Source organism: Hypomesus transpacificus, unplaced genomic scaffold (assembly GCF_021917145.1).
Source record: "Hypomesus transpacificus isolate Combined female unplaced genomic scaffold, fHypTra1 scaffold_88, whole genome shotgun sequence".
In the NCBI taxonomy this organism is placed as follows: domain Eukaryota; kingdom Metazoa; phylum Chordata; class Actinopteri; order Osmeriformes; family Osmeridae; genus Hypomesus; species Hypomesus transpacificus.
In genome coordinates this window covers 840,070-984,248 of record NW_025814039.1, presented here as the reverse complement: position 1 = coordinate 984,248, position 144,179 = coordinate 840,070, and positions in this window count along the sequence as shown.

Here is a 144,179-nt window from a genome sequence, read left to right as displayed (position 1 = left end):
GCATAGACAACTGTAGCGCCTCTCTAGTTTGGTGGATTTGTAATGAGAGGTGGCTAACCTGAGTTCGTTAGTAATTGTTACTAACTTAAACCAATTTAACATATGAAAAAAACAATACAACCAACTGTTAAACAAAAACAGGAAAGATTTACTTCAGACAAAAAATCAGTTCTTCAGTTATTGGTTCAACATTTACATGACATCGTAATGCACATGGACACACAATACAAACTAGCCGGCAATGCTAACTACACGAATACCTTAATTCAGTACAGTTCTACGGTGCAGGCCTGAGTGTAGCTCGTGTGCGTTGTAGCCGTAAACAAAATGGCTGTTTCGCCAGGATGGCACAAAATAACAAGGAGCTGGTACCTCGGATCAGCAGTGCGGTAGCACACGCACTGCGGCAGAAGGGCGGCAGCAGGTGAAGGAGAGACCGACCAAATACTCTCGTGGATTTACGAGACGAACCAACTCAGGAAGAAGACTGAGGACGACGACAATCCCGACCTCCACCGGCTCCAACCTGGCACTCGCTGTCGCTAGTCTGGCGGCAAAGCCCGTGCTTAATCCAAAACCGCCAACAGCCAAACTCCTCTTTCTGGGTTATTGTTGTTGGTTCAGATATTCACCCAACAATATAAACATAACACCACTAATGATAATATAAAATCTTCACTCTTGGTATTTTACCGTACGCTACAATTTTCTTCTCCCTCCAACTCCTCCGCTCGCTCTGTCTTTTTCTACTCCAACCTCATCTACCCCAACTTCCCGTGTTACCCTGCCCTTTGACCTCAAACCGGATTGGCTTAACATCATAATCAAAATTAAAGCAACAACATAGATTCACAAAACATTCATCTTACTCTCTTCATATTTGTAACCGGTACATTTTAACATGCGTTTTTTAAACAACAGATATACATTTCCAATTGCTGTATTCAGTAAAACATGAACAATATGCATTTCTCATCAAATCAAAATCATACTCTCAAACCTTAAAGTCTATTTATTAAACTATGAACTTAAGTATTATGTATTCAAACTTTTATATTTATGTAATAGGATTGTTTCAACAGAAATGTTTACCACCCGGGCTACACAACTATCGACCCATTGCATTGGCCAGTATCTTGTCTAAAGTGTTTGAGAGAATTATTTGATTGAAATTGGAAATGTATATTCTGACTGCAGAAAATCAGTTTGGTTTTAAAAGAAAACATGGTACTGATCTCTGTATCTATGCTCTGAAGGAGATTGTCTCAGGTACACAAGTCTTAATTCATCTGTATTTTTATGCTTTATTGATGCTTACAAAGCTTTCGATCGAATTTGTCATGAAAAACTGTTTATGAAGCTAATAGCGAGAGGTTTCCCTAAACCTCTTGTGAGGATTTTGGTGTTCTGGTATGCCAATCAAACTTTTCATGTTAAATGGGACAATGTTGTATCAGCTGCTTTCCATGTTGGTAACGGAGTTCGACAAGGAGGAATTTGATTTCCCTTTTTGTTTAATATGGATATGGACGACTTATCAAGCCAGCTGAATAAGACAAATACAGGCTGTCTTGTTGGTGAATCTATTGTCAATCATCTGATGTACGCAGATTATCTGGTTCCACTCAGCCTGTTGCAACAGATGCTATGGGTGTGCTCTCAGTATGGCTTAGATCATGATATAAAATATAATGCAAAGAAAAGCCACATAATGATAGTCAGAAGTAATCAGGACAGGAAATTAACCTTCCCTACCTTTTATTTATCTGGCAGTCCCCTTGGTGTTTGTGAGGAAATAAAAATATCTGCCATGTCATTTCTGATGATTGGACAGATGACAACGATATGTATCAACAGCGCTGTCAAATATATTCTCAGGCCAGTATGTTATTAAGGACGTTTTCTATGTGCTCAGATTCAGTTAAATGTTCCCTGTTTAGAACCTACATAACACCATTGTACACTGCTCATTTGTGGTCTATGTACAGGTAAAGGAGTATACAGATACTGAAAGTAGCCTACAATGATGCTTTTAGATTGCTACTTAATGTGCCAAGGTGGCATAGTGCTAGTCAGTTGTTTGTGTCTAAGCACGTACCAACCTGTAAGGCAATCCTGAGACAACTGATGTATGGTTTCAATGATGCTTTTAGATTGCTACTTAATGTGCCTAGGTGGCATAGTGCTGGTCAGTTGTTTCTGTCTAAGCACGTACCAACCTGTAAGGCACTCCTGAGACAACTGATGTATGGTTTCATGTGTCGACTGGACAAGTCTGAGAACTGAATAGTAGAGGCCCTGGTCAACCCTCTAAAGAGCTGCTATCGATTACTTGGAACTTAAGACTACATTGGCACAAAAGTCTTCATACTTTTTATGCACTGTATTATCTATGTTTTATGTTTTCGTTTTACTCTCTTTTTTATAGCTCTATGTCTGTTATTTTATGTGGAACTTGGCGTCTGAAATAAAGATTTATATATATATAAATACATATATATATATCAATGTTTCAGGATTTGTATAACGTTTTACCATTGCATACAAAATCGGAAATGCAATACTAAAAAGATCAGCTTTTGTTAAGAGATCCAAGATTACAAGATCCACAAGGCCTTGGCTAGAAACCAAGGAATGAGTGGGGGCTTGGTCAGCCCACACTCTCCTGAAATGTTGCGTGTGCGTCTTGCCAAGCCCGCGCGTGTGTAAGTTAAGGCTGAGTGTGTGAGGATGTGGAGCACGTGCGGGCAGGAGGAGGGGAGACATTCATTGGAAATTTGGCTAGAAATTAGCCAAGCAAGCATGTTTCAAATATTCACCAAAAATCGACCTTTGATCTTACAGTCAACTTTTTCACAGATTTGTGTTATAAACATTCTCAAGAGTCTTCATATGAACTTGTGATTGAATCAGAGTATCAGTTTTTGACTGGCTGATGTGTAAAGCATTATTTTAGCGTTAGCGATAAGTTCAATTTGCTTTATATCAATCATTTTTGGAGATATGAAGTTGCCTTTGCACACGGTAACATGTTGTAGTGTCTTCCATCGATATACCAAGTTTCGTGTTGATATCTCAAAGATTTGCTGAGACATGACTTCACATCCTGTTTGGCGGCTTTTCTGATGAATTTGATTGGCTGTACCGGACAAACGGTTGTGAGGATCAAAATTCTTTTCGATAACTTTTGTGAGGCTTGGTCTGAAGATCATCTCTGGTAACTTTGAAGAAGATATGACAAAAATTGTAGGAGGAGTAGGCTTTCAAAGGTTTTTGATAAAACCGGAAGTAGCGGAAAATCTATATAACCGGAAATTGACGCCATGGGGTGCGTTGAACTCGGCTTGAACCAGGGAATCCAATGGTACCTCATTTTTGAAAATGGGTCATACGGTTCAAAAGTTGCGTGTGTAAACACAAGTCCAACTTTGACCCATTGGTGGCGCTGGAGTGGTCTAATGGGAGACATGAAACTTGGTGTAGGTATAGAATCAACTGTCCTTAATGAGTGTGCCAAATTTCACAAAAAGTTGTCGAAGTGTTCTAGGGGCTGCCATTGACTTCCATGGAACAAGAATAATAATAATAATAATATAACTGCAAGCAGTAATGGCGGATTCCTCCAAACATTACGAACCATTGAAAAATGTATATTCTTGACAAATTGGAACTGTATAGAAAAATCTATGCTGCAGAATTACCAATGGGATACCAAATCTGAAATAATACCATCAAGATCCACAAGGGCCTTTATTTCAACCCAAGGAGTGAAGGGAGGGGGCTTGGTTAGCCTATCCATTCCAGAAAGCCTTTGTGCTTTAGGGCGTGGAATGTAGCGCCACCTATGGGTAATGGTGGGACAGTTGTGGTGTGGTAATTACCCTTGGTCTATACTTTCAAAAAAGCTCGACCAGAGCATACCCCCCCGCTCTCAGGGTACCGAGCTTCAGCTCAGTCATGATGCTGGGATGAATGTAGGCCTATATGTAGAGACCAGGGAGACAGACACACCGGCCAGCTGCCCTGATGGGTCCGTGGTAGATCATTAATGCGGGTTGTATCCTACAACGCTCGTGGCCTCCGAGTAGGACATACTGCTGCTGATAGATCAAGACGTTTGGTGGTGGACACATTGCTGGACGAGAGTGACATTGTCTGCCTTCAAGAAACCTGGATGGCCAAGCAAGATCTGGACAAATTGAACTCCCTACACAAGAACTTTCATGGTGCTGGAGAGTCCACTACCGATCTCAGCATGGGAATGGTTTGTGGGAGGATAGCTGGTGGTGTAGCTATACTGTGGAACATAAAATATGACCCAACGGTAAAGGTGGTGTGGCTTAACGTTGACTGGGCTATTGGGTTGGAGTTTAATCACAATGAAAATAAATTTACTATTGTAAATGTGTACACACCATATGAATCCTATGACCATGAGGATGAATTTCAGAACAGGTTAGCTTTTATTCAGTCCTTCATAGAGGACAATAGTTCATGTTGTGTCTATGTCATGGGTGATTTTAATGCTGACATGTCAGATAAGTGTTTATTCGCACAACATCTGCAGCAGTTCTGTAATGAAACTAAATTAATTATATCAAGCGTTATTGCCTGATACAAGTTTTACCTATATAAGTGAAACGTGGCACACAACTTCCTGGCTAGACCATATTGTAACCACAGCCGATGCTCATGACTCACTGGAAAGTATAGAGATGTGTTATGGGCTGGCCACCACTGATCACATACCAGTTGCTATGCTGCTAAATGTTGAGAGTGTACCCTTGTTGCTGGCCCCCCAAGAAAACTGGACTGGTCAAAATTGACCAAAGAGGTTATGCACAGATATTCTCTATTAACTGACAGCTTACATAGTGATGTTGCATTTTCTAGGGATGCCCTAATGTGCACGGATATGAACTGCAAGGATAAACATCATGCTGAAAAGCTCTGTGCCATGTATGATGATATTGTCAAATGTCTTTATGCTTCCAGTGAACCTTTTATTAATCACAAGAGTAAGGTCCCTAACGCACGGCCTGTCTGGAATGAGTTTGTGTCTGAGCAACATGCTGCTGCTAGAGAAGCCTTTAGAGTCTGGTCAGAGGCAGGCAGACCCAGACAGGGAGTGCTGCTTGATAACAAAAACCTCACAAATGCTAGATTTAAATATGCACTCGTTTCATTAAGAGAAATGAAAACACAATGAGAGCAGACTCGCTGGCCAGAAAGATGCAGAATAACAATCTTACTGACTTCTGGAAGGAGGTCAAGATCATAAATAATAACAGAACTCCCCTCCCTTCTGATATCAAAGGGGTTAGTTGTCCAGAGAAGATTGCTGATCTATGGAATGAGCACTACAGTAAACTATTTAATTGTGTTCAAAGTAACACAGTGAGAATTGATAATGAATATAAAGGTATCTCTGCAGACTTGATAGTTAGATCAGTAGATATTTATGATGCCATCCACATGCTAGACAACAACAAAGCTTGTGGTATGGATTGCATTTCTGCAGAGCATCTAAAAAATGCCAGTTATAGACTCAGTCCATTTCTAGCCATGTGTCTCACTGGAATTATGGTTCATGGTGTTCTACCGAACTCTATTATGTCAGTACTGTTAGTGCCTGTTGTTAAAGATAAGGCTGGTAAACTGAACAGCATAGACAACTATCGACCCATTGCATTGGCCAGTATCTTGTCTAAAGTGTTTGAGAGAATTATTTGATTGAAATTGGAAATGTATATTCTGACTGCAGAAAATCAGTTTGGTTTTAAAAGAAAACATGGTACTGATCTCTGTATCTATGCTCTGAAGGAGATTGTCTCAGGTACACAAGTCTTAATTCATCTGTATTTTTATGCTTTATTGATGCTTACAAAGCTTTCGATCGAATTTGTCATGAAAAACTGTTTATGAAGCTAATAGCGAGAGGTGTCCCTAAACCTCTTGTGAGGATTTTGGTGTTCTGGTATGCCAATCAAACTTTTCATGTTAAATGGGACAATGTTGTATCAGCTGCTTTCCATGTTGGTAACGGAGTTCGACAAGGAGGAATTTGATTTCCCTTTTTGTTTAATATGGATATGGACGACTTATCAAGCCAGCTGAATAAGACAAATACAGGCTGTCTTGTTGGTGAATCTATTGTCAATCATCTGATGTACGCAGATTATCTGGTTCCACTCAGCCTGTTGCAACAGATGCTATGGGTGTGCTCTCAGTATGGCTTAGATCATGATATAAAATATAATGCAAAGAAAAGCCACATAATGATAGTCAGAAGTAATCAGGACAGGAAATTAACCTTCCCTACCTTTTATTTATCTGGCAGTCCCCTTGGTGTTTGTGAGGAAATAAAATATCTGCCATGTCATTTCTGATGATTGGACAGATGACAACGATATGTATCAACAGCGCTGTCAAATATATTCTCAGGCCAGTATGTTATTAAGGACGTTTTCTATGTGCTCAGATTCAGTTAAATGTTCCCTGTTTAGAACCTACATAACACCATTGTACACTGCTCATTTGTGGTCTATGTACAGGTAAAGGAGTATACAGATACTGAAAGTAGCCTACAATGATGCTTTTAGATTGCTACTTAATGTGCCAAGGTGGCATAGTGCTAGTCAGTTGTTTGTGTCTAAGCACGTACCAACCTGTAAGGCAATCCTGAGACAACTGATGTATGGTTTCAATGATGCTTTTAGATTGCTACTTAATGTGCCTAGGTGGCATAGTGCTGGTCAGTTGTTTCTGTCTAAGCACGTACCAACCTGTAAGGCACTCCTGAGACAACTGATGTATGGTTTCATGTGTCGACTGGACAAGTCTGAGAACTGAATAGTAGAGGCCCTGGTCAACCCTCTAAAGAGCTGCTATCGATTACTTGGAACTTAAGACTACATTGGCACAAAAGTCTTCATACTTTTTATGCACTGTATTATCTATGTTTTATGTTTTCGTTTTACTCTCTTTTTTATAGCTCTATGTCTGTTATTTTATGTGGAACTTGGCGTCTGAAATAAAGATTTATATATATATAAATACATATATATATATATCAATGTTTCAGGATTTGTATAACTTTTTACCATTGCATACAAAATCGGAAATGCAATACTAAAAAGATCAGCTTTTGTTAAGAGATCCAAGATTACAAGATCCACAAGGCCTTTGCTAGAAACCAAGGAATGAGTGGGGGCTTGGTCAGCCCACACTCTCCTGAAATGTTGCGTGTGCGTCTTGCCAAGCCCGCGCGTGTGTAAGTTAAGGCTGAGTGTGTGAGGATGTGGAGCACGCGCGGGCAGGAGGAGGGGAGACATTCATTGGAAATTTGGCTAGAAATTAGCCAAGCAAGCATGTTTCAAATATTCACCAAAAATCGACCTTTGATCTTACAGTCAACTTTTTCACAGATTTGTGTTATAAACATTCTCAAGAGTCTTCATATGAACTTGTGATTGAATCAGAGTATCAGTTTTTGACTGGCTGATGTGTAAAGCATTATTTTAGCGTTAGCGATAAGTTCAATTTGCTTTATATCAATCATTTTTGGAGATATGAAGTTGCCTTTGCACACGGTAACATGTTGTAGTGTCTTCCATCGATATACCAAGTTTCGTGTTGATATCTCAAAGATTTGCTGAGACATGACTTCACATCCTGTTTGGCGGCTTTTCTGATGAATTTGATTGGCTGTACCGGACAAACGGTTGTGAGGATCAAAATTCTTTTCGATAACTTTTGTGAGGCTTGGTCTGAAGATCATCTCTGGTAACTTTGAAGAAGATATGACAAAAATTGTAGGAGGAGTAGGCTTTCAAAGGTTTTTGATAAAACCGGAAATAGCGGAAAATCTATATAACCGGAAATTGACGCCATGGGGTGCGTTGAACTCGGCTTGATCCAGGGAATCCAATGGTACCTCATTTTTGAAAATGGGTCATACGGTTCAAAAGTTGCGTGTGTAAACACAAGTCCAACTTTGACCCGTTGGTGGCGCTGGAGTGGTCTAATGGGAGACATGAAACTTGGTGTAGGTATAGAATCAACTGTCCTTAATGAGTGTGCCAAATTTCACAAAAAGTTGTCGAAGGGTTCTAGGGGCTGCCATTGACTTCCATGGAACAAGAATAATAATAATAATAAAACTAACAATAACAATAGGTTTCCTCCTGACGGAGGAATCCTAATAAAACTATAACTGCAAGCAGTAATGGAGGATTCCTCCAAACATTGCGAACCATTGAAAAATGTATATTCTTGACAAATTGGAACTGTATAGAAAAATCTATGCTGCAGAATTACCAATGGGATACCAAATCTGAAATATAATACCACCAGGATCCACAAGGGCCTTTATTTCAACTCAAGGAGTGAAGGGAGGGGGCTTGGTTAGCCTATCCATTCCAGAAAGCCTTTGTGCTTTAGGGCGTGGAATGTAGCGCCACATATGGGTAATGGTGGGACAGTTGTGGTTTGGTAATTACCCTTGGTCTATACTTTCAAAAAAGCTCGACCAGAGAATACCCCCCGCTCTCAGGGTACCGAGCTTCAGCTCAGTCATGATGCTGGGATGAATGTAGGCCTATATGTAGAGACCAGGGAGACAGACACACCGGCCAGCTGCCCTGATGGGTCCGTGGTAGATCATTAATGCGGGTTGTATCCTACAACGCTCGTGGCCTCCGAGTAGGACATACTGCTGCTGATAGATCAAGACGTTTGGTGGTGGACACATTGCTGGACGAGAGTGACATTGTCTGCCTTCAAGAAACCTGGATGACCAAGCAAGATCTGGACAAATTGAACTCCCTACACAAGAACTTTCATGGTGCTGGAGAGTCCACTACCGATCTCAGCATGAGAATGGTTTGTGGGAGGATAGCTGGTGGTGTAGCTATACTGTGGAACATAAAATATGACCCAACGGTAAAGGTGGTGTGGCTTAACGTTGACTGGGCTATTGGGTTGGAGTTTAATCACAATGAAAATAAATGTACTATTGTAAATGTGTACACACCATATGAATCCTATGACCATGAGGATGAATTTCAGAACAGGTTAGCTTTTATTCAGTCCTTCATAGAGGACAATAGTTCATGTTGTGTCTATGTCATGGGTGATTTTAATGCTGACATGTCAGATAAGTGTTTATTCGCACAACATCTGCAGCAGTTCTGTAATGAAACTAAATTAATTATATCAAGCGTTATTGCCTGATACAAGTTTTACCTATATAAGTGAAACGTGGCACACAACTTCCTGGCTAGACCATATTGTAACCACAGCCGATTCTCATGACTCACTGGAAAGTATAGAGATGTGTTATGGGCTGGCCACCACTGATCACATACCAGTTGCTATGCTGCTAAATGTTGAGAGTGTACCCTTGTTGCTGGCCCCCCAAGAAAACTGGACTGGTCAAAATTGACCAAAGAGGTTCGGCACAGATATTCTCTATTAACTAATTCTCGGATATGAACTGCAAGGATAAACATAATGCTGAAAAGCTCTGTGCCATGTATGATGATATTGTCAAATGTCTTTATGCTTCCAGTGAACCTTTTATTAATCACAAGAGTAAGGTCCCTAACGCACGGCCTGTCTGGAATGAGTTTGTGTCTGAGCAACATGCTGCTGCTAGAGAAGCCTTTAGAGTCTGGTCAGAGGCAGGCAGACCCAGACAGAGAGTGCTGCTTGATAACAAAAACCTCACAAATGCTAGATTTAAATATGCACTCGTTTCATTAAGAGAAATGAAAACACAATGAGAGCAGACTCGCTGGCCAGAAAGATGCAGAATAACAATCTTACTGACTTCTGGAAGGAGGTCAAGATCATAAATAATAACAGAACTCCCCTCCCTTCTGATATCAAAGGGGTTAGTTGTCCAGAGAAGATTGCTGATCTATGGCATGAGCACTACAGTAAACTATTTAATTGTGTTCAAAGTAACACAGTGAGAATTGATAATCAATATAAAGGTATCTCTGCAGACTTGATAGTTAGATCAGTAGATATTTATGATGCCATCCACATGCTAGACAACAACAAAGCTTGTGGTATGGATTCCATTTCTGCAGAGCATCTAAAAAATGCCAGTTATAGACTCAGTCCATTTCTAGCCATGTGTCTCACTGGAATTATGGTTCATGGTGTTCTACCGAACTCTATTATGTCAGTACTGTTAGTGCCTGTTGTTAAAGATAAGGCTGGTAAACTGAACAGCATAGACAACTGTAGCGCCTCTCTAGTTTGGTGGATTTGTAATGAGAGGTGGCTAACCTGAGTTCGTTAGTAATTGTTACTAACTTAAACCAATTTAACATATGAAAAAAACAATACAACCAACTGTTAAACAAAAACAGGAAAGATTTACTTCAGACAAAAAATCAGTTCTTCAGTTATTGGTTCAACATTTACATGACATCGTAATGCACATGGACACACAATACAAACTAGCCGGCAATGCTAACTACACGAATACCTTAATTCAGTACAGTTCTACGGTGCAGGCCTGAGTGTAGCTCGTGTGCGTTGTAGCCGTAAACAAAATGGCTGTTTCGCCAGGATGGCACAAAATAACAAGGAGCTGGTACCTCGGATCAGCAGTGCGGTAGCACACGCACTGCGGCAGAAGGGCGGCAGCAGGTGAAGGAGAGACCGACCAAATACTCTCGTGGATTTACGAGACGAACCAACTCAGGAAGAAGACTGAGGACGACGACAATCCCGACCTCCACCGGCTCCAACCTGGCACTCGCTGTCGCTAGTCTGGCGGCAAAGCCCGTGCTTAATCCAAAACCGCCAACAGCCAAACTCCTCTTTCTGGGTTATTGTTGTTGGTTGAGATATTCACCCAACAATATAAACATAACACCACTAATGATAATATAAAATCTTCACTCTTGGTATTTTACCGTACGCTACAATTTTCTTCTCCCTCCAACTCCTCCGCTCGCTCTGTCTTTTTCTACTCCAACCTCATCTACCCCAACTTCCCGTGTTACCCTGCCCTTTGACCTCAAACCGGATTGGCTTAACATCATAATCAAAATTAAAGCAACAACATAGATTCACAAAACATTCATCTTACTCTCTTCATATTTGTAACCGGTACATTTTAACATGCGTTTTTTAAACAACAGATATACATTTCCAAATGCTGTATTCAGTAAAACATGAACAATATGCATTTCTCATCAAATCAAAATCATACTCTCAAACCTTAAAGTCTATTTATTAAACTATGAACTTAAGTATTATGTATTCAAACTTTTATATTTATGTAATAGGATTGTTTCAACAGAAATGTTTACCACCCGGGCTACACAACTATCGACCCATTGCATTGGCCAGTATCTTGTCTAAAGTGTTTGAGAGAATTATTTGATTGAAATTGGAAATGTATATTCTGACTGCAGAAAATCAGTTTGGTTTTAAAAGAAAACATGGTACTGATCTCTGTATCTATGCTCTGAAGGAGATTGTCTCAGGTACACAAGTCTTAATTCATCTGTATTTTTATGCTTTATTGATGCTTACAAAGCTTTCGATCGAATTTGTCATGAAAAACTGTTTATGAAGCTAATAGCGAGAGGTTTCCCTAAACCTCTTGTGAGGATTTTGGTGTTCTGGTATGCCAATCAAACTTTTCATGTTAAATGGGACAATGTTGTATCAGCTGCTTTCCATGTTGGTAACGGAGTTCGACAAGGAGGAATTTGATTTCCCTTTTTGTTTAATATGGATATGGACGACTTATCAAGCCAGCTGAATAAGACAAATACAGGCTGTCTTGTTGGTGAATCTATTGTCAATCATCTGATGTACGCAGATTATCTGGTTCCACTCAGCCTGTTGCAACAGATGCTATGGGTGTGCTCTCAGTATGGCTTAGATCATGATATAAAATATAATGCAAAGAAAAGCCACATAATGATAGTCAGAAGTAATCAGGACAGGAAATTAACCTTCCCTACCTTTTATTTATCTGGCAGTCCCCTTGGTGTTTGTGAGGAAATAAAATATCTGCCATGTCATTTCTGATGATTGGACAGATGACAACGATATGTATCAACAGCGCTGTCAAATATATTCTCAGGCCAGTATGTTATTAAGGACGTTTTCTATGTGCTCAGATTCAGTTAAATGTTCCCTGTTTAGAACCTACATAACACCATTGTACACTGCTCATTTGTGGTCTATGTACAGGTAAAGGAGTATACAGATACTGAAAGTAGCCTACAATGATGCTTTTAGATTGCTACTTAATGTGCCAAGGTGGCATAGTGCTAGTCAGTTGTTTGTGTCTAAGCACGTACCAACCTGTAAGGCAATCCTGAGACAACTGATGTATGGTTTCAATGATGCTTTTAGATTGCTACTTAATGTGCCTAGGTGGCATAGTGCTGGTCAGTTGTTTCTGTCTAAGCACGTACCAACCTGTAAGGCACTCCTGAGACAACTGATGTATGGTTTCATGTGTCGACTGGACAAGTCTGAGAACTGAATAGTAGAGGCCCTGGTCAACCCTCTAAAGAGCTGCTATCGATTACTTGGAACTTAAGACTACATTGGCACAAAAGTCTTCATACTTTTTATGCACTGTATTATCTATGTTTTATGTTTTCGTTTTACTCTCTTTTTTATAGCTCTATGTCTGTTATTTTATGTGGAACTTGGCGTCTGAAATAAAGATTTATATATATATAAATACATATATATATATATCAATGTTTCAGGATTTGTATAACTTTTTACCATTGCATACAAAATCGGAAATGCAATACTAAAAAGATCAGCTTTTGTTAAGAGATCCAAGATTACAAGATCCACAAGGCCTTGGCTAGAAACCAAGGAATGAGTGGGGGCTTGGTCAGCCCACACTCTCCTGAAATGTTGCGTGTGCGTCTTGCCAAGCCCGCGCGTGTGTAAGTTAAGGCTGAGTGTGTGAGGATGTGGAGCACGCGCGGGCAGGAGGAGGGGAGACATTCATTGGAAATTTGGCTAGAAATTAGCCAAGCAAGCATGTTTCAAATATTCACCAAAAATCGACCTTTGATCTTACAGTCAACTTTTTCACAGATTTGTGTTATAAACATTCTCAAGAGTCTTCATATGAACTTGTGATTGAATCAGAGTATCAGTTTTTGACTGGCTGATGTGTAAAGCATTATTTTAGCGTTAGCGATAAGTTCAATTTGCTTTATATCAATCATTTTTGGAGATATGAAGTTGCCTTTGCACACGGTAACATGTTGTAGTGTCTTCCATCGATATACCAAGTTTCGTGTTGATATCTCAAAGATTTGCTGAGACATGACTTCACATCCTGTTTGGCGGCTTTTCTGATGAATTTGATTGGCTGTACCGGACAAACGGTTGCGAGGATCAAAATTATTTTCGATAACTTTTGTGAGGCTTGGTCTGAAGATCATCTCTGGTAACTTTGAAGAAGATATGACAAAAATTGTAGGAGGAGTAGGCTTTCAAAGGTTTTTGATAAAACCGGAAATAGCGGAAAATCTACATAACCGGAAATTGACGCCATGGGGTGCGTTGAACTCGGCTTGAACCAGGGAATCCAATGGTACCTCATTTTTGAAAATGGGTCATACGGTTCAAAAGTTGCGTGTGTAAACACAAGTCCAACTTTGACCCATTGGTGGCGCTGGAGTGGTCTAATGGGAGACATGAAACTTGGTGTAGGTATAGAATCAACTGTCCTTAATGAGTGTGCCAAATTTCACAAAAAGTTGTCGAAGTGTTCTAGGGGCTGCCATTGACTTCCATGGAACAAGAATAATAATAAATATAACTGCAAGCAGTAATGGCGGATTCCTCCAAACATTGCGAACCATTGAAAAATGTATATTCTTGACAAATTGGAACTGTATAGAAAAATCTATGCTGCAGAATTACCAATGGGATACCAAATCTGAAATATAATACCATCAAGATCCACAAGGGCCTTTATTTCAACCCAAGGAGTGAAGGGAGGGGGCTTGGTTAGCCTATCCATTCCAGAAAGCCTTTGTGCTTTAGGGCGTGGAATGTAGCGCCACCTATGGGTAATGGTGGGACAGTTGTGGTGTGGTAATTACCCTTGGTCTATACTTTCAAAAAAGCTCGACCAGAGCATACCCCCCACTCTCAGGGTACCGAGCTTCAGCTCAGTCATGATGCTGGGATGAATGTAGGCCTATATGTAGAGACCAGGGAGACAGACACACCGGCCAGCTGCCCTGATGGGTCCGTGGTAGATCATTAATGCGGGTTGTATCCTACAACGCTCGTGGCCTCCGAGTAGGACATACTGCTGCTGATAGATCAAGACGTTTGGTGGTGGACACATTGCTGGACGAGAGTGACATTGTCTGCCTTCAAGAAACCTGGATGGCCAAGCAAGATCTGGACAAATTGAACTCCCTACACAAGATGTTTCATAGTGCTGGAGAGTCCACTACCAATCTCAGCATGAGAATGGTTTGTGGGAGGATAGCTGGTGGTGTAGCTATACTGTGGAACATAAAATATGACCCAACGGTAAAGGTGGTGTGGCTTAACGTTGACTGGGCTATTGGGTTGGAGTTTAATCACAATGAAAATAAATTTACTATTGTAAATGTGTACACACCATATGAATCCTATGACCATGAGGATGAATTTCAGAACAGGTTAGCTTTTATTCAGTCCTTCATAGAGGACAATAGTTCATGTTGTGTCTATGTCATGGGTGATTTTAATGCTGAAATGTCAGATAAGCGTTTATTCGCACAACATCTGCAGCAGTTCTGTAATGAAACTAAATTAATTATATCAAGCGTTATTGCCTGATACAAGTTTTACCTATATAAGTGAAACGTGGCACACAACTTCCTGGCTAGACCATATTGTAACCACAGCCGATGCTCATGACTCACTGGAAAGTATAGAGATGTGTTATGGGCTGGCCACCACTGATCACATACCAGTTGCTATGCTGCTAAATGTTGAGATTGTACCCTTGTTGCTGGCCCCCCAAGAAAACTGGACTGGTCAAAATTGACCAAAGAGGTTCGGCACAGATATTCTCTATTAACTGACAGCTTACATAGTGATGTTGCATTTTCTAGGGATGCCCTAATGTGCACGGATATGAACTGCAAGGATAAACATCATGCTGAAAAGCTCTGTGCCATGTATGATGATATTGTCAAATGTCTTTATGCTTCCAGTGAACCTTTTATTAATCACAAGAGTAAGGTCCCTAACGCACGGCCTGTCTGGAATGAGTTTGTGTCTGAGCAACATGCTGCTGCTAGAGAAGCCTTTAGAGTCTGGTCAGAGGCAGGCAGACCCAGACAGGGAGTGCTGCTTGATAACAAAAACCTCACAAATGCTAGATTTAAATATGCACTCGTTTCATTAAGAGAAATGAAAACACAATGAGAGTAGACTCGCTGGCCAGAAAGATGCAGAATAACAATCTTACTGACTTCTGGAAGGAGGTCAAGATCATAAATAATAACAGAACTCCCCTCCCTTCTGATATCAAAGGGGTTAGTTGTCCAGAGAAGATTGCTGATCTATGGCATGAGCACTACAGTAAACTATTTAATTGTGTTCAAAGTAACACAGTGAGAATTGATAATCAATATAAAGGTATCTCTGCAGACTTGATAGTTAGATCAGTAGATATTTATGATGCCATCCACATGCTAGACAACAACAAAGCTTGTGGTATGGATTCCATTTCTGCAGAGCATCTAAAAAATGCCAGTTATAGACTCAGTCCATTTCTAGCCATGTGTCTCACTGGAATTATGGTTCATGGTGTTCTACCGAACTCTATTATGTCAGTACTGTTAGTGCCTGTTGTTAAAGATAAGGCTGGTAAACTGAACAGCATAGACAACTGTAGCGCCTCTCTAGTTTGGTGGATTTGTAATGAGAGGTGGCTAACCTGAGTTCGTTAGTAATTGTTACTAACTTAAACCAATTTAACATATGAAAAAAACAATACAACCAACTGTTAAACAAAAACAGGAAAGATTTACTTCAGACAAAAAATCAGTTCTTCAGTTATTGGTTCAACATTTACATGACATCGTAATGCACATGGACACACAATACAAACTAGCCGGCAATGCTAACTACACGAATACCTTAATTCAGTACAGTTCTACGGTGCAGGCCTGAGTGTAGCTCGTGTGCGTTGTAGCCGTAAACAAAATGGCTGTTTCGCCAGGATGGCACAAAATAACAAGGAGCTGGTACCTCGGATCAGCAGTGCGGTAGCACACGCACTGCGGCAGAAGGGCGGCAGCAGGTGAAGGAGAGACCGACCAAATACTCTCGTGGATTTACGAGACGAACCAACTCAGGAAGAAGACTGAGGACGACGACAATCCCGACCTCCACCGGCTCCAACCTGGCACTCGCTGTCGCTAGTCTGGCGGCAAAGCCCGTGCTTAATCCAAAACCGCCAACAGCCAAACTCCTCTTTCTGGGTTATTGTTGTTGGTTGAGATATTCACCCAACAATATAAACATAACACCACTAATGATAATATAAAATCTTCACTCTTGGTATTTTACCGTACGCTACAATTTTCTTCTCCCTCCAACTCCTCCGCTCGCTCTGTCTTTTTCTACTCCAACCTCATCTACCCCAACTTCCCGTGTTACCCTGCCCTTTGACCTCAAACCGGATTGGCTTAACATCATAATCAAAATTAAAGCAACAACATAGATTCACAAAACATTCATCTTACTCTCTTCATATTTGTAACCGGTACATTTTAACATGCGTTTTTTAAACAACAGATATACATTTCCAAATGCTGTATTCAGTAAAACATGAACAATATGCATTTCTCATCAAATCAAAATCATACTCTCAAACCTTAAAGTCTATTTATTAAACTATGAACTTAAGTATTATGTATTCAAACTTTTATATTTATGTAATAGGATTGTTTCAACAGAAATGTTTACCACCCGGGCTACACAACTATCGACCCATTGCATTGGCCAGTATCTTGTCTAAAGTGTTTGAGAGAATTATTTGATTGAAATTGGAAATGTATATTCTGACTGCAGAAAATCAGTTTGGTTTTAAAAGAAAACATGGTACTGATCTCTGTATCTATGCTCTGAAGGAGATTGTCTCAGGTACACAAGTCTTAATTCATCTGTATTTTTATGCTTTATTGATGCTTACAAAGCTTTCGATCGAATTTGTCATGAAAAACTGTTTATGAAGCTAATAGCGAGAGGTTTCCCTAAACCTCTTGTGAGGATTTTGGTGTTCTGGTATGCAAATCAAACTTTTCATGTTAAATGGGACAATGTTGTATCAGCTGCTTTCCATGTTGGTAACGGAGTTCGACAAGGAGGAATTTGATTTCCCTTTTTGTTTAATATGGATATGGACGACTTATCAAGCCAGCTGAATAAGACAAATACAGGCTGTCTTGTTGGTGAATCTATTGTCAATCATCTGATGTACGCAGATTATCTGGTTCCACTCAGCCTGTTGCAACAGATGCTATGGGTGTGCTCTCAGTATGGCTTAGATCATGATATAAAATATAATGCAAAGAAAAGCCACATAATGATAGTCAGAAGTAATCAGGACAGGAAATTAACCTTCCCTACCTTTTATTTATCTGGCAGTCCCCTTGGTGTTTGTGAGGAAATAAAATATCTGCCATGTCATTTCTGATGATTGGACAGATGACAACGATATGTATCAACAGCGCTGTCAAATATATTCTCAGGCCAGTATGTTATTAAGGACGTTTTCTATGTGCTCAGATTCAGTTAAATGTTCCCTGTTTAGAACCTACATAACACCATTGTACACTGCTCATTTGTGGTCTATGTACAGGTAAAGGAGTATACAGATACTGAAAGTAGCCTACAATGATGCTTTTAGATTGCTACTTAATGTGCCAAGGTGGCATAGTGCTAGTCAGTTGTTTGTGTCTAAGCACGTACCAACCTGTAAGGCAATCCTGAGACAACTGATGTATGGTTTCAATGATGCTTTTAGATTGCTACTTAATGTGCCTAGGTGGCATAGTGCTGGTCAGTTGTTTCTGTCTAAGCACGTACCAACCTGTAAGGCACTCCTGAGACAACTGATGTATGGTTTCATGTGTCGACTGGACAAGTCTGAGAACTGAATAGTAGAGGCCCTGGTCAACCCTCTAAAGAGCTGCTATCGATTACTTGGAACTTAAGACTACATTGGCACAAAAGTCTTCATACTTTTTATGCACTGTATTATCTATGTTTTATGTTTTCGTTTTACTCTCTTTTTTATAGCTCTATGTCTGTTATTTTATGTGGAACTTGGCGTCTGAAATAAAGATTTATATATATATAAATACATATATATATATCAATGTTTCAGGATTTGTATAACTTTTTACCATTGCATACAAAATCGGAAATGCAATACTAAAAAGATCAGCTTTTGTTAAGAGATCCAAGATTACAAGATCCACAAGGCCTTGGCTAGAAACCAAGGAATGAGTGGGGGCTTGGTCAGCCCACACTCTCCTGAAATGTTGCGTGTGCGTCTTGCCAAGCCCGCGCGTGTGTAAGTTAAGGCTGAGTGTGTGAGGATGTGGAGCACGCGCGGGCAGGAGGAGGGGAGACATTCATTGGAAATTTGGCTAGAAATTAGCCAAGCAAGCATGTTTCAAATATTCACCAAAAATCGACCTTTGATCTTACAGTCAACTTTTTCACAGATTTGTGTTATAAACATTCTCAAGAGTCTTCATATGAACTTGTGATTGAATCAGAGTATCAGTTTTTGACTGGCTGATGTGTAAAGCATTATTTTAGCGTTAGCGATAAGTTCAATTTGCTTTATATCAATCATTTTTGGAGATATGAAGTTGCCTTTGCACACGGTAACATGTTGTAGTGTCTTCCATCGATATACCAAGTTTCGTGTTGATATCTCAAAGATTTGCTGAGACAGGACTTCACATCCTGTTTGGCGGCTTTTCTGATGAATTTGATTGGCTGTACCGGACAAACGGTTGTGAGGATCAAAATTCTTTTCGATAACTTTTGTGACGCTTGGTCTGAAGATCATCTCTGGTAACTTTGAAGAAGATATGACAAAAATTGTAGGAGGAGTAGGCTTTCAAAGGTTTTTGATAAAACCGGAAGTAGCGGAAAATCTATATAACCGGAAATTGACGCCATGGGGTGCGTTGAACTCGGCTTGAACCAGGGAATCCAATGGTACCTCATTTTTGAAAATGGGTCATACGGTTCAAAAGTTGCGTGTGTAAACACAAGTCCAACTTTGACCCATTGGTGGCGCTGGAGTGGTCTAATGGGAGACATGAAACTTGGTGTAGGTATAGAATCAACTGTCCTTAATGAGTGTGCCAAATTTCACAAAAAGTTGTCGAAGTGTTCTAGGGGCTGCCATTGACTTCCATGGAACAAGAATAATAATAATAATAAAACTAACAATAACAATAGGTTTCCTCCTGACGGAGGAATCCTAATAATAAAACTAACAATAACAATAGGTTTCCTCCTGACGGAGGAATCCTAATAATAATAAAACTAACAATAACAATAGGTTTCCTCCTGACGGAGGAATCCTAATAAAACTAACAATAACAATAGGTTTCCTCCTGACGGAGGAATCCTAAATATAACTGCAAGCAGTAATGGCGGATTCCTCCAAACATTGCGAACCATTGAAAAATGTATATTCTTGACAAATTGGAACTGTATAGAAAAATCTATGCTGCAGAATTACCAATGGGATACCAAATCTGAAATATAATACCACCAGGATCCACAAGGGCCTTTATTTCAACTCAAGGAGTGAAGGGAGGGGGCTTGGTTAGCCTATCCATACCAGAAAGCCTTTGTGCTTTAGGGCGTGGAATGTAGCGCCACATATGGGTAATGGTGGGACAGTTGTGGTTTGGTAATTACCCTTGGTCTATACTTTCAAAAAAGCTCGACCAGAGAATACCCCCCGCTCTCAGGGTACCGAGCTTCAGCTCAGTCATGATGCTGGGATGAATGTAGGCCTATATGTAGAGACCAGGGAGACAGACACACCGGCCAGCTGCCCTGATGGGTCCGTGGTAGATCATTAATGCGGGTTGTATCCTACAACGCTCGTGGCCTCCGAGTAGGACATACTGCTGCTGATAGATCAAGACGTTTGGTGGTGGACACATTGCTGGACGAGAGTGACATTGTCTGCCTTCAAGAAACCTGGATGACCAAGCAAGATCTGGACAAATTGAACTCCCTACACAAGAACTTTCATGGTGCTGGAGAGTCCACTACCGATCTCAGCATGAGAATGGTTTGTGGGAGGATAGCTGGTGGTGTAGCTATACTGTGGAACATAAAATATGACCCAACGGTAAAGGTGGTGTGGCTTAACGTTGACTGGGCTATTGGGTTGGAGTTTAATCACAATGAAAATAAATGTACTATTGTAAATGTGTACACACCATATGAATCCTATGACCATGAGGATGAATTTCAGAACAGGTTAGCTTTTATTCAGTCCTTCATAGAGGACAATAGTTCATGTTGTGTCTATGTCATGGGTGATTTTAATGCTGACATGTCAGATAAGTGTTTATTCGCACAACATCTGCAGCAGTTCTGTAATGAAACTAAATTAATTATATAAAGCGTTATTGCCTGATACAAGTTTTACCTATATAAGTGAAACGTGGCACACAACTTCCTGGCTAGACCATATTGTAACCACAGCCGATGCTCATGACTCACTGGAAAGTATAGAGATGTGTTATGGGCTGGCCACCACTGATCACATACCAGTTGCTATGCTGCTAAATGTTGAGAGTGTACCCTTGTTGCTGGCCCCCCAAGAAAACTGGACTGGTCAAAATTGACCAAAGAGGTTATGCACAGATATTCTCTATTAACTGACAGCTTACATAGTGATGTTGCATTTTCTAGGGATGCCCTAATGTGCACGGATATGAACTGCAAGGATAAACATCATGCTGAAAAGCTCTGTGCCATGTATGATGATATTGTCAAATGTCTTTATGCTTCCAGTGAACCTTTTATTAATCACAAGAGTAAGGTCCCTAACGCACGGCCTGTCTGGAATGAGTTTGTGTCTGAGCAACATGCTGCTGCTAGAGAAGCCTTTAGAGTCTGGTCAGAGGCAGGCAGACCCAGACAGGGAGTGCTGCTTGATAACAAAAACCTCACAAATGCTAGATTTAAATATGCACTTGTTTCATTAAGAGAAATGAAAACACAATGAGAGCAGACTCGCTGGCCAGAAAGATGCAGAATAACAATCTTACTGACTTCTGAAAGGAGGTCAAGATCATAAATAATAACAGAACTCCCCTCCCTTCTGATATCAAAGGGGTTAGTTGTCCAGAGAAGATTGCTGATCTATGGCATGAGCACTACAGTAAACTATTTAATTGTGTTCAAAGTAACACAGTGAGAATTGATAATGAATATAAAGGTATCTCTGCAGACTTAATAGTTAGATCAGTAGATATTTATGATGCCATCCACATGCTAGACAACAACAAAGCTTGTGGTATGGATTGCATTTCTGCAGAGCATCTAAAAAATGCCAGTTATAGACTCAGTCCATTACTAGCCATGTGTCTCACTGGAATTATGGTTCATGGTGTTCTACCGAACTCAATCATGTCAGTACTGTTAGTGCCTGTTGTTAAAGATAAGGCTGGTAAACTGAACAGCATAGACAACTATCGACCCATTGCATTGGCCAATATCTTGTCTAAAGTGTTTGAGAGAATTATTTGATTGAAATTGGAAATGTATATTCTGAATGCAGAAAATCAGTTTGGTTTTTTAAAAGAAAACATGGTACTGATCTCTGTATCTATGCTCTGAAGGAGATTGTCTCAGGTACACAAGTCTTAATTCATCTGTATTTTTATGCTTTATTGATGCTTACAAAGCTTTCGATCGAATTTGTCATGAAAAACTGTTTATGAAGCTAATAGCGAGAGGTGTCCCTAAACCTCTTGTGAGGATTTTGGTGTTCTGGTATGCCAATCAAACTTTTCATGTTAAATGGGACAATGTTGTATCAGCTCCTTTCCATGTTGGTAACGGAGTTCGACAAGGAGGAATTTGATTTCCCTTTTTGTTTAATATGGATATGGACGACTTATCAAGCCTGCTGAATAAGACAAATACAGGCTGTCTTGTTGTTGAATCTATTGTCAATCATCTGATGTACGCAGATGATCTGGTTCCACTCAGCCTGTTGCAACAGATGCTATGGGTGTGCTCTCAGTATGGCTTAGATCATGATATCAAATATAATGCAAAGAAAAGCCACATAATGATAGTCAGAAGTAATCAGGACAGGAAATTAACCTTCCCTACCTTTTATTTATCTGGCAGTCCCCTTGGTGTTTGTGAGGAAATAAAATATCTGGGCCATGTCATTTCTGATGATTGGACAGATGACAACGGTATGTATCAACAGCGCTGTAAAATATATTCTCAGGCCAGTATGTTATTAAGGACGTTTTCTATGTGCTCAGATTCAGTTAAATGTTCCCTGTTTAGAACCTACATAACACCATTGTACACTGCTTATTTGTGGTCTATGTACAGGAAAAGGAGTATACAGATACTGAAAGTAGCCTACAATGATGCTTTTAGATTGCTACTTAATGTGCCAAGGTGGCATAGTGCTAGTCAGTTGTTTGTGTCTAAGCACGTACCAACCTGTAAGGCAATCCTGAGACAACTGATGTATGGTTTCAATGATGCTTTTAGATTGCTACTTAATGTGCCTAGGTGGCATAGTGCTGGTCAGTTGTTTCTGTCTAAGCACGTACCAACCTGTAAGGCACTCCTGAGACAACTGATGTATGGTTTCATGTGTCGACTGGACAAGTCTGAGAACTGAATAGTAGAGGCCCTGGTCAACCCTCTAAAGAGCTGCTATCGATTACTTGGAACTTAAGACTACATTGGCACAAAAGTCTTCATACTTTTTATGCACTGTATTATCTATGTTTTATGTTTTCGTTTTACTCTCTTTTTTATAGCTCTATGTCTGTTATTTTATGTGGAACTTGGCGTCTGAAATAAAGATTTATATATATATAAATACATATATATATATCAATGTTTCAGGATTTGTATAACTTTTTACCATTGCATACAAAATCGGAAATGCAATACTAAAAAGATCAGCTTTTGTTAAGAGATCCAAGATTACAAGATCCACAAGGCCTTGGCTAGAAACCAAGGAATGAGTGGGGGCTTGGTCAGCCCACACTCTCCTGAAATGTTGCGTGTGCGTCTTGCCAAGCCCGCGCGTGTGTAAGTTAAGGCTGAGTGTGTGAGGATGTGGAGCACGCGCGGGCAGGAGGAGGGGAGACATTCATTGGAAATTTGGCTAGAAATTAGCCAAGCAAGCATGTTTCAAATATTCACCAAAAATCGACCTTTGATCTTACAGTCAACTTTTTCACAGATTTGTGTTATAAACATTCTCAAGAGCCTTCATATGAACTTGTGATTGAATCAGAGTATCAGTTTTTGACTGGCTGATGTGTAAAGCATTATTTTAGCGTTAGCGATAAGTTCAATTTGCTTTATATCAATCATTTTTGGAGATATGAAGTTGCCTTTGCACACGGTAACATGTTGTAGTGTCTTCCATCGATATACCAAGTTTCGTGTTGATATCTCAAAGATTTGCTGAGACATGACTTCACATCCTGTTTGGCGGCTTTTCTGATGAATTTGATTGGCTGTACCGGACAAACGGTTGTGAGGATCAAAATTCTTTTCGATAACTTTTGTGAGGCTTGGTCTGAAGATCATCTCTGGTAACTTTGAAGAAGATATGACAAAAATTGTAGGAGGAGTAGGCTTTCAAAGGTTTTTGATAAAACCGGAAGTAGCGGAAAATCTATATAACCGGAAATTGACGCCATGGGGTGCGTTGAATTCGGCTTGAACCAGGGAATCCAATGGTACCTCATTTTTGAAAATGGGTCATACGGTTAAAAAGTTGCGTGTGTAAACACAAGTCCAACTTTGACCCGTTGGTGGCGCTGGAGTGGTCTAATGGGAGACATGAAACTTGGTGTAGGTATAGAATCAACTGTCCTTAATGAGTGTGCCAAATTTCACAAAAAGTTGTCGAAGTGTTCTAGGTGCTGCCATTGACTTCCATGGAACAAGAATAATAATAATAAATATAACTGCAAGCAGTAATGGCGGATTCCTCCAAACATTGCGAACCATTGAAAAATGTATATTCTTGACAAATTGGAACTGTATAGAAAAATCTATGCTGCAGAATTACCAATGGGATACCAAATCTGAAATATAATACCATCAAGATCCACAAGGGCCTTTATTTCAACCCAAGGAGTGAAGGGAGGGGGCTTGGTTAGCCTATCCATTCCAGAAAGCCTTTGTGCTTTAGGGCGTGGAATGTAGCACCACCTATGGGTAATGGTGGGACAGTTGTGGTTTGGTAATTACCCTTGGTCTATACTTTCAAAAAAGCTCGACCAGAGCATACCCCCCGCTCTCAGGGTACCGAGCTTCAGCTCAGTCATGATGCTGGGATGAATGTAGGCCTATATGTAGAGACCAGGGAGACAGACACACCGGCCAGCTGCCCTGATGGGTCCGTGGTAGATCATTAATGCGGGTTGTATCCTACAACGCTCGTGGCCTCCGAGTAGGACATACTGCTGCTGATAGATCAAGACGTTTGGTGGTGGACACATTGCTGGGCAAGAGTGACATTGTCTCTCTTCAAGAAACCTGGATGGCCAAGCAAGATCTGGACAAATTGAACTCCCTACACAAGAACTTTCATGGTGCTGGAGAGTCCACTACCGATCTCAGCATGAGAATGGTTTGTGGGAGGATAGCTGGTGGTGTAGCTATACTGTGGAACATAAAATATGACCCAACGGTAAAGGTGGTGTGGCTTAACGTTGACTGGGCTATTGGGTTGGAGTTTAATCACAATGAAAATAAATTTACTATTGTAAATGTGTACACACCATATGAATCCTATGACCATGAGGATGAATTTCAGAACAGGTTAGCTTTTATTCAGTCCTTCATAGAGGACAATAGTTCATGTTGTGTCTATGTCATGGGTGATTTTAATGCTGACATGTCAGATAAGCGTTTTTTTTCGCACAACATCTGCAGCAGTTCTGTAATGAAACTAAATTAATGATATCAAGCGTTATTGCCTGATACAAGTTTTACCTATATAAGTGAAACGTGGCACACAACTTCCTGGCTAGACCATATTGTAACCACAGCCGATGCTCATGACTCACTGGAAAGTATAGAGATGTGTTATGGGCTGGCCACCACTGATCACATACCAGTTGCTATGCTGCTAAATGTTGAGAGTGTACCCTTGTTGCTGGCCCCCCAAGAAAACTGGACTGGTCAAAATTGACCAAAGAGGTTCGGCACAGATATTCTCTATTAACTGACAGCTTACATAGTGATGTTGCATTTTCTAGGGATGCCCTAATGTGCACGGATATGAACTGCAAGGATAAACATCATGCTGAAAAGCTCTGTGCCATGTATGATGATATTGTCAAATGTCTTTATGCTTCCAGTGAACCTTTTATTAATCACAAGAATAAGGTCCCTAACGCACGGCCTGTCTGGAATGAGTTTGTGTCTGAGCAACATGCTGCTGCTAGAGAAGCCTTTAGAGTCTGGTCAGAGGCAGGCAGACCCAGACAGGGAGTGCTGCTTGATAACAAAAACCTCACAAATGCTAGATTTAAATATGCACTCGTTTCATTAAGAGAAATTAAAACACAATGAGAGCAGACTCGCTGGCCCGAAAGATGCAGAATAACAATCTTACTGACTTCTGGAAGGAGGTCAAGATCATAAATAATAACAGAACTCCCCTCCCTTCTGATATCAAAGGGGTTAGTTGTCCAGAGAAGATTGCTGATCTATGGCATGAGCACTACAGTCAACTATTTAATTGTGTTAAAAGTAACACAGTGAGAATTGATAATGAATATAAAGGTATCTCTGCAGACTTGATAGTTAGATCAGTAGATATTTATGATGCCATCCACATGCTAGACAAAAACAAAGCTTGTGGTATGGATTGCATTTCTGCAGAGCATCTAAAAAATGCCAGTTATAGACTCAGTCCATTTCTAGCCATGTGTCTCACTGGAATTATGGTTCATGGTGTTCTACCGAACTCTATTATGTCAGTACTGTTAGTGCCTGTTGTTAAAGATAAGGCTGGTAAACTGAACAGCATAGACAACTATCGACCCATTGCATTGGCCAGTATCTTGTCTAAAGTGTTTGAGAGAATTATTTGATTGAAATTGGAAATGTATATTCTGACTGCAGACAATCAGTTTGGTTTTAAAAGAAAACATGGTACTGATCTCTGTATCTATGCTCTGAAGGAGATTGTCTCAGGTACACAAGTCTTAATTCATCTGTATTTTATGCTTTATTGATGCTTACAAAGCTTTCGATCGAATTTGTCATGAAAAACTGTTTATGAAGCTAATAGCGAGAGTTGTCCCTAAACCTCTTGTGAGGATTTTGGTGTTCTGGTATGCCAATCAAACTTTTCATGTTAAATGGGACAATGTTGTATCAGCTCCTTTCCATGTTGGTAACGGAGTTCGACAAGGACTCAAGCATAGATATATATCAATGTTTCAGGATTTGTATAACTTTTTACCATTGCATACAAAATTGGAAATGCAATACCAAAAAGATCAGCTTTTGTTAAGAGATCCAAGATTACAAGATCCACAAGGCCTTTGCTAGAGACTAAGGAATGAGTGGGGGCTTGGTCAGCCCACACTCTCCTGAAATGTTGCGTGTGCGTCTTGCCGAGCCCGCGCGTGTGTAAGTTAAGGCTGAGTGTGTGAGGATGTGGAGCACGCGCGGGCAGGAGGAGGGGAGACGTTCATTGGAAATTTTGCTAGAAATTAGCCAAGCAAGCATGTTTCAAATATTCACCAAAAATCGACCTTTGATCTTACAGTCAACTTTTTCACAGATTTGTGTTATAAACATTCTCAAGAGTCTTCATATGAACTTGTGATTGAATCAGAGTATCAGTTTTTGACTGGCTGATGTGTAAAGCATTATTTTAGCGTTAGCGATAAGTTCAATTTGCTTTATATCAATCATTTTTGGAGATATGAAGTTGCCTTTGCACACGGTAACATGGTGTAGTGTCTTCCATCGATATACCAAGTTTCGTGTTGATATCTCAAAGATTTGCTGAGACATGACTTCACATCCTGTTTGGCGGCTTTTCTGATGAATTTGATTGGCTGTACCGGACAAACGGTTGTGAGGATCAAAATTCTTTTCGATAACTTTTGTGAGGCTTGGTCTGAAGATCATCTCTGGTAACTTTGAAGAAGATATGACAAAAATTGTAGGAGGAGTAGGCTTTCAAAGGTTTTTGATAAAACCGGAAATAGCGGAAAATCTATATAACCGGAAATTGACGCCATGGGGTGCGTTGAACTCGGCTTTATCCAGGGAATCCAACGGTACCTCATTTTTGAAAATGGGTCATACGGTTCAAAAGTTGCGTGTGTAAACACAAGTCCAACTTTGACCCGTTGGTGGCGCTGGAGTGGTCTAATGGGAGACATGAAACTTGGTGTAGGTATAAAATCAACTGTCCTTAATGAGTGTGCCAAATTTCACAAAAAGTTGTCGAAGGGTTCTAGGGGCTGCCATTGACTTCCATGGAACAAGAATAATAATAATAATAAAACTAACAATAACAATAGGTTTCCTCCTGACGGAGGAATCCTAAATATAACTGCAAGCAGTAATGGCGGATTCCTCCAAACATTGCGAACCATTGAAAAATGTATATTCTTGACAAATTGGAACTGTATAGAAAAATCTATGCTGCAGAATTACCAATGGGATACCAAATCTGAAATATAATACCACCAGGATCCACAAGGGCCTTTATTTCAACTCAAGGAGTGAAGGGAGGGGGCTTGGTTAGCCTATCCATTCCAGAAAGCCTTTGTGCTTTAGGGCGTGGAATGTAGCGCCACATATGGGTAATGGTGGGACAGTTGTGGTTTGGTAATTACCCTTGGTCTATACTTTCAAAAAAGCTCGACCAGAGAATACCCCCCGCTCTCAGGGTACCGAGCTTCAGCTCAGTCATGATGCTGGGATGAATGTAGGCCTATATGTAGAGACCAGGGAGACAGACACACCGGCCAGCTGCCCTGATGGGTCCGTGGTAGATCATTAATGCGGGTTGTATCCTACAACGCTCGTGGCCTCCGAGTAGGACATACTGCTGCTGATAGATCAAGACGTTTGGTGGTGGACACATTGCTGGACGAGAGTGACATTGTCTGCCTTCAAGAAACCTGGATGACCAAGCAAGATCTGGACAAATTGAACTCCCTACACAAGAACTTTCATGGTGCTGGAGAGTCCACTACCGATCTCAGCATGAGAATGGTTTGTGGGAGGATAGCTGGTGGTGTAGCTATACTGTGGAACATAAAATATGACCCAACGGTAAAGGTGGTGTGGCTTAACGTTGACTGGGCTATTGGGTTGGAGTTTAATCACAATGAAAATAAATTTACTATTGTAAATGTGTACACACCATATGAATCCTATGACCATGAGGATGAATTTCAGAACAGGTTAGCTTTTATTCAGTCCTTCATAGAGGACAATAGTTCATGTTGTGTCTATGTCATGGGTGATTTTAATGCTGACATGTCAGATAAGTGTTTATTCGCACAACATCTGCAGCAGTTCTGTAATGAAACTAAATTAATTATATAAAGCGTTATTGCCTGATACAAGTTTTACCTATATAAGTGAAACGTGGCACACAACTTCCTGGCTAGACCATATTGTAACCACAGCCGATGCTCATGACTCACTGGAAAGTATAGAGATGTGTTATGGGCTGGCCACCACTGATCACATACCAGTTGCTATGCTGCTAAATGTTGAGAGTGTACCCTTGTTGCTGGCCCCCCAAAAAAACTGGACTGGTCAAAATTGACCAAAGAGGTTCGGCACAGATATTCTCTATTAACTAATTCTCGGATATGAACTGCAAGGATAAACATAATGCTGAAAAGCTCTGTGCCATGTATGATGATATTGTCAAATGTCTTTATGCTTCCAGTGAACCTTTTATTAATCACAAGAGTAAGGTCCCTAACGCACGGCCTGTCTGGAATGAGTTTGTGTCTGAGCAACATGCTGCTGCTAGAGAAGCCTTTAGAGTCTGGTCAGAGGCAGGCAGACCCAGACAGAGAGTGCTGCTTGATAACAAAAACCTCACAAATGCTAGATTTAAATATGCACTCGTTTCATTAAGAGAAATGAAAACACAATGAGAGCAGACTCGCTGGCCAGAAAGATGCAGAATAACAATCTTACTGACTTCTGGAAGGAGGTCAAGATCATAAATAATAACAGAACTCCCCTCCCTTCTGATATCAAAGGGGTTAGTTGTCCAGAGAAGATTGCTGATCTATGGCATGAGCACTACAGTAAACTATTTAATTGTGTTCAAAGTAACACAGTGAGAATTGATAATCAATATAAAGGTATCTCTTCAGACTTGATAGTTAGATCAGTAGATATTTATGATGCCATCCACATGCTAGACAACAACAAAGCTTGTGGTATGGATTCCATTTCTGCAGAGCATCTAAAAAATGCCAGTTATAGACTCAGTCCATTTCTAGCCATGTGTCTCACTGGAATTATGGTTCATGGTGTTCTACCGAACTCTATTATGTCAGTACTGTTAGTGCCTGTTGTTAAAGATAAGGCTGGTAAACTGAACAGCATAGACAACTGTAGCGCCTCTCTAGTTTGGTGGATTTGTAATGAGAGGTGGCTAACCTGAGTTCGTTAGTAATTGTTACTAACTTAAACCAATTTAACATATGAAAAAAACAATACAACCAACTGTTAAACAAAAACAGGAAAGATTTACTTCAGACAAAAAATCAGTTCTTCAGTTATTGGTTCAACATTTACATGACATCGTAATGCACATGGACACACAATACAAACTAGCCGGCAATGCTAACTACACGAATACCTTAATTCAGTACAGTTCTACGGTGCAGGCCTGAGTGTAGCTCGTGTGCGTTGTAGCCGTAAACAAAATGGCTGTTTCGCCAGGATGGCACAAAATAACAAGGAGCTGGTACCTCGGATCAGCAGTGCGGTAGCACACGCACTGCGGCAGAAGGGCGGCAGCAGGTGAAGGAGAGACCGACCAAATACTCTCGTGGATTTACGAGACGAACCAACTCAGGAAGAAGACTGAGGACGACGACAATCCCGACCTCCACCGGCTCCAACCTGGCACTCGCTGTCGCTAGTCTGGCGGCAAAGCCCGTGCTTAATCCAAAACCGCCAACAGCCAAACTCCTCTTTCTGGGTTATTGTTGTTGGTTGAGATATTCACCCAACAATATAAACATAACACCACTAATGATAATATAAAATCTTCACTCTTGGTATTTTACCGTACGCTACAATTTTCTTCTCCCTCCAACTCCTCCGCTCGCTCTGTCTTTTTCTACTCCAACCTCATCTACCCCAACTTCCCGTGTTACCCTGCCCTTTGACCTCAAACCGGATTGGCTTAACATCATAATCAAAATTAAAGCAACAACATAGATTCACAAAACATTCATCTTACTCTCTTCATATTTGTAACCGGTACATTTTAACATGCGTTTTTTAAACAACAGATATACATTTCCAAATGCTGTATTCAGTAAAACATGAACAATATGCATTTCTCATCAAATCAAAATCATACTCTCAAACCTTAAAGTCTATTTATTAAACTATGAACTTAAGTATTATGTATTCAAACTTTTATATTTATGTAATAGGATTGTTTCAACAGAAATGTTTACCACCCGGGCTACACAACTATCGACCCATTGCATTGGCCAGTATCTTGTCTAAAGTGTTTGAGAGAATTATTTGATTGAAATTGGAAATGTATATTCTGACTGCAGAAAATCAGTTTGGTTTTAAAAGAAAACATGGTACTGATCTCTGTATCTATGCTCTGAAGGAGATTGTCTCAGGTACACAAGTCTTAATTCATCTGTATTTTTATGCTTTATTGATGCTTACAAAGCTTTCGATCGAATTTGTCATGAAAAACTGTTTATGAAGCTAATAGCGAGAGGTGTCCCTAAACCTCTTGTGAGGATTTTGGTGTTCTGGTATGCCAATCAAACTTTTCATGTTAAATGGGACAATGTTGTATCAGCTGCTTTCCATGTTGGTAACGGAGTTCGACAAGGAGGAATTTGATTTCCCTTTTTGTTTAATATGGATATGGAGGACTTATCAAGTCAGCTGAATAAGACAAATACAGGCTGTCTTGTTGGTGAATCTATTGTCAATCATCTGATGTACGCAGATTATCTGGTTCCACTCAGCCTGTTGCAACAGATGCTATGGGTGTGCTCTCAGTATGGCTTAGATCATGATATAAAATATAATGCAAAGAAAAGCCACATAATGATAGTCAGAAGTAATCAGGACAGGAAATTAACCTTCCCTACCTTTTATTTATCTGGCAGTCCCCTTGGTGTTTGTGAGGAAATAAAATATCTGCCATGTCATTTCTGATGATTGGACAGATGACAACGATATGTATCAACAGCGCTGTCAAATATATTCTCAGGCCAGTATGTTATTAAGGACGTTTTCTATGTGCTCAGATTCAGTTAAATGTTCCCTGTTTAGAACCTACATAACACCATTGTACACTGCTCATTTGTGGTCTATGTACAGGTAAAGGAGTATACAGATACTGAAAGTAGCCTACAATGATGCTTTTAGATTGCTACTTAATGTGCCAAGGTGGCATAGTGCTAGTCAGTTGTTTGTGTCTAAGCACGTACCAACCTGTAAGGCAATCCTGAGACAACTGATGTATGGTTTCAATGATGCTTTTAGATTGCTACTTAATGTGCCTAGGTGGCATAGTGCTGGTCAGTTGTTTCTGTCTAAGCACGTACCAACCTGTAAGGCACTCCTGAGACAACTGATGTATGGTTTCATGTGTCGACTGGACAAGTCTGAGAACTGAATAGTAGAGGCCCTGGTCAACCCTCTAAAGAGCTGCTATCGATTACTTGGAACTTAAGACTACATTGGCACAAAAGTCTTCATACTTTTTATGCACTGTATTATCTATGTTTTATGTTTTCGTTTTACTCTCTTTTTTATAGCTCTATGTCTGTTATTTTATGTGGAACTTGGCGTCTGAAATAAAGATTTATATATATATAAATACATATATATATATCAATGTTTCAGGATTTGTATAACTTTTTACCATTGCATACAAAATCGGAAATGCAATACTAAAAAGATCAGCTTTTGTTAAGAGATCCAAGATTACAAGATCCACAAGGCCTTGGCTAGAAACCAAGGAATGAGTGGGGGCTTGGTCAGCCCACACTCTCCTGAAATGTTGCGTGTGCGTCTTGCCAAGCCCGCGCGTGTGTAAGTTAAGGCTGAGTGTGTGAGGATGTGGAGCACGCGCGGGCAGGAGGAGGGGAGACATTCATTGGAAATTTGGCTAGAAATTAGCCAAGCAAGCATGTTTCAAATATTCACCAAAAATCGACCTTTGATCTTACAGTCAACTTTTTCACAGATTTGTGTTATAAACATTCTCAAGAGTCTTCATATGAACTTGTGATTGAATCAGAGTATCAGTTTTTGACTGGCTGATGTGTAAAGCATTATTTTAGCGTTAGCGATAAGTTCAATTTGCTTTATATCAATCATTTTTGGAGATATGAAGTTGCCTTTGCACACGGTAACATGTTGTAGTGTCTTCCATCGATATACCAAGTTTCGTGTTGATATCTCAAAGATTTGCTGAGACAGGACTTCACATCCTGTTTGGCGGCTTTTCTGATGAATTTGATTGGCTGTACCGGACAAACGGTTGTGAGGATCAAAATTCTTTTCGATAACTTTTGTGACGCTTGGTCTGAAGATCATCTCTGGTAACTTTGAAGAAGATATGACAAAAATTGTAGGAGGAGTAGGCTTTCAAAGGTTTTTGATAAAACCGGAAGTAGCGGAAAATCTATATAACCGGAAATTGACGCCATGGGGTGCGTTGAACTCGGCTTGAACCAGGGAATCCAATGGTACCTCATTTTTGAAAATGGGTCATACGGTTCAAAAGTTGCGTGTGTAAACACAAGTCCAACTTTGACCCATTGGTGGCGCTGGAGTGGTCTAATGGGAGACATGAAACTTGGTGTAGGTATAGAATCAACTGTCCTTAATGAGTGTGCCAAATTTCACAAAAAGTTGTCGAAGTGTTCTAGGGGCTGCCATTGACTTCCATGGAACAAGAATAATAATAATAAATATAACTGCAAGCAGTAATGGCGGATTCCTCCAAACATTGCGAACCATTGAAAAATGTATATTCTTGACAAATTGGAATTGTATAGAAAAATCTATGCTGCAGAATTACCAATGGGATACCAAATCTGAAATATAATACCATCAAGATCCACAAGGGCCTTTATTTCAACCCAAGGAGTGAAGGGAGGGGGCTTGGTTAGCCTATCCATTCCAGAAAGCCTTTGTGCTTTAGGGCGTGGAATGTAGCGCCACCTATGGATAATGGTGGGACAGTTGTGGTGTGGTAATTACCCTTGGTCTATACTTTCAAAAAAGCTCGACTAGAGCACACCCCCCGCTCTCAGGGTACCGAGCTTCAGCTCAGTCATGATGCTGGGATGAATGTAGGCCTATATGTAGAGACCAGGGAGACAGACACACTGGCCAGCTGCCCTGATGGGTCCGTGGTAGATCATTAATGCGGGTTGTATCCTACAACGCTCGTGGCCTCCGAGTAGGACATACTGCTGCTGATAGATCAAGACGTTTGGTGGTGGACACATTGCTGGACGAGAGTGACATTGTCTGCTTTCAAGAAACCTGGATGGCCAAGCAAGATCTGGACAAATTGAACTCCCTACACAAGATGTTTCATGGTGCTGGAGAGTCCACTACCGATCTCAGCATGAGAATGGTTTGTGGGAGGATAGCTGGTGGTGTAGCTATACTGTGGAACATAAAATATGACCCAACGGTAAAGGTGGTTTGGCTTAACGTTGACTGGGCTATTGGGTTGGAGTTTAATCACAATGAAAATAAATGTACTATTGTAAATGTGTACACACAATATGAATCCTATGACCATGAGGATGAATTTCAGAACAGGTTAGCTTTTATTCAGTCCTTCATAGAGGACAATAGTTCATGTAGTGTCTATGTCATGGGTGATTTTAATGCTGACATGTCAGATAAGCGTTTATTCTTACAACATCTGCAGCAGTTCTGTAATGAAACTAAATTAATTATATCAAGCGTTATTGCCTGATACAAATTTTACCTATATAAGTGAAACGTGGCACACAACTTCCTGGCTAGACCATATTGTAACCACAGCCGATGCTCATGACTCACTGGAAAGTATAGAGATGTGTTATGGGCTGGCCACCACTGATCACATACCAGTTGCTATGCTGCTAAATGTTGAGAGTGTACCCTTGTTGCTGGCCCCCCAAGAAAACTGGACTGGTCAAAATTGACCAAAGAGGTTATGCACAGATATTCTCTATTAACTGACAGCTTACATAGTGATGTTGCATTTTCTAGGGATGCCCTAATGTGCACGGATATGAACTGCAAGGATAAACATCATGCTGAAAAGCTCTGTGCCATGTATGATGATATTGTCAAATGTCTTTATGCTTCCCGTGAACCTTTTATTAATCACAAGAGTAAGGTCCCTAACGCACGGCCTGTCTGGAATGAGTTTGTGTCTGAGCAACATGATGCTGCTAGAGAAGCCTTTAGAGTCTGGTCAGAGGCAGGCAGACCCAGACAGGGATTGCTGCTTGATAACAAAAACCTCACAAATGCTAGATTTAAATATGCACTCGTTTCATTAAAGGGGCAATTGACTGGGTTTTTTGGGTATTTCACACTGTTCCTTAAGGTCTCCGAATAGGGTATGTAACATAGGTTGGGTTGAAAATGGCCCGGGTGCTGTTCTATGCCCTCTGACAGATCCTCTGAAATGTTCCCGGGAAAAAACACTAGCTTTTCTCCTTTTATGGTATGCTCATTAATATTTAGATAAGCTGCGCGCTGATTGGTTGGTTATCAACGAGTGAAGCTGGGAGCAAAAACGCAACACGGCCAACAGCAGCACTCGCTGAAACACCAAAGTTGGAGACTTGAAATAAAAACGCGCAAATAAATCTATTGTGTCTACACAACACTGTTTTCAACAGATTGACTATATATCATTTGAAATGATAACATTACTTGTTTCCACTGCTGTTGTTAAAGCAAACTGGATTGACTTAGGTGGGTAGAACGTTAGGCTACAGCTTAGCAACCAAACCATATCGTGATTCTACTCGGCTTCAGTTAGCTAGCTAGGCTAGCTCTAGATATCTTGCTGTAAAATAACATGACAAAGATCTGGACAAACATGCATCGTGAATTGTAGATTTTCATTACACAGGTTATTTATTTGAATGAAACACAGTCAGGAACATGAATCAACGTTAGCCCCATTGCCAATAAACTAGGCTAAATGATCACACATTCTACCTATGCTCTTGCATTAACTAGCAAGCTAAACTTTTTTACATGCCTACAGTCTAGGTGTTACTAGTAACAGTTACTAGCAATGCTAACGTATCCTGTATCTATAACCTGCCTTTCTCCAGTTCTTTCAAATAGATTATCTGGACAGGCGTTAGCAATAAGCCAGACTGCAGTTCGTTTTCTGGCTATTTTTCGGAAGCTTCCCTTCTAATACCGACTACAGCTAGTCTAGCTAGAGTCATTTGATGTGTGTAGAAACGTATTTAGCATTCTACCTGGTATGCTATATACAGGAAACGTTAGCATTGCTAATAACTGTTAGCACAACATCATACTGTCCTTATAGCTTGCGGTTGCAATGAGCATACGGTTGGAACAGCACCTCTTTCCAGGTTCAGCTTCCTAGCATATCCTGCTTGAAATTGTCCAAGGTTGTCAAAACTGTCTTGGGTGAAATGTTCAGAGCAAATGAATGATTGAGTGTCGACTTCGCCGGGATCTTCTCATAGACAACAGCAGCCATGCCTGTTGAATGTTTGGCTCCTTGGGAAGACTGAGTGTTAGCCTTCCCTGTACAGCCTGGAACACAGCATTTACGACCGTGGTCCATTTTCAATATCCTTGTTATAATTCAAAACGTTCTTCTTTGTAATTCCTTATAAGTAGCCCACACAGAGCAGCGCGCAGCTAAACTAGTATCAGAGATAGACGCTACCTCAGACTGGTCTGTATGTAAATTCTGGGGCGTGACAAAGATACAGACCAGAGCCAATAAGAGGGCGATCACCGGTCCTACGTAGGACCGGTGGCTTTTTTGAAAAGCTAGCGTTTTACAGCCAATTTTTTTCTTTTTGAGATTTGAATAGGAAAGAGGTGTCAATGGACTTTGATATTCACGGTATGTTCAGTTTACCCTCCGAACTGTCGTTTTTCAACAATGACAAGGTAAAATCGGTTTTGCAGTCAATTGCCCCTTTAAGAGAAATGAAAACACAATGAGAGCAGACTCGCTGGCCAGAAAGATGCAGAATAACAATCTTACTGACTTCTGGAAGGAGGTCAAGATCATAAATAATAACAGAACTCCCCTCCCTTCTGATATCAAAGGGGTTAGTTGTCCAGAGAAGATTGCTGATCTATGGCATGAGCACTACAGTAAACTATTTAAATGTGTTCAAAGTAACACAGTGAGAATTGATAATGAATATAAAGGTATCTCTGCAGACTTGATAGTTAGATCAGTAGATATTTATGATGCCATCCACATGCTAGACAACAACAAAGCTTGTGGTATGGATTGCATTTCTGCAGAGCATCTAAAAAATGCCAGTTATAGACTCAGTCCATTTCTAGCCATGTGTCTCACTGGAATTATGGTTCATGGTGTTCTACCGAACTCTATTATGTCAATACTGTTAGTGCCTGTTGTTAAAGATAAGGCTGGTAAACTAAACAGCATAGACAGCTATCGACCCATTGCATTGGCCAGTATCTTGTCTAAAGTGTTTGAGAGAATTATTTGATTGAAATTGGAAATGTATATTCTGACTGCAGAAAATCAGTTTGGTTTTACTGAAAGTAGCCTACAATGATGCTTTTAGATTGCTACTTAATGTGCCAAGGTGGCATAGTGCTAGTCAGTTGTTTGTGTCTAAGCACGTACCAACCTGTAAGGCAATCCTGAGACAACTGATGTATGGTTTCAATGATGCTTTTAGATTGCTACTTAATGTGCCTAGATGGCATAATGCTGGTCAGTTGTTTCTGTCTAAGCACGTACCAACCTGTAAGGCACTCCTGAGACAACTGATGTATGGTTTCATGTGTCGACTGGACAAGTCTGAGAACTGAATAGTAGAGGCTCTGGTCAACCCTCTAAAGAGCTGCTATCGATTACTTGGAACTTAAGACTACATTGGCACAAAAGTCTTCATACTTTCTATGCACTGTATTATCTATGTTTTATGTTTTCGTTTTACTCTCTTTTTTATAGCTCTATGTCTGTTATTTTATGTGGAACTTGGCGTCTGAAATAAAGATTTATATATATATAAATACATATATATATATATCAATGTTTCAGGATTTGTATAACTTTTTACCATTGCATACAAAATCGGAAATGCAATACTAAAAAGATCAGCTTTTGTTAAGAGATCCAAGATTACAAGATCCACAAGGCCTTTGCTAGAAACCAAGGAATGAGTGGGGGCTTGGTCAGCCCACACTCTCCTGAAATGTTGCGTGTGCGTCCGGCCAAGCCCGCGCGTGTGTAAGTTAAGGCTGAGTGTGTGAGGATGTGGAGCACGCGCGGGCAGGAGGAGGGGAGACATTCATTGGAAATTTGGCTAGAAATTAGCCAAGCAAGCATGTTTCAAATATTCACCAAAAATCGACCTTTGATCTTACAGTCAACTTTTTCACAGATTTGTGTTATAAACATTCTCAAGAGTCTTCATATGAACTTGTGATTGAATCAGAGTATCAGTTTTTGACTGGCTGATGTGTAAAGCATTATTTTAGCGTTAGCGATAAGTTCAATTTGCTTTATATCAATCATTTTTGGAGATATGAAGTTGCCTTTGCACACGGTAACATGTTGTAGTGTCTTCCATCGATATACCAAGTTTCGTGTTGATATCTCAAAGATTTGCTGAGACATGACTTCACATCCTGTTTGGCGGCTTTTCTGATGAATTTGATTGGCTGTACCGGACAAACGGTTGTGAGGATCAAAATTCTTTTCGATAACTTTTGTGAGGCTTGGTCTGAAGATCATGTCTGGTAACTTTGAAGAAGATATGACAAAAATTGTAGGAGGAGTAGGCTTTCAAAGGTTTTTGATAAAACCGGAAGTAGCGGAAAATCTATATAACCGGAAATTGACGCCATGGGGTGCGTTGAACTCGGCTTGAACCAGGGAATCCAATGGTACCTCATTTTTGAAAATGGGTCATACGGTTCAAAAGTTGCGAGTGTAAACACAAGTCCAACTTTGACCCGTTGGTGGCGCTGGAGTGGTCTAATGGGAGACATGAAACTTGGTGTAGGTATAGAATCAACTGTCCTTAATGAGTGTGCCAAATTTCACAAAAAGTTGTCGAAGTGTTCTAGGGGCTGCCATTGACTTCCATGGAACAAGAATAATAATAATAATAAATATAACTGCAAGCAGTAATGGCGGATTCCTCCAAACATTGCGAACCATTGAAAAATGTATATTCTTGACAAATTGGAACTGTATAGAAAAATCTATGCTGCAGAATTACCAATGGGATACCAAATCTGAAATCTAATACCATCAAGATCCACAAGGGCCTTTATTTCAACCCAAGGAGTGAAGGGAGGGGGCTTGGTTAGCCTATCCATTCCAGAAAGCCTTTGTGCTTTAGGGCGTGGAATGTAGCGCCACCTATGGGTAATGGTGGGACAGTTGTGGTGTGGTAATTACCCTTGGTCTATACTTTCAAAAAAGCTCGACCAGAGCATACCCCCCGATCTCAGGGTACCGAGCTTCAGCTCAGTCATGATGCTGGGATGAATGTAGGCCTATATGTAGAGACCAGGGAGACAGACACACCGGCCAGCTGCCCTGATGGGTCCGTGGTAGATCATTAATGCGGGTTGTATCCTACAACGCTCGTGGCCTCCGAGTAGGACATACTGCTGCTGATAGATCAAGACGTTTGGTGGTGGACACATTGCTGGACGAGAGTGACATTGTCTGCCTTCAAGAAACCTGGATGGCCAAGCAAGATCTGGACAAATTGAACTCCCTACACAAGAACTTTCATGGTGCTGGAGAGTCCACTACCGATCTCAGCATGAGAATGGTTTGTGGGAGGATAGCTGGTGGTGTAGCTATACTGTGGAACATAAAATATGACCCAACGGTAAAGGTGGTGTGGCTTAACGTTGACTGGGCTATTGGGTTGGAGTTTAATCACAATGAAAATGAGTTGACTATTGTAAATGTGTACACACCATATGAATCCTCTGACCATGAGGATGAATTTCAGAACAGGTTAGCTTTTATTCAGTCCTTCATAGAGGACAATAGTTCATGTTGTGTCTATGTCATGGGTGATTTTAATGCTGACATGTCAGATAAGCGTTTATTCGCACAACATCTGCAGCAGTTCTGTAATGAAACTAAATTAATTATATCAAGCGTTATTGCCTGATACAAGTTTTACCTATATAAGTGAAACGTGGCACACAACTTCCTGGCTAGACCATATTGTAACCACAGCCGATGCTCATGACTCACTGGAAAGTATAGAGATGTGTTATGGGCTGGCCACCACTGATCACATACCAGTTGCTATGCTGCTAAATGTTGAGAGTGTACCCTTGTTGCTGGCCCCCCAAGAAAACTGGACTGGTCAAAATTGACCAAAGAGGTTATGCACAGATATTCTCTATTAACTGACAGCTTACATAGTGATGTTGCATTTTCTAGGGATGCCCTAATGTGCACGAATATGAACTGCAAGGATAAACATCATGCTGAAAAGCTCTGTGCCATGTATGATGATATTGTCAAATGTCTTTATGCTTCCAGTGAACCTTTTATTAATCACAAGAGTAAGGTCCCTAACGCACGGCCTGTCTGGAATGAGTTTGTGTCTGAGCAACATGCTGCTGCTAGAGAAGCCTTTAGAGTCTGGTCAGAGGCAGGCAGACCCAGACAGGGAGTGCTGCTTGATAACAAAAACCTCACAAATGCTAGATTTAAATATGCACTCGTTTCATTAAGAGAAATGAAAACACAATGAGAGCAGACTCGCTGGCCAGAAAGATGCAAAATAACAATCTTACTGACTTCTGGAAGGAGGTCAAGATCATAAATAATAACAGAACTCCCCTCCCTTCTGTTATCAAAGGGGTTAGTTGTCCAGAGAAGATTGCTGATATATGGCATGAGCACTACAGTAAACTATATAATTGTGTTCAAAGTAACACAGTGAGAATTGATAATCAATATAAAGGTATCTCTGCAGACTTGATAGTTAGACCAGTAGATATTTATGATGCCATCCACATGCTAGACAACAACAAAGCTTGTGGTATGGATTATATTTCTGCAGAGCATCTAAAAAATGCCAGTTATAGACTCAGTCCATTTCTAGCCATGTGTCTCACTGGAATTATGGTTCATGGTGTTCTACCGAACTCTATTATGTCAGTACTGTTAGTGCCTGTTGTTAAAGATAAGGCTGGTAAACTGAACAGCATAGACAACTGTAGCGCCTCTCTAGTTTGGTGGATTTGTAATGAGAGGTGGCTAACCTGAGTTCGTTAGTAATTGTTACTAACTTAAACCAATTTAACATATGAAAAAAACAATACAACCAACTGTTAAACAAAAACAGGAAAGATTTACTTCAGACAAAAAATCAGTTCTTCAGTTATTGGTTCAACATTTACATGACATCGTAATGCACATGGACACACAATACAAACTAGCCGGCAATGCTAACTACACGAATACCTTAATTCAGTACAGTTCTACGGTGCAGGCCTGAGTGTAGCTCGTGTGCGTTGTAGCCGTAAACAAAATGGCTGTTTCGCCAGGATGGCACAAAATAACAAGGAGCTGGTACCTCGGATCAGCAGTGCGGTAGCACACGCACTGCGGCAGAAGGGCGGCAGCAGGTGAAGGAGAGACCGACCAAATACTCTCGTGGATTTACGAGACGAACCAACTCAGGAAGAAGACTGAGGACGACGACAATCCCGACCTCCACCGGCTCCAACCTGGCACTCGCTGTCGCTAGTCTGGCGGCAAAGCCCGTGCTTTATCCAAAACCGCCAACAGCCAAACTCCTCTTTCTGGGTTATTGTTGTTGGTTGAGATATTCACCCAACAATATAAACATAACACCACTAATGATAATATAAAATCTTCACTCTTGGTATTTTACCGTACGCTACAATTTTCTTCTCCCTCCAACTCCTCCGCTCGCTCTGTCTTTTTCTACTCCAACCTCATCTACCCCAACTTCCCGTGTTACCCTGCCCTTTGACCTCAAACCGGATTGGCTTAACATCATAATCAAAATTAAAGCAACAACATAGATTCACAAAACATTCATCTTACTCTCTTCATATTTGTAACCGGTACATTTTAACATGCGTTTTTTAAACAACAGATATACATTTCCAAATGCTGTATTCAGTAAAACATGAACAATATGCATTTCTCATCAAATCAAAATCATACTCTCAAACCTTAAAGTCTATTTATTAAACTATGAACTTAAGTATTATGTATTCAAACTTTTATATTTATGTAATAGGATTGTTTCAACAGAAATGTTTACCACCCGGGCTACACAACTATCGACCCATTGCATTGGCCAGTATCTTGTCTAAAGTGTTTGAGAGAATTATTTGATTGAAATTGGAAATGTATATTCTGACTGCAGAAAATCAGTTTGGTTTTAAAAGAAAACATGGTACTGATCTCTGTATCTATGCTCTGAAGGAGATTGTCTCAGGTACACAAGTCTTAATTCATCTGTATTTTTATGCTTTATTGATGCTTACAAAGCTTTCGATCGAATTTGTCATGAAAAACTGTTTATGAAGCTAATAGCGAGAGGTTTCCCTAAACCTCTTGTGAGGATTTTGGTGTTCTGGTATGCAAATCAAACTTTTCATGTTAAATGGGACAATGTTGTATCAGCTGCTTTCCATGTTGGTAACGGAGTTCGACAAGGAGGAATTTGATTTCCCTTTTTGTTTAATATGGACGACTTATCAAGCCAGCTGAATAAGACAAATACAGGCTGTCTTGTTGGTGAATCTATTGTCAATCATCTGATGTACGCAGATTATCTGGTTCCACTCAGCCTGTTGCAACAGATGCTATGGGTGTGCTCTCAGTATGGCTTAGATCATGATATAAAATATAATGCAAAGAAAAGCCACATAATGATAGTCAGAAGTAATCAGGACAGGAAATTAACCTTCCCTACCTTTTATTTATCTGGCAGTCCCCTTGGTGTTTGTGAGGAAATAAAATATCTGCCATGTCATTTCTGATGATTGGACAGATGACAACGATATGTATCAACAGCGCTGTCAAATATATTCTCAGGCCAGTATGTTATTAAGGACGTTTTCTATGTGCTCAGATTCAGTTAAATGTTCCCTGTTTAGAACCTACATAACACCATTGTACACTGCTCATTTGTGGTCTATGTACAGGTAAAGGAGTATACAGATACTGAAAGTAGCCTACAATGATGCTTTTAGATTGCTACTTAATGTGCCAAGGTGGCATAGTGCTAGTCAGTTGTTTGTGTCTAAGCACGTACCAACCTGTAAGGCAATCCTGAGACAACTGATGTATGGTTTCAATGATGCTTTTAGATTGCTACTTAATGTGCCTAGGTGGCATAGTGCTGGTCAGTTGTTTCTGTCTAAGCACGTACCAACCTGTAAGGCACTCCTGAGACAACTGATGTATGGTTTCATATGTCGACTGGACAAGTCTGAGAACTGAATAGTAGAGGCCCTGGTCAACCCTCTAAAGAGCTGCTATCGATTACTTGGAACTTAAGACTACATTGGCACAAAAGTCTTCATACTTTTTATGCACTGTATTATCTATGTTTTATGTTTTCGTTTTACTCTCTTTTTTATAGCTCTATGTCTGTTATTTTATGTGGAACTTGGCGTCTGAAATAAAGATTTATATATATATAAATACATATATATATATCAATGTTTCAGGATTTGTATAACTTTTTACCATTGCATACAAAATCGGAAATGCAATACTAAAAAGATCAGCTTTTGTTAAGAGATCCAAGATTACAAGATCCACAAGGCCTTGGCTAGAAACCAAGGAATGAGTGGGGGCTTGGTCAGCCCACACTCTCCTGAAATGTTGCGTGTGCGTCTTGCCAAGCCCGCGCGTGTGTAAGTTAAGGCTGAGTGTGTGAGGATGTGGAGCACGCGCGGGCAGGAGGAGGGGAGACATTCATTGGAAATTTGGCTAGAAATTAGCCAAGCAAGCATGTTTCAAATATTCACCAAAAATCGACCTTTGATCTTACAGTCAACTTTTTCACAGATTTGTGTTATAAACATTCTCAAGAGTCTTCATATGAACTTGTGATTGAATCAGAGTATCAGTTTTTGACTGGCTGATGTGTAAAGCATTATTTTAGCGTTAGCGATAAGTTCAATTTGCTTTATATCAATCATTTTTGGAGATATGAAGTTGCCTTTGCACACGGTAACATGTTGTAGTGTCTTCCATCGATATACCAAGTTTCGTGTTGATATCTCAAAGATTTGCTGAGACAGGACTTCACATCCTGTTTGGCGGCTTTTCTGATGAATTTGATTGGCTGTACCGGACAAACGGTTGTGAGGATCAAAATTCTTTTCGATAACTTTTGTGACGCTTGGTCTGAAGATCATCTCTGGTAACTTTGAAGAAGATATGACAAAAATTGTAGGAGGAGTAGGCTTTCAAAGGTTTTTGATAAAACCGGAAGTAGCGGAAAATCTATATAACCGGAAATTGACGCCATGGGGTGCGTTGAACTCGGCTTGAACCAGGGAATCCAATGGTACCTCATTTTTGAAAATGGGTCATACGGTTCAAAAGTTGCGTGTGTAAACACAAGTCCAACTTTGACCCATTGGTGGCGCTGGAGTGGTCTAATGGGAGACATGAAACTTGGTGTAGGTATAGAATCAACTGTCCTTAATGAGTGTGCCAAATTTCACAAAAAGTTGTCGAAGTGTTCTAGGGGCTGCCATTGACTTCCATGGAACAAGAATAATAATAATAATAAAACTAACAATAACAATAGGTTTCCTCCTGACGGAGGAATCCTAATAATAAAACTAACAATAACAATAGGTTTCCTCCTGACGGAGGAATCCTAAATATAACTGCAAGCAGTAATGGCGGATTCCTCCAAACATTGCGAACCATTGAAAAATGTATATTCTTGACAAATTGGAACTGTATAGAAAAATCTATGCTGCAGAATTACCAATGGGATACCAAATCTGAAATATAATACCACCAGGATCCACAAGGGCCTTTATTTCAACTCAAGGAGTGAAGGGAGGGGGCTTGGTTAGCCTATCCATTCCAGAAAGCCTTTGTGCTTTAGGGCGTGGAATGTAGCGCCACATATGGGTAATGGTGGGACAGTTGTGGTTTGGTAATTACCCTTGGTCTATACTTTCAAAAAAGCTCGACCAGAGAATACCCCCCGCTCTCAGGGTACCGAGCTTCAGCTCAGTCATGATGCTGGGATGAATGTAGGCCTATATGTAGAGACCAGGGAGACAGACACACCGGCCAGCTGCCCTGATGGGTCCGTGGTAGATCATTAATGCGGGTTGTATCCTACAACGCTCGTGGCCTCCGAGTAGGACATACTGCTGCTGATAGATCAAGACGTTTGGTGGTGGACACATTGCTGGACGAGAGTGACATTGTCTGCCTTCAAGAAACCTGGATGACCAAGCAAGATCTGGACAAATTGAACTCCCTACACAAGAACTTTCATGGTGCTGGAGAGTCCACTACCGATCTCAGCATGAGAATGGTTTGTGGGAGGATAGCTGGTGGTGTAGCTATACTGTGGAACATAAAATATGACCCAACGGTAAAGGTGGTGTGGCTTAACGTTGACTGGGCTATTGGGTTGGAGTTTAATCACAATGAAAATAAATGTACTATTGTAAATGTGTACACACCATATGAATCCTATGACCATGAGGATGAATTTCAGAACAGGTTAGCTTTTATTCAGTCCTTCATAGAGGACAATAGTTCATGTTGTGTCTATGTCATGGGTGATTTTAATGCTGACATGTCAGATAAGTGTTTATTCGCACAACATCTGCAGCAGTTCTGTAATGAAACTAAATTAATTATATCAAGCGTTATTGCCTGATACAAGTTTTACCTATATAAGTGAAACGTGGCACACAACTTCCTGGCTAGACCATATTGTAACCACAGCCGATTCTCATGACTCACTGGAAAGTATAGAGATGTGTTATGGGCTGGCCACCACTGATCACATACCAGTTGCTATGCTGCTAAATGTTGAGAGTGTACCCTTGTTGCTGGCCCCCCAAGAAAACTGGACTGGTCAAAATTGACCAAAGAGGTTCGGCACAGATATTCTCTATTAACTAATTCTCGGATATGAACTGCAAGGATAAACATAATGCTGAAAAGCTCTGTGCCATGTATGATGATATTGTCAAATGTCTTTATGCTTCCAGTGAACCTTTTATTAATCACAAGAGTAAGGTCCCTAACGCACGGCCTGTCTGGAATGAGTTTGTGTCTGAGCAACATGCTGCTGCTAGAGAAGCCTTTAGAGTCTGGTCAGAGGCAGGCAGACCCAGACAGAGAGTGCTGCTTGATAACAAAAACCTCACAAATGCTAGATTTAAATATGCACTCGTTTCATTAAGAGAAATGAAAACACAATGAGAGCAGACTCGCTGGCCAGAAAGATGCAGAATAACAATCTTACTGACTTCTGGAAGGAGGTCAAGATCATAAATAATAACAGAACTCCCCTCCCTTCTGATATCAAAGGGGTTAGTTGTCCAGAGAAGATTGCTGATCTATGGCATGAGCACTACAGTAAACTATTTAATTGTGTTCAAAGTAACACAGTGAGAATTGATAATCAATATAAAGGTATCTCTGCAGACTTGATAGTTAGATCAGTAGATATTTATGATGCCATCCACATGCTAGACAACAACAAAGCTTGTGGTATGGATTCCATTTCTGCAGAGCATCTAAAAAATGCCAGTTATAGACTCAGTCCATTTCTAGCCATGTGTCTCACTGGAATTATGGTTCATGGTGTTCTACCGAACTCTATTATGTCAGTACTGTTAGTGCCTGTTGTTAAAGATAAGGCTGGTAAACTGAACAGCATAGACAACTGTAGCGCCTCTCTAGTTTGGTGGATTTTTAATGAGAGGTGGCTAACCTGAGTTCGTTAGTAATTGTTACTAACTTAAACCAATTTAACATATGAAAAAAACAATACAACCAACTGTTAAACAAAAACAGGAAAGATTTACTTCAGACAAAAAATCAGTTCTTCAGTTATTGGTTCAACATTTACATGACATCGTAATGCACATGGACACACAATACAAACTAGCCGGCAATGCTAACTACACGAATACCTTAATTCAGTACAGTTCTACGGTGCAGGCCTGAGTGTAGCTCGTGTGCGTTGTAGCCGTAAACAAAATGGCTGTTTCGCCAGGATGGCACAAAATAACAAGGAGCTGGTACCTCGGATCAGCAGTGCGGTAGCACACGCACTGCGGCAGAAGGGCGGCAGCAGGTGAAGGAGAGACCGACCAAATACTCTCGTGGATTTACGAGACGAACCAACTCAGGAAGAAGACTGAGGACGACGACAATCCCGACCTCCACCGGCTCCAACCTGGCACTCGCTGTCGCTAGTCTGGCGGCAAAGCCCGTGCTTAATCCAAAACCGCCAACAGCCAAACTCCTCTTTCTGGGTTATTGTTGTTGGTTGAGATATTCACCCAACAATATAAACATAACACCACTAATGATAATATAAAATCTTCACTCTTGGTATTTTACCGTACGCTACAATTTTCTTCTCCCTCCAACTCCTCCGCTCGCTCTGTCTTTTTCTACTCCAACCTCATCTACCCCAACTTCCCGTGTTACCCTGCCCTTTGACCTCAAACCGGATTGGCTTAACATCATAATCAAAATTAAAGCAACAACATAGATTCACAAAACATTCATCTTACTCTCTTCATATTTGTAACCGGTACATTTTAACATGCGTTTTTTAAACAACAGATATACATTTCCAAATGCTGTATTCAGTAAAACATGAACAATATGCATTTCTCATCAAATCAAAATCATACTCTCAAACCTTAAAGTCTATTTATTAAACTATGAACTTAAGTATTATGTATTCAAACTTTTATATTTATGTAATAGGATTGTTTCAACAGAAATGTTTACCACCCGGGCTACACAACTATCGACCCATTGCATTGGCCAGTATCTTGTCTAAAGTGTTTGAGAGAATTATTTGATTGAAATTGGAAATGTATATTCTGACTGCAGAAAATCAGTTTGGTTTTAAAAGAAAACATGGTACTGATCTCTGTATCTATGCTCTGAAGGAGATTGTCTCAGGTACACAAGTCTTAATTCATCTGTATTTTTATGCTTTATTGATGCTTACAAAGCTTTCGATCGAATTTGTCATGAAAAACTGTTTATGAAGCTAATAGCGAGAGGTTTCCCTAAACCTCTTGTGAGGATTTTGGTGTTCTGGTATGCCAATCAAACTTTTCATGTTAAATGGGACAATGTTGTATCAGCTGCTTTCCATGTTGGTAACGGAGTTCGACAAGGAGGAATTTGATTTCCCTTTTTGTTTAATATGGACGACTTATCAAGCCAGCTGAATAAGACAAATACAGGCTGTCTTGTTGGTGAATCTATTGTCAATCATCTGATGTACGCAGATTATCTGGTTCCACTCAGCCTGTTGCAACAGATGCTATGGGTGTGCTCTCAGTATGGCTTAGATCATGATATAAAATATAATGCAAAGAAAAGCCACATAATGATAGTCAGAAGTAATCAGGACAGGAAATTAACCTTCCCTACCTTTTATTTATCTGGCAGTCCCCTTGGTGTTTGTGAGGAAATAAAATATCTGCCATGTCATTTCTGATGATTGGACAGATGACAACGATATGTATCAACAGCGCTGTCAAATATATTCTCAGGCCAGTATGTTATTAAGGACGTTTTCTATGTGCTCAGATTCAGTTTAATGTTCCCTGTTTAGAACCTACATAACACCATTGTACACTGCTCATTTGTGGTCTATGTACAGGTAAAGGAGTATACAGATACTGAAAGTAGCCTACAATGATGCTTTTAGATTGCTACTTAATGTGCCAAGGTGGCATAGTGCTAGTCAGTTGTTTGTGTCTAAGCACGTACCAACCTGTAAGGCAATCCTGAGACAACTGATGTATGGTTTCAATGATGCTTTTAGATTGCTACTTAATGTGCCTAGGTGGCATAGTGCTGGTCAGTTGTTTCTGTCTAAGCACGTACCAACCTGTAAGGCACTCCTGAGACAACTGATGTATGGTTTCATGTGTCGACTGGACAAGTCTGAGAACTGAATAGTAGAGGCCCTGGTCAACCCTCTAAAGAGCTGCTATCGATTACTTGGAACTTAAGACTACATTGGCACAAAAGTCTTCATACTTTTTATGCACTGTATTATCTATGTTTTATGTTTTCGTTTTACTCTCTTTTTTATAGCTCTATGTCTGTTATTTTATGTGGAACTTGGCGTCTGAAATAAAGATTTATATATATATAAATACATATATATATATCAATGTTTCAGGATTTGTATAACTTTTTACCATTGCATACAAAATCGGAAATGCAATACTAAAAAGATCAGCTTTTGTTAAGAGATCCAAGATTACAAGATCCACAAGGCCTTGGCTAGAAACCAAGGAATGAGTGGGGGCTTGGTCAGCCCACACTCTCCTGAAATGTTGCGTGTGCGTCTTGCCAAGCCCGCGCGTGTGTAAGTTAAGGCTGAGTGTGTGAGGATGTGGAGCACGCGCGGGCAGGAGGAGGGGAGACATTCATTGGAAATTTGGCTAGAAATTAGCCAAGCAAGCATGTTTCAAATATTCACCAAAAATAGACATTTGATCTTACAGTCAACTTTTTCACAGATTTGTGTTATAAACATTCTCAAGAGTCTTCATATGAACTTGTGATTGAATCAGAGTATCAGTTTTTGACTGGCTGATGTGTAAAGCATTATTTTAGCGTTAGCGATAAGTTCAATTTGCTTTATATCAATCATTTTTGGAGATATGAAGTTGCCTTTGCACACGGTAACATGTTGTAGTGTCTTCCATCGATATACCAAGTTTCGTGTTGATATCTCAAAGATTTGCTGAGACATGACTTCACATCCTGTTTGGCGGCTTTTCTGATGAATTTGATTGGCTGTACCGGACAAACGGTTGTGAGGATCAAAATTCTTTTCGATAACTTTTGTGAGGCTTGGTCTGAAGATCATGTCTGGTAACTTTGAAGAAGATATGACAAAAATTGTAGGAGGAGTAGGCTTTCAAAGGTTTTTGATAAAACCGGAAGTAGCGGAAAATCTATATAACCGGAAATTGACGCCATGGGGTGCGTTGAACTCGGCTTGAACCAGGGAATCCAATGGTACCTCATTTTTGAAAATGGGTCATACGGTTCAAAAGTTGCGTGTGTAAACACAAGTCCAACTTTGACCCGTTGGTGGCGCTGGAGTGGTCTAATGGGAGACATGAAACTTGGTGTAGGTATAGAATCAACTGTCCTTAATGAGTGTGCCAAATTTCACAAAAAGTTGTCGAAGTGTTCTAGGGGCTGCCATTGACTTCCATGGAACAAGAATAATAATAATAATAATAATAAAACTAACAATAACAATAGGTTTCCTCCTGACGGAGGAATCCTAATAATAAAACTAACAATAACAATAGGTTTCCTCCTGACGGAGGAATCCTAACAATAACAATAGGTTTCCTCCTGACGGAGGAATCCTAATAAGAAAAGGTAGAATCACTTATGTGGCTTCGCCGCTTCGCGGCTTGGCCACCAATAATAAATATAGCTGCAAGCAGCAATGTGGTGGCCAAGCAGTCAAATGACCCATAAAACACTTTAGAAATCCTCAGAACAGGGTTCCGAGTGCATGCAGCAAGTTTGGTGTGAATCCATCAAAGATTGGCTGAGATACGACCCAACTTCCTGTTTGATGGCTTAATTGCACATTTTGATTGCCTGTACCGGGTAAACGGTTGTGAAAATCAAACAATCATGTGATGGCCTTTGTGAGGCTTGGTCTGAAGATAATCTCTGCGAAATTTGGTGAAGATTGGACAACATGTGTAGGAGGAGTAGAGAAAAAACATTTTTCAATGAATTCAAAATGGCGGCCGCTTCAATTCGGCTATTATCACAAATGATGATGGGTCACACACGGGACGTCCCAAGATATCATGAAACAAAGGAATCACTTAATAAAGGCAAACAAATCAACAGTTATTGGCCAAAACACATTTTTGCTTCCCGCGGACACGCCCAGTAATGACATGACACCAAATTCATTGGACAGCCTCAGAAGAGGGTTCCGAGTCATCACACCAGGTTTGGGGTTGATTTCTTAAAGATTGGCTGAGATACGATCCAACTTCCTGTTTGGTTGCTTTGTTGCCAATTTTGATTGGCTGTACTGGACAAACGGTTTTGAAAATCAAATATCCTTTGATAACTTCTGTGAGGGTTGGTCTGATGATGATGTGTGCCAATTCTGGGGAAGATTTGACAAAAATTGAGGGAGGAGAAGCAAAAAAACGTTTTTTCACAAAATTCAAAATGGCAGAAAATCTATATAACCGGAAATTGACGCCATGGTGTGCGTTGAACTCGTCTCGATCCAGGGAATCCAACGGTACCTCATTTTTGAATATCGGTCATACGGTTCAAAAGTTACGTGTGTAAACACAAGTCCAACTTTGACCAGTTGGTGGCGCTAGAGTGCTCCAATGGGAGACATGAAACTTGGTGAATATAAAGAGGGGACTGTGCTTAATGAGTGTGCCAAATTTCACAACTTTTTACCATGCGGTTCTAGGGGCTGCCATAGACTCCAATGACAGAAGAAGTGTAATAATAATAATAAATATAGCTGCAAGCAGCAATGTGGTGGCCAAGCAGTCAAATGACCCATAAAACACTTTAGAAATCCTCAGAACAGGGTTCCGAGTGCATGCAGCAAGTTTGGTGTGAATCCATCAAAGATTTGCTGAGATACGACCCAACTTCCTGTTTGATGGCTTAATTGCACATTTTGATTGCCTGTACCGGGAAAACGGTTGTGAAAATCAAACAATCATGTGATGGCCTTTGTGAGGCTTGGTCTGAAGATAATCTCTGCGAAATTTGTTGAAGATTGGACAACATGTGTAGGAGGAGTAGAGAAAAAACATTTTTCAATGAATTCAAAATGGCGGCCGCATCAATTCTGCTATTATCACAAGTTATCATGTATCACACACGGGATGTCCCAGCATATCATGAGACAAAGGAACCACTTAATAAAAGCAAAAAAATCAACAGTTATTGGCCAAAACACATTTTTGCTTCCTGCGGCCACGCCCAGTAATGACATGACACCAAATTCATTGGACAGCCTCAGAAGAGGGTTCCGAGTCATCACACAAGGTTTGGGGTTGATTTCTTAGAAGATTAGCTGAGATATGATCCAACTTCCTGTTGGGTTGCTTTGTTGCCGATTTTGATTGGCTGTACCGGACAATCGGTTTTTAAAATCAAATATCTTTTGATAACTTCTGTGAGGGTTGGTCTGATGATGATGTGTGCCAATTCTAGGGAAGATTTGACCAAAATTGAGGGAGGAGAAGCAAAAAAACTTTTTTTCACAAAATTCAAAATGGCAGAAAATCTATATAACCGGAAATTGACGCCATGGTGTGCGTTGAACTCGTCTCGATCCAGGGAATCCAACGGTACCTCATTTTTGAAAATCGGTCATACGGTTCAAAAGTTACGTATGTAAACACAAGTCCAACTTTGACCAGTTGGTGGCGCTAGAGTGCTCCAATGGAAGACATGAAACTTGGTGAATATAAAGAAGGGATTGTGCTTAATGAGTGTGCCAAATTTCACAACTTTTTACCATACGGTTCTAGGGGCTGCCATAGACTCCAATGACAGAAGAAGTGTAATAATAATAATAATAAGAAAAGGTAGAATCACTTATGTGGCTTCGCCGCTTCGCGGCTTGGCCACCAAATATAGCTGCAAGCAGCGATGTGGTGGCCAAGCAGTCAAATGACCCATAAAACACTTTAGAAATCCTCAGAACAGGGTTCCGAGTGCATGCAGCAAGTTTGGTGTGAATCCATCAAAGATTGGCTGAGATACGACCCAACTTCCTGTTTGATGGCTTAATTGCACATTTTGATTGCCTGTACCGGGTAAACGGTTGTGAAAATCAAACAATCATGTGATGGCCTTTGTGAGGCTTGGTCTGAAGATAATCTCTGCAAAATTTGGTGAAGATTGGACAACATGTGTAGGAGGAGTAGAGAAAAAACATTTTTCAATGAATTCAAAATGGCGGCCGGATCAATTCTGCTATTATCACAAGTTATCATGTATCACACACGGGATGTCCCAGCATATCATGAGACAAAGGAACCACTTAATAAAAGCAAAAAAATCAACAGTTATTGGCCAAAACACATTTTTGCTTCCTGCGGCCACGCCCAGTAATGACATGACACCAAATTCATTGGACAGCCTCAGAAGAGGGTTCCGAGTCATCACACAAGGTTTGGGGTTGATTTCTTAAAGATTAGCTGAGATATGATCCAACTTCCTGTTGGGTTGCTTTGTTGCCGATTTTGATTGGCTGTACCGGACAATCGGTTTTTAAAATCAAATATATTTTGATAAATTCTGTGAGGGTCGGTCTGATGATGATGTGTGCCAATTCTGGGGAAGATTTGACCAAAATTGAGGGAGGAGAAGCAAAAAAACGTTTTTTCACAAAATTCAAAATGGCAGAAAATCTATATAACCGGAAATTAACGCCATGGTGTGCGTTGAACTCGTCTCGATCCAGGGAATCCAACGGTACCTCATTTTTGAAAATCGGTCATACGGTTCAAAAGTTACGTATGTAAACACAAGTCCAACTTTGACCAGTTGGTGGCGCTAGAGTGCTCCAATGGAAGACATGAAACTTGGTGAATATAAAGAAGGGATTGTGCTTAATGAGTGTGCCAAATTTCACAACTTTTTACCATACGGTTCTAGGGGCTGCCATAGACTCCAATGACAGAAGAAGTGTAATAATAATAATAATAAGAAAAGGTAGAATCACTTATGTGGCTTCGCCGCTTCGCGGCTTGGCCACCAATAAGAAAAGGTAGAATCACTTATGTGGCTTCGCCGCTTCGCGGCTTGGCCACCATATATAACTGCAAGCAGTAATGGCGGATTCCTCCAAACATTGCGAACCATTGAAAAATGTATATTCTTGACAAATTGGAACTGTATAGAAAAATCTATGCTGCAGAATTACCAATGGGATACCAAATCTGAAATATAATACCACCAGGATCCACAAGGGCCTTTATTTCAACTCAAGGAGTGAAGGGAGGGGGCTTGGTTAGCCTATCCATTCCAGAAAGCCTTTGTGCTTTAGGGCCTGGAATGTAACGCCACATATGGGTAATGGTGGGACAGTTGTGGTTTGGTAATTACCCTTGGTCTATACTTTCAAAAAAGCTCGACCAGAGAATACCCCCCGCTCTCAGGGTACCGAGCTTCAGCTCAGTCATGATGCTGGGATGAATGTAGGCCTATATGTAGAGACCAGGGAAACAGACACACCGGCCAGCTGCCCTGATGGGTCCGTGGTAGATCATTAATGCGGGTTGTATCCTACAACGCTCGTGGCCTCCGAGTAGGACATACTGCTGCTGATAGATCAAGACGTTTGGTGGTGGACACATTGCTGGACGAGAGTGACATTGTCTGCCTTCAAGAAACCTGGATGACCAAGCAAGATCTGGACAAATTGAACTCCCTACACAAGAACTTTCATGGTGCTGGAGAGTCCACTACCGATCTCAGCATGAGAATGGTTTGTGGGAGGATAGCTGGTGGTGTAGCTATACTGTGGAACATAAAATATGACCCAACGGTAAAGGTGGTGTGGCTTAACGTTGACTGGGCTATTGGGTTGGAGTTTAATCACAATGAAAATAAATGTACTATTGTAAATGTGTACACACCATATGAATCCTATGACCATGAGGATGAATTTCAGAACAGGTTAGCTTTTATTCAGTCCTTCATAGAGGACAATAGTTCATGTTGTGTCTATGTCATGGGTGATTTTAATGCTGACATGTCAGATAAGTGTTTATTCGCACAACATCTGCAGCAGTTCTGTAATGAAACTAAATTAATTATATCAAGCGTTATTGCCTGATACAAGTTTTACCTATATAAGTGAAACGTGGCACACAACTTCCTGGCTAGACCATATTGTAACCACAGCCGATGCTCATGACTCACTGGAAAGTATAGAGATGTGTTATGGGCTGGCCACCACTGATCACATACCAGTTGCTATGCTGCTAAATGTTGAGAGTGTACCCTTGTTGCTGGCCCCCCAAGAAAACTGGACTGGTCAAAATTGACCAAAGAGGTTATGCACAGATATTCTCTATTAACTGACAGCTTACATAGTCAAATCAAATCAAATCAAATTTATTTGTATAGCCCTTTTTACACGCAAGCATGTCACAGAGGGCTTCACATGCGCCCATAGACATAGTGATGTTGCATTTTCTAGGGATGCCCTAATGTGCACGGATATGAACTGCAAGGATAAACATCATGCTGAAAAGCTCTGTGCCATGTATGATGATATTGTCAAATGTCTTTATGCTTCCAGTGAACCTTTTATTAATCACAAGAGTAAGGTCCCTAACGCACGGCCTGTCTGGAATGAGTTTGTGTCTGAGCAACATGCTGCTGCTAGAGAAGCCTTTAGAGTCTGGTCAGAGGCAGGCAGACCCAGACAGAGAGTGCTGCTTGATAACAAAACCCTCACAAATGCTAGATTTAAATATGCACTCGTTTCATTAAGAGAAATGAAAACACAATGAGAGCAGACTCGCTGGCCAGAAAGATGCAGAATAACAATCTTACTGACTTCTGGAAGGAGGTCAAGATCATAAATAATAACAGAACTCCCCTCCCTTCTGATATCAAAGGGGTTAGTTGTCCAGAGAAGATTGCTGATCTATGGCATGAGCACTACAGTAAACTATTTAATTGTGTTCAAAGTAACACAGTGAGAATTGATAATCAATATAAAGGTATCTCTGCAGACTTGATAGTTAGATCAGTAGATATTTATGATGCCATCCACATGCTAGACAACAACAAAGCTTGTGGTATGGATTCCATTTCTGCAGAGCATCTAAAAAATGCCAGTTATAGACTCAGTCCATTTCTAGCCATGTGTCTCACTGGAATTATGGTTCATGGTGTTCTACCGAACTCTATTATGTCAGTACTGTTAGTGCCTGTTGTTAAAGATAAGGCTGGTAAACTGAACAGCATAGACAACTATCGACCCATTGCATTGGCCAGTATCTTGTCTAAAGTGTTTGAGAGCATTATTTGATTGAAATTGGAAATGTATATTCTGACTGCAGACAATCAGTTTGGTTTTAAAAGAAAACATGGTACTGATCTCTGTATCTATGCTCTGAAGGAGATTGTCTCAGGTACACAAGTCTTAATTCATCTGTATTTTTATGCTTTATTGATGCTTACAAAGCTTTCGATCGAATTTGTCATGAAAAACTGTTTATGAAGCTAATAGCGAGAGGTGTCCCTAAACCTCTTGTGAGGTTTCATAGTGCTAGTCAGTTGTTTGTGTCTAAGCACGTACCAACCTGTAAGGCAATCCTGAGACAACTGATGTATGGTTTCAATTATGCTTTTAGATTGCTACTTAATGTGCCTAGGTGGCATAGTGCTGGTCAGTTGTTTCTGTCTAAGCACGTACCAACCTGTAAGGCACTCCTGAGACAACTGATGTATGGTTTCATGTGTCGACTGGACAAGTCTGAGAACTGAATAGTAGAGGCTCTGGTCAACCCTCTAAAGAGCTGCTATCGATTACTTGAAACTTAAGACTACATTGGCACAAAAGTCTTCATACTTTTTATGCTCTGTATTATCTATGTTTTATGTTTTTGTTTTACTCTCTTTTTTATAGCTCTATGTCTGTTATTTTATGTGGAACTTGGCGTCTGAAATAAAGATTTATATATATATATAAATACATATATATATATATCAATGTTTCAGGATTTGTATAACTTTTTACCATTGCATACAAAATCGGAAATGCAATACCAAAAAGATCAGCTTTTGTTAAGAGATCCAAGATTACAAGATCCACAAGGCCTTTGCTAGAGACTAAGGAATGAGTGGGGGCTTGGTCAGCCCACACTCTACTGAAATGTTGCGTGTGCGTCTTGCCAAGCCCTCGCGTGTGTAAGTTAAGGCTGAGTGTGTGAGGATGTGGAGCACGCGCGGGCAGGAGGAGGGGAGACATTCATTGGAAATTTGGCTAGAAATTAGCCAAGCAAGCATGTTTCAAATATTCACCAAAAATCGACCTTTGATCTTACAGTCAACCTTTTCACAGATTTGTGTTATAAACATTCTCAAGAGTCTTCATATGAACTTGTGATTGAATCAGAGTATCAGTTTTTGACTGGCTGATGTGTAAAGCATTATTTTAGCGTTAGCGATAAGTTCAATTTGCTTTATATCAATCATTTTTGGAGATATGAGGTTGCCTTTGCACACGGTAACATGTTGTAGTGTCTTCCATCGATATACCAAGTTTCGTGTTGATATCTCAAAGATTTGCTGAGACATGACTTCACATCCTGTTTGGCGGCTTTTCTGATGAATTTGATTGGCTGTACCGGACAAACGGTTGTGAGGATCAAAATTCTTTTCGATAACTTTTGTGAGGCTTGGTCTGAAGATCATCTCTGGTAACTTTGAAGAAGATATGACAACAATTGTAGGAGGAGTAGGCTTTCAAAGGTTTTTGATAAAACCGGAAATAGCGGAAAATCTACATAACCGGAAATTGACGCCATGGGGTGCGTTGAACTCGGCTTGATCCAGGGAATCCAATGGTACCTCATTTTTGAAAATGGGTCATACGGTTCAAAAGTTGCGTGTGTAAACACAAGTCCAACTTTGACCCGTTGGTGGCGCTGGAGTGGTCTAATGGGAGACATGAAACTTGGTGTAGGTATAGAATCAACTGTCCTTAATGAGTGTGCCAAATTTCACAAAAAGTTGTCAAAGGGTTCTAGGGGCTGCCATTGACTTCCATGGAACAAGAATAATAATAATAAATATAACTGCAAGCAGTAATGGCGGATTCCTCCAAACATTGCGAACCATTGAAAAATGTAACAGTGATGTTAAGAATCCTCATTCAACCATTCACATTCATTTTTCTAACCTCGAAAGTGGACCCTTGGTCATCTGAACGAGCCCAGTTCTTCTTGGCCGCTGTAGAACGTTTGCTGGAACGTGGCATCTAAAAAATACAGAAAAAATCACAACTATAAAAAGCCACATACCACACTACTGAACAACTATTTCATAATCTTAAATAATTGTAACTTCATGCTCAACAGTTCTAGTATACAGACCTTTAAGAACATGATAAGATGGTTTGAATTCTCAAGACACCAACCTCTTTTTACTTTACACATCCAATATTTCCCTGTATTCTATTTCAACTGTGTACATTCGAATGTAAGTCTGTAGATATTAAGAAGCAGATAGATTGAAGACTATAAAAACAAATTTGTGTATATATAGATAAAATGTTACATTAGTACGAGCCCTTGACCTTTTAATAGCATTAAGGGGTATGTGTCTACATATTTGTTTAAAATTTCGCTATATAGTTTCGAGAACAAACAATGAAATAATTCCTGGAATTTCCGCTGATACTTCTTAACCACTTTCAGACCGACTTCAAACGTTCGCTTAAATGTTTTCTATTTTCCACAAAATCGAGAGTTATTTAACACTTTGTTAGCACTATCCTTGGTCACAATGTTTGAGTTAAATTATCCGGACACCTTCTAAAATGACTGTTTCTCAAACCAATTAGCACTAGGCTACGGCTAGCACTACAGCTATCTTACCAAACAAGTTACAAACGTACTGTAGAACGTAACCCGTTAATGAGCAGCGTCACAATATGTGATCGTTCGAATGTCGGTCCCACAGCGTAACATGACAATAATGTTAAAAGTTTTATAGCTTGCAAGCCTGCAATACATACTGTAAACAAAGAAATCCTTAGCTCACCTAGCCTAGCTCAAATTAGCTAATATCTTGTTAGCTAATAACACGCCTTAAAACTATATCAAATAGTCTTCCAATTATCATACATATAATAACACCAAGATACATGTTTTGTAGGCTACTGTCGTTATATGTAATGATTACTCACGGTCAAATAGTGCAACAAGGAAAATGAAAAGGGCTGCAGTAGTAACGCTAGTTGTCTTCAGGTCTTCAGAGATGAAATAAGTCTTCTTGTTTGGGTCCTGAAGGTGGAGTGCTGAAGCTCAAAATCGTGCATTAGAACGATCCCTCGCGATAGAGGAGCAGGATTTTTCTTTGTCGCTTTAATACTTTCCTTCAACCCTTTTACAATGTGTTTGCATGTCCAGTTACTGCACATTTTTCAACGAACAAACATTTTGTTTCTTTATCGACACAGGCAAGTTTTCAGGACACCTATAGTCCGCATCCAATCAGAGCTCATATACGTGACACCTTCATAACATCCACCAATCGTGTACCCCAATATTCAACGTAGGACGTAAACATTCACATGCATTTTGGTGAGCCGGTAATACTGTCAGTGGGTGACAGACCTTCAAATGCATAAAAACAAGTCAAACAATTGTATTATTCAGGTATTCCGTAAAGAAGCATAGCAACATTACACTTGAACGAGCATATTTGTTAGGCTATATTATTAATTGGAAGTGCATTTTATGTGAATATTATTTATAATAACTAAATATATAGTTCAAGAAATGATCTGATTTAAAATAACTACTTTCTTTCCTTCACTTTTGTCTTGTAATACACAAAGATACAAGCCCTAAAGGGAACCTTTCCCTGAGGAAGCAACTACAATTCGAGCCCTATGCTCAAGCCTTACCAGAGTTGGTGTATCACAGTGAACTAGACATCCCATTCAACATTATATGCAAAAGGGAAAAATACACCAAACGAACATTTAGCAGAAAGAGACTAAGTAAAAATGTACATTTACATTACATTTATTCATTTAGCAGACGCTTTTATCCAAAGCGACTTCCAAGAGAGAGCTTTACAAAGTGCATAGGTCACTGATAATAACAAGATAGCCCCACAGCATTGCAAGTAGTCAAAAACAAGAAGTACATATTGTGAACAACCAAAAAATAGTGCTAAAGGGAAGAAACCATAAGAGCATGTAGTTAAACAAGTTAAAATTACATAACATTAATCTCTAAGTGCAAGTGTACCTGTAGGAAAGCATTACAAATAGGAATAACTCAAATAGAATACAACAGTTTAAATCAGCTACCACTAACCAACAAGAGCAACAGTCTAAGCAAGAGTCATTGTGATCCTTGAGGAAACTTGCGTTGGGTTCAGCAAACCATTCTTAAGTACCATTGTACTCCCGGAACAAGTTCGTCTTGAGCCTTCTCTTGAAGGTGGAGAGACAGTCCGTGTCTCAAATGTATAGTGTGTGATACACACATAGCTGGCAAGTTGCTAGTTTCTGCTGACAGGCAAATGGATGAAAACCTCTGACTGTATATCCGTGGTAGGGATTAGGTTGCTTCAGAGGCAAAGTACCATTTCAATAGCTTCAGGGACTAGTCAGCTAAATCTCCCATCCCAAATCAGTCTACCATCTCCAGTCAGATCGGGCTACCATCTCCAGCCAGCTCAGTCTCCCATCATCAGCCAGCTCATGGTCTCTTCACCAGCCAGTTCAGTCTACAGTACACTCAACAAGTATTAGAAACAACACAGCTTACACTCTCCAACTGCAACACATTATACAATCAGATGTTAAAAACAACCTCTCACTCAAATTTTATATGTTACTTTTGACAGGGTTTGACAATATTTATTTAAAGCTCAGCAGCCTTGTATTACTGTTCTTTCGGAGCCGGAAGCTTGTAGTCTAGCTTCTTGACACATGATCCTGTTATGAACAATTTGATTTGCTAACAAGATGATATACCAGTTCTGGTTGCTTGGACAGTTTAGGTAGCTAAATTGGAAATGTATATTCTGACTGCAGACAATCAGTTTGGTTTTAAAAGAAAACATGGTACTGATCTCTGTATCTATGCTCTGAAGGAGATTGTCTCAGGTACACAAGTCTTAATTAATCTGTATTTTTATGCTTTATTGATGCTTACAAAGCTTTCGATCGAATTTGTCATGAAAAACTGTTTATGAAGCTAATAGCGAGAGGTGTCCCTAAACCTCTTGTGAGGATTTTGGTGTTCTGGTATGCCAATCAAACTTTTCATGTTAAATGGGACAATGTTGTATCAGCTCCTTAACGGAGTTCGACAAGGAGGAATTTGATTTCCCTTTTTGTTTAATATGGATATGGACGACTTATCAAGCCAGCTGAATAAGACAAATACAGGCTGTCTTGTTGGTGAATCTATTGTCAATCATCTGATGTACGCAGATGATCTGGTTCCACTCAGCCTGTTGCAACAGATGCTATGGGTGTGCTCTCAGTATGGCTTAGATCATGATATAAAATATAATGCAAAGAAAAGCCACATAATGATAGTCAGAAGTAATCAGGACAGGAAATTAACCTTCCCTACCTTTTATTTATCTGGCAGTCCCCTTGGTGTTTGTGAGGAAATAAAATATCTGGGCCATGTCATTTCTGATGATTGGACAGATGACAACGATATGTATCAACAGCGCTGTCAAATATATTCTCAGGCCAGTATGTTATTAAGGACGTTTTCTATGTGCTCAGATTCAGTTAAATGTTCCCTGTTTAGAACCTACATAACACCATTGTACACTGCTCATTTGTGGTCTATGTAGAGGAAAAGGAGTATACAGATACTGAAAGTAGCCTACAATGATGCTTTTAGATTGCTACTTAATGTGCCAAGGTGGCATAGTGCTAGTCAGTTGTTTGTGTCAAAAGCACGTACCAACCTGTAAGGCAATCCTGAGACAACTGATGTATGGTTTCATGTGTCGACTGGACAAGTCTGAGAACTGAATAGTAGAGGCTCTGGTCAACCCTCTAAAGAGCTGCTATCGATTACTTGGAACTTAAGACTACATTGGCACAAAAGTCTTCATACTTTTTATGCACTGTATTATCTGTGTTTTATGTTTTTGTTTTACTCTCTTTTTTATAGCTCTATGTCTGTTATTTTATGTGGAACTTGGCGTCTGAAATAAAGATTTATATATATATAAATACTTATATATATATCAATGTTTCAGGATTTGTATAACTTTTTACCATTGCATACAAAATCGGAAATGCAATACCAAAAAGATCAGCTTTTGTTTAGAGATCCAAGATTACAAGATCCACAAGGCCTTTGCTAGAGACTAAGGAATGAGTGGGGGCTTGGTCAGCCCACACTCTCCTGAAATGTTGCGTGTGCGTCTTGCCAAGCCCGCGCGTGTGTAAGTTAAGGCTGAGTGTGTGAGGATGTGGAGCACGCGCGGGCAGGAGGAGGGGAGACATTCATTGGAAATTTGGCTAGAAATTAGCCAAGCAAGCATGTTTCAAATATTCACCAAAAATCGACCTTTGATCTTACAGTCAACTTTTTCACAGATTTGTGTTATAAACATTCTCAAGAGTCTTCATATGAACTTGTGATTGAATCAGAGTATCAGTTTTTGACTGGCTGATGTGTAAAGCATTATTTTAGCGTTAGCGATAAGTTCAATTTGCTTTATATCAATCATTTTTGGAGATATGAAGTTGCCTTTGCACACGGTAACATGTTGTAGTGTCTTCCATCGATATACCAAGTTTCGTGTTGATATCTCAAAGATTTGCTGAGACATGACTTCACATCCTGTTTGGCGGCTTTTCTGATGAATTTGATTGGCTGTACCGGACAAACGGTTGTGAGGATCAAAATTCTTTTCGATAACTTTTGTGACGCTTGGTCTGAAGATCCTCTCTGGTAACTTTGAAGAAGATATGACAAAAATTGTAGGAGGAGTAGGCTTTCAAAGGTTTTTGATAAAACCGGAAGTAGCGGAAAATCTATATAACCGGAAATTGACGCCATGGGGTGCGTTGAACTCGGCTTGAACCAGGGAATCCAATGGTACCTCATTTTTGAAAATGGGTCATACGGTTCAAAAGTTGCGTGTGTAAACACAAGTCCAACTTTGACCCGTTGGTGGCGCTGGAGTGGTCTAATGGGAGACATGAAACTTGGTGTAGGTATAGAATCAACTGTCCTTAATGAGTGTGCCAAATTTCACAAAAAGTTGTCGAAGTGTTCTAGGGGCTGCCATTGACTTCCATGGAACAAGAATAATAATAATAATAAAACTAACAATAACAATAGGTTTCCTCCTGACGGAGGAATCCTAATAAAACTAACAATAACAATAGGTTTCCTCCTGACGGAGGAATCCTAATAATAAAACTAACAATAACAATAGGTTTCCTCCTGACGGAGGAATCCTAATAATAAAACTAACAATAACAATAGGTTTCCTCCTGACGGAGGAATCCTAATAACTGCAAGCAGTAATGGCGGATTCCTCCAAACATTGCGAACCATTGAAAAATGTAACAGTGATGTTAAGAATCCTCATTCAACCATTCACATTCATTTTTCTAACCTCGAAAGTGGACCCTTGGTCATCTGAACGAGCCCAGTTCTTCTTGGCCGCTGTAGAACGTTTGCTGGAACGTGGCATCTAAAAAATACAGAAAAAATCACAACTATAAAAAGCCACATACCACACTACTGAACAACTATTTCATAATCTTAAATAATTGTAACTTCATGCTCAACAGTTCTAGTATACAGACCTTTAAGAACATGATAAGATGGTTTGAATTCTCAAGACACCAACCTCTTTTTACTTTACACATCCAATATTTCCCTGTATTCTATTTCAACTGTGTACATTCGAATGTAAGTCTGTAGATATTAAGAAGCAGATAGATTGAAGACTATAAAAACTAATTTGTGTATATATAGATAAAATGTTACATTAGTACGAGCCCTTGACCTTTTAATAGCATTAAGGGGTATGTGTCTACATATTTGTTTAAAATTTCGCTATATAGTTTCGAGAACAAACAATGAAATAATTCCTGGAATTTCCGCTGATACTTCTTAACCACTTTCAGACCGACTTCAAACGTTCGCTTAAATGTTTTCTATTTTCCACAAAATCGAGAGTTATTTAACACTTTGTTAGCACTATCCTTGGTCACAATGTTTGAGTTAAATTATCCGGACACCTTCTAAAATGACTGTTTCTCAAACCAATTAGCACTAGGCTACGGCTAGCACTACAGCTATCTTACCAAACAAGTTACAAACGTCTGTAGAACGTAACCCGTTAATGAGCAGCGTCACAATATGTGATCGTTCGAATGTCGGTCCCACAGCGTAACATGACAATAATGTTAAAAGTTTTATAGCTTGCAAGCCTGCAATACATACTGTAAACAAAGAAATCCTTAGCTCACCTAGCCTAGCTCAAATTAGCTAATATCTTGTTAGCTAATAACACGCCTTAAAACTATATCAAATAGTCTTCCAATTATCATACATATAATAACGCTAAGATACATGTTTTGTAGGCTACTGTCGTTATATGTAATGATTACTCACGGTCAAATAGTGCAACAAGGAAAATGAAAAGGGCTGCAGTAGTAACGCTAGTTGTCTTCAGGTCTTCAGAGATGAAATAAGTCTTCTTGTTTGGGTCCTGAAGGTGGAGTGCTGAAGCTCAAAATCGTGCATTAGAACGATCCCTCGCGATAGAGGAGCAGGATTTTTCTGTGTCGCTTTAATACTTTCCTTCAACCCTTTTACAACGTGTTTGCATGTCCAGTTACTGCACATTTTTCAACGAACAAACATTTTGTTTCTTTATCGACACAGGCAAGTTTTCAGGACACCTATAGTCCGCATCCAATCAGAGCTCATATACGTGACACCTTCATAACATCCACCAATCGTGTACCCCAATATTCAACGTAGGACGTAAACATTCACATGCATTTTGGTGAGCCGGTAATACTGTCAGTGGGTGACAGACCTTCAAATGCATAAAAACAAGTCAAACAATTGTATTATTCAGGTATTCCGTAAAGAAGCATAGCAACATTACACTTGAACGAGCATATTTGTTAGGCTATATTATTAATTGGAAGTGCATTTTATGTGAATATTATTTATAATAACTAAATATATAGTTCAAGAAATGATCTGATTTAAAATAACTACTTTCTTTCCTTCACTTTTGTCTTGTAATACACAAAGATACAAGCCCTAAAGGGAACCTTTCCCTGAGGAAGCAACTACAATTCGAGCCCTATGCTCAAGCCTTACCAGAGTTGGTGTATCACAGTGAACTAGACATCCCATTCAACATTATATGCAAAAGGGAAAAATACACCAAACGAACATTTAGCAGAAAGAGACTAAGTAAAAATGTACATTTACATTACATTTATTCATTTAGCAGACGCTTTTATCCAAAGCGACTTCCAAGAGAGAGCTTTACAAAGTGCATAGGTCACTGATAATAACAAGATAGCCCCACAGCATTGCAAGTAGTCAAAAACAAGAAGTACATATTGTGAACAACCAAAAAATAGTGCTAAAGGGAAGAAACCATAAGAGCATGTAGTTAAACAAGTTAAAATTACATAACATTAATCTCTAAGTGCAAGTGTACCTGTAGGAAAGCATTACAAATAGGAATAACTCAAATAGAATACAACAGTTTAAATCAGCTACCACTAACCAACAAGAGCAACAGTCTAAGCAAGAGTCATTGTGATCCTTGAGGAAACTTGCGTTGGGTTCAGCAAACCATTCTTAAGTACCATTGTACTCCCGGAACAAGTTCGTCTTGAGCCTTCTCTTGAAGGTGGAGAGACAGTCCGTGTCTCAAATGTATAGTGTGTGATACACACATAGCTGGCAAGTTGCTAGTTTCTGCTGACAGGCAAATGGATGAAAACCTCTGACTGTATATCCGTGGTAGGGATTAGGTTGCTTCAGAGGCAAAGTACCATTTCAATAGCTTCAGGGACTAGTCAGCTAAATCTCCCATCCCAAATCAGTCTACCATCTCCAGTCAGATCGGGCTACCATCTCCAGCCAGCTCAGTCTCCCATCATCAGCCAGCTCATGGTCTCTTCACCAGCCAGTTCAGTCTACAGTACACTCAACAAGTATTAGAAACAACACAGCTTACACTCTCCAACTGCAACACATTATACAATCAGATGTTAAAAACAACCTCTCACTCAAATTTTATATGTTACTTTTGACAGGGTTTGACAATATTTATTTAAAGCTCAGCAGCCTTGTATTACTGTTATTTCGGAGCCGGAAGCTTGTAGTCTAGCTTCTTGACACATGATCCTGTTATGAACAATTTGATTTGCTAACAAGATGATATACCAGTTCTGGTTGCTTGGACAGTTTAGGTAGCTAAATTGGAAATGTATATTCTGACTGCAGACAATCAGTTTGGTTTTAAAAGAAAACATGGTACTGATCTCTGTATCTATGCTCTGAAGGAGATTGTCTCAGGTACACAAGTCTTAATTAATCTGTATTTTTATGCTTTATTGATGCTTACAAAGCTTTCGATCGAATTTGTCATGAAAAACTGTTTATGAAGCTAATAGCGAGAGGTGTCCCTAAACCTCTTGTGAGGATTTTGGTGTTCTGGTATGCCAATCAAACTTTTCATGTTAAATGGGACAATGTTGTATCAGCTCCTTAACGGAGTTCGACAAGGAGGAATTTGATTTCCCTTTTTGTTTAATATGGATATGGACGACTTATCAAGCCAGCTGAATAAGACAAATACAGGCTTTCTTGTTGGTGAATCTATTGTCAATCATCTGATGTACGCAGGTGATCTGGTTCCACTCAGCCTGTTGCAACAGATGCTATGGGTGTGCTCTCAGTATGGCTTAGATCATGATATAAAATATAATGCAAAGAAAAGCCACATAATGATAGTCAGAAGTAATCAGGACAGGAAATTAACCTTCCCTACCTTTTATTTATCTGGCAGTCCCCTTGGTGTTTGTGAGGAAATAAAATATCTGGGCCATGTCATTTCTGATGATTGGACAGATGACAACGATATGTATCAACAGCGCTGTCAAATATATTCTCAGGCCAGTATGTTATTAAGGACGTTTTCTATGTGCTCAGATTCAGTTAAATGTTCCCTGTTTAGAACCTACATAACACCATTGTACACTGCTCATTTGTGGTCTATGTAGAGGAAAAGGAGTATACAGATACTGAAAGTAGCCTACAATGATGCTTTTAGATTGCTACTTAATGTGCCAAGGTGGCATAGTGCTAGTCAGTTGTTTGTGTCAAAAGCACGTACCAACCTGTAAGGCAATCCTGAGACAACTGATGTATGGTTTCAATGATGCTTTTAGATTGCTACTTAATGTGCCTAGGTGGCATAGTGCTGGTCAGTTGTTTCTGTCTAAGCACGTACCAACCTGTAAGGCACTCCTGACACAACTGATGTATGGTTTCATGTGTCGACTGGACAAGTCTGAGAACTGAATAGTAGAGGCTCTGGTCAACCCTCTAAAGAGCTGCTATCGATTACTTGGAACTTAAGACTACATTGGCACAAAAGTCTTCATACTTTTTATGCACTGTATTGTCTATGTTTTATGTTTTTGTTTTACTCTCTTTTTTATAGCTCTATGTCTGTTATTTTATGTGGAACTTGGCGTCTGAAATAAAGATTTATATATATAAATACTTATATATATATCAATGTTTCAGGATTTGTATAACCTTTTACCATTGCATACAAAATCGGAAATGCAATACTAAAAAGATCAGCTTTTGTTAAGAGATCCAAGATTACAAGATCCACAAGGCCTTTGATAGAAACCAAGGAATGAGTGGGGGCTTGGTCAGCCCACACTCTCCTGAAATGTTGCGTGTGCGTCTTGCCAAGCCCGCGCGTGTGTAAGTTAAGGCTGAGTGTGTGAGGATGTGGAGCACGCGCGGGCAGGAGGAGGGGAGACATTCATTGGAAATTTGTCTAGAAATTAGCCAAGCAAGCATGTTTCAAATATTCACCAAAAATCGACCTTTGATCTTACAGTCAACCTTTTCACAGATTTGTGTTATAAACATTCTCAAGAGTCTTCATATGAACTTGTGATTGAATCAGAGTATCAGTTTTTGACTGGCTGATGTGTAAAGCATTATTTTAGCGTTAGCGATAAGTTCAATTTGCTTTATATCAATCATTTTTGGAGATATGAAGTTGCCTTTGCACACGGTAACATGTTGTAGTGTCTTCCATCGATATACCAAGTTTCGTGTTGATATCTCAAAGATTTGCTGAGACATGACTTCACATCCTGTTTGGCGGCTTTTCTGATGAATTTGATTGGCTTTAACGGACAAACAGTCGTGAGGATCAAAATTCTTTTCGATAACTTTTGTGAGGCTTGGTCTGAAGATCATCTCTGGTAACTTTGAAAAAGATATGACAAAAATTGTAGGAGGAGTAGGCTTTCAAAGGTTTTTGATAAAACCGGAAATAGCGGAAAATCTATATAACCGGAAATCGACGCCATGGTGTGCATTGAACTCGGCTTGATCCAGGGAATCCAAAGGTACCTCATTTTTGAAAATCGGTCATACGGTTCAAAAGTTGCGTGTGTAAACACAAGTCCAACTTTGACCCGTTGGTGGCGCTGGAGTGGTCTAATGGGAGACATGAAACTTGGTGTAGGTATAGAATCAACTGTCCTTAATAAGTGTGCCAAATTTCACAAAAAGTTGTCGAAGGGTTCTAGGGGCTGCCATTGACTTCCATGGAACAAGAATAATAATAAATATAACTGCAAGCAGTAATGGCGGATTCCTCCAAACATTGCGAACCATTGAAAAATGTATATTCTTGACAAATTGGAACTGTATAGAAAAATCTATGCTGCAGAATTACCAATGGGATACCAAATCTGAAATATAATACCACCAGGATCCACAAGGGCCTTTATTTCAACTCAAGGAGTGAAGGGAGGGGGCTTGGTTAGCCTATCCATTCCAGAAAGCCTTTGTGCTTTAGGGCGTGGAATGTAGCGCCACATATGGGTAATGGTGGGACAGTTGTGGTTTGGTAATTACCCTTGGTCTATACTTTCAAAAAAGCTCGACCAGAGAATACCCCCAGCTCTCAGGGTACCGAGCTTCAGCTCAGTCATGATGCTGGGATTAATGTAGGCCTATATGTAGAGACCAGGGAGACAGACACACCGGCCAGCTGCCTTGATGGGTCCGTGGTAGATCATTAATGCGGGTTGTATCCTACAACGCTCGTGGCCACCGAGTAGGACATACTGCTGCTGATAGATCAAGACGTTTGGTGGTGGACACATTGCTGGACGAGAGTAACATTGTCTGCCTTCAAGAAACCTGGATGACCAAGCAAGATCTGGACAAATTGAACTCCCTACACAAGAACTTTCATGGTGCTGGAGAGTCCACTACCGATCTCAGCATGAGAATGGTTTGTGGGAGGATAGCTGGTGGTGTAGCTATACTGTGGAACATAAAATATGACCCAACGGTAAAGGTGGTGTGGCTTAACGTTGACTGGGCTATTGGGTTGGAGTTTAATCACAATGAAAATAAATGTACTATTGTAAATGTGTACACACCATATGAATCCTATGACCATGAGGATGAATTTCAGAACAGGTTAGCTTTTATTCAGTCCTTCATAGAGGACAATAGTTCATGTTGTGTCTATGTCATGGGTGATTTTAATGCTGACATGTCAGATAAGTGTTTATTCGCACAACATCTGCAGCAGTTCTGTAATGAAACTAAATTAATTATATCAAGCGTTATTGCCTGATACAAGTTTTACCTATATAAGTGAAACGTGGCACACAACTTCCTGGCTAGACCATATTGTAACCACAGCCGATGCTCATGACTCACTGGAAAGTATAGAGATGTGTTATGGGCTGGCCACCACTGATCACATACCAGTTGCTATGCTGCTAAATGTTGAGAGTGTACCCTTGTTGCTGGCCCCCCAAGAAAACTGGACTGGTCAAAATTGACCAAAGAGGTTATGCACAGATATTCTCTATTAACTGACAGCTTACATAGTGATGTTGCATTTTCTAGGGATGCCCTAATGTGCACGGATATGAACTGCAAGGATAAACATCATGCTGAAAAGCTCTGTGCCATGTATGATGATATTGTCAAATGTCTTTATGCTTTCAGTGAAGGTTTTATTAATCACAAGAGTAAGGTCCCTAACGCACGGCCTGTCTGGAATGAGTTTGTGTCTGAGCAACATGCTGCTGCTAGAGAAGCCTTTAGAGTCTGGTCAGAGGCAGGCAGACCCAGACAGAGAGTGCTGCTTGATAACAAAAACCTCACAAATGCTAGATTTAAATATGCACTCGTTTCATTAAGAGAAATGAAAACACAATGAGAGCAGACTCGCTGGCCAGAAAGATGCAGAATAACAATCTTACTGACTTCTGGAAGGAGGTCAAGATCATAAATAATAACAGAACTCCCCTCCCTTCTGATATCAAAGGGGTTAGTTGTCCAGAGAAGATTGCTGATCTATGGCATGAGCACTACAGTAAACTATTTAATTGTGTTAAAAGTAACACAGTGAGAATTGATAATCAATATAAAGGTATCTCTGCAGACTTGATAGTTAGATCAGTAGATATTTATGATGCCATCCACATGCTAGACAACAACAAAGCTTGTGGTATGGATTGCATTTCTGCAGAGCATCTAAAAAATGCCAGTTATAGACTCAGTCCATTTCTAGCCATGTGTCTCACTGGAATTATGGTTCATGGTGTTCTACCGAACTCTATTATGTCAGTACTGTTAGTGCCTGTTGTTAAAGATAAGGCTGGTAAACTGAACAGCATAGACAACTATCGACCCATTGCATTGGCCAGTATCTTGTCTAAAGTGTTTGAGAGAATTATTTGATTGAAATTGCAAATGTATATTCTGACTGCAGAAAATCAGTTTGGTTTTAAAAGAAAACATGGTACTGATCTCTGTATCTATGCTCTGAAGGAGATTGTCTCAGGTACACAAGTCTTAATTCATCTGTATTTTTATGCTTTATTGATGCTTACAAAGCTTTGGATCGAATTTGTCATGAAAAACTGTTTATGAAGCTAATAGCGAGAGGTTTCCCTAAACCTCTTGTGAGGATTTTGGTGTTCTGGTATGCCAATCAAACTTTTCATTTCAAATGGGACAATGTTGTATCAGCTCCTTTCCATGTTGGTAACGGAGTTCGACAAGGAGGAATTTGATTTCCCTTTTTGTTTAATATGGATATAGACGACTTATCAAGCCAGCTGAATAAGACAAATACAGGCTGTCTTGTTGGTGAATCTATTGTCAATCATCTGATGTACGCAGATAATCTGGTTCCACTCAGCCTGTTGCAACAGATGCTATGGGTGTGCTCTCAGTATGGCTTAGATCATGATATAAAATATAATGCAAAGAAAAGCCACATAATGATAGTCAGAAGTAATCAGGACAGGAAATTAACCTTCCCTACCTTTTATTTATCTGGCAGTCCCCTTGGTGTTTGTGAGGAAATAAAATATCTGGGACATGTCATTTGTGATGATTGGACAGATGACAACGATATGTATCAACAGCGCTGTCAAATATATTCTCAGGCCAGTATGTTATTAAGGACGTTTTCTATGTGCTCAGATTCAGTTAAATGTTCCCTGTTTAGAACCTACATAACACCATTGTACACTGCTCATTTGTGGTCTATGTACAGGTAAAGGAGTATACAGATACTGAAAGTAGCCTACAATGATGCTTTTAGATTGCTACTTAATGTGCCAAGGTGGCATAGTGCTAGTCAGTTGTTTGTGTCTAAGCACGTACCAACCTGTAAGGCAATCCTGAGACAACTGATGTATGGTTTCAATGATGCTTTTAGATTGCTACTTAATGTGCCTAGGTGGCATAGTGCTGGTCAGTTGTTTCTGTCTAAGCACGTACCAACCTGTAAGGCACTCCTGAGACAACTGATGTATGGTTTCATGTGTCGACTGGACAAGTCTTAGAACTGAATAGTAGAGGCCCTGGTCAACCCTCTAAAGAGCTGCTATCGATTACTTGGAACTTAAGACTACATTGGCACAAAAGTCTTCATACTTTTTATGCACTGTATTATCTATGTTTTATGTTTTCGTTTTACTCTCTTTTTTATAGCTCTATGTCTGTTATTTTATGTGGAACTTGGCGTCTGAAATAAAGATTTATATATATATAAATACATATATATATATCAATGTTTCAGGATTTGTATAACTTTTTACCATTGCATACAAAATCGGAAATGCAATACTAAAAAGATCAGCTTTTGTTAAGAGATCCAAGATTACAAGATCCACAAGGCCTTGGCTAGAAACCAAGGAATGAGTGGGGGCTTGGTCAGCCCACACTCTCCTGAAATGTTGCGTGTGCGTCTTGCCAAGCCCGCGCGTGTGTAAGTTAAGGCTGAGTGTGTGAGGATGTGGAGCACGCGCGGGCAGGAGGAGGGGAGACATTCATTGGAAATTTGGCTAGAAATTAGCCAAGCAAGCATGTTTCAAATATTCACCAAAAATCGACCTTTGATCTTACAGTCAACTTTTTCACAGATTTGTGTTATAAACATTCTCAAGAGTCTTCATATGAACTTGTGATTGAATCAGAGTATCAGTTTTTGACTGGCTGATGTGTAAAGCATTATTTTAGCGTTAGCGATAAGTTCAATTTGCTTTATATCAATCATCTTTGGAGATATGAAGTTGCCTTTACACACGGTAACATGTTGTAGTGTCTTCCATCGATATACCAAGTTTCGTGTTGATATCTCAAAGATTTGCTGAGACATGACTTCACATCCTGTTTGGCGGCTTTTCTGATGAATTTGATTGGCTGTACCGGACAAACGGTTGTGAGGATCAAAATTCTTTTCGATAACTTTTGTGACGCTTGGTCTGAAGATCATCTCTGGTAACTTTGAAGAAGATATGACAAAAATTGTAGGAGGAGTAGGCTTTCAAAGGTTTTTGATAAAACCGGAAGTAGCGGAAAATCTATATAACCGGAAATTGACGCCATGGGGTGCGTTGAACTCGGCTTGAACCAGGGAATCCAATGGTACCTCATTTTTGAAAATGGGTCATACGGTTCAAAAGTTGCGTGTGTAAACACAAGTCCAACTTTGACCCGTTGGTGGCGCTGGAGTGGTCTAATGGGAGACATGAAACTTGGTGTAGGTATAGAATCAACTGTCCTTAATGAGTGTGCCAAATTTCACAAAAAGTTGTCGAAGTGTTCTAGGGGCTGCCATTGACTTCCATGGAACAAGAATAATAATAAATATAACTGCAAGCAGTAATGGCGGATTCCTCCAAACATTGCGAACCATTGAAAAATGTATATTCTTGACAAATTGGAACTGTATAGAAAAATCTATGCTGCAGAATTACCAATGGGATACCAAATCTGAAATATAATACCATCAAGATCCACAAGGGCCTTTATTTCAACCCAAGGAGTGAAGGGCGGGGGCTTGGTTAGCCTATCCATTCCAGAAAGCCTTTGTGCTTTAGGGCGTGGAATGTAGCGCCACCTATGGGTAATGGTGGGACAGTTGTGGTGTGGTAATTACCCTTGGTCTATACTTTCAAAAAAGCTCGACCAGAGCATACCCCCCGCTCTCAGGTTACCGAGCTTCAGCTCAGTCATGATGCTGGGATGAATGTAGGCCTATATGTAGAGACCAGGGAGACAGACACACCGGCCAGCTGCCCTGATGGGTCCGTGGTAGATCATTAATGCGGATTGTATCCTACAACGCTCGTGGCCTCCGAGTAGGACATACTGCTGCTGATAGATCAAGACGTTTGGTGGTGGACACATTGCTGGACGAGAGTGACATTGTCTGCCTTCAAGAAACCTGGATGGCCAAGCAAGATCTGGACAAATTGAACTCCCTACACAAGAACTTTCATGGTGCTGGAGAGTCCACTACCGATCTCAGCATGAGAATGGTTTGTGGGAGGATAGCTGGTGGTGTAGCTATACTGTGGAACATAAAATATGACCCAACGGTAAAGGTGGTGTGGCTTAACGTTGACTGGGCTATTGGGTTGGAGTTTAATCACAATGAAAATAAATTGACTATTGTAAATGTGTACACACCATATGAATCCTCTGACCATGAGGATGAATTTCAGAACAGGTTAGCTTTTATTCAGTCCTTCATAGAGGACAATAGTTCATGTTGTGTCTATGTCATGGGTGATTTTAATGCTGACATGTCAGATAAGCGTTTATTCGCACAACATCTGCAGCAGTTCTGTAATGAAACTAAATTAATTATATCAAGCGTTATTGCCTGATACAAGTTTTACCTATATAAGTGAAACGTGGCACACAACTTCCTGGCTAGACCATATTGTAACCACAGCCGATGCTCATGACTCACTGGAAAGTATAGAGATGTGTTATGGGCCGGCCACCACTGATCACATACCAGTTGCTATGCTGCTAAATGTTGAGAGTGTACCCTTGTTGCTGGCCCCCCAAGAAAACTGGACTGGTCAAAATTGACCAAAGAGGTTATGCACAGATATTCTCTATTAACTGACAGCTTACATAGTGATGTTGCATTTTCTAGGGATGCCCTAATGTGCACGAATATGAACTGCAAGGATAAACATCATGCTGAAAAGCTCTGTGCCATGTATGATGATATTGTCAAATGTCTTTATGCTTCCAGTGAACCTTTTATTAATCACAAGAGTAAGGTCCCTAACGCACGGCCTGTCTGGAATGAGTTTGTGTCTGAGCAACATGCTGCTGCTAGAGAAGCCTTTAGAGTCTGGTCAGAGGCAGGCAGACCCAGACAGGGAGTGCTGCTTGATAACAAAAACCTCACAAATGCTAGATTTAAATATGCACTCGTTTCATTTAGAGAAATGAAAACACAATGAGAGCAGACTCGCTGGCCAGAAAGATGCAGAATAACAATCTTACTGACTTCTGGAAGGAGGTCAAGATCATAAATAATAACAGAACTCCCCTCCCTTCTGTTATCAAAGGGGTTAGTTGTCCAGAGAAGATTGCTGATATATGGCATGAGCACTACAGTAAACTATATAATTGTGTTCAAAGTAACACAGTGAGAATTGATAATCAATATAAAGGTATCTCTGCAGACTTGATAGTTAGACCAGTAGATATTTATGATGCCATCCACATGCTAGACAACAACAAAGCTTGTGGTATGGATTATATTTCTGCAGAGCATCTAAAAAATGCCAGTTATAGACTCAGTCCATTTCTAGCCATGTGTCTCACTGGAATTATGGTTCATGGTGTTCTACCGAACTCTATTATGTCAGTACTGTTAGTGCCTGTTGTTAAAGATAAGGCTGGTAAACTGAACAGCATAGACAACTATCGACCCATTGCATTGGCCAGTATCTTGTCTAAAGTGTTTGAGAGAATTATTTGATTGAAATTGGAAATGTATATTCTGACTGCAGAAAATCAGTTTGGTTTTAAAAGAAAACATGGTACTGATCTCTGTATCTATGCTCTGAAGGAGATTGTCTCAGGTACACAAGTCTTAATTTATCTGTATTTTTATGCTTTATTGATGCTTACAAAGCTTTCGATCGAATTTGTCATGAAAACCGTTTATGAAGCTAATAGCGAGAGGTGTCCCTAAACCTCTTGTGAGGATTTTGGTGTTCTCGTATGCCAATCAAACTTTTCATGTTAAATGGGACAATGTTGTATCAGCTCCTTTCCATGTTGGTAACGAAGTTCGACAAGGAGGAATTTGATTTCCCTTTTTGTTTAATATGGATATGGACGACTTATCAAGTCAGCTGAATAAGACAAATACAGGCTGTCTTGTTGGTGAATCTATTGTCAATCATCTGATGTACGCAGATTATCTGGTTCCACTCAGCCTGTTGCAACAGATGCTATGGGTGTGCTCTCAGTATGGCTTAGATCATGATATAAAATATAATGCAAAGAAAAGCCACATAATGATAGTCAGAAGTAATCAGGACAGGAAATTAACCTTCCCTACCTTTTATTTATCTGGCAGTCCCCTTGGTGTTTGTGAGGAAATAAAATATCTGCCATGTCATTTCTGATGATTGGACAGATGACAACGGTATGTATCAACAGCGCTGTCAAATATATTCTCAGGCCAGTATGTTATTAAGGACGTTTTCTATGTGCTCAGATTCAGTTAAATGTTCCCTGTTTAGAACCTACATAACACCATTGTACACTGCTCATTTGTGGTCTATGTACAGGAAAAGGAGTATACAGATACTGAAAGTAGCCTACAATGATGCTTTTAGATTGCTACTTAATGTGCCAAGGTGGCATAGTGCTAGTCAGTTGTTTGTGTCTAAGCACGTACCAACCTGTAAGGCAATCCTGAGACAACTGATGTATGGTTTCAATGATGCTTTTAGATTGCTACTTAATGTGCCTAGGTGGCATAGTGCTGGTCAGTTGTTTCTGTCTAAGCACGTACCAACCTGTAAGGCACTCCTGACACAACTGATGTATGGTTTCATGTGTCGACTGGACAAGTCTGAGAACTGAATAGTAGGGGCTCTGGTCAACCCTCTAAAGAGCTGCTATCGATTACTTGGAACTTAAGACTACATTGGCACAAAAGTCTTCATACTTTTTATGCACTGTATTATCTATGTTTTATGTTTTTGTTTTACTCCCTTTTTTATAGCTCTATGTCTGTTATTTTATGTGGAACTTGGCGTCTGAAATAAAGATTTATATATATATAAACACATATATATATATATATATATATATATATCAATGTTTCAGGATTTGTATAACTTTTTACCATTGCATACAAATTGGAAATGCAATACCAAAAAGATCAGCTTTTGTTAAGAGATCCAAGATTACAAGATCCACAAGGCCTTTGCTAGAGACTACGGAATGAGTGGGGGCTTGGTCAGCCCACACTCTCCTGAAATGTTGCGTGTGCGTCTTGCCAAGCCCGCGCGTGTGTAAGTTAAGGCTGAGTGTGTGAGGATGTGGAGCACGCGCGGGCAGGAGGAGGGGAGACATTCATTGGAAATTTGGCTAGAAATTAGCCAAGCAAGCATGTTTCAAATATTCACCAAAAATCGACCTTTGATCTTACAGTCAACTTTTTCACAGATTTGTGTTATAAACATTCTCAAGAGTCTTCATATGAACTTGTGATTGAATCAGAGTATCAGTTTTTGACTGGCTGATGTGTAAAGCATTATTTTAGCGTTAGCGATAAGTTCAATTTGCTTTATATCAATCATTTTTGGAGATATGAAGTTGCCTTTGCACACGGTAACATGTTGTAGTGTCTTCCATCGATATACCAAGTTTCGTGTTGATATCTCAAAGATTTGCTGAGACAGGACTTCACATCCTTTTTGGCGGCTTTTCTGATGAATTTGATTGGCTGTACCGGACAAACGGTTGTGAGGATCAAAATTCTTTTCGATAACTTTTGTGACGCTTGGTCTGAAGATCATCTCTGGTAACTTTGAAGAAGATATGACAAAAATTGTAGGAGGAGTAGGCTTTCAAAGGTTTTTGATAAAACCGGAAATAGCGGAAAATCTATATAACCGGAAATTGACGCCATGGGGTGCGTTGAACTCGGCTTGATCCAGGGAATCCAATGGTGCCTCATTTTTGAAAATCGGTCATACGGTTCAAAAGTTGTGTGTGTAAACACAAGTCCAACTTTGACCCGTTGGTGGCGCTGGAGTGGTCTAATGGGAGACATGAAACTTGGTGTAGGTATAGAATCAACTGTCCTTAATGAGTGTGCCAAATTTCACAAAAAGTTGTCGAAGGGTTCTAGGGGCTGCCATTGACTTCCATGGAACAAGAATAATAATAATAATAAAACTAACAATAACAATAGGTTTCCTCCTGACGGAGGAATCCTAATAATAAAACTAACAATAACAATAGGTTTCCTCCTGACGGAGGAATCCTAAATATAACTGCAAGCAGTAATGGCGGATTCCTCCAAACATTGCGAACCATTGAAAAATGTATATTCTTGACAAATTGGAACTGTATAGAAAAATCTATGCTGCAGAATTACCAATGGGATACCAAATCTGAAATATAATACCACCAGGATCCACAAGGGCCTTTATTTCAACTCAAGGAGTGAAGGGAGGGGGCTTGGTTAGCCTATCCATTCCAGAAAGCCTTTGTGCTTTAGGGCGTGGAATGTAGCGCCACATATGGGTAATGGTGGGACAGTTGTGGTTTGGTAATTACCCTTGGTCTATACTTTCAAAAAAGCTCGACCAGAGAATACCCCCCGCTCTCAGGGTACCGAGCTTCAGCTCAGTCATGATGCTGGGATGAATGTAGGCCTATATGTAGAGACCAGGGAGACAGACACACCGGCCAGCTGCCCTGATGGGTCCGTGGTAGATCATTAATGCGGGTTGTATCCTACAACGCTCGTGGCCTCCGAGTAGGACATACTGCTGCTGATAGATCAAGACGTTTGGTGGTGGACACATTGCTGGACGAGAGTGACATTGTCTGCCTTCAAGAAACCTGGATGACCAAGCAAGATCTGGACAAATTGAACTCCCTACACAAGAACTTTCATGGTGCTGGAGAGTCCACTACCGATCTCAGCATGAGAATGGTTTGTGGGAGGATAGCTGGTGGTGTAGCTATACTGTGGAACATAAAATATGACCCAACGGTAAAGGTGGTGTGGCTTAACGTTGACTGGGCTATTGGGTTGGAGTTTAATCACAATGAAAATAAATGTACTATTGTAAATGTGTACACACCATATGAATCCTATGACCATGAGGATGAATTTCAGAACAGGTTAGCTTTTATTCAGTCCTTCATAGAGGACAATAGTTCATGTTGTGTCTATGTCATGGGTGATTTTAATGCTGACATGTCAGATAAGTGTTTATTCGCACAACATCTGCAGCAGTTCTGTAATGAAACTAAATTAATTATATCAAGCGTTATTGCCTGATACAAGTTTTACCTATATAAGTGAAACGTGGCACACAACTTCCTGGCTAGACCATATTGTAACCACAGCCGATTCTCATGACTCACTGGAAAGTATAGAGATGTGTTATGGGCTGGCCACCACTGATCACATACCAGTTGCTATGCTGCTAAATGTTGAGAGTGTACCCTTGTTGCTGGCCCCCCAAGAAAACTGGACTGGTCAAAATTGACCAAAGAGGTTCGGCACAGATATTCTCTATTAACTAATTCTCGGATATGAACTGCAAGGATAAACATAATGCTGAAAAGCTCTGTGCCATGTATGATGATATTGTCAAATGTCTTTATGCTTCCAGTGAACCTTTTATTAATCACAAGAGTAAGGTCCCTAACGCACGGCCTGTCTGGAATGAGTTTGTGTCTGAGCAACATGCTGCTGCTAGAGAAGCCTTTAGAGTCTGGTCAGAGGCAGGCAGACCCAGACAGAGAGTGCTGCTTGATAACAAAAACCTCACAAATGCTAGATTTAAATATGCACTCGTTTCATTAAGAGAAATGAAAACACAATGAGAGCAGACTCGCTGGCCAGAAAGATGCAGAATAACAATCTTACTGACTTCTGGAAGGAGGTCAAGATCATAAATAATAACAGAACTCCCCTCCCTTCTGATATCAAAGGGGTTAGTTGTCCAGAGAAGATTGCTGATCTATGGCATGAGCACTACAGTAAACTATTTAATTGTGTTCAAAGTAACACAGTGAGAATTGATAATCAATATAAAGGTATCTCTGCAGACTTGATAGTTAGATCAGTAGATATTTATGATGCCATCCACATGCTAGACAACAACAAAGCTTGTGGTATGGATTCCATTTCTGCAGAGCATCTAAAAAATGCCAGTTATAGACTCAGTCCATTTCTAGCCATGTGTCTCACTGGAATTATGGTTCATGGTGTTCTACCGAACTCTATTATGTCAGTACTGTTAGTGCCTGTTGTTAAAGATAAGGCTGGTAAACTGAACAGCATAGACAACTGTAGCGCCTCTCTAGTTTGGTGGATTTTTAATGAGAGGTGGCTAACCTGAGTTCGTTAGTAATTGTTACTAACTTAAACCAATTTAACATATGAAAAAAACAATACAACCAACTGTTAAACAAAAACAGGAAAGATTTACTTCAGACAAAAAATCAGTTCTTCAGTTATTGGTTCAACATTTACATGACATCGTAATGCACATGGACACACAATACAAACTAGCCGGCAATGCTAACTACACGAATACCTTAATTCAGTACAGTTCTACGGTGCAGGCCTGAGTGTAGCTCGTGTGCGTTGTAGCCGTAAACAAAATGGCTGTTTCGCCAGGATGGCACAAAATAACAAGGAGCTGGTACCTCGGATCAGCAGTGCGGTAGCACACGCACTGCGGCAGAAGGGCGGCAGCAGGTGAAGGAGAGACCGACCAAATACTCTCGTGGATTTACGAGACGAACCAACTCAGGAAGAAGACTGAGGACGACGACAATCCCGACCTCCACCGGCTCCAACCTGGCACTCGCTGTCGCTAGTCTGGCGGCAAAGCCCGTGCTTAATCCAAAACCGCCAACAGCCAAACTCCTCTTTCTGGGTTATTGTTGTTGGTTGAGATATTCACCCAACAATATAAACATAACACCACTAATGATAATATAAAATCTTCACTCTTGGTATTTTACCGTACGCTACAATTTTCTTCTCCCTCCAACTCCTCCGCTCGCTCTGTCTTTTTCTACTCCAACCTCATCTACCCCAACTTCCCGTGTTACCCTGCCCTTTGACCTCAAACCGGATTGGCTTAACATCATAATCAAAATTAAAGCAACAACATAGATTCACAAAACATTCATCTTACTCTCTTCATATTTGTAACCGGTACATTTTAACATGCGTTTTTTAAACAACAGATATACATTTCCAAATGCTGTATTCAGTAAAACATGAACAATATGCATTTCTCATCAAATCAAAATCATACTCTCAAACCTTAAAGTCTATTTATTAAACTATGAACTTAAGTATTATGTATTCAAACTTTTATATTTATGTAATAGGATTGTTTCAACAGAAATGTTTACCACCCGGGCTACACAACTATCGACCCATTGCATTGGCCAGTATCTTGTCTAAAGTGTTTGAGAGAATTATTTGATTGAAATTGGAAATGTATATTCTGACTGCAGAAAATCAGTTTGGTTTTAAAAGAAAACATGGTACTGATCTCTGTATCTATGCTCTGAAGGAGATTGTCTCAGGTACACAAGTCTTAATTCATCTGTATTTTTATGCTTTATTGATGCTTACAAAGCTTTCGATCGAATTTGTCATGAAAAACTGTTTATGAAGCTAATAGCGAGAGGTTTCCCTAAACCTCTTGTGAGGATTTTGGTGTTCTGGTATGCCAATCAAACTTTTCATGTTAAATGGGACAATGTTGTATCAGCTGCTTTCCATGTTGGTAACGGAGTTCGACAAGGCTTATCAAGCCAGCTGAATAAGACAAATACAGGCTGTCTTGTTGGTGAATCTATTGTCAATCATCTGATGTACGCAGATTATCTGGTTCCACTCAGCCTGTTGCAACAGATGCTATGGGTGTGCTCTCAGTATGGCTTAGATCATGATATAAAATATAATGCAAAGAAAAGCCACATAATGATAGTCAGAAGTAATCAGGACAGGAAATTAACCTTCCCTACCTTTTATTTATCTGGCAGTCCCCTTGGTGTTTGTGAGGAAATAAAATATCTGCCATGTCATTTCTGATGATTGGACAGATGACAACGATATGTATCAACAGCGCTGTCAAATATATTCTCAGGCCAGTATGTTATTAAGGACGTTTTCTATGTGCTCAGATTCAGTTAAATGTTCCCTGTTTAGAACCTACATAACACCATTGTACACTGCTCATTTGTGGTCTATGTACAGGAAAAGGAGTATACAGATACTGAAAGTAGCCTACAATGATGCTTTTAGATTGCTACTTAATGTGCCAAGGTGGCATAGTGCTAGTCAGTTGTTTGTGTCTAAGCACGTACCAACCTGTAAGGCAATCCTGAGACAACTGATGTATGGTTTCAATGATGCTTTTAGATTGCTACTTAATGTGCCTAGGTGGCATAGTGCTGGTCAGTTGTTTCTGTCTAAGAACGTACCAACCTGTAAGGCACTCCTGAGACAACTGATGTATGGTTTCATGTGTCGACTGGACAAGTCTGAGAACTGAATAGTAGAGGCTCTGGTCAACCCTCTAAAGAGCTGCTATCGATTACTTGGAACTTAAGACTACATTGGCACAAAAGTCTTCATACTTTTTATGCACTGTATTATCTATGTTTGATGTTTTTGTTTTACTCTCTTTTTTATAGCTCTATGTCTGTTATTTTATGTGGAACTTGGCGTCTGAAATAAAGATTTATATATATATAAATACATATATATATATATCAATGTTTCAGGATTTGGATAACTTTTTACCATTGCATACAAAATCGGAAATGCAATACTAAAAAGATCAGCTTTTGTTAAGAGATCCAAGATTACAAGATCCACAAGGCCTTGGCTAGAAACCAAGGAATGAGTGGGGGCTTGGTCAGCCCACACTCTCCTGAAATGTTGCGTGTGCGTCTTGCCAAGCCCGCGCGTGTGTAAGTTAAGGCTGAGTGTGTGAGGATGTGGAGCACGCGCGGGCAGGAGGAGGGGAGACATTCATTGGAAATTTGGCTAGAAATTAGCCAAGCAAGCATGTTTCAAATATTCACCAAAAATCGACCTTTGATCTTACAGTCAACTTTTTCACAGATTTGTGTTATAAACATTCTCAAGAGTCTTCATATGAACTTGTGATTGAATCAGAGTATCAGTTTTTGACTGGCTGATGTGTAAAGCATTATTTTAGCGTTAGCGATAAGTTCAATTTGCTTTATATCAATCATTTTTGGAGATATGAAGTTGCCTTTGCACACGGTAACATGTTGTAGTGTCTTCCATCGATATACCAAGTTTCGTGTTGATATCTCAAAGATTTGCTGAGACAGGACTTCACATCCTGTTTGGCGGCTTTTCTGATGAATTTGATTGGCTGTACCGGACAAACGGTTGTGAGGATCAAAATTCTTTTCGATAACTTTTGTGACGCTTGGTCTGAAGATCATCTCTGGTAACTTTGAAGAAGATATGACAAAAATTGTAGGAGGAGTAGGCTTTCAAAGGTTTTTGATAAAACCGGAAGTAGCGGAAAATCTATATAACCGGAAATTGACGCCATGGGGTGCGTTGAACTCGGCTTGAACCAGGGAATCCAATGGTACCTCATTTTTGAAAATGGGTCATACGGTTCAAAAGTTGCGTGTGTAAACACAAGTCCAACTTTGACCCATTGGTGGCGCTGGAGTGGTCTAATGGGAGACATGAAACTTGGTGTAGGTATAGAATCAACTGTCCTTAATGAGTGTGCCAAATTTCACAAAAAGTTGTCGAAGTGTTCTAGGGGCTGCCATTGACTTCCATGGAACAAGAATAATAATAATAATAAATATAACTGCAAGCAGTAATGGCGGATTCCTCCAAACATTGCGAACCATTGAAAAATGTATATTCTTGACAAATTGGAACTGTATAGAAAAATCTATGCTGCAGAATTACCAATGGGATACCAAATCTGAAATATAATACCACCAGGATCCACAAGGGCCTTTATTTCAACTCAAGGAGTGAAGGGAGGGGGCTTGGTTAGCCTATCCATTCCAGAAAGCCTTTGTGCTTTAGGGCCTGGAATGTAACGCCACATATGGGTAATGGTGGGACAGTTGTGGTTTGGTAATTACCCTTGGTCTATACTTTCAAAAAAGCTCGACCAGAGAATACCCCCCGCTCTCAGGGTACCGAGCTTCAGCTCAGTCATGATGTTGGGATGAATGTAGGCCTATATGTAGAGACCAGGGAAACAGACACACCGGCCAGCTGCCCTGATGGGTCCGTGGTAGATCATTAATGCGGGTTGTATCCTACAACGCTCGTGGCCTCCGAGTAGGACATACTGCTGCTGATAGATCAAGACGTTTGGTGGTGGACACATTGCTGGACGAGAGTGACATTGTCTGCCTTCAAGAAACCTGGATGACCAAGCAAGATCTGGACAAATTGAACTCCCTACACAAGAACTTTCATGGTGCTGGAGAGTCCACTACCAATCTCAGCATGAGAATGGTTTGTGGGAGGATAGCTGGTGGTGTAGCTATACTGTGGAACATAAAATATGACCCAACAGTAAAGGTGGTGTGGCTTAACGTTGACTGGGCTATTGGGTTGGAGTTTAATCACAATGAAAATAAATGTACTATTGTAAATGTGTACACACCATATGAATCCTATGACCATGAGGATGAATTTCAGAACAGGTTAGCTTTTATTCAGTCCTTCATAGAGGACAATAGTTCATGTTGTGTCTATGTCATGGGTGATTTTAATGCTGACATGTCAGATAAGTGTTTATTCGCACAACATCTGCAGCAGTTCTGTAATGAAACTAAATTAATGATATCAAGCGTTATTGCCTGATACAAGTTTTACCTATATAAGTGAAACGTGGCACACAACTTCCTGGCTAGACCATATTGTAACCACAGCCGATGCTCATGACTCACTGGAAAGTATAGAGATGTGTTATGGGCTGGCCACCACTGATCACATACCAGTTGCTATGCTGCTAAATGTTGAGAGTGTACCCTTGTTGCTGGCCCCCCAAGAAAACTGGACTGGTCAAAATTGACCAAAGAGGTTATGCACAGATATTCTCTATTAACTGACAGCTTACATAGTGATGTTGCATTTTCTAGGGATGCCCTAATGTGCACGGATATGAACTGCAAGGATAAACATCATGCTGAAAAGCTCTGTGCCATGTATGATGATATTGTCAAATGTCTTTATGCTTTCAGTGAAGGTTTTATTAATCACAAGAGTAAGGTCCCTAACGCACGGCCTGTCTGGAATGAGTTTGTGTCTGAGCAACATGCTGCTGCTAGAGAAGCCTTTAGAGTCTGGTCAGAGGCAGGCAGACCCAGACAGAGAGTGCTGCTTGATAACAAAAACCTCACAAATGCTAGATTTAAATATGCACTCGTTTCATTAAGAGAAATGAAAACACAATGAGAGCAGACTCGCTGGCCAGAAAGATGCAGAATAACAATCTTACTGACTTCTGAAAGGAGGTCAAGATCATAAATAATAACAGAACTCCCCTCCCTTCTGATATCAAAGGGGTTAGTTGTCCAGAGAAGATTGCTGATCTATGGCATGAGCACTACAGTAAACTATTTAATTGTGTTCAAAGTAACACAGTGAGAATTGATAATCAATATAAAGGTATCTCTGCAGACTTGATAGTTAGATCAGTAGATATTTATGATGCCATCCACATGCTAGACAACAACAAAGCTTGTGGTATGGATTGCATTTCTGCAGAGCATCTAAAAAATGCCAGTTATAGACTCAGTCCATTTCTAGCCATGTGTCTCACTGGAATTATGGTTCATGGTGTTCTACCGAACTCTATTATGTCAGTACTGTTAGTGCCTGTTGTTAAAGATAAGGCTGGTAAACTGAACAGCATAGACAACTATCGACCCATTGCATTGGCCAGTATCTTGTCTAAAGTGTTTGAGAGCATTATTTGATTGAAATTGGAAATGTATATTCTGACTGCAGACAATCAGTTTGGTTTTAAAAGAAAACATGGTACTGATCTCTGTATCTATGCTCTGAAGGAGATTGTCTCAGGTACACAAGTCTTAATTCATCTGTATTTTTATGCTTTATTGATGCTTACAAAGCTTTCGATCGAATTTGTCATGAAAAACTGTTTATGAAGCTAATAGCGAGAGGTGTCCCTAAACCTCTTGTGAGGATTTTGGTGTTCTGGTATGCCAATCAAACTTTTCATGTTAAATGGGACAATGTTGTATCAGCTCCTTTCCATGTTGGTAACGAAGTTCGACAAGGAGGAATTTGATTTCCCTTTTTGTTTAATATGGATATGGACGACTTATCAAGCCAGCTGAATAAGACAAATACAGGCTGTCTTGTTGGTGAATCTATTGTCAATTATCTGATGTACGCAAATAATCTGGTTCCACTCAGCCTGTTGCAACAGATGCTATGGGTGTGCTCTCAGTATGGCTTAGATCATGATATAAAATATAATGCAAAGAAAAGCCACATAATGATAGTCAGAAGTAATCAGGACAGGAAATTAACCTTCCCTACCTTTTATTTATCTGGCAGTCCCCTTGGTGTTTGTGAGGAAATACAATTTCTGGGCCATGTCATTTCTGATGATTGGAAAGATGACAACGATATGTATCAACAGCGCTGTCAAATATATTCTCAGGCCAGTATGTTATTAAGGACGTTTTCTATGTGCTCAGATTCAGTTAAATGTTCCCTGTTTAGAACCTACATAACACCATTGTACACTGCTCATTTGTGGTCTATGTACAGGAAAAGGAGTATACAGATACTGAAAGTAGCCTACAATGATGCTTTTAGATTGCTACTTAATGTGCCAAGGTGGCATAGTGCTAGTCAGTTGTTTGTGTCTAAGCACGTACCAACCTGTAAGGCAATCCTGAGACAACTGATGTATGGTTTCAATTATGCTTTTAGATTGCTACTTAATGTGCCTAGGTGGCATAGTGCTGGTCAGTTGTTTCTGTCTTAGCACGTACCAACCTGTAAGGCACTCCTGAGACAACTGATGTATGGTTTCATGTGTCGACTGGACAAGTCTGAGAACTGAATAGTAGAGGCTCTGGTCAACCCTCTAAAGAGCTGCTATCGATTACTTGGAACTTAAGACTACATTGGCACAAAAGTCTTCGTACTTTTTATGCTCTGTATTATCTATGTTTTATGTTTTTGTTTTACTCTCTTTTTTATAGCTCTATGTCTGTTATTTTATGTGGAACTTGGCGTCTGAAATAAAGATTTATATATATATATAAATACATATATATATATATCAATGTTTCAGGATTTGTATAACTTTTTACCATTGCATACAAAATCGGAAATGCAATACCAAAAAGATCAGCTTTTGTTAAGAGATCCAAGATTACAAGATCCACAAGGCCTTTGCTAGAGACTAAGGAATGAGTGGGGGCTTGGTCAGCCCACACTCTACTGAAATGTTGCGTGTGCGTCTTGCCAAGCCCGCGCGTGTGTAAGTTAAGGCTGAGTGTGTGAGGATGTGGAGCACGCGCGGGCAGGAGGAGGGGAGACATTCATTGGAAATTTGGCTAGAAATTAGCCAAGCAAGCATGTTTCAAATATTCACCAAAAATCGACCTTTGATCTTACAGTCAACCTTTTCACAGATTTGTGTTATAAACATTCTCAAGAGTCTTCATATGAACTTGTGATTGAATCAGAGTATCAGTTTTTGACTGGCTGATGTGTAAAGCATTATTTTAGCGTTAGCGATAAGTTCAATTTGCTTTATATCAATCATTTTTGGAGATATGAGGTTGCCTTTGCACACGGTAACATGTTGTAGTGTCTTCCATCGATATACCAAGTTTCGTGTTGATATCTCAAAGATTTGCTGAGACATGACTTCACATCCTGTTTGGCGGCTTTTCTGATGAATTTGATTGGCTGTACCGGACAAACGGTTGTGAGGATCAAAATTCTTTTCGATAACTTTTATGAGGCTTGGTCTGAAGATCATCTCTGGTAACTTTGAAGAAGATATGACAACAATTGTAGGAGGAGTAGGCTTTCAAAGGTTTTTGATAAAACCGGAAATAGCGGAAAATCTACATAACCGGAAATTGACGCCATGGGGTGCGTTGAACTCGGCTTGATCCAGGGAATCCAATGGTACCTCATTTTTGAAAATGGGTCATACGGTTCAAAAGTTGCGTGTGTAAACACAAGTCCAACTTTGACCCGTTGGTGGCGCTGGAGTGGTCTAATGGGAGACATGAAACTTGGTGTAGGTATAGAATCAACTGTCCTTAATGAGTGTGCCAAATTTCACAAAAAGTTGTCAAAGGGTTCTAGGGGCTGCCATTGACTTCCATGGAACAAGAATAATAATAATAATAAAACTAACAATAACAATAGGTTTCCTCCTGACGGAGGAATCCTAAATATAACTGCAAGCAGTAATGGCGGATTCCTCCAAACATTGCGAATCATTGAAAAATGTATATTCTTGACAAATTGGAACTGTATAGAAAAATCTAAGCTGCAGAATTACCAATGGGATACCAAATCTGAAATAATACCATCAAGATCCACAAGGGCCTTTATTTCAACCCAAGGAGTGAAGGGAGGGGGCTTGGTTAGCCTATCCATTCCAGAAAGCCTTTGTGCTTTAGGGCGTGGAATGTAGCGCCACCTATGGGTAATGGTGGGACAGTTGTGGTGTGGTAATTACCCTTGGTCTATACTTTCAAAAAAGCTCGACCAGAGCATACCCCCCCCTCTCAGGGTACCGAGCTTCAGCTCAGTCATGATGCTGGGATGAATGTAGGCCTATATGTAGAGACCAGGGAGACAGACACACCGGCCAGCTGCCCTGATGGGTCCGTGGTAGATCATTAATGCGGGTTGTATCCTACAACGCTCGTGGCCTCCGAGTAGGACATACTGCTGCTGATAGATCAAGACGTTTGGTGGTGGACACATTGCTGGACGAGAGTGACATTGTCTGCCTTCAAGAAACCTGGATGGCCAAGCAAGATCTGGACAAATTGAACTCCCTACACAAGAACTTTCATGGTGCTGGAGAGTCCACTAGCGATCTCAGCATGGGAATGGTTTGTGGGAGGATAGCTGGTGGTGTAGCTATACTGTGGAACATAAAATATGACCCAACGGTAAAGGTGGTGTGGCTTAACGTTGACTGGGCTATTGGGTTGGAGTTTAATCACAATGAAAATAAATTTACTATTGTAAATGTGTACACACCATATGAATCCTATGACCATGAGGATAAATTTCAGAACAGGTTAGCTTTTATTCAGTCCTTCATAGAGGACAATAGTTCATGTTGTGTCTATGTCATGGGTGATTTTAATGCTGACATGTCAGATAAGTGTTTATTCGCACAACATCTGCAGCAGTTCTGTAATGAAACTAAATTAATGATATCAAGCGTTATTGCCTGATACAAGTTTTACCTATATAAGTGAAACGTGGCACACAACTTCCTGGCTAGACCATATTGTAACCACAGCCGATGCTCATGACTCACTGGAAAGTATAGAGATGTGTTATGGGCTGGCCACCACTGATCACATACCAGTTGCTATGCTGCTAAATGTTGAGAGTGTACCCTTGTTGCTGGCCCCCCAAGAAAACTGGACAGGTCAAAATTGACCAAAGAGGTTATGCACAGATATTCTCTATTAACTGACAGCTTACATAGTGATGTTGCATTTTCTAGGGATGCCCTAATGTGCACGGATATGAACTGCAAGGATAAACATCATGCTGAAAAGCTCTGTGCCATGTATGATGATATTGTCAAATGTCTTTATGCTTCCAGTGAACCTTTTATTAATCACAAGAGTAAGGTCCCTAACGCACGGCCTGTCTGGAATGAGTTTGTGTCTGAGCAACATGCTGCTGGTAGAGAAGCCTTTAGAGTCTGGTCAGAGGCAGGCAGACCCAGACAGGGAGTGCTGCTTGATAACAAAAACCTCACAAATGCTAGATTTAAATATGCACTTGTTTCATTAAGAGAAATGAAAACACAATGAGAGCAGACTCGCTGGCCAGAAAGATGCAGAATAACAATCTTACTGACTTCTGGAAGGAGGTCAAGATCATAAATAATAACAGAACTCCCCTCCCTTCTGATATCAAAGGGGTTAGTTGTCCAGAGAAGATTGCTGATCTATGGAATGAGCACTACAGTAAACTATTTAATTGTGTTAAAAGTAACACAGTGAAAATTGATAATGAATATAAAGGTATCTCTGCAGACTTGATAGTTAGATCAGTAGATATTTATGATGCCATCCACATGCTAGACAACAACAAAGCTTGTGGTATGGATTGCATTTCTGCAGAGCATCTAAAAAATGCCAGTTATAGACTCAGTCCATTTCTAGCCATGTGTCTCACTGGAATTATGGTTCATGGTGTTCTACCGAACTCTATTATGTCAGTACTGTTAGTGCCTGTTGTTAAAGATAAGGCTGGTAAACTGAACAGCATAGACAACTATCAACCCATTGCATTGGCCAGTATCTTGTCTAAAGTGTTTGAGAGAATTATTTGATTGAAATTGGAAATGTATATTCTGACTGCAGAAAATCAGTTTGGTTTTAAAAGAAAACATGGTACTGATCTCTGTATCTATGCTCTGAAGGAGATTGTCTCAGGTACACAAGTCTTAATTTATCTGCATTTTTATGCTTTATTGATGCTTACAAAGCTTTTGATCGAATTTGTCATGAAAAACTGTTTATGAAGCTAATAGCGAGAGGTGTCCCTAAACCTCTTGTGAGGATTTTGGTGTTCTCGTATGCCAATCAAACTTTTCATGTTAAATGGGACAATGTTGTATCAGCTCCTTTCCATGTTGGTAACGAAGTTCGACAAGGAGGAATTTGATTTCCCTTTTTGTTTAATATGGATATGGACGACTTATCAAGCCAGCTGAATAAGACAAATACAGGCTGTCTTGTTGGTGAATCTATTGTCAATCATCTGATGTACGCAGATTATCTGGTTCCACTCAGCCTGTTGCAACAGATGCTATGGGTGTGCTCTCAGTATGGCTTAGATCATGATATAAAATATAATGCAAAGAAAAGCCACATAATGATAGTCAGAAGTAATCAGGACAGGAAATTAACCTTCCCTACCTTTTATTTATCTGGCAGTCCCCTTGGTGTTTGTGAGGAAATAAAATATCTGCCATGTCATTTCTGATGATTGGACAGATGACAACGATATGTATCAACAGCGCTGTAAAATATATTCTCAGGCCAGTATGTTATTAAGGACGTTTTCTATGTGCTCAGATTCAGTTAAATGTTCCCTGTTTAGAACCTACATAACACCATTGTACACTGCTCATTTGTGGTCTATGTACAGGTAAAGGAGTATACAGATACTGAAAGTAGCCTACAATGATGCTTTTAGATTGCTACTTAATGTGCCAAGGTGGCATAGTGCTAGTCAGTTGTTTGTTTCTAAGCACGTACCAACCTGTAAGGCAATCCTGAGACAACTGATGTATGGTTTCAATGATGCTTTTAGATTGCTACTTAATGTGCCTAGGTGGCATAGTGCTGGTCAGTTGTTTCTGTCTAAGCACGTACCAACCTGTAAGGCACTCCTGAGACAACTGATGTATGGTTTCATGTGTCGACTGGACAAGTCTGAGAACTGAATAGTAGAGGCTCTGGTCAACCCTCTAAAGAGCTGCTATCGATTACTTGGAACTTAAGACTACATTGGCACAAAAGTCTTCATACTTTTTATGCACTGTATTATCTATGTTTTATGTTTTCGTTTTACTCTCTTTTTTAGAGCTCTATGTCTGTTATTTTATGTGGAACTTGGCGTCTGAAATAAAGATTTATATATATATAAATACATATATATATATATCAATGTTTCAGGATTTGTATAACTTTTTACCATTGGATACAAAATCGGAAATGCAATACTAAAAAGATCAGCTTTTGTTAAGAGATCCAAGATTACAAGATCCACAAGGCCTTTGCTAGAAACCAAGGAATGAGTGGGGGCTTGGTCAGCCCACACTCTCCTGAAATGTTGCGTGTGCGTCTTGCCAAGCCCGCGCGTGTGTAAGTTAAGGCTGAGTGTGTGAGGATGTGGAGCACGCGCGGGCAGGAGGAGGGGAGACATTCATTGGAAATTTGGCTTGAAATTAGCCAAGCAAGCATGTTTCAAATATTCACCAAAAATCAACCTTTGATCTTACAGTCAACTTTTTCACAGATTTGTGTTATAAACATTCTCAAGAGTCTTCATATGAACTTGTGATTGAATCAGAGTATCAGTTTTTGACTGGCTGATGTGTAAAGCATTATTTTAGCGTTAGCGATAAGTTCAATTTGCTTTATATCAATCATTTTTGGAGATATGAAGTTGCCTTTGCACACGGTAACATGTTGTAGTGTCTTCCATCGATATACCAAGTTTCGTGTTGATATCTCAAAGATTTGCTGAGACATGACTTCACATCCTGTTTGGCGGCTTTTCTGATGAATTTGATTGGCTGTACCGGACAAACGGTTGCGAGGATCAAAATTCTTTTCGATAACTTTTGTGAGGCTTGGTCTGAAGATCATCTCTGGTAACTTTGAAGAAGATATGACAAAAATTGTAGGAGGAGTAGGCTTTCAAAGGTTTTTGATAAAACCGGAAATAGCGGAAAATCTATATAACCGGAAATTGACGCCATGGGGTGCGTTGAACTCGGCTTGATCCAGGGAATCCAATGGTACCTCATTTTTGAAAATGGGTCATACGGTTCAAAAGTTGCGTGTGTAAACACAAGTCCAACTTTGACCCGTTGGTGGCGCTGGAGTGGTCTAATGGGAGACATGAAACTTGGTGTAGGTATAGAATCAACTGTCTTTAATGAGTGTGCCAAATTTCACAAAAAGTTGTCGAAGGGTTCTAGGGGCTGCCATTGACTTCCATGGAACAAGAATAATAATAATAATAAAACTAACAATAACAATAGGTTTCCTCCTGACGGAGGAATCCTAATAATAAAACTAACAATAACAATAGGTTTCCTCCTGACGGAGGAATCCTAAATATAACTGCAAGCAGTAATGGCGGATTCCTCCAAACATTGCGAACCATTGAAAAATGTATATTCTTGACAAATTGGAACTGTATAGAAAAATCTATGCTGCAGAATTACCAATGGGATACCAAATCTGAAATATAATACCACCAGGATCCACAAGGGCCTTTATTTCAACTCAAGGAGTGAAGGGAGGGGGCTTGGTTAGCCTATCCATTCCAGAAAGCCTTTGTGCTTTAGGGCGTGGAATGTAGCGCCACATATGTGTAATGGTGGGACAGTTGTGGTTTGGTAATTACCCTTGGTCTATACTTTCAAAAAAGCTCGACCAGAGAATACCCCCCGCTCTCAGGGTACCGAGCTTCAGCTCAGTCATGATGCTGGGATGAATGTAGGCCTATATGTAGAGACCAGGGAGACAGACACACCGGCCAGCTGCCCTGATGGGTCCGTGGTAGATCATTAATGCGGGTTGTATCCTACAACGCTCGTGGCCTCCGAGTAGGACATACTGCTGCTGATAGATCAAGACGTTTGGTGGTGGACACATTGCTGGACGAGAGTGACATTGTCTGCCTTCAAGAAACCTGGATGACCAAGCAAGATCTGGACAAATTGAACTCCCTACACAAGAACTTTCATGGTGCTGGAGAGTCCACTACCGATCTCAGCATGAGAATGGTTTGTGGGAGGATAGCTGGTGGTGTAGCTATACTGTGGAACATAAAATATGACCCAACGGTAAAGGTGGTGTGGCTTAACGTTGACTGGGCTATTGGGTTGGAGTTTAATCACAATGAAAATAAATGTACTATTGTAAATGTGTACACACCATATGAATCCTATGACCATGAGGATGAATTTCAGAACAGGTTAGCTTTTATTCAGTCCTTCATAGAGGACAATAGTTCATGTTGTGTCTATGTCATGGGTGATTTTAATGCTGACATGTCAGATAAGTGTTTATTCGCACAACATCTGCAGCAGTTCTGTAATGAAACTAAATTAATTATATCAAGCGTTATTGCCTGATACAAGTTTTACCTATATAAGTGAAACGTGGCACACAACTTCCTGGCTAGACCATATTGTAACCACAGCCGATGCTCATGACTCACTGGAAAGTATAGAGATGTGTTATGGGCTGGCCACCACTGATCACATACCAGTTGCTATGCTGCTAAATGTTGAGAGTGTACCCTTGTTGCTGGCCCCCCAAGAAAACTGGACTGGTCAAAATTGACCAAAGAGGTTATGCACAGATATTCTCTATTAAGTGACAGCTTACATAGTGATGTTGCATTTTCTAGGGATGCCCTAATGTGCACGGATATGAACTGCAAGGATAAACATCATGCTGAAAAGCTCTGTGCCATGTATGATGATATTGTCAAATGTCTTTATGCTTCCAGTGAACCTTTTATTAATCACAAGAGTAAGGTCCCTAACGCACGGCCTGTCTGGAATGAGTTTGTGTCTGAGCAACATGCTGCTGCTAGAGAAGCCTTTAGAGTCTGGTCAGAGGCAGACAGACCCAGACAGGGAGTGCTGCTTGATAACAAAAACCTCACAAAAGCTAGATTTAAATATGCACTTGTTTCATTTAGAGAAATGAAAACACAATGAGAGCAGACTCGCTGGCCAGAAAGATGCAGAATAACAATCTTACTGACTTCTGGAAGGAGGTCAAGATCATAAATAATAACAGAACTCCCCTCCCTTCTGATATCAAAGGGGTTAGTTGTCCAGAGAAGATTGCTGATCTATGGCATGAGCACTACAGTAAACTATTTAATTGTGTTCAAAGTAACACAGTGAGAATTGATAATGAATATAAAGGTATCTCTGCAGACTTGATAGTTAGATCAGTAGATATTTATGATGCCATCCACATGCTAGACAACAACAAAGCTTGTGGTATGGATTGCATTTCTGCAGAGCATCTAAAAAATGCCACTTATAGACTCAGTCCATTTCTAGCCATGTGTCTCACTGGAATTATGGTTCATGGTGTTCTACCGAACTCTATTATGTCAGTACTGTTAGTGCCTGTTGATAAAGATAAGGCTGGTAAACTGAACAGCATAGACAACTATCGACCCATTGCATTGGCCAGTATCTTGTCTAAAGTGTTTGAGAGAATTATTTGATTGAAATTGGAAATGTATATTCTGACGGCAGAAAATCAGTTTGGTTTTAAAAAAAAACATGGTACTGATCTCTGTATCTATGCTCTGAAGGAGATTGTCTCAGGTACACAAGTCTTAATTTATCTGTATTTTTATGCTTTATTGATGCTTACAAAGCTTTCGATCGAATTTGTCATGAAAAACTGTTTATGAAGCTAATGACGAGAGGTGTCCCTAAACCTCTTGTGAGGATTTTGGTGTTCTGGTATGCCAATCAAACTTTTCATGTTAAATGGGACAATGTTGTATCAGCTCCTTTCCATGTTGGTAACGGAGTTCGACAAGGAGGAATTTGATTTCCCTTTTTGTTTAATATGGATATGGACGACTTATCAAGCCAGCTGAATAAGACAAATACAGGCTGTCTTGTTGGTGAATCTATTGTCAATCATCTGATGTACGCAGATTATCTGGTTCCACTCAGCCTGTTGCAACAGATGCTATGGGTGTGCTCTCAGTATGGCTTAGATCATGGTATAAAATATAATGCAAAGAAAAGCCACATAATGATAGTCAGAAGTAATCAGGACAGGAAATTAACCTTCCCTACCTTTTATTTATCTGGCAGTCCCCTTGGTGTTTGTGAGGAAATAAAATATCTGCCATGTCATTTCTGATGATTGGACAGATGACAACGATATGTATCAACAGCGCTGTAAAATATATTCTCAGGCCAGTATGATATTAAGGACGTTTTCTATGTGCTCAGATTCAGTTTAATGTTCCCTGTTTAGAACCTACATAACACCATTGTACACTGCTCATTTGTGGTCTATGTACAGGTAAAGGAGTATACAGATACTGAAAGTAGCCTACAATGATGCTTTTAGATTGCTACTTAATGTGCCAAGGTGGCATAGTGCTAGTCAGTTGTTTGTGTCTAAGCACGTACCAACCTGTAAGGCAATCCTGAGACAACTGATGTATGGTTTCAATGATGCTTTTAGATTGCTACTTAATGTGCCTAGGTGGCATAGTGCTGGTCAGTTGTTTCTGTCTAAGCACGTACCAACCTGTAAGGCACTCCTGAGACAACTGATGTATGGTTTCATGTGTCGACTGGACAAGTCTGAGAACTGAATAGTAGAGGCTCTGGTCAACCCTCTAAAGAGCTGCTATCGATTACTTGGAACTTAAGACTACATTGGCACAAAAGTCTTCATACTTTTTATGCACTGTATTATCTATGTTTTATGTTTTTGTTTTACTCTCTTTTTTATAGCTCTATGTCTGTTATTTTATGTGGAACTTGGCGTCTGAAATAAAGATTTATATATATATAAATACATATATATATATATATATCAATGTTTCAGGATTTGTATAACTTTTTACCATTGCATACAAAATCGGAAATGCAATACCAAAAAGATCAGCTTTTGTTAAGAGATCCAAGATTACAAGATCCACAAGGCCTTTGCTAGAGACTACGGAATGAGTGGGGGCTTGGTCAGCCCACACTCTCCTGAAATGTTGCGTGTGCGTCTTGCCAAGCCCGCGCGTGTGTAAGTTAAGGCTGAGTGTGTGAGGATGTGGAGCACGCGTGGGCAGGAGGAGGGGAGACATTCATTGGAAATTTGGCTAGAAATTAGCCAAGCAAGCATGTTTCAAATATTCACCAAAAATCGACCTTTGATCTTACAGTCAACTTTTTCACAGATTTGTGTTATAAACATTCTCAAGAGTCTTCATATGAACTTGTGATTGAATCAGAGTATCAGTTTTTGACTGGCTGATGTGTAAAGCATTATTTTAGCGTTAGCGATAAGTTCAATTTGCTTTATATCAATCATTTTTGGAGATATGAAGTTGCCTTTGCACACGGTAACATGTTGTAGTGTCTTCCATCGATATACCAAGTTTCGTGTTGATATCTCAAAGATTTGCTGAGACATGACTTCACATCCTGTTTGGCGGCTTTTCTGATGAATTTGATTGGCTGTACCGGACAAACGGTTGTGAGGATCAAAATTCTTTTCGATAACTTTTGTGACGCTTGGTCTGAAGATCATCTCTGGTAACTTTGAAGAAGATATGACAACAATTGTAGGAGGAGTAGGCTTTCAAAGGTTTTTGATAAAACCGGAAGTAGCGGAAAATCTATATAACCGGAAATTGACGCCATGGGGTGCGTTGAACTCGGCTTGAACCAGGGAATCCAATGGTACCTCATTTTTGAAAATGGGTCATACGGTTCAAAAGTTGCGTGTGTAAACACAAGTCCAACTTTGACCCGTTGGTGGCGCTGGAGTGGTCTAATGGGAGACATGAAACTTGGTGTAGGTATAGAATCAACTGTCCTTAATGAGTGTGCCAAATTTCACAAAAAGTTGTCGAAGTGTTCTAGGGGCTGCCATTGACTTCCATGGAACAAGAATAATAATAATAATAATAATAAAACTAACAATAACAATAGGTTTCCTCCTGACGGAGGAATCCTAATAAATATAACTGCAAGCAGTAATGGCGGATTCCTCCAAACATTGCGAACCATTGAAAAATGTATATTCTTGACAAATTGGAACTGTATAGAAAAATCTATGCTGCAGAATTACCAATGGGATACCAAATCTGAAATATAATACCACCAGGATCCACAAGGGCCTTTATTTCAACTCAAGGAGTGAAGGGAGGGGGCTTGGTTAGCCTATCCATTCCAGAAAGCCTTTGTGCTTTAGGGCGTGGAATGTAGCGCCACATATGGGTAATGGTGGGACAGTTGTGGTTTGGTAATTACCCTTGGTCTATACTTTCAAAAAAGCTCGACCAGAGCATACCCCCCGCTCTCAGGGTACCGAGCTTCAGCTCAGTCATGATGCTGGGATGAATGTAGGCCTATATGTAGAGACCAGGGAGACAGACACACCGGCCAGCTGCCCTGATGGGTCCGTGGTAGATCATTAATGCGGGTTGTATCCTACAACGCTCGTGGCCTCCGAGTAGGACATACTGCTGCTGATAGATCAAGACGTTTGGTGGTGGACACATTGCTGGACGAGAGTGACATTGTCTGCCTTCAAGAAACCTGGATGACCAAGCAAGATCTGGACAAATTGAACTCCCTACACAAGAACTTTCATGGTGCTGGAGAGTCCACTACCGATCTCAGCATGAGAATGGTTTGTGGGAGGATAGCTGGTGGTGTAGCTATACTGTGGAACATAAAATATGACCCAACGGTAAAGGTGGTGTGGCTTAACGTTGACTGGGCTATTGGGTTGGAGTTTAATCACAATGAAAATAAATGTACTATTGTAAATGTGTACACACCATATGAATCCTATGACCATGAGGATGAATTTCAGAACAGGTTAGCTTTTATTCAGTCCTTCATAGAGGACAATAGTTCATGTTGTGTCTATGTCATGGGTGATTTTAATGCTGACATGTCAGATAAGTGTTTATTCGCACAACATCTGCAGCAGTTCTGTAATGAAACTAAATTAATTATATCAAGCGTTATTGCCTGATACAAGTTTTACCTATATAAGTGAAACGTGGCACACAACTTCCTGGCTAGACCATATTGTAACCACAGCCGATTCTCATGACTCACTGGAAAGTATAGAGATGTGTTATGGGCTGGCCACCACTGATCACATACCAGTTGCTATGCTGCTAAATGTTGAGAGTGTACCCTTGTTGCTGGCCCCCCAAGAAAACTGGACTGGTCAAAATTGACCAAAGAGGTTCGGCACAGATATTCTCTATTAACTAATTCTCGGATATGAACTGCAAGGATAAACATAATGCTGAAAAGCTCTGTGCCATGTATGATGATATTGTCAAATGTCTTTATGCTTCCAGTGAACCTTTTATTAATCACAAGAGTAAGGTCCCTAACGCACGGCCTGTCTGGAATGAGTTTGTGTCTGAGCAACATGCTGCTGCTAGAGAAGCCTTTAGAGTCTGGTCAGAGGCAGGCAGACCCAGACAGAGAGTGCTGCTTGATAACAAAAACCTCACAAATGCTAGATTTAAATATGCACTCGTTTCATTAAGAGAAATGAAAACACAATGAGAGCAGACTCGCTGGCCAGAAAGATGCAGAATAACAATCTTACTGACTTCTGGAAGGAGGTCAAGATCATAAATAATAACAGAACTCCCCTCCCTTCTGATATCAAAGGGGTTAGTTGTCCAGAGAAGATTGCTGATCTATGGCATGAGCACTACAGTAAACTATTTAATTGTGTTCAAAGTAACACAGTGAGAATTGATAATCAATATAAAGGTATCTCTGCAGACTTGATAGTTAGATCAGTAGATATTTATGATGCCATCCACATGCTAGACAACAACAAAGCTTGTGGTATGGATTCCATTTCTGCAGAGCATCTAAAAAATGCCAGTTATAGACTCAGTCCATTTCTAGCCATGTGTCTCACTGGAATTATGGTTCATGGTGTTCTACCAAACTCTATTATGTCAGTACTGTTAGTGCCTGTTGTTAAAGATAAGGCTGGTAAACTGAACAGCATAGACAACTGTAGCGCCTCTCTAGTTTGGTGGATTTGTAATGAGAGGTGGCTAACCTGAGTTCGTTAGTAATTGTTACTAACTTAAACCAATTTAACATATGAAAAAAACAATACAACCAACTGTTAAACAAAAACAGGAAAGATTTACTTCAGACAAAAAATCAGTTCTTCAGTTATTGGTTCAACATTTACATGACATCGTAATGCACATGGACACACAATACAAACTAGCCGGCAATGCTAACTACACGAATACCTTAATTCAGTACAGTTCTACGGTGCAGGCCTGAGTGTAGCTCGTGTGCGTTGTAGCCGTAAACAAAATGGCTGTTTCGCCAGGATGGCACAAAATAACAAGGAGCTGGTACCTCGGATCAGCAGTGCGGTAGCACACGCACTGCGGCAGAAGGGCGGCAGCAGGTGAAGGAGAGACCGACCAAATACTCTCGTGGATTTACGAGACGAACCAACTCAGGAAGAAGACTGAGGACGACGACAATCCCGACCTCCACCGGCTCCAACCTGGCACTCGCTGTCGCTAGTCTGGCGGCAAAGCCCGTGCTTAATCCAAAACCGCCAACAGCCAAACTCCTCTTTCTGGGTTATTGTTGTTGGTTGAGATATTCACCCAACAATATAAACATAACACCACTAATGATAATATAAAATCTTCACTCTTGGTATTTTACCGTACGCTACAATTTTCTTCTCCCTCCAACTCCTCCGCTCGCTCTGTCTTTTTCTACTCCAACCTCATCTACCCCAACTTCCCGTGTTACCCTGCCCTTTGACCTCAAACCGGATTGGCTTAACATCATAATCAAAATTAAAGCAACAACATAGATTCACAAAACATTCATCTTACTCTCTTCATATTTGTAACCGGTACATTTTAACATGCGTTTTTTAAACAACAGATATACATTTCCAAATGCTGTATTCAGTAAAACATGAACAATATGCATTTCTCATCAAATCAAAATCATACTCTCAAACCTTAAAGTCTATTTATTAAACTATGAACTTAAGTATTATGTATTCAAACTTTTATATTTATGTAATAGGATTGTTTCAACAGAAATGTTTACCACCCGGGCTACACAACTATCGACCCATTGCATTGGCCAGTATCTTGTCTAAAGTGTTTGAGAGAATTATTTGATTGAAATTGGAAATGTATATTCTGACTGCAGAAAATCAGTTTGGTTTTAAAAGAAAACATGGTACTGATCTCTGTATCTATGCTCTGAAGGAGATTGTCTCAGGTACACAAGTCTTAATTCATCTGTATTTTTATGCTTATTGATGCTTACAAAGCTTTCGATCGAATTTGTCATGAAAAACTGTTTATGAAGCTAATAGCGAGAGGTTTCCCTAAACCTCTTGTGAGGATTTTGGTGTTCTGGTATGCCAATCAAACTTTTCATGTTAAATGGGACAATGTTGTATCAGCTGCTTTCCATGTTGGTAACGGAGTTCGACAAGGAGGAATTTGATTTCCCTTTTTGTTTAATATGGATATGGACGACTTATCAAGCCAGCTGAATAAGACAAATACAGGCTGTCTTGTTGGTGAATCTATTGTCAATCATCTGATGTACGCAGATTATCTGGTTCCACTCAGCCTGTTGCAACATATGCTATGGGTGTGCTCTCAGTATGGCTTAGATCATGATATAAAATATAATGCAAAGAAAAGCCACATAATGATAGTCAGAAGTAATCAGGACAGGAAATTAACCTTCCCTACCTTTTATTTATCTGGCAGTCCCCTTGGTGTTTGTGAGGAAATAAAATATCTGCCATGTCATTTCTGATGATTGGACAGATGACAACGATATGTATCAACAGCGCTGTCAAATATATTCTCAGGCCAGTATGTTATTAAGGACATTTTCTATGTGCTCAGATTCAGTTAAATGTTCCCTGTTTAGAACCTACATAACACCATTGCACACTGCTCATTTGTGGTCTATGTACAGGTAAAGGAGTATACAGATACTGAAAGTAGCCTACAATTATGCTTTTAGATTGCTACTTAATGTGCCAAGGTGGCATAGTGCTAGTCAGTTGTTTGTGTCTAAGCACGTACCAACCTGTAAGGCAATCCTGAGACAACTGATGTATGGTTTCAATGATGCTTTTAGATTGCTACTTAATGTGCCTAGGTGGCATAGTGCTAGTCAGTTGTTTCTGTCTAAGCACGTACCAACCTGTAAGGCACTCCTGAGACAACTGATGTATGGTTTCATGTGTCGACTGGACAAGTCTGAGAACTGAATAGTAGAGGCTCTGGTCAACCCTCTAAAGAGCTACTATCGATTACTTGGAACTTAAGACTACATTGGCACAAAAGTCTTCATACTTTTTATGCACTGTATTATCTATGTTTTATGTTTTCGTTTTACTCTCTTTTTTATAGCTCTATGTCTGTTATTTTATGTGGAACTTGGCGTCTGAAATAAAGATTTATATATATATAAATACATATATATATATATCAATGTTTCAGGATTTGTATAACTTTTTACCATTGCATACAAAATCGGAAATGCAATACTAAAAAGATCAGCTTTTGTTAAGAGATCCAAGATTACAAGATCCACAAGGCCTTTGCTAGAAACCAAGGAATGAGTGGGGGCTTGGTCAGCCCACACTCTCCTGAAATGTTGCGTGTGCGTCTTGCCAAGCCCGCGCGTGTGTAAGTTAAGGCTGAGTTTGTGAGGATGTGGAGCACGCGCGGGCAGGAGGAGGGGAGACATTCATTGGAAATTTGGCTAGAAATTAGCCAAGCAAGCAGGTTTCAAATATTCACCAAAAATCGACCTTTGATCTTACAGTCAACTTTTTCACAGATTTGTGTTATAAACATTCTCAAGAGTCTTCATATGAACTTGTGATTGAATCAGAGTATCAGTTTTTGACTGGCTGATGTGTAAAGCATTATTTTAGCGTTAGCGATAAGTTCAATTTGCTTTATATCAATCATTTTTGGAGATATGAAGTTGCCTTTGCACACGGTAACATGTTGTAGTGTCTTCCATCGATATACCAAGTTTCGTGTTGATATCTCAAAGATTTGCTGAGACATGACTTCACATCCTGTTTGGCGGCTTTTCTGATGAATTTGATTGGCTGTACCGGACAAAGGGTTGTGAGGATCAAAATTCTTTTCGATAACTTTTGTGACGCTTGGTCTGAAGATCATCTCTGGTAACTTTGAAGAAGATATGACAAAAATTGTAGGAGGAGTAGGCTTTCAAAGGTTTTTGATAAAACCGGAAGTAGCGGAAAATCTATATAACCGGAAATTGACGCCATGGGGTGCGTTGAACTCGGCTTGAACCAGGGAATCCAATAGTACCTCATTTTTGAAAATGGGTCATACGGTTCAAAAGTTGCGTGTGTAAACACAAGTCCAACTTTGACCCGTTGGTGGCGCTGGAGTGGTCTAATGGGAGACATGAAACTTGGTGTAGGTATAGAATCAACTGTCCTTAATGAGTGTGCCAAATTTCACAAAAAGTTGTCGAAGTGTTCTAGGGGCTGCCATTGACTTCCATGGAACAAGAATAATAATAATAAATATAACTGCAAGCAGTAATGGCGGATTCCTCCAAACATTGCGAACCATTGAAAAATGTATATTCTTGACAAATTGGAATTGTATAGAAAAATCTATGCTGCAGAATTACCAATGGGATACCAAATCTGAAATATAATACCATCAAGATCCACAAGGGCCTTTATTTCAACCCAAGGAGTGAAGGGAGGGGGCTTGGTAAGCCTATCCATTCCAGAAAGCCTTTGTGCTTTAGGGCGTGGAATGTAGCGCCACCTATGGGTGATGGTGGGACAGTTGTGGTGTGGTAATTACCCTTGGTCTATACTTTCAAAAAAGCTCGACCAGAGCATACCCCCGCTCTCAGGGTACCGAGCTTCAGCTCAGTCATGATGCTGGGATGAATGTAGGCCTATATGTAGAGACCAGGGAGACAGACACACTGGCCAGCTGCCCTGATGGGTCCGTGGTAGATCATTAATGCGGGTTGTATCCTACAACGCTCGTGGCCTCCGAGTAGGACATACTGCTGCTGATAGATCAAGATGTTTGGTGGTGGACACATTGCTGGACGAGAGTGACATTGTCTGCCTTCAAGAAACCTGGATGGCCAAGCAAGATCTGGACAAATTGAACTCCCTACACAAGATGTTTCATGGTGCTGGAGAGTCCACTACCGATCTCAGCATGAGAATGGTTTGTGGGAGGATAGCTGGTGGTGTAGCTATACTGTGGAACATAAAATATGACCCAACGGTAAAGGTGGTGTGGCTTAACGTTGACTGGGCTATTGGGTTGGAGTTTAATCACAATGAAAATAAATTTACTATTGTAAATGTGTACACACCATATGAATCCTATGACCATGAGGATGAATTTCAGAACAGGTTAGCTTTTATTCAGTCCTTCATAGAGGACAATAGTTCATGTTGTGTCTATGTCATGGGTGATTTTAATGCTGACATGTCAGATAAGCGTTTATTCGCACAACATCTGCAGCAGTTCTGTAATGAAACTAAATTAATTATATCAAGCGTTATTGCCTGATACAAGTTTTACCTATATAAGTGAAACGTGGCACACAACTTCCTGGCTAGACCATATTGTAACCACAGCCGATGCTCATGACTCACTGGAAAGTATAGAGATGTGTTATGGGCTGGCCACCACTGATCACATACCAGTTGCTATGCTGCTAAATGTTGAGAGTGTACCCTTGTTGCTGGCCCCCCAAGAAAACTGGACTGGTCAAAATTGACCAAAGAGGTTATGCACAGATATTCTCTATTAACTGACAGCTTACATAGTGATGTTGCATTTTCTAGGGATGCCCTTATGTGCACGGATATGAACTGCAAGGATAAACATCATGCTGAAAAGCTCTGTGCCATGTATGATGATATTGTCAAATGTCTTTATGCTTCCAGTGAACCTTTTATTAATCACAAGAGTAAGGTCCCTAACGCACGGCCTGTCTGGAATGAGTTTGTGTCTGAGCAACATGCTGCTGCTAGAGAAGCCTTTAGAGTCTGGTCAGAGGCAGGCAGACCCAGACAGGGAGTGCTGCTTGATAACAAAAACCTCACAAATGCTAGATTTAAATATGCACTCGTTTCATTAAGAGAAATGAAAACACAATGAGAGCAGACTCGCTGGCCAGAAAGATGCAGAATAACAATCTTACTGACTTCTGGAAGGAGGTCAAGATCATAAATAATAACAGAACTCCCCTCCCTTCTGATATCAAAGGGGTTAGTTGTCCAGAGAAGATTGCTGATCTATGGAATGAGCACTAGAGTAAACTATTTAATTGTGTTAAAAGTAACACAGTGAGAATTGATAATGAATATAAAGGTATCTCTGCAGACTTGATAGTTAGATCAGTAGATATTTATGATGCCATCCACATGCTAGACAACAACAAAGCTTGTGGTATGGATTGCATTTCTGCAGAGCATCTAAAAAATGCCAGTTATAGACTCAGTCCATTTCTAGCCATGTGTCTCACTGGAATTATGGTTCATGGTGTTCTACCGAACTCTATTATGTCAGTACTGTTAGTGCCTGTTGTTAAAGATAAGGCTGGTAAACTGAACAGCATAGACAACTATCGACCCCTTGCATTGGCCAGTATCTTGTCTAAAGTGTTTGAGAGAATTATTTGATTGAAATTGGAAATGTATATTCTGACTGCAGAAAATCAGTTTGGATTTACTGAAAGTAGCCTACAATGATGCTTTTAGATTGCTACTTAATGTGCCAAGGTGGCATAGTGCTAGTCAGTTGTTTGTGTCTAAGCACGTACCAACCTGTAAGGCAATCCTGAGACAACTGATGTATGGTTTCAATGATGCTTTTAGATTGCTACTTAATGTGCCTAGATGGCATAATGCTGGTCAGTTGTTTCTGTCTAAGCACGTACCAACCTGTAAGGCACTCCTGAGACAACTGATGTATGGTTTCATGTGTCGACTGGACAAGTCTGAGAACTGAATAGTAGAGGCTCTGGTCAACCCTCTAAAGAGCTGCTATCGATTACTTGGAACTTAAGACTACATTGGCACAAAAGTCTTCATACTTTTTATGCACTGTATTATCTATGTTTTATGTTTTCGTTTTACTCTCTTTTTTATAGCTCTATGTCTGTTATTTTATGTGGAACTTGGCGTCTGAAATAAAGATTTATATATATATAAATACATATATATATATCAATGTTTCAGGATTTGTATAACTTTTTACCATTGCATACAAAATCGGAAATGCAATACTAAAAAGATCAGCTTTTGTTAAGAGATCCAAGATTACAAGATCCACAAGGCCTTGGCTAGAAACCAAGGAATGAGTGGGGGCTTGGTCAGCCCACACTCTCCTGAAATGTTGCGTGTGCGTCTTGCCAAGCCCGCGCGTGTGTAAGTTAAGGCTGAGTGTGTGAGGATGTGGAGCACGCGCGGGCAGGAGGAGGGGAGACATTCATTGGAAATTTGGCTAGAAATTAGCCAAGCAAGCATGTTTCAAATATTCACCAAAAATCGACCTTTGATCTTACAGTCAACTTTTTCACAGATTTGTGTTATAAACATTCTCAAGAGTCTTCATATGAACTTGTGATTGAATCAGAGTATCAGTTTTTGACTGGCTGATGTGTAAAGCATTATTTTAGCGTTAGCGATAAGTTCAATTTGCTTTATATCAATCATTTTTGGAGATATGAAGTTGCCTTTGCACACGGTAACATGTTGTAGTGTCTTCCATCGATATACCAAGTTTCGTGTTGATATCTCAAAGATTTGCTGAGACAGGACTTCACATCCTGTTTGGCGGCTTTTCTGATGAATTTGATTGGCTGTACCGGACAAACGGTTGCGAGGATCAAAATTCTTTTCGATAACTTTTGTGAGGCTTGGTCTGAAGATCATCTCTGGTAACTTTGAAGAAGATTTGACAAAAATTGTAGGAGGAGTAGGCTTTTAAAGGTTTTTGATAAAACCGGAAATAGCGGAAAATCTGTATAACCGGAAATTGACGCCATGGGGTGCGTTGAACTCGGCTTGATCCGGGGAATCCAATGGTACCTAATTTTTGAAAATGGGTCATACGGTTCAAAAGTTGCGTGTGTAAACACAAGTCCAACTTTGACCCGTTGGTGGCGCTGGAGTGGTCTGATCGGAGACACGAAACTTGGTGTAGGTGTAGAATCAACTGTCCTTAATGAGTGTGCCAAATTTCACAAAAAGTTGTCGAAGGGTTCTAGGGGCTGCCATTGACTTCCATGAAAAGTAAAACTAACAATAACAATAGGTTTCCTCCTGACGGAGGAATCCTAAATATAACTGCAAGCAGTAATGGCGGATTCCTCCAAACATTGCGAACCATTGAAAAATGTATATTCTTGACAAATTGGAACTGTATAGAAAAATCTATGCTGCAGAATTACCAATGGGATACCAAATCTGAAATATAATACCATCAAGATCCACAAGGGCCTTTATTTCAACCCAAGGAGTGAAGGGAGGGGGCTTGGTTAGCCTATCCATTCCAGAAAGCCTTTGTGCTTTAGGGCGTGGAATGTAGCGCCACCTATGGGTAATGGTGGGACAGTTGTGGTGTGGTAATTACCCTTGGTCTATACTTTCAAAAAAGCTCGACCAGAGCATACCCCCCACTCTCAGGGTACCGAGCTTCAGCTCAGTCATGATGCTGGGATGAATGTAGGCCTATATGTAGAGACCAGGGAGACAGACACACCGGCCAGCTGCCCTGATGGGTCCGTGGTAGATCATTAATGCGGGTTGTATCCTACAACGCTCGTGGCCTCCGAGTAGGACATACTGCTGCTGATAGATCAAGACGTTTGGTGGTGGACACATTGCTGGACGAGAGTGACATTGTCTGCCTTCAAGAAACCTGGATGGCCAAGCAAGATCTGGACAAATTGAACTCCCTACACAAGATGTTTCATAGTGCTGGAGAGTCCACTACCAATCTCAGCATGAGAATGGTTTGTGGGAGGATAGCTGGTGGTGTAGCTATACTGTGGAACATAAAATATGACCCAACGGTAAAGGTGGTGTGGCTTAACGTTGACTGGGCTATTGGGTTGGAGTTTAATCACAATGAAAATAAATTTACTATTGTAAATGTGTACACACCATATGAATCCTATGACCATGAGGATGAATTTCAGAACAGGTTAGCTTTTATTCAGTCCTTCATAGAGGACAATAGTTCATGTTGTGTCTATGTCATGGGTGATTTTAATGCTGAAATGTCAGATAAGCGTTTATTCGCACAACATCTGCAGCAGTTCTGTAATGAAACTAAATTAATTATATCAAGCGTTATTGCCTGATACAAGTTTTACCTATATAAGTGAAACGTGGCACACAACTTCCTGGCTAGACCATATTGTAACCACAGCCGATGCTCATGACTCACTGGAAAGTATAGAGATGTGTTATGGGCTGGCCACCACTGATCACATACCAGTTGCTATGCTGCTAAATGTTGAGATTGTACCCTTGTTGCTGGCCCCCCAAGAAAACTGGACTGGTCAAAATTGACCAAAGAGGTTCGGCACAGATATTCTCTATTAACTGACAGCTTACATAGTGATGTTGCATTTTCTAGGGATGCCCTAATGTGCACGGATATGAACTGCAAGGATAAACATCATGCTGAAAAGCTCTGTGCCATGTATGATGATATTGTCAAATGTCTTTATGCTTCCAGTGAACCTTTTATTAATCACAAGAGTAAGGTCCCTAACGCACGGCCTGTCTGGAATGAGTTTGTGTCTGAGCAACATGCTGCTGCTAGAGAAGCCTTTAGAGTCTGGTCAGAGGCAGGCAGACCCAGACAGGGAGTGCTGCTTGATAACAAAAACCTCACAAATGCTAGATTTAAATATGCACTCGTTTCATTAAGAGAAATGAAAACACAATGAGAGTAGACTCGCTGGCCAGAAAGATGCAGAATAACAATCTTACTGACTTCTGGAAGGAGGTCAAGATCATAAATAATAACAGAACTCCCCTCCCTTCTGATATCAAAGGGGTTAGTTGTCCAGAGAAGATTGCTGATCTATGGCATGAGCACTACAGTAAACTATTTAATTGTGTTCAAAGTAACACAGTGAGAATTGATAATCAATATAAAGGTATCTCTGCAGACTTGATAGTTAGATCAGTAGATATTTATGATGCCATCCACATGCTAGACAACAACAAAGCTTGTGGTATGGATTCCATTTCTGCAGAGCATCTAAAAAATGCCAGTTATAGACTCAGTCCATTTCTAGCCATGTGTCTCACTGGAATTATGGTTCATGGTGTTCTACCGAACTCTATTATGTCAGTACTGTTAGTGCCTGTTGTTAAAGATAAGGCTGGTAAACTGAACAGCATAGACAACTGTAGCGCCTCTCTAGTTTGGTGGATTTGTAATGAGAGGTGGCTAACCTGAGTTCGTTAGTAATTGTTACTAACTTAAACCAATTTAACATATGAAAAAAACAATACAACCAACTGTTAAACAAAAACAGGAAAGATTTACTTCAGACAAAAAATCAGTTCTTCAGTTATTGGTTCAACATTTACATGACATCGTAATGCACATGGACACACAATACAAACTAGCCGGCAATGCTAACTACACGAATACCTTAATTCAGTACAGTTCTACGGTGCAGGCCTGAGTGTAGCTCGTGTGCGTTGTAGCCGTAAACAAAATGGCTGTTTCGCCAGGATGGCACAAAATAACAAGGAGCTGGTACCTCGGATCAGCAGTGCGGTAGCACACGCACTGCGGCAGAAGGGCGGCAGCAGGTGAAGGAGAGACCGACCAAATACTCTCGTGGATTTACGAGACGAACCAACTCAGGAAGAAGACTGAGGACGACGACAATCCCGACCTCCACCGGCTCCAACCTGGCACTCGCTGTCGCTAGTCTGGCGGCAAAGCCCGTGCTTAATCCAAAACCGCCAACAGCCAAACTCCTCTTTCTGGGTTATTGTTGTTGGTTGAGATATTCACCCAACAATATAAACATAACACCACTAATGATAATATAAAATCTTCACTCTTGGTATTTTACCGTACGCTACAATTTTCTTCTCCCTCCAACTCCTCCGCTCGCTCTGTCTTTTTCTACTCCAACCTCATCTACCCCAACTTCCCGTGTTACCCTGCCCTTTGACCTCAAACCGGATTGGCTTAACATCATAATCAAAATTAAAGCAACAACATAGATTCACAAAACATTCATCTTACTCTCTTCATATTTGTAACCGGTACATTTTAACATGCGTTTTTTAAACAACAGATATACATTTCCAAATGCTGTATTCAGTAAAACATGAACAATATGCATTTCTCATCAAATCAAAATCATACTCTCAAACCTTAAAGTCTATTTATTAAACTATGAACTTAAGTATTATGTATTCAAACTTTTATATTTATGTAATAGGATTGTTTCAACAGAAATGTTTACCACCCGGGCTACACAACTATCGACCCATTGCATTGGCCAGTATCTTGTCTAAAGTGTTTGAGAGAATTATTTGATTGAAATTGGAAATGTATATTCTGACTGCAGAAAATCAGTTTGGTTTTAAAAGAAAACATGGTACTGATCTCTGTATCTATGCTCTGAAGGAGATTGTCTCAGGTACACAAGTCTTAATTCATCTGTATTTTTATGCTTTATTGATGCTTACAAAGCTTTCGATCGAATTTGTCATGAAAAACTGTTTATGAAGCTAATAGCGAGAGGTTTCCCTAAACCTCTTGTGAGGATTTTGGTGTTCTGGTATGCAAATCAAACTTTTCATGTTAAATGGGACAATGTTGTATCAGCTGCTTTCCATGTTGGTAACGGAGTTCGACAAGGAGGAATTTGATTTCCCTTTTTGTTTAATATGGATATGGACGACTTATCAAGCCAGCTGAATAAGACAAATACAGGCTGTCTTGTTGGTGAATCTATTGTCAATCATCTGATGTACGCAGATTATCTGGTTCCACTCAGCCTGTTGCAACAGATGCTATGGGTGTGCTCTCAGTATGGCTTAGATCATGATATAAAATATAATGCAAAGAAAAGCCACATAATGATAGTCAGAAGTAATCAGGACAGGAAATTAACCTTCCCTACCTTTTATTTATCTGGCAGTCCCCTTGGTGTTTGTGAGGAAATAAAATATCTGCCATGTCATTTCTGATGATTGGACAGATGACAACGATATGTATCAACAGCGCTGTCAAATATATTCTCAGGCCAGTATGTTATTAAGGACGTTTTCTATGTGCTCAGATTCAGTTAAATGTTCCCTGTTTAGAACCTACATAACACCATTGTACACTGCTCATTTGTGGTCTATGTACAGGTAAAGGAGTATACAGATACTGAAAGTAGCCTACAATGATGCTTTTAGATTGCTACTTAATGTGCCAAGGTGGCATAGTGCTAGTCAGTTGTTTGTGTCTAAGCACGTACCAACCTGTAAGGCAATCCTGAGACAACTGATGTATGGTTTCAATGATGCTTTTAGATTGCTACTTAATGTGCCTAGGTGGCATAGTGCTGGTCAGTTGTTTCTGTCTAAGCACGTACCAACCTGTAAGGCACTCCTGAGACAACTGATGTATGGTTTCATGTGTCGACTGGACAAGTCTGAGAACTGAATAGTAGAGGCCCTGGTCAACCCTCTAAAGAGCTGCTATCGATTACTTGGAACTTAAGACTACATTGGCACAAAAGTCTTCATACTTTTTATGCACTGTATTATCTATGTTTTATGTTTTCGTTTTACTCTCTTTTTTATAGCTCTATGTCTGTTATTTTATGTGGAACTTGGCGTCTGAAATAAAGATTTATATATATATAAATACATATATATATATCAATGTTTCAGGATTTGTATAACTTTTTACCATTGCATACAAAATCGGAAATGCAATACTAAAAAGATCAGCTTTTGTTAAGAGATCCAAGATTACAAGATCCACAAGGCCTTGGCTAGAAACCAAGGAATGAGTGGGGGCTTGGTCAGCCCACACTCTCCTGAAATGTTGCGTGTGCGTCTTGCCAAGCCCGCGCGTGTGTAAGTTAAGGCTGAGTGTGTGAGGATGTGGAGCACGCGCGGGCAGGAGGAGGGGAGACATTCATTGGAAATTTGGCTAGAAATTAGCCAAGCAAGCATGTTTCAAATATTCACCAAAAATCGACCTTTGATCTTACAGTCAACTTTTTCACAGATTTGTGTTATAAACATTCTCAAGAGTCTTCATATGAACTTGTGATTGAATCAGAGTATCAGTTTTTGACTGGCTGATGTGTAAAGCATTATTTTAGCGTTAGCGATAAGTTCAATTTGCTTTATATCAATCATTTTTGGAGATATGAAGTTGCCTTTGCACACGGTAACATGTTGTAGTGTCTTCCATCGATATACCAAGTTTCGTGTTGATATCTCAAAGATTTGCTGAGACAGGACTTCACATCCTGTTTGGCGGCTTTTCTGATGAATTTGATTGGCTGTACCGGACAAACGGTTGTGAGGATCAAAATTCTTTTCGATAACTTTTGTGACGCTTGGTCTGAAGATCATCTCTGGTAACTTTGAAGAAGATATGACAAAAATTGTAGGAGGAGTAGGCTTTCAAAGGTTTTTGATAAAACCGGAAGTAGCGGAAAATCTATATAACCGGAAATTGACGCCATGGGGTGCGTTGAACTCGGCTTGAACCAGGGAATCCAATGGTACCTCATTTTTGAAAATGGGTCATACGGTTCAAAAGTTGCGTGTGTAAACACAAGTCCAACTTTGACCCATTGGTGGCGCTGGAGTGGTCTAATGGGAGACATGAAACTTGGTGTAGGTATAGAATCAACTGTCCTTAATGAGTGTGCCAAATTTCACAAAAAGTTGTCGAAGTGTTCTAGGGGCTGCCATTGACTTCCATGGAACAAGAATAATAATAAATATAACTGCAAGCAGTAATGGCGGATTCCTCCAAACATTGCGAACCATTGAAAAATGTATATTCTTGACAAATTGGAACTGTATAGAAAAATCTATGCTGCAGAATTACCAATGGGATACCAAATCTGAAATATAATACCACCAGGATCCACAAGGGCCTTTATTTCAACTCAAGGAGTGAAGGGAGGGGGCTTGGTTAGCCTATCCATTCCAGAAAGCCTTTGTGCTTTAGGGCGTGGAATGTAGCGCCACATATGGGTAATGGTGGGACAGTTGTGGTTTGGTAATTACCCTTGGTCTATACTTTCAAAAAAGCTCGACCAGAGAATACCCCCCGCTCTCAGGGTACCGAGCTTCAGCTCAGTCATGATGCTGGGATGAATGTAGGCCTATATGTAGAGACCAGGGAGACAGACACACCGGCCAGCTGCCCTGATGGGTCCGTGGTAGATCATTAATGCGGGTTGTATCCTACAACGCTCGTGGCCTCCGAGTAGGACATACTGCTGCTGATAGATCAAGACGTTTGGTGGTGGACACATTGCTGGACGAGAGTGACATTGTCTGCCTTCAAGAAACCTGGATGACCAAGCAAGATCTGGACAAATTGAACTCCCTACACAAGAACTTTCATGGTGCTGGAGAGTCCACTACCGATCTCAGCATGAGAATGGTTTGTGGGAGGATAGCTGGTGGTGTAGCTATACTGTGGAACATAAAATATGACCCAACGGTAAAGGTGGTGTGGCTTAACGTTGACTGGGCTATTGGGTTGGAGTTTAATCACAATGAAAATAAATGTACTATTGTAAATGTGTACACACCATATGAATCCTATGACCATGAGGATGAATTTCAGAACAGGTTAGCTTTTATTCAGTCCTTCATAGAGGACAATAGTTCATGTTGTGTCTATGTCATGGGTGATTTTAATGCTGACATGTCAGATAAGTGTTTATTCGCACAACATCTGCAGCAGTTCTGTAATGAAACTAAATTAATTATATCAAGCGTTATTGCCTGATACAAGTTTTACCTATATAAGTGAAACGTGGCACACAACTTCCTGGCTAGACCATATTGTAACCACAGCCGATTCTCATGACTCACTGGAAAGTATAGAGATGTGTTATGGGCTGGCCACCACTGATCACATACCAGTTGCTATGCTGCTAAATGTTGAGAGTGTACCCTTGTTGCTGGCCCCCCAAGAAAACTGGACTGGTCAAAATTGACCAAAGAGGTTCGGCACAGATATTCTCTATTAACTAATTCTCGGATATGAACTGCAAGGATAAACATAATGCTGAAAAGCTCTGTGCCATGTATGATGATATTGTCAAATGTCTTTATGCTTCCAGTGAACCTTTTATTAATCACAAGAGTAAGGTCCCTAACGCACGGCCTGTCTGGAATGAGTTTGTGTCTGAGCAACATGCTGCTGCTAGAGAAGCCTTTAGAGTCTGGTCAGAGGCAGGCAGACCCAGACAGAGAGTGCTGCTTGATAACAAAAACCTCACAAATGCTAGATTTAAATATGCACTCGTTTCATTAAGAGAAATGAAAACACAATGAGAGCAGACTCGCTGGCCAGAAAGATGCAGAATAACAATCTTACTGACTTCTGGAAGGAGGTCAAGATCATAAATAATAACAGAACTCCCCTCCCTTCTGATATCAAAGGGGTTAGTTGTCCAGAGAAGATTGCTGATCTATGGCATGAGCACTACAGTAAACTATTTAATTGTGTTCAAAGTAACACAGTGAGAATTGATAATCAATATAAAGGTATCTCTGCAGACTTGATAGTTAGATCAGTAGATATTTATGATGCCATCCACATGCTAGACAACAACAAAGCTTGTGGTATGGATTCCATTTCTGCAGAGCATCTAAAAAATGCCAGTTATAGACTCAGTCCATTTCTAGCCATGTGTCTCACTGGAATTATGGTTCATGGTGTTCTACCGAACTCTATTATGTCAGTACTGTTAGTGCCTGTTGTTAAAGATAAGGCTGGTAAACTGAACAGCATAGACAACTGTAGCGCCTCTCTAGTTTGGTGGATTTGTAATGAGAGGTGGCTAACCTGAGTTCGTTAGTAATTGTTACTAACTTAAACCAATTTAACATATGAAAAAAACAATACAACCAACTGTTAAACAAAAACAGGAAAGATTTACTTCAGACAAAAAATCAGTTCTTCAGTTATTGGTTCAACATTTACATGACATCGTAATGCACATGGACACACAATACAAACTAGCCGGCAATGCTAACTACACGAATACCTTAATTCAGTACAGTTCTACGGTGCAGGCCTGAGTGTAGCTCGTGTGCGTTGTAGCCGTAAACAAAATGGCTGTTTCGCCAGGATGGCACAAAATAACAAGGAGCTGGTACCTCGGATCAGCAGTGCGGTAGCACACGCACTGCGGCAGAAGGGCGGCAGCAGGTGAAGGAGAGACCGACCAAATACTCTCGTGGATTTACGAGACGAACCAACTCAGGAAGAAGACTGAGGACGACGACAATCCCGACCTCCACCGGCTCCAACCTGGCACTCGCTGTCGCTAGTCTGGCGGCAAAGCCCGTGCTTAATCCAAAACCGCCAACAGCCAAACTCCTCTTTCTGGGTTATTGTTGTTGGTTGAGATATTCACCCAACAATATAAACATAACACCACTAATGATAATATAAAATCTTCACTCTTGGTATTTTACCGTACGCTACAATTTTCTTCTCCCTCCAACTCCTCCGCTCGCTCTGTCTTTTTCTACTCCAACCTCATCTACCCCAACTTCCCGTGTTACCCTGCCCTTTGACCTCAAACCGGATTGGCTTAACATCATAATCAAAATTAAAGCAACAACATAGATTCACAAAACATTCATCTTACTCTCTTCATATTTGTAACCGGTACATTTTAACATGCGTTTTTTAAACAACAGATATACATTTCCAAATGCTGTATTCAGTAAAACATGAACAATATGCATTTCTCATCAAATCAAAATCATACTCTCAAACCTTAAAGTCTATTTATTAAACTATGAACTTAAGTATTATGTATTCAAACTTTTATATTTATGTAATAGGATTGTTTCAACAGAAATGTTTACCACCCGGGCTACACAACTATCGACCCATTGCATTGGCCAGTATCTTGTCTAAAGTGTTTGAGAGAATTATTTGATTGAAATTGGAAATGTATATTCTGACTGCAGAAAATCAGTTTGGTTTTAAAAGAAAACATGGTACTGATCTCTGTATCTATGCTCTGAAGGAGATTGTCTCAGGTACACAAGTCTTAATTCATCTGTATTTTTATGCTTTATTGATGCTTACAAAGCTTTCGATCGAATTTGTCATGAAAAACTGTTTATGAAGCTAATAGCGAGAGGTTTCCCTAAACCTCTTGTGAGGATTTTGGTGTTCTGGTATGCCAATCAAACTTTTCATGTTAAATGGGACAATGTTGTATCAGCTGCTTTCCATGTTGGTAACGGAGTTCGACAAGGAGGAATTTGATTTCCCTTTTTGTTTAATATGGATATGGACGACTTATCAAGCCAGCTGAATAAGACAAATACAGGCTGTCTTGTTGGTGAATCTATTGTCAATCATCTGATGTACGCAGATTATCTGGTTCCACTCAGCCTGTTGCAACAGATGCTATGGGTGTGCTCTCAGTATGGCTTAGATCATGATATAAAATATAATGCAAAGAAAAGCCACATAATGATAGTCAGAAGTAATCAGGACAGGAAATTAACCTTCCCTACCTTTTATTTATCTGGCAGTCCCCTTGGTGTTTGTGAGGAAATAAAATATCTGCCATGTCATTTCTGATGATTGGACAGATGACAACGATATGTATCAACAGCGCTGTCAAATATATTCTCAGGCCAGTATGTTATTAAGGACGTTTTCTATGTGCTCAGATTCAGTTAAATGTTCCCTGTTTAGAACCTACATAACACCATTGTACACTGCTCATTTGTGGTCTATGTACAGGTAAAGGAGTATACAGATACTGAAAGTAGCCTACAATGATGCTTTTAGATTGCTACTTAATGTGCCAAGGTGGCATAGTGCTAGTCAGTTGTTTGTGTCTAAGCACGTACCAACCTGTAAGGCAATCCTGAGACAACTGATGTATGGTTTCAATGATGCTTTTAGATTGCTACTTAATGTGCCTAGGTGGCATAGTGCTGGTCAGTTGTTTCTGTCTAAGCACGTACCAACCTGTAAGGCACTCCTGAGACAACTGATGTATGGTTTCATGTGTCGACTGGACAAGTCTGAGAACTGAATAGTAGAGGCCCTGGTCAACCCTCTAAAGAGCTGCTATCGATTACTTGGAACTTAAGACTACATTGGCACAAAAGTCTTCATACTTTTTATGCACTGTATTATCTATGTTTTATGTTTTCGTTTTACTCTCTTTTTTATAGCTCTATGTCTGTTATTTTATGTGGAACTTGGCGTCTGAAATAAAGATTTATATATATATAAATACATATATATATATCAATGTTTCAGGATTTGTATAACTTTTTACCATTGCATACAAAATCGGAAATGCAATACTAAAAAGATCAGCTTTTGTTAAGAGATCCAAGATTACAAGATCCACAAGGCCTTGGCTAGAAACCAAGGAATGAGTGGGGGCTTGGTCAGCCCACACTCTCCTGAAATGTTGCGTGTGCGTCTTGCCAAGCCCGCGCGTGTGTAAGTTAAGGCTGAGTGTGTGAGGATGTGGAGCACGCGCGGGCAGGAGGAGGGGAGACATTCATTGGAAATTTGGCTAGAAATTAGCCAAGCAAGCATGTTTCAAATATTCACCAAAAATCGACCTTTGATCTTACAGTCAACTTTTTCACAGATTTGTGTTATAAACATTCTCAAGAGTCTTCATATGAACTTGTGATTGAATCAGAGTATCAGTTTTTGACTGGCTGATGTGTAAAGCATTATTTTAGCGTTAGCGATAAGTTCAATTTGCTTTATATCAATCATTTTTGGAGATATGAAGTTGCCTTTGCACACGGTAACATGTTGTAGTGTCTTCCATCGATATACCAAGTTTCGTGTTGATATCTCAAAGATTTGCTGAGACAGGACTTCACATCCTGTTTGGCGGCTTTTCTGATGAATTTGATTGGCTGTACCGGACAAACGGTTGTGAGGATCAAAATTCTTTTCGATAACTTTTGTGACGCTTGGTCTGAAGATCATCTCTGGTAACTTTGAAGAAGATATGACAAAAATTGTAGGAGGAGTAGGCTTTCAAAGGTTTTTGATAAAACCGGAAGTAGCGGAAAATCTATATAACCGGAAATTGACGCCATGGGGTGCGTTGAACTCGGCTTGAACCAGGGAATCCAATGGTACCTCATTTTTGAAAATGGGTCATACGGTTCAAAAGTTGCGTGTGTAAACACAAGTCCAACTTTGACCCATTGGTGGCGCTGGAGTGGTCTAATGGGAGACATGAAACTTGGTGTAGGTATAGAATCAACTGTCCTTAATGAGTGTGCCAAATTTCACAAAAAGTTGTCGAAGTGTTCTAGGGGCTGCCATTGACTTCCATGGAACAAGAATAATAATAATAATAAATATAACTGCAAGCAGTAATGGCGGATTCCTCCAAACATTGCGAACCATTGAAAAATGTATATTCTTGACAAATTGGAACTGTATAGAAAAATCTATGCTGCAGAATTACCAATGGGATACCAAATCTGAAATATAATACCACCAGGATCCACAAGGGCCTTTATTTCAACTCAAGGAGTGAAGGGAGGGGGCTTGGTTAGCCTATCCATTCCAGAAAGCCTTTGTGCTTTAGGGCGTGGAATGTAGCGCCACATATGGGTAATGGTGGGACAGTTGTGGTTTGGTAATTACCCTTGGTCTATACTTTCAAAAAAGCTCGACCAGAGAATACCCCCCGCTCTCAGGGTACCGAGCTTCAGCTCAGTCATGATGCTGGGATGAATGTAGGCCTATATGTAGAGACCAGGGAGACAGACACACCGGCCAGCTGCCCTGATGGGTCCGTGGTAGATCATTAATGCGGGTTGTATCCTACAACGCTCGTGGCCTCCGAGTAGGACATACTGCTGCTGATAGATCAAGACGTTTGGTGGTGGACACATTGCTGGACGAGAGTGACATTGTCTGCCTTCAAGAAACCTGGATGACCAAGCAAGATCTGGACAAATTGAACTCCCTACACAAGAACTTTCATGGTGCTGGAGAGTCCACTACCGATCTCAGCATGAGAATGGTTTGTGGGAGGATAGCTGGTGGTGTAGCTATACTGTGGAACATAAAATATGACCCAACGGTAAAGGTGGTGTGGCTTAACGTTGACTGGGCTATTGGGTTGGAGTTTAATCACAATGAAAATAAATGTACTATTGTAAATGTGTACACACCATATGAATCCTATGACCATGAGGATGAATTTCAGAACAGGTTAGCTTTTATTCAGTCCTTCATAGAGGACAATAGTTCATGTTGTGTCTATGTCATGGGTGATTTTAATGCTGACATGTCAGATAAGTGTTTATTCGCACAACATCTGCAGCAGTTCTGTAATGAAACTAAATTAATTATATCAAGCGTTATTGCCTGATACAAGTTTTACCTATATAAGTGAAACGTGGCACACAACTTCCTGGCTAGACCATATTGTAACCACAGCCGATTCTCATGACTCACTGGAAAGTATAGAGATGTGTTATGGGCTGGCCACCACTGATCACATACCAGTTGCTATGCTGCTAAATGTTGAGAGTGTACCCTTGTTGCTGGCCCCCCAAGAAAACTGGACTGGTCAAAATTGACCAAAGAGGTTCGGCACAGATATTCTCTATTAACTAATTCTCGGATATGAACTGCAAGGATAAACATAATGCTGAAAAGCTCTGTGCCATGTATGATGATATTGTCAAATGTCTTTATGCTTCCAGTGAACCTTTTATTAATCACAAGAGTAAGGTCCCTAACGCACGGCCTGTCTGGAATGAGTTTGTGTCTGAGCAACATGCTGCTGCTAGAGAAGCCTTTAGAGTCTGGTCAGAGGCAGGCAGACCCAGACAGAGAGTGCTGCTTGATAACAAAAACCTCACAAATGCTAGATTTAAATATGCACTCGTTTCATTAAGAGAAATGAAAACACAATGAGAGCAGACTCGCTGGCCAGAAAGATGCAGAATAACAATCTTACTGACTTCTGGAAGGAGGTCAAGATCATAAATAATAACAGAACTCCCCTCCCTTCTGATATCAAAGGGGTTAGTTGTCCAGAGAAGATTGCTGATCTATGGCATGAGCACTACAGTAAACTATTTAATTGTGTTCAAAGTAACACAGTGAGAATTGATAATCAATATAAAGGTATCTCTGCAGACTTGATAGTTAGATCAGTAGATATTTATGATGCCATCCACATGCTAGACAACAACAAAGCTTGTGGTATGGATTCCATTTCTGCAGAGCATCTAAAAAATGCCAGTTATAGACTCAGTCCATTTCTAGCCATGTGTCTCACTGGAATTATGGTTCATGGTGTTCTACCGAACTCTATTATGTCAGTACTGTTAGTGCCTGTTGTTAAAGATAAGGCTGGTAAACTGAACAGCATAGACAACTGTAGCGCCTCTCTAGTTTGGTGGATTTGTAATGAGAGGTGGCTAACCTGAGTTCGTTAGTAATTGTTACTAACTTAAACCAATTTAACATATGAAAAAAACAATACAACCAACTGTTAAACAAAAACAGGAAAGATTTACTTCAGACAAAAAATCAGTTCTTCAGTTATTGGTTCAACATTTACATGACATCGTAATGCACATGGACACACAATACAAACTAGCCGGCAATGCTAACTACACGAATACCTTAATTCAGTACAGTTCTACGGTGCAGGCCTGAGTGTAGCTCGTGTGCGTTGTAGCCGTAAACAAAATGGCTGTTTCGCCAGGATGGCACAAAATAACAAGGAGCTGGTACCTCGGATCAGCAGTGCGGTAGCACACGCACTGCGGCAGAAGGGCGGCAGCAGGTGAAGGAGAGACCGACCAAATACTCTCGTGGATTTACGAGACGAACCAACTCAGGAAGAAGACTGAGGACGACGACAATCCCGACCTCCACCGGCTCCAACCTGGCACTCGCTGTCGCTAGTCTGGCGGCAAAGCCCGTGCTTAATCCAAAACCGCCAACAGCCAAACTCCTCTTTCTGGGTTATTGTTGTTGGTTGAGATATTCACCCAACAATATAAACATAACACCACTAATGATAATATAAAATCTTCACTCTTGGTATTTTACCGTACGCTACAATTTTCTTCTCCCTCCAACTCCTCCGCTCGCTCTGTCTTTTTCTACTCCAACCTCATCTACCCCAACTTCCCGTGTTACCCTGCCCTTTGACCTCAAACCGGATTGGCTTAACATCATAATCAAAATTAAAGCAACAACATAGATTCACAAAACATTCATCTTACTCTCTTCATATTTGTAACCGGTACATTTTAACATGCGTTTTTTAAACAACAGATATACATTTCCAAATGCTGTATTCAGTAAAACATGAACAATATGCATTTCTCATCAAATCAAAATCATACTCTCAAACCTTAAAGTCTATTTATTAAACTATGAACTTAAGTATTATGTATTCAAACTTTTATATTTATGTAATAGGATTGTTTCAACAGAAATGTTTACCACCCGGGCTACACAACTATCGACCCATTGCATTGGCCAGTATCTTGTCTAAAGTGTTTGAGAGAATTATTTGATTGAAATTGGAAATGTATATTCTGACTGCAGAAAATCAGTTTGGTTTTAAAAGAAAACATGGTACTGATCTCTGTATCTATGCTCTGAAGGAGATTGTCTCAGGTACACAAGTCTTAATTCATCTGTATTTTTATGCTTTATTGATGCTTACAAAGCTTTCGATCGAATTTGTCATGAAAAACTGTTTATGAAGCTAATAGCGAGAGGTTTCCCTAAACCTCTTGTGAGGATTTTGGTGTTCTGGTATGCCAATCAAACTTTTCATGTTAAATGGGACAATGTTGTATCAGCTGCTTTCCATGTTGGTAACGGAGTTCGACAAGGAGGAATTTGATTTCCCTTTTTGTTTAATATGGATATGGACGACTTATCAAGCCAGCTGAATAAGACAAATACAGGCTGTCTTGTTGGTGAATCTATTGTCAATCATCTGATGTACGCAGATTATCTGGTTCCACTCAGCCTGTTGCAACAGATGCTATGGGTGTGCTCTCAGTATGGCTTAGATCATGATATAAAATATAATGCAAAGAAAAGCCACATAATGATAGTCAGAAGTAATCAGGACAGGAAATTAACCTTCCCTACCTTTTATTTATCTGGCAGTCCCCTTGGTGTTTGTGAGGAAATAAAATATCTGCCATGTCATTTCTGATGATTGGACAGATGACAACGATATGTATCAACAGCGCTGTCAAATATATTCTCAGGCCAGTATGTTATTAAGGACGTTTTCTATGTGCTCAGATTCAGTTAAATGTTCCCTGTTTAGAACCTACATAACACCATTGTACACTGCTCATTTGTGGTCTATGTACAGGTAAAGGAGTATACAGATACTGAAAGTAGCCTACAATGATGCTTTTAGATTGCTACTTAATGTGCCAAGGTGGCATAGTGCTAGTCAGTTGTTTGTGTCTAAGCACGTACCAACCTGTAAGGCAATCCTGAGACAACTGATGTATGGTTTCAATGATGCTTTTAGATTGCTACTTAATGTGCCTAGGTGGCATAGTGCTGGTCAGTTGTTTCTGTCTAAGCACGTACCAACCTGTAAGGCACTCCTGAGACAACTGATGTATGGTTTCATGTGTCGACTGGACAAGTCTGAGAACTGAATAGTAGAGGCCCTGGTCAACCCTCTAAAGAGCTGCTATCGATTACTTGGAACTTAAGACTACATTGGCACAAAAGTCTTCATACTTTTTATGCACTGTATTATCTATGTTTTATGTTTTCGTTTTACTCTCTTTTTTATAGCTCTATGTCTGTTATTTTATGTGGAACTTGGCGTCTGAAATAAAGATTTATATATATATAAATACATATATATATATCAATGTTTCAGGATTTGTATAACTTTTTACCATTGCATACAAAATCGGAAATGCAATACTAAAAAGATCAGCTTTTGTTAAGAGATCCAAGATTACAAGATCCACAAGGCCTTGGCTAGAAACCAAGGAATGAGTGGGGGCTTGGTCAGCCCACACTCTCCTGAAATGTTGCGTGTGCGTCTTGCCAAGCCCGCGCGTGTGTAAGTTAAGGCTGAGTGTGTGAGGATGTGGAGCACGCGCGGGCAGGAGGAGGGGAGACATTCATTGGAAATTTGGCTAGAAATTAGCCAAGCAAGCATGTTTCAAATATTCACCAAAAATCGACCTTTGATCTTACAGTCAACTTTTTCACAGATTTGTGTTATAAACATTCTCAAGAGTCTTCATATGAACTTGTGATTGAATCAGAGTATCAGTTTTTGACTGGCTGATGTGTAAAGCATTATTTTAGCGTTAGCGATAAGTTCAATTTGCTTTATATCAATCATTTTTGGAGATATGAAGTTGCCTTTGCACACGGTAACATGTTGTAGTGTCTTCCATCGATATACCAAGTTTCGTGTTGATATCTCAAAGATTTGCTGAGACAGGACTTCACATCCTGTTTGGCGGCTTTTCTGATGAATTTGATTGGCTGTACCGGACAAACGGTTGTGAGGATCAAAATTCTTTTCGATAACTTTTGTGACGCTTGGTCTGAAGATCATCTCTGGTAACTTTGAAGAAGATATGACAAAAATTGTAGGAGGAGTAGGCTTTCAAAGGTTTTTGATAAAACCGGAAGTAGCGGAAAATCTATATAACCGGAAATTGACGCCATGGGGTGCGTTGAACTCGGCTTGAACCAGGGAATCCAATGGTACCTCATTTTTGAAAATGGGTCATACGGTTCAAAAGTTGCGTGTGTAAACACAAGTCCAACTTTGACCCATTGGTGGCGCTGGAGTGGTCTAATGGGAGACATGAAACTTGGTGTAGGTATAGAATCAACTGTCCTTAATGAGTGTGCCAAATTTCACAAAAAGTTGTCGAAGTGTTCTAGGGGCTGCCATTGACTTCCATGGAACAAGAATAATAATAATAATAATAAACTAACAATAACAATAGGTTTCCTCCTGACGGAGGAATCCTAAATATAACTGCAAGCAGTAATGGCGGATTCCTCCAAACATTGCGAACCATTGAAAAATGTATATTCTTGACAAATTGGAACTGTATAGAAAAATCTATGCTGCAGAATTACCAATGGGATACCAAATCTGAAATATAATACCACCAGGATCCACAAGGGCCTTTATTTCAACTCAAGGAGTGAAGGGAGGGGGCTTGGTTAGCCTATCCATTCCAGAAAGCCTTTGTGCTTTAGGGCGTGGAATGTAGCGCCACATATGGGTAATGGTGGGACAGTTGTGGTTTGGTAATTACCCTTGGTCTATACTTTCAAAAAAGCTCGACCAGAGAATACCCCCCGCTCTCAGGGTACCGAGCTTCAGCTCAGTCATGATGCTGGGATGAATGTAGGCCTATATGTAGAGACCAGGGAGACAGACACACCGGCCAGCTGCCCTGATGGGTCCGTGGTAGATCATTAATGCGGGTTGTATCCTACAACGCTCGTGGCCTCCGAGTAGGACATACTGCTGCTGATAGATCAAGACGTTTGGTGGTGGACACATTGCTGGACGAGAGTGACATTGTCTGCCTTCAAGAAACCTGGATGACCAAGCAAGATCTGGACAAATTGAACTCCCTACACAAGAACTTTCATGGTGCTGGAGAGTCCACTACCGATCTCAGCATGAGAATGGTTTGTGGGAGGATAGCTGGTGGTGTAGCTATACTGTGGAACATAAAATATGACCCAACGGTAAAGGTGGTGTGGCTTAACGTTGACTGGGCTATTGGGTTGGAGTTTAATCACAATGAAAATAAATGTACTATTGTAAATGTGTACACACCATATGAATCCTATGACCATGAGGATGAATTTCAGAACAGGTTAGCTTTTATTCAGTCCTTCATAGAGGACAATAGTTCATGTTGTGTCTATGTCATGGGTGATTTTAATGCTGACATGTCAGATAAGTGTTTATTCGCACAACATCTGCAGCAGTTCTGTAATGAAACTAAATTAATTATATCAAGCGTTATTGCCTGATACAAGTTTTACCTATATAAGTGAAACGTGGCACACAACTTCCTGGCTAGACCATATTGTAACCACAGCCGATTCTCATGACTCACTGGAAAGTATAGAGATGTGTTATGGGCTGGCCACCACTGATCACATACCAGTTGCTATGCTGCTAAATGTTGAGAGTGTACCCTTGTTGCTGGCCCCCCAAGAAAACTGGACTGGTCAAAATTGACCAAAGAGGTTCGGCACAGATATTCTCTATTAACTAATTCTCGGATATGAACTGCAAGGATAAACATAATGCTGAAAAGCTCTGTGCCATGTATGATGATATTGTCAAATGTCTTTATGCTTCCAGTGAACCTTTTATTAATCACAAGAGTAAGGTCCCTAACGCACGGCCTGTCTGGAATGAGTTTGTGTCTGAGCAACATGCTGCTGCTAGAGAAGCCTTTAGAGTCTGGTCAGAGGCAGGCAGACCCAGACAGAGAGTGCTGCTTGATAACAAAAACCTCACAAATGCTAGATTTAAATATGCACTCGTTTCATTAAGAGAAATGAAAACACAATGAGAGCAGACTCGCTGGCCAGAAAGATGCAGAATAACAATCTTACTGACTTCTGGAAGGAGGTCAAGATCATAAATAATAACAGAACTCCCCTCCCTTCTGATATCAAAGGGGTTAGTTGTCCAGAGAAGATTGCTGATCTATGGCATGAGCACTACAGTAAACTATTTAATTGTGTTCAAAGTAACACAGTGAGAATTGATAATCAATATAAAGGTATCTCTGCAGACTTGATAGTTAGATCAGTAGATATTTATGATGCCATCCACATGCTAGACAACAACAAAGCTTGTGGTATGGATTCCATTTCTGCAGAGCATCTAAAAAATGCCAGTTATAGACTCAGTCCATTTCTAGCCATGTGTCTCACTGGAATTATGGTTCATGGTGTTCTACCGAACTCTATTATGTCAGTACTGTTAGTGCCTGTTGTTAAAGATAAGGCTGGTAAACTGAACAGCATAGACAACTGTAGCGCCTCTCTAGTTTGGTGGATTTGTAATGAGAGGTGGCTAACCTGAGTTCGTTAGTAATTGTTACTAACTTAAACCAATTTAACATATGAAAAAAACAATACAACCAACTGTTAAACAAAAACAGGAAAGATTTACTTCAGACAAAAAATCAGTTCTTCAGTTATTGGTTCAACATTTACATGACATCGTAATGCACATGGACACACAATACAAACTAGCCGGCAATGCTAACTACACGAATACCTTAATTCAGTACAGTTCTACGGTGCAGGCCTGAGTGTAGCTCGTGTGCGTTGTAGCCGTAAACAAAATGGCTGTTTCGCCAGGATGGCACAAAATAACAAGGAGCTGGTACCTCGGATCAGCAGTGCGGTAGCACACGCACTGCGGCAGAAGGGCGGCAGCAGGTGAAGGAGAGACCGACCAAATACTCTCGTGGATTTACGAGACGAACCAACTCAGGAAGAAGACTGAGGACGACGACAATCCCGACCTCCACCGGCTCCAACCTGGCACTCGCTGTCGCTAGTCTGGCGGCAAAGCCCGTGCTTAATCCAAAACCGCCAACAGCCAAACTCCTCTTTCTGGGTTATTGTTGTTGGTTGAGATATTCACCCAACAATATAAACATAACACCACTAATGATAATATAAAATCTTCACTCTTGGTATTTTACCGTACGCTACAATTTTCTTCTCCCTCCAACTCCTCCGCTCGCTCTGTCTTTTTCTACTCCAACCTCATCTACCCCAACTTCCCGTGTTACCCTGCCCTTTGACCTCAAACCGGATTGGCTTAACATCATAATCAAAATTAAAGCAACAACATAGATTCACAAAACATTCATCTTACTCTCTTCATATTTGTAACCGGTACATTTTAACATGCGTTTTTTAAACAACAGATATACATTTCCAAATGCTGTATTCAGTAAAACATGAACAATATGCATTTCTCATCAAATCAAAATCATACTCTCAAACCTTAAAGTCTATTTATTAAACTATGAACTTAAGTATTATGTATTCAAACTTTTATATTTATGTAATAGGATTGTTTCAACAGAAATGTTTACCACCCGGGCTACACAACTATCGACCCATTGCATTGGCCAGTATCTTGTCTAAAGTGTTTGAGAGAATTATTTGATTGAAATTGGAAATGTATATTCTGACTGCAGAAAATCAGTTTGGTTTTAAAAGAAAACATGGTACTGATCTCTGTATCTATGCTCTGAAGGAGATTGTCTCAGGTACACAAGTCTTAATTCATCTGTATTTTTATGCTTTATTGATGCTTACAAAGCTTTCGATCGAATTTGTCATGAAAAACTGTTTATGAAGCTAATAGCGAGAGGTTTCCCTAAACCTCTTGTGAGGATTTTGGTGTTCTGGTATGCCAATCAAACTTTTCATGTTAAATGGGACAATGTTGTATCAGCTGCTTTCCATGTTGGTAACGGAGTTCGACAAGGAGGAATTTGATTTCCCTTTTTGTTTAATATGGATATGGACGACTTATCAAGCCAGCTGAATAAGACAAATACAGGCTGTCTTGTTGGTGAATCTATTGTCAATCATCTGATGTACGCAGATTATCTGGTTCCACTCAGCCTGTTGCAACAGATGCTATGGGTGTGCTCTCAGTATGGCTTAGATCATGATATAAAATATAATGCAAAGAAAAGCCACATAATGATAGTCAGAAGTAATCAGGACAGGAAATTAACCTTCCCTACCTTTTATTTATCTGGCAGTCCCCTTGGTGTTTGTGAGGAAATAAAATATCTGCCATGTCATTTCTGATGATTGGACAGATGACAACGATATGTATCAACAGCGCTGTCAAATATATTCTCAGGCCAGTATGTTATTAAGGACGTTTTCTATGTGCTCAGATTCAGTTAAATGTTCCCTGTTTAGAACCTACATAACACCATTGTACACTGCTCATTTGTGGTCTATGTACAGGTAAAGGAGTATACAGATACTGAAAGTAGCCTACAATGATGCTTTTAGATTGCTACTTAATGTGCCAAGGTGGCATAGTGCTAGTCAGTTGTTTGTGTCTAAGCACGTACCAACCTGTAAGGCAATCCTGAGACAACTGATGTATGGTTTCAATGATGCTTTTAGATTGCTACTTAATGTGCCTAGGTGGCATAGTGCTGGTCAGTTGTTTCTGTCTAAGCACGTACCAACCTGTAAGGCACTCCTGAGACAACTGATGTATGGTTTCATGTGTCGACTGGACAAGTCTGAGAACTGAATAGTAGAGGCCCTGGTCAACCCTCTAAAGAGCTGCTATCGATTACTTGGAACTTAAGACTACATTGGCACAAAAGTCTTCATACTTTTTATGCACTGTATTATCTATGTTTTATGTTTTCGTTTTACTCTCTTTTTTATAGCTCTATGTCTGTTATTTTATGTGGAACTTGGCGTCTGAAATAAAGATTTATATATATATAAATACATATATATATATCAATGTTTCAGGATTTGTATAACTTTTTACCATTGCATACAAAATCGGAAATGCAATACTAAAAAGATCAGCTTTTGTTAAGAGATCCAAGATTACAAGATCCACAAGGCCTTGGCTAGAAACCAAGGAATGAGTGGGGGCTTGGTCAGCCCACACTCTCCTGAAATGTTGCGTGTGCGTCTTGCCAAGCCCGCGCGTGTGTAAGTTAAGGCTGAGTGTGTGAGGATGTGGAGCACGCGCGGGCAGGAGGAGGGGAGACATTCATTGGAAATTTGGCTAGAAATTAGCCAAGCAAGCATGTTTCAAATATTCACCAAAAATCGACCTTTGATCTTACAGTCAACTTTTTCACAGATTTGTGTTATAAACATTCTCAAGAGTCTTCATATGAACTTGTGATTGAATCAGAGTATCAGTTTTTGACTGGCTGATGTGTAAAGCATTATTTTAGCGTTAGCGATAAGTTCAATTTGCTTTATATCAATCATTTTTGGAGATATGAAGTTGCCTTTGCACACGGTAACATGTTGTAGTGTCTTCCATCGATATACCAAGTTTCGTGTTGATATCTCAAAGATTTGCTGAGACAGGACTTCACATCCTGTTTGGCGGCTTTTCTGATGAATTTGATTGGCTGTACCGGACAAACGGTTGTGAGGATCAAAATTCTTTTCGATAACTTTTGTGACGCTTGGTCTGAAGATCATCTCTGGTAACTTTGAAGAAGATATGACAAAAATTGTAGGAGGAGTAGGCTTTCAAAGGTTTTTGATAAAACCGGAAGTAGCGGAAAATCTATATAACCGGAAATTGACGCCATGGGGTGCGTTGAACTCGGCTTGAACCAGGGAATCCAATGGTACCTCATTTTTGAAAATGGGTCATACGGTTCAAAAGTTGCGTGTGTAAACACAAGTCCAACTTTGACCCATTGGTGGCGCTGGAGTGGTCTAATGGGAGACATGAAACTTGGTGTAGGTATAGAATCAACTGTCCTTAATGAGTGTGCCAAATTTCACAAAAAGTTGTCGAAGTGTTCTAGGGGCTGCCATTGACTTCCATGGAACAAGAATAATAATAATAATAAAACTAACTGCAAGCAGTAATGGCGGATTCCTCCAAACATTGCGAACCATTGAAAAATGTATATTCTTGACAAATTGGAACTGTATAGAAAAATCTATGCTGCAGAATTACCAATGGGATACCAAATCTGAAATATAATACCACCAGGATCCACAAGGGCCTTTATTTCAACTCAAGGAGTGAAGGGAGGGGGCTTGGTTAGCCTATCCATTCCAGAAAGCCTTTGTGCTTTAGGGCGTGGAATGTAGCGCCACATATGGGTAATGGTGGGACAGTTGTGGTTTGGTAATTACCCTTGGTCTATACTTTCAAAAAAGCTCGACCAGAGAATACCCCCCGCTCTCAGGGTACCGAGCTTCAGCTCAGTCATGATGCTGGGATGAATGTAGGCCTATATGTAGAGACCAGGGAGACAGACACACCGGCCAGCTGCCCTGATGGGTCCGTGGTAGATCATTAATGCGGGTTGTATCCTACAACGCTCGTGGCCTCCGAGTAGGACATACTGCTGCTGATAGATCAAGACGTTTGGTGGTGGACACATTGCTGGACGAGAGTGACATTGTCTGCCTTCAAGAAACCTGGATGACCAAGCAAGATCTGGACAAATTGAACTCCCTACACAAGAACTTTCATGGTGCTGGAGAGTCCACTACCGATCTCAGCATGAGAATGGTTTGTGGGAGGATAGCTGGTGGTGTAGCTATACTGTGGAACATAAAATATGACCCAACGGTAAAGGTGGTGTGGCTTAACGTTGACTGGGCTATTGGGTTGGAGTTTAATCACAATGAAAATAAATGTACTATTGTAAATGTGTACACACCATATGAATCCTATGACCATGAGGATGAATTTCAGAACAGGTTAGCTTTTATTCAGTCCTTCATAGAGGACAATAGTTCATGTTGTGTCTATGTCATGGGTGATTTTAATGCTGACATGTCAGATAAGTGTTTATTCGCACAACATCTGCAGCAGTTCTGTAATGAAACTAAATTAATTATATCAAGCGTTATTGCCTGATACAAGTTTTACCTATATAAGTGAAACGTGGCACACAACTTCCTGGCTAGACCATATTGTAACCACAGCCGATTCTCATGACTCACTGGAAAGTATAGAGATGTGTTATGGGCTGGCCACCACTGATCACATACCAGTTGCTATGCTGCTAAATGTTGAGAGTGTACCCTTGTTGCTGGCCCCCCAAGAAAACTGGACTGGTCAAAATTGACCAAAGAGGTTCGGCACAGATATTCTCTATTAACTAATTCTCGGATATGAACTGCAAGGATAAACATAATGCTGAAAAGCTCTGTGCCATGTATGATGATATTGTCAAATGTCTTTATGCTTCCAGTGAACCTTTTATTAATCACAAGAGTAAGGTCCCTAACGCACGGCCTGTCTGGAATGAGTTTGTGTCTGAGCAACATGCTGCTGCTAGAGAAGCCTTTAGAGTCTGGTCAGAGGCAGGCAGACCCAGACAGAGAGTGCTGCTTGATAACAAAAACCTCACAAATGCTAGATTTAAATATGCACTCGTTTCATTAAGAGAAATGAAAACACAATGAGAGCAGACTCGCTGGCCAGAAAGATGCAGAATAACAATCTTACTGACTTCTGGAAGGAGGTCAAGATCATAAATAATAACAGAACTCCCCTCCCTTCTGATATCAAAGGGGTTAGTTGTCCAGAGAAGATTGCTGATCTATGGCATGAGCACTACAGTAAACTATTTAATTGTGTTCAAAGTAACACAGTGAGAATTGATAATCAATATAAAGGTATCTCTGCAGACTTGATAGTTAGATCAGTAGATATTTATGATGCCATCCACATGCTAGACAACAACAAAGCTTGTGGTATGGATTCCATTTCTGCAGAGCATCTAAAAAATGCCAGTTATAGACTCAGTCCATTTCTAGCCATGTGTCTCACTGGAATTATGGTTCATGGTGTTCTACCGAACTCTATTATGTCAGTACTGTTAGTGCCTGTTGTTAAAGATAAGGCTGGTAAACTGAACAGCATAGACAACTGTAGCGCCTCTCTAGTTTGGTGGATTTGTAATGAGAGGTGGCTAACCTGAGTTCGTTAGTAATTGTTACTAACTTAAACCAATTTAACATATGAAAAAAACAATACAACCAACTGTTAAACAAAAACAGGAAAGATTTACTTCAGACAAAAAATCAGTTCTTCAGTTATTGGTTCAACATTTACATGACATCGTAATGCACATGGACACACAATACAAACTAGCCGGCAATGCTAACTACACGAATACCTTAATTCAGTACAGTTCTACGGTGCAGGCCTGAGTGTAGCTCGTGTGCGTTGTAGCCGTAAACAAAATGGCTGTTTCGCCAGGATGGCACAAAATAACAAGGAGCTGGTACCTCGGATCAGCAGTGCGGTAGCACACGCACTGCGGCAGAAGGGCGGCAGCAGGTGAAGGAGAGACCGACCAAATACTCTCGTGGATTTACGAGACGAACCAACTCAGGAAGAAGACTGAGGACGACGACAATCCCGACCTCCACCGGCTCCAACCTGGCACTCGCTGTCGCTAGTCTGGCGGCAAAGCCCGTGCTTAATCCAAAACCGCCAACAGCCAAACTCCTCTTTCTGGGTTATTGTTGTTGGTTGAGATATTCACCCAACAATATAAACATAACACCACTAATGATAATATAAAATCTTCACTCTTGGTATTTTACCGTACGCTACAATTTTCTTCTCCCTCCAACTCCTCCGCTCGCTCTGTCTTTTTCTACTCCAACCTCATCTACCCCAACTTCCCGTGTTACCCTGCCCTTTGACCTCAAACCGGATTGGCTTAACATCATAATCAAAATTAAAGCAACAACATAGATTCACAAAACATTCATCTTACTCTCTTCATATTTGTAACCGGTACATTTTAACATGCGTTTTTTAAACAACAGATATACATTTCCAAATGCTGTATTCAGTAAAACATGAACAATATGCATTTCTCATCAAATCAAAATCATACTCTCAAACCTTAAAGTCTATTTATTAAACTATGAACTTAAGTATTATGTATTCAAACTTTTATATTTATGTAATAGGATTGTTTCAACAGAAATGTTTACCACCCGGGCTACACAACTATCGACCCATTGCATTGGCCAGTATCTTGTCTAAAGTGTTTGAGAGAATTATTTGATTGAAATTGGAAATGTATATTCTGACTGCAGAAAATCAGTTTGGTTTTAAAAGAAAACATGGTACTGATCTCTGTATCTATGCTCTGAAGGAGATTGTCTCAGGTACACAAGTCTTAATTCATCTGTATTTTTATGCTTTATTGATGCTTACAAAGCTTTCGATCGAATTTGTCATGAAAAACTGTTTATGAAGCTAATAGCGAGAGGTGTCCCTAAACCTCTTGTGAGGATTTTGGTGTTCTGGTATGCCAATCAAACTTTTCATGTTAAATGGGACAATGTTGTATCAGCTGCTTTCCATGTTGGTAACGGAGTTCGACAAGGAGGAATTTGATTTCCCTTTTTGTTTAATATGGATATGGACGACTTATCAAGCCAGCTGAATAAGACAAATACAGGCTGTCTTGTTGGTGAATCTATTGTCAATCATCTGATGTACGCAGATTATCTGGTTCCACTCAGCCTGTTGCAACAGATGCTATGGGTGTGCTCTCAGTATGGCTTAGATCATGATATAAAATATAATGCAAAGAAAAGCCACATAATGATAGTCAGAAGTAATCAGGACAGGAAATTAACCTTCCCTACCTTTTATTTATCTGGCAGTCCCCTTGGTGTTTGTGAGGAAATAAAATATCTGCCATGTCATTTCTGATGATTGGACAGATGACAACGATATGTATCAACAGCGCTGTCAAATATATTCTCAGGCCAGTATGTTATTAAGGACGTTTTCTATGTGCTCAGATTCAGTTAAATGTTCCCTGTTTAGAACCTACATAACACCATTGTACACTGCTCATTTGTGGTCTATGTACAGGTAAAGGAGTATACAGATACTGAAAGTAGCCTACAATGATGCTTTTAGATTGCTACTTAATGTGCCAAGGTGGCATAGTGCTAGTCAGTTGTTTGTGTCTAAGCACGTACCAACCTGTAAGGCAATCCTGAGACAACTGATGTATGGTTTCAATGATGCTTTTAGATTGCTACTTAATGTGCCTAGGTGGCATAGTGCTGGTCAGTTGTTTCTGTCTAAGCACGTACCAACCTGTAAGGCACTCCTGAGACAACTGATGTATGGTTTCATGTGTCGACTGGACAAGTCTGAGAACTGAATAGTAGAGGCCCTGGTCAACCCTCTAAAGAGCTGCTATCGATTACTTGGAACTTAAGACTACATTGGCACAAAAGTCTTCATACTTTTTATGCACTGTATTATCTATGTTTTATGTTTTCGTTTTACTCTCTTTTTTATAGCTCTATGTCTGTTATTTTATGTGGAACTTGGCGTCTGAAATAAAGATTTATATATATATAAATACATATATATATATCAATGTTTCAGGATTTGTATAACTTTTTACCATTGCATACAAAATCGGAAATGCAATACTAAAAAGATCAGCTTTTGTTAAGAGATCCAAGATTACAAGATCCACAAGGCCTTGGCTAGAAACCAAGGAATGAGTGGGGGCTTGGTCAGCCCACACTCTCCTGAAATGTTGCGTGTGCGTCTTGCCAAGCCCGCGCGTGTGTAAGTTAAGGCTGAGTGTGTGAGGATGTGGAGCACGCGCGGGCAGGAGGAGGGGAGACATTCATTGGAAATTTGGCTAGAAATTAGCCAAGCAAGCATGTTTCAAATATTCACCAAAAATCGACCTTTGATCTTACAGTCAACTTTTTCACAGATTTGTGTTATAAACATTCTCAAGAGTCTTCATATGAACTTGTGATTGAATCAGAGTATCAGTTTTTGACTGGCTGATGTGTAAAGCATTATTTTAGCGTTAGCGATAAGTTCAATTTGCTTTATATCAATCATTTTTGGAGATATGAAGTTGCCTTTGCACACGGTAACATGTTGTAGTGTCTTCCATCGATATACCAAGTTTCGTGTTGATATCTCAAAGATTTGCTGAGACAGGACTTCACATCCTGTTTGGCGGCTTTTCTGATGAATTTGATTGGCTGTACCGGACAAACGGTTGTGAGGATCAAAATTCTTTTCGATAACTTTTGTGACGCTTGGTCTGAAGATCATCTCTGGTAACTTTGAAGAAGATATGACAAAAATTGTAGGAGGAGTAGGCTTTCAAAGGTTTTTGATAAAACCGGAAGTAGCGGAAAATCTATATAACCGGAAATTGACGCCATGGGGTGCGTTGAACTCGGCTTGAACCAGGGAATCCAATGGTACCTCATTTTTGAAAATGGGTCATACGGTTCAAAAGTTGCGTGTGTAAACACAAGTCCAACTTTGACCCATTGGTGGCGCTGGAGTGGTCTAATGGGAGACATGAAACTTGGTGTAGGTATAGAATCAACTGTCCTTAATGAGTGTGCCAAATTTCACAAAAAGTTGTCGAAGTGTTCTAGGGGCTGCCATTGACTTCCATGGAACAAGAATAATAATAATAATAAAACTATAACTGCAAGCAGTAATGGCGGATTCCTCCAAACATTGCGAACCATTGAAAAATGTATATTCTTGACAAATTGGAACTGTATAGAAAAATCTATGCTGCAGAATTACCAATGGGATACCAAATCTGAAATATAATACCACCAGGATCCACAAGGGCCTTTATTTCAACTCAAGGAGTGAAGGGAGGGGGCTTGGTTAGCCTATCCATTCCAGAAAGCCTTTGTGCTTTAGGGCGTGGAATGTAGCGCCACATATGGGTAATGGTGGGACAGTTGTGGTTTGGTAATTACCCTTGGTCTATACTTTCAAAAAAGCTCGACCAGAGAATACCCCCCGCTCTCAGGGTACCGAGCTTCAGCTCAGTCATGATGCTGGGATGAATGTAGGCCTATATGTAGAGACCAGGGAGACAGACACACCGGCCAGCTGCCCTGATGGGTCCGTGGTAGATCATTAATGCGGGTTGTATCCTACAACGCTCGTGGCCTCCGAGTAGGACATACTGCTGCTGATAGATCAAGACGTTTGGTGGTGGACACATTGCTGGACGAGAGTGACATTGTCTGCCTTCAAGAAACCTGGATGACCAAGCAAGATCTGGACAAATTGAACTCCCTACACAAGAACTTTCATGGTGCTGGAGAGTCCACTACCGATCTCAGCATGAGAATGGTTTGTGGGAGGATAGCTGGTGGTGTAGCTATACTGTGGAACATAAAATATGACCCAACGGTAAAGGTGGTGTGGCTTAACGTTGACTGGGCTATTGGGTTGGAGTTTAATCACAATGAAAATAAATGTACTATTGTAAATGTGTACACACCATATGAATCCTATGACCATGAGGATGAATTTCAGAACAGGTTAGCTTTTATTCAGTCCTTCATAGAGGACAATAGTTCATGTTGTGTCTATGTCATGGGTGATTTTAATGCTGACATGTCAGATAAGCGTTTATTCGCACAACATCTGCAGCAGTTCTGTAATGAAACTAAATTAATTATATCAAGCGTTATTGCCTGATACAAGTTTTACCTATATAAGTGAAACGTGGCACACAACTTCCTGGCTAGACCATATTGTAACCACAGCCGATGCTCATGACTCACTGGAAAGTATAGAGATGTGTTATGGGCTGGCCACCACTGATCACATACCAGTTGCTATGCTGCTAAATGTTGAGAGTGTACCCTTGTTGCTGGCCCCCCAAGAAAACTGGACTGGTCAAAATTGACCAAAGAGGTTCGGCACAGATATTCTCTATTAACTGACAGCTTACATAGTGATGTTGCATTTTCTAGGGATGCCCTAATGTGCACGGATATGAACTGCAAGGATAAACATCATGCTGAAAAGCTCTGTGCCATGTATGATGATATTGTCAAATGTCTTTATGCTTCCAGTGAACCTTTTATTAATCACAAGAGTAAGGTCCCTAACGCACGGCCTGTCTGGAATGAGTTTGTGTCTGAGCAACATGCTGCTGCTAGAGAAGCCTTTAGAGTCTGGTCAGAGGCAGGCAGACCCAGACAGAGAGTGCTGCTTGATAACAAAAACCTCACAAATGCTAGATTTAAATATGCACTCGTTTCATTAAGAGAAATGAAAACACAATGAGAGCAGACTCGCTGGCCAGAAAGATGCAGAATAACAATCTTACTGACTTCTGGAAGGAGGTCAAGATCATAAATAATAACAGAACTCCCCTCCCTTCTGATATCAAAGGGGTTAGTTGTCCAGAGAAGATTGCTGATCTATGGCATGAGCACTACAGTAAACTATTTAATTGTGTTCAAAGTAACACAGTGAGAATTGATAATCAATATAAAGGTATCTCTGCAGACTTGATAGTTAGATCAGTAGATATTTATGATGCCATCCACATGCTAGACAACAACAAAGCTTGTGGTATGGATTCCATTTCTGCAGAGCATCTAAAAAATGCCAGTTATAGACTCAGTCCATTTCTAGCCATGTGTCTCACTGGAATTATGGTTCATGGTGTTCTACCGAACTCTATTATGTCAGTACTGTTAGTGCCTGTTGTTAAAGATAAGGCTGGTAAACTGAACAGCATAGACAACTGTAGCGCCTCTCTAGTTTGGTGGATTTGTAATGAGAGGTGGCTAACCTGAGTTCGTTAGTAATTGTTACTAACTTAAACCAATTTAACATATGAAAAAAACAATACAACCAACTGTTAAACAAAAACAGGAAAGATTTACTTCAGACAAAAAATCAGTTCTTCAGTTATTGGTTCAACATTTACATGACATCGTAATGCACATGGACACACAATACAAACTAGCCGGCAATGCTAACTACACGAATACCTTAATTCAGTACAGTTCTACGGTGCAGGCCTGAGTGTAGCTCGTGTGCGTTGTAGCCGTAAACAAAATGGCTGTTTCGCCAGGATGGCACAAAATAACAAGGAGCTGGTACCTCGGATCAGCAGTGCGGTAGCACACGCACTGCGGCAGAAGGGCGGCAGCAGGTGAAGGAGAGACCGACCAAATACTCTCGTGGATTTACGAGACGAACCAACTCAGGAAGAAGACTGAGGACGACGACAATCCCGACCTCCACCGGCTCCAACCTGGCACTCGCTGTCGCTAGTCTGGCGGCAAAGCCCGTGCTTAATCCAAAACCGCCAACAGCCAAACTCCTCTTTCTGGGTTATTGTTGTTGGTTGAGATATTCACCCAACAATATAAACATAACACCACTAATGATAATATAAAATCTTCACTCTTGGTATTTTACCGTACGCTACAATTTTCTTCTCCCTCCAACTCCTCCGCTCGCTCTGTCTTTTTCTACTCCAACCTCATCTACCCCAACTTCCCGTGTTACCCTGCCCTTTGACCTCAAACCGGATTGGCTTAACATCATAATCAAAATTAAAGCAACAACATAGATTCACAAAACATTCATCTTACTCTCTTCATATTTGTAACCGGTACATTTTAACATGCGTTTTTTAAACAACAGATATACATTTCCAAATGCTGTATTCAGTAAAACATGAACAATATGCATTTCTCATCAAATCAAAATCATACTCTCAAACCTTAAAGTCTATTTATTAAACTATGAACTTAAGTATTATGTATTCAAACTTTTATATTTATGTAATAGGATTGTTTCAACAGAAATGTTTACCACCCGGGCTACACAACTATCGACCCATTGCATTGGCCAGTATCTTGTCTAAAGTGTTTGAGAGAATTATTTGATTGAAATTGGAAATGTATATTCTGACTGCAGAAAATCAGTTTGGTTTTAAAAGAAAACATGGTACTGATCTCTGTATCTATGCTCTGAAGGAGATTGTCTCAGGTACACAAGTCTTAATTCATCTGTATTTTTATGCTTTATTGATGCTTACAAAGCTTTCGATCGAATTTGTCATGAAAAACTGTTTATGAAGCTAATAGCGAGAGGTGTCCCTAAACCTCTTGTGAGGATTTTGGTGTTCTGGTATGCCAATCAAACTTTTCATGTTAAATGGGACAATGTTGTATCAGCTGCTTTCCATGTTGGTAACGGAGTTCGACAAGGAGGAATTTGATTTCCCTTTTTGTTTAATATGGATATGGACGACTTATCAAGCCAGCTGAATAAGACAAATACAGGCTGTCTTGTTGGTGAATCTATTGTCAATCATCTGATGTACGCAGATTATCTGGTTCCACTCAGCCTGTTGCAACAGATGCTATGGGTGTGCTCTCAGTATGGCTTAGATCATGATATAAAATATAATGCAAAGAAAAGCCACATAATGATAGTCAGAAGTAATCAGGACAGGAAATTAACCTTCCCTACCTTTTATTTATCTGGCAGTCCCCTTGGTGTTTGTGAGGAAATAAAATATCTGCCATGTCATTTCTGATGATTGGACAGATGACAACGATATGTATCAACAGCGCTGTCAAATATATTCTCAGGCCAGTATGTTATTAAGGACGTTTTCTATGTGCTCAGATTCAGTTAAATGTTCCCTGTTTAGAACCTACATAACACCATTGTACACTGCTCATTTGTGGTCTATGTACAGGTAAAGGAGTATACAGATACTGAAAGTAGCCTACAATGATGCTTTTAGATTGCTACTTAATGTGCCAAGGTGGCATAGTGCTAGTCAGTTGTTTGTGTCTAAGCACGTACCAACCTGTAAGGCAATCCTGAGACAACTGATGTATGGTTTCAATGATGCTTTTAGATTGCTACTTAATGTGCCTAGGTGGCATAGTGCTGGTCAGTTGTTTCTGTCTAAGCACGTACCAACCTGTAAGGCACTCCTGAGACAACTGATGTATGGTTTCATGTGTCGACTGGACAAGTCTGAGAACTGAATAGTAGAGGCCCTGGTCAACCCTCTAAAGAGCTGCTATCGATTACTTGGAACTTAAGACTACATTGGCACAAAAGTCTTCATACTTTTTATGCACTGTATTATCTATGTTTTATGTTTTCGTTTTACTCTCTTTTTTATAGCTCTATGTCTGTTATTTTATGTGGAACTTGGCGTCTGAAATAAAGATTTATATATATATAAATACATATATATATATCAATGTTTCAGGATTTGTATAACTTTTTACCATTGCATACAAAATCGGAAATGCAATACTAAAAAGATCAGCTTTTGTTAAGAGATCCAAGATTACAAGATCCACAAGGCCTTGGCTAGAAACCAAGGAATGAGTGGGGGCTTGGTCAGCCCACACTCTCCTGAAATGTTGCGTGTGCGTCTTGCCAAGCCCGCGCGTGTGTAAGTTAAGGCTGAGTGTGTGAGGATGTGGAGCACGCGCGGGCAGGAGGAGGGGAGACATTCATTGGAAATTTGGCTAGAAATTAGCCAAGCAAGCATGTTTCAAATATTCACCAAAAATCGACCTTTGATCTTACAGTCAACTTTTTCACAGATTTGTGTTATAAACATTCTCAAGAGTCTTCATATGAACTTGTGATTGAATCAGAGTATCAGTTTTTGACTGGCTGATGTGTAAAGCATTATTTTAGCGTTAGCGATAAGTTCAATTTGCTTTATATCAATCATTTTTGGAGATATGAAGTTGCCTTTGCACACGGTAACATGTTGTAGTGTCTTCCATCGATATACCAAGTTTCGTGTTGATATCTCAAAGATTTGCTGAGACAGGACTTCACATCCTGTTTGGCGGCTTTTCTGATGAATTTGATTGGCTGTACCGGACAAACGGTTGTGAGGATCAAAATTCTTTTCGATAACTTTTGTGACGCTTGGTCTGAAGATCATCTCTGGTAACTTTGAAGAAGATATGACAAAAATTGTAGGAGGAGTAGGCTTTCAAAGGTTTTTGATAAAACCGGAAGTAGCGGAAAATCTATATAACCGGAAATTGACGCCATGGGGTGCGTTGAACTCGGCTTGAACCAGGGAATCCAATGGTACCTCATTTTTGAAAATGGGTCATACGGTTCAAAAGTTGCGTGTGTAAACACAAGTCCAACTTTGACCCATTGGTGGCGCTGGAGTGGTCTAATGGGAGACATGAAACTTGGTGTAGGTATAGAATCAACTGTCCTTAATGAGTGTGCCAAATTTCACAAAAAGTTGTCGAAGTGTTCTAGGGGCTGCCATTGACTTCCATGGAACAAGAATAATAATAATAATAATAATAAAACTAACAATAACAATAGGTTTCCTCCTGACGGAGGAATCCTAAATATAACTGCAAGCAGTAATGGCGGATTCCTCCAAACATTGCGAACCATTGAAAAATGTATATTCTTGACAAATTGGAACTGTATAGAAAAATCTATGCTGCAGAATTACCAATGGGATACCAAATCTGAAATATAATACCATCAAGATCCACAAGGGCCTTTATTTCAACCCAATGAGTGAAGGGAGGGGGCTTGGTTAGCCTATCCATTCCAGAAAGCCTTTGTGCTTTAGGGCGTGGAATGTAGCGCCACCTATGGGTAATGGTGGGACAGTTGTGGTGTGGTAATTACCCTTGGTCTATACTTTCAAAAAAGCTCGACCAGAGCATACCCCCCGCTCTCAGGGTACCAAGCTTCAGCTCAGTCATGATGCTGGGATGAATGTAGGCCTTTATGTAGAGACCAGGGAGACAGACACACCGGCCAGCTGCCCTGATGGGTCCGTGGTAGATCATTAATGCGGGTTGTATCCTACAACGCTCGTGGCCTCCGAGTAGGACATACTGCGGCTGATAGATCAAGACGTTTGGTGGTGGACACATTGCTGGACGAGAGTGACATTGTCTGCCTTCAAGAAACCTGGATGGCCAAGCAAGATCTGGACAAATTGAACTCCCTACACAAGAACTTTCATGGTGCTGGAGAGTCCCCTACCGATCTCAGCATGAGAATGGTTTGTGGGAGGATAGCTGGTGGTGTAGCTATACTGTGGAACATAAAATATGACCCAACGGTAAAGGTGGTGTGGCTTAACGTTGACTGGGCTATTGGGTTGGAGTTTAATCACAATGAAAATAAATTTACTATTGTAAATGTGTACACACCATATGAATCCTATGACCATGAGGATGAATTTCAGAACAGGTTAGCTTTTATTCAGTCCTTCATAGAGGACAATAGTTCATGTTGTGTCTATGTCATGGGTGATTTTAATGCTGACATGTCAGATAAGCGTTTATTCGCACAACATCTGCAGCAGTTCTGTAATGAAACTAAATTAATTATATCAAGCGTTATTGCCTGATACAAGTTTTACCTATATAAGTGAAACGTGGCACACAACTTCCTGGCTAGACCATATTGTAACCGCCCATGGACCGCCCATGCTTAGTATTATTAATGAATCTCTTGTAACTGGACAAGTCACTGACGATTTCAAACAAGCTATTATCAAGCACCTTCTTAAAAAACCAAACCTGGATCCAGGTTGTCTTAGCAATTACAGGCCCATTTCAAATTTGCCATCTCTCTCCAAAATTTTGGAAAAAGCTGTGGCAAAACAGCTCACTGAGCACCTCTCCTCAAATCAGCTCTATGAACCTCTCCAGTCTGGATTTCGTCTTCACCACAGCACTGAAACTGCATTAGCCAAGGTAGTCAATGATCTATTATTAGCCTCTGACGCGGGCTTTAGCTCTGTCCTTGTTCTTCTAGACCTAAGTGCAGCTTTTGACACTGTAGATCATGAGATTCTCCTGGAACGTATGGAGAACTATGTTGGGATTTCTGGTACTTCACTTCAGTGGTTCAGATCGTATCTATCTGATAGATCACAATATGTCCACTATGATGGTTGCTCATCCAGGAGCTCCATTGTAAAATACGGAGTACCACAGGGTTCAGTTTTAGGCCCTCTGTTATTTTCACTCATGCAGATGATACTCAGCTATACATGTCTATAAAGCCGGGAGAATTTCCACATGCTATGGAAACCTGTGTTTCCGGGTTGAAAACTTGGATGACTGCAAATTTCCTTCTTCTTAATTCGGATAAAACCGAGGTTCAAATTTTTGGTCCGAAAAAACACCGAAATAATTTATCCCATCTAACCTTAGACTTAGACGGCGTCAAAGTATCTCAAAGCCAGCTGGTAAAAAATCTGGGAGTCACAATGGACCCAGACCTTTCATTTGAGTACCATATTAAGCAAATCACCAGAACAGCATTTTTCCATCTACGTAATATTGCCAAAATACGAAAATTCCTCTCAAAGGATGATGCTGAAAAACTAATACATGCTTTTGTTACGTCCCGATTGGACTACTGCAATGTGTTGTTCTCTGGCCTCCCAATTACCTACCTAAAAAACTTACAGCGGGTGCAAAATGCTGCTGCTAGACTATTGACTAAAACTAGAAAGTTTGATCATATAACATCGACTCTTATCTCTTTACACTGGCTCCCTATCCAAGCCAGAGCTGATTTCAAAGTTCTACTACTAACTTACAAATCTCTGCATGGATTGGCACCACTGTACCTCTCCGGTCTCCTTGCACCCTATTGCCCCGCAAGGTCTCTAAGATCTCAAAATGCCGGCTATCTGGTAATACCCAAAGTTAAGAAAAAAACTGCTGGAGGTAGGGCGTTCTCATATAGAGCACCTCTTCTTTGGAACAAATTACCCATCTCAATTAAGGAAGCTGATACTGTCTCAACATTTAAAACTAGATTAAAAACGTTCTTGTTTAGTCAATTCTATGATTGTTAAAGGGAAGTATGTGTGTACTTTCTATGTAAACCTGGGATGTGTGCTTGCCTATGTGTGTATCACATGTAACTTTTAAATTTTAATTATAGCTTATGTTCACATTGCCCAGCTAGATGTTACAAATAAAGTAAACCTGTTACTGTATATTGTTAGTATTATTATTATTATAGTTCCGTTGCTGTATATTGTTACTGTTATAGTTTTTATTACTAGTTGGAGACAACGGGGGACTGGCTGTTTTCATCCTTATTCGTATAAGTATAACCTACTTTAGAGTTCTTTCCCCTGGAACAGATTTCATGTTCCAACTGAGGGGGGCTGTCGTTGTTTTGGTGTGTGGGGCTGCATCAAATACCCTTTTTGCTCTGTTAAATTGCTGCACTAGTCCACACTTGACCGGTGGGGATCTCATTCTATTTTGACTGTAACTGTTAGCTGCTCCTGGCATTCTCTAATCCCTGCTCTCCTCTCTGTCCCCCCCCCACACATTCCCTGTGGTGTGGGGGGTTTGAGCTGTCAGGACCTGCTTGGTCGTCGGTCTGCCAACGCTGAACCAGGTCGTCACCCGGAATCCAGTCTCCATGACGGCCAACAGCGAGTTTCCCGGTCCCATCCAACGTCTATAAAGCCGAACAATGGATTTTGGTGTTTCAAAACCCATTGACACTGTATGACTATGTTTAGCTTGTGTTCTGCTCCTCTCTCTTACCAACCGTCTCTGGAGGAGGGGATCCCTCTCTGAATTGCTCCTCCCAAGGTTTCTTCCATTTTTTCTCCCGGTGGGAGTTTTTCTGGGAGTTTTTCCTTGTCTTCCTTGAGGGTTTAGGTTGGTTGAGGGGCAGTTCTATGGGCGCATGTGAAGCCCTCTGTGACATGCTTGCGTGTAAAAAGGGCTATACAAATAAATTTGATTTGATTTGATTTGTAACCAC